This window comes from Callorhinchus milii, unplaced genomic scaffold, assembly GCF_018977255.1.
Source record: "Callorhinchus milii isolate IMCB2004 unplaced genomic scaffold, IMCB_Cmil_1.0 Scaffold6, whole genome shotgun sequence".
Classification (NCBI taxonomy): domain Eukaryota; kingdom Metazoa; phylum Chordata; class Chondrichthyes; order Chimaeriformes; family Callorhinchidae; genus Callorhinchus; species Callorhinchus milii.
In genome coordinates this window covers 29,032,316-29,154,317 of record NW_024704747.1, presented here as the reverse complement: position 1 = coordinate 29,154,317, position 122,002 = coordinate 29,032,316, and the positions used below count along the sequence as shown (strand labels likewise).

General features: G+C 39.7%; 5 protein-coding genes across 19 annotated transcripts in view; 1 reads left to right on the top strand and 4 right to left on the bottom strand.

The window, feature by feature from the left end:
* Positions 1 to 8,897: 8,897 nt before the first annotated feature.
* LOC103176399 (death-associated protein-like 1-A) lies at positions 8,898 to 17,206 on the bottom strand. Of its 2 annotated transcripts, none has more exons than XM_007889897.2 (4): positions 17,150 to 17,206; positions 11,112 to 11,208; positions 9,606 to 9,660; positions 8,898 to 9,085 (listed from the first exon to the last, which is right to left on the bottom strand). In XM_007889897.2, the coding sequence occupies exons 1-4, from the start codon at positions 17,154 to 17,156 to the stop codon at positions 8,975 to 8,977; spliced, it is 270 nt and encodes an 89-aa protein (XP_007888088.1). In that variant the 5' UTR covers positions 17,157 to 17,206; the 3' UTR covers positions 8,898 to 8,974. The 2 variants fall into 2 exon arrangements, with proteins under 2 accessions (XP_007888088.1, XP_007888087.1); XM_007889896.2 differs by lacking the exon at positions 17,150 to 17,206 and adding an exon at positions 13,935 to 14,167.
* Positions 17,207 to 18,828: 1,622 nt separating this feature from the next.
* On the bottom strand, positions 18,829 to 72,316 carry pkp4 (plakophilin 4). 7 transcript variants are annotated; one of them, XM_042336064.1, is made up of 22 exons: positions 71,988 to 72,311; positions 55,268 to 55,398; positions 46,757 to 46,881; positions 41,910 to 41,944; positions 38,874 to 39,005; positions 38,511 to 38,704; positions 37,384 to 37,954; positions 35,544 to 35,735; positions 34,014 to 34,230; positions 30,606 to 30,738; positions 27,201 to 27,414; positions 26,475 to 26,658; positions 25,935 to 26,052; positions 25,591 to 25,782; positions 24,941 to 25,114; positions 23,544 to 23,694; positions 23,103 to 23,298; positions 22,779 to 22,863; positions 22,571 to 22,694; positions 21,671 to 21,802; positions 20,924 to 20,997; positions 18,829 to 19,808 (listed from the first exon to the last, which is right to left on the bottom strand). In XM_042336064.1, exons 2-22 carry the CDS (start codon positions 55,391 to 55,393, stop codon positions 19,560 to 19,562), a joined length of 3,618 nt encoding a protein of 1,205 aa, XP_042191998.1. In that variant the 5' UTR covers positions 55,394 to 55,398; positions 71,988 to 72,311; the 3' UTR covers positions 18,829 to 19,559. The 7 variants fall into 7 exon arrangements, with proteins under 7 accessions (XP_042191998.1, XP_042191999.1, XP_042192000.1 ...); XM_042336065.1 differs by having other exon boundaries at positions 38,880 to 39,005; XM_042336066.1 differs by having other exon boundaries at positions 46,769 to 46,881.
* Positions 72,317 to 72,474: 158 nt separating this feature from the next.
* On the top strand, positions 72,475 to 102,066 carry LOC103176402 (coiled-coil domain-containing protein 148). Of its 5 annotated transcripts, none has more exons than XM_042336390.1 (16): positions 72,475 to 72,528; positions 77,176 to 77,235; positions 78,476 to 78,597; positions 79,478 to 79,581; positions 80,702 to 80,784; positions 83,147 to 83,310; positions 83,873 to 83,968; positions 84,106 to 84,269; positions 86,675 to 86,813; positions 89,320 to 89,526; positions 92,403 to 92,543; positions 94,437 to 94,555; positions 97,744 to 97,861; positions 99,221 to 99,361; positions 99,581 to 99,737; positions 101,794 to 102,066. In XM_042336390.1, the coding sequence occupies exons 2-15, from the start codon at positions 77,181 to 77,183 to the stop codon at positions 99,725 to 99,727; spliced, it is 1,800 nt and encodes a 599-aa protein (XP_042192324.1). In that variant the 5' UTR covers positions 72,475 to 72,528; positions 77,176 to 77,180; the 3' UTR covers positions 99,728 to 99,737; positions 101,794 to 102,066. The 5 variants fall into 5 exon arrangements, with proteins under 5 accessions (XP_042192324.1, XP_007888093.1, XP_007888092.1 ...); XM_007889902.2 differs by lacking the exon at positions 72,475 to 72,528 and adding an exon at positions 73,165 to 73,182; XM_007889901.2 differs by lacking the exon at positions 72,475 to 72,528 and adding an exon at positions 73,476 to 73,501.
* upp2 (uridine phosphorylase 2) lies at positions 101,233 to 108,586 on the bottom strand. Of its 2 annotated transcripts, XM_007889899.2 has the most exons (8): positions 108,455 to 108,586; positions 108,222 to 108,301; positions 107,918 to 108,035; positions 107,438 to 107,596; positions 105,163 to 105,277; positions 104,188 to 104,397; positions 103,567 to 103,713; positions 101,233 to 101,924 (listed from the first exon to the last, which is right to left on the bottom strand). In XM_007889899.2, the coding sequence occupies exons 2-8, from the start codon at positions 108,281 to 108,283 to the stop codon at positions 101,782 to 101,784; spliced, it is 954 nt and encodes a 317-aa protein (XP_007888090.1). In that variant the 5' UTR covers positions 108,284 to 108,301; positions 108,455 to 108,586; the 3' UTR covers positions 101,233 to 101,781. The 2 variants fall into 2 exon arrangements, with proteins under 2 accessions (XP_007888090.1, XP_007888091.1); XM_007889900.2 differs by lacking the exons at positions 108,222 to 108,301; positions 108,455 to 108,586 and adding an exon at positions 108,135 to 108,183.
* A 5,770-nt stretch (positions 108,587 to 114,356) lies between these two features.
* cunh7orf57 (chromosome unknown C7orf57 homolog) overlaps positions 114,357 to 122,002 on the bottom strand; it is an 18,450-nt gene continuing 10,804 nt past the window's right edge. For all 3 annotated transcript variants that reach the window (XM_007889911.2, XM_007889914.2, XM_007889912.2), the window contains 3 exons: positions 119,969 to 120,090; positions 116,841 to 116,994; positions 114,357 to 114,841 (listed from right to left, as the gene is read on the bottom strand). In XM_007889911.2, the coding sequence (XP_007888102.1) occupies positions 114,781 to 114,841; positions 116,841 to 116,994; positions 119,969 to 120,090 (337 nt within the window). In that variant the 3' untranslated portion in view covers positions 114,357 to 114,780. The remainder of the gene's footprint in view (positions 114,842 to 116,840; positions 116,995 to 119,968; positions 120,091 to 122,002) is intronic.

Below are 122,002 nucleotides of genomic sequence, written 5' to 3'. Positions count from 1 at the left end.
AGCACTTTTTCGTTTTTAATGTGAGACACGGACTAAATCCCAAGTTTATTTTTCTGCTGTCCCAATGTGGAATATTGGTACTGAGAAACAGAAGGCTATTCCACTCCCAGAAATATGTACATCCAGCATCAAAGTAATGTACAAACAGATGAATTACAGCACAGCCAGAACAAAATTTCCCTGCCCTACTTCACTAAATATCAGGTAAATATCATTCCCTGTCAACCGCCCCCACCTCCGACACCAAAATGAAGCTCTCTATTTCATATACCAGTCAGTATTCCCAAAGTGAGAAGTCAATACAACGTCAATTTATGCCAAAACTATGTTGTGGACACATGCCCAGGAGCGGAGTTGAGACTCACTGAACTCACTTTCACACAGACTGGGTCATCCAGCAAACTCCCAGTGTATGGGCTGGATTTCGTCCAATATTTCTGAGGGGAAAGTGCAGTGTGGTTATGCACGTCACCACCCAGTTGTCACCCTCCAATTATATTCGCTGCCCTTTACGTTACCTCCTCATTACATAGGCTCATTGCAAAAAGATCAGCATCATAGCATTCTTTACTTTTTTTTAAGAAAACTGATTATAATACAATATATTATTATTATAATACATTACATTATAGACGCTGACCTTCACAGAACACTGGATTCTCTTAAACTAGCCATGGGAGAACATTCTTTGCGTATAAAATATAGCAGCACTAAAGTATCTGTAAAGCATAAGAAGATACCCTGTGCACACATAATAGGCAACAGCTACAACCACTGAGAAAAATACCTTCTGAATTACAAAACATGTCTTTCATTCGCATAAGTGCTTCCACGGCCTACTTAAAAACAAGTAATTTTACAGTTGTAACAAACGTACAGCCAAGCTGTGCTTGTTCAATAGTACATATTTTATGGTAAACGCATTGCAGTGCGTGGGTTAATAATTATCACACATGTGGTGAGGTGGAAGGTGGAGCAATGTATTGGGAAAACCCACACACACAGGATGCAAAGGCACTGGTTCATGTCTATAATCTGACACCACAGATATGCAACTGAGGGCAGAGCCCAAGAATGTTAATTCTTTCCATGTTCTTTCTTTCCAAATTAATGCAAAAAAAAGTGTATATTGGCAATGATCATGTGTAGTATACTATTATTATTATCATTAGGATGTCCAATTCATCCAGCACAGCAATTTGATGTAATAACTGTCTATCTAACTTACCCTTTTGAAGCAGTGTGAAAACTCCATTACACCTGGAATGCTGCAGTCAGTGTATTGCTTCAGTGACCCCTGTTGGTGTAGCACAGAAATCACAAGTTAATTTATTGTACATATTCGTGAGAACAATTTCCAAATTGTAAAACGTTGAGGAGAGTAGCAAAATCTAAATATAACTATTGGTTAGAAATGAAAAGTCTTAACTTGGGTGGGGTGGGTGGGTAAAAATAAGCTATTTCAAAAGTACAAGTCAGATAAGGGTGTACTTTTCACACCAATAGTCAAGGATAAATCTAGTGTGCCTAGCATTCATGTACCATAAATATAGATAATCATTAAATGTTTTCTGAGATATTGTCACTTCCACTGTACATTTGTTTCTCTTAGCCATCCAAGCAACATATTTAGAGGCTAGACTTCTGATCAAATGATTTTGCCAATCATTTTTTAAAAATTAGGCCCACTACTGAAATGGACAGGGAGGAGGAAGAAAGGTGTTAACTAAAGGGTAATGTTTAAAACTTTCCAGAAGAAGGTAAGCAGAATGTGTCCCTCCAGGGAGAGTGAGCCCATTCCATTCCAACAATCTATCTCTGGGGATTCCCACGTGTAAGTGGCTTGTATGGAATTCTCAGCTTGGTGATGGGTTTCCGCATGTGTTAGACAACCGGCTGACCTGTAAAATACCATGTCCTGTGAAGCATTTGGTTTTTCAAAGCCGACATCCGTAAACCTGTGGGTTCAAAAAACTTCCCCATTTACACAGTTAGTATCGGACAAGCAAGTAAAGTATGCCTTCCTCTTTCACTCCCTCAGTCACCACAATCATGACGCAAACGATAATCTCATCAAAAGGTGAAAAATTTAATAAAATAATTTGGTCACTCAATCCACGACTGTTTGTGGGACGCTGCTGTGCGCAGTTGGCTGCCGCGTTTCACCCACAAAATTTATAGTGGATTCACTTTACAGTATATTCTGTGAAGCACTTTGAAACATCTCGAAGACGTGATAAGATGTGTCGCTGCTAAGCCAAACACAAGGATTATTATTATTCCTTAGCAAGGTTTCAATTACCTTTGTTAGGAGCAACAACAAAGGCAATTGAAACCCCAATGAGGAACTCCGCTGCGTCCCTCCCCCCCACCTCTGCAACTTTTCGGTCATCTTTTCCCCTCCCCATCCCACTTCCCTCGGCTCCCACCCCTAGCTTGGGTGCCCAGCTGGCGGTGTCGAGTTCTTTAAGAAATCTTTCCTACGTGGAAAAGGCGCTATGTAAATGTTGTTATGTTTCTGGAAGGGAAACACAAAAATATTGCTTATGCTGCTTGTGGCCATTCCCACAAATAGGGCATTCAGCCCGCTACAGCCAAAAGGTTAGCCCCCCGCACTATGCTATTAGGATTGCCCTGTCCTCTTTTTGAAAACTTATTTGTACAGTAAGTAAGCAATTAAATTGTGCATCGTGATAGAATTGGCAATGATTAAACCACTGCCTATTTGACTATATAATCTGCACCTCTGGTTCATGCTATAACAGACTTCAGAAAGACTTGTAGGGATACATACACTCCTAATCAAACAGCTATTCTCTGGGTTAATACCCACCTGTGCAGTCAGAGCTCAGATGCACAACAACAACTTGCATTTATATAGTGCCCTTCACACAGTAGAAATATCACAGAAATGTAAGCGAATGGGCAGGGAAAGACAGCATAACTTAGTGAAGCCAAATGCTCATTTGGTAGCACAGTATAACAACATGCACTTAAAAGTGCCTTTTGCGTGGATAAACATCTCTAAGTACTTAAGAATAACATCGAGCATCACTGAGGAGGAGGAAATGAGGGAACTGGTTTGGAAGACAAACTGATGAGTCTTGGCTGACTTAATAATAATATTCCTTGCATTTGATACAGTGCCTAATCGCATCTTCGAGACGTCTCAAAGCGCTTCACAGAATATACTGTAAAGTGAATTGACTGTAGATTTTGTGGGCGAAACGCGGCAGCCAATTGCGCACAGCAGCGTCTGTCCCACAAACAGAAACAAGTGTTCCATTGTCTGCTCTCACTGGTTAGAGTCTGTCACCCACCAGGAAGCTGTGGACTGTGTGTGTGTGTCTTAAGGTGAACAGCACCGACCGCTTCACACCACTTTTATTCCACCAACCATAAAGTACTAAACCAAACTCTGGATTACCGTAGGAGGGAAGGGGAGAGAGAAGAGGGAGGGCGGGAGATGGAGGGAGGGAAGGGGAGAGAGAAGAGGGAGGGAGGGGAGAGAGAGCCACACAGAACAAGCTGTCATCTCCTATGGTGAGAAATTATGACAAGTACAGATTGCAACCTGGAAACCCCAGTGAGCGTCACCTGACAAACAGACACACACACAGTGACACGCAAACACACACACTGATACACAGAGACAGACAGTGACACGCAAACACACACACTGATACACAGTGACAGACAGTGACACACAAACAGACACACACACAGACACACACACACAGTGACACACAAACACACACACACTGACACACAGAGACAGACAGTGACACACAGAGACAGACAGTGACACACAGAGACAGACAGTGACACACAGACACACACACAGACACACACACAGTGACACGCAAACACACACACACTGACACACAGAGACAGACAGTGACACACAAACAGACACCTACACAGACACAGTGACACACACAGACACAGTGACACACAGACAGTGACACACAGAGACAGACAATGACGCACAGACACACACACAGACACAGTGACACACAGAGACAGACAGTGACACAGAGAGACAGACAGTGACACACAGACACAGACTCAGTGACACACAGACAGAGAGACACACAGAGACAGACAGAGAGACACACAGAGACATAGACACACACACAGACAGTGACACACAGAGACAGACAGTGACACAGACACAGTGACACACAGTGATACACACACACACAGAGACATAGACAGTGGCACACACAGACCCAGGGGAGGCTGAGGTAGGCGCCCCCCACCCCGGGATCACGCTCCGTCACTGTGTTGTGCTGTGGGGGTGTCGCTGCCCCGTGTAAATACGAGTTGTCTCCCCAGTCAGTGCCCGCCCCGCCCTCAACAACAACAACAACAGCTCTTTGTGGAGCCGCGGCCTGTGCTCAGCGCCTCATCCCCTCACACCCCCTCCCACTCTCTCCCCACACCCCCTCCCATACCCCCTCCCACTCTCTCCCCACACCCTCCCACACTCTCTCCCCACATCCCCTCCCACACTCTCTCCCCACCCTCCCACTCTCACCCACTCCCACCCACACTCTCTCTCCACACCCCCTTCTCCCCACACCCCTCCCACCCACACTCTCCCCACCCTCCCACACTTTCCCCACACCCCCTCCCACACTCTACCCACCACTCTCCCCACACCCCCTCCCCACACCCCCTCCCACACCCTCTCCCCACACCCCCTCCCACACCCCCTCCCACACTCTCCCCACACCCCCTCCCACACTCTCTCCCCACTCCCTCTCCCCACACCCCCTCCCACATTCTCCCCACACCCTCTCTCCACACCCCCTCCCACACCCCCTCCCACACTCTCCACACCCCCTCCCACACCCTCTCTCCCCACTCTCCCCACACCCTCTCCCCACTCTCCCCACACCCCCTCCCACACCCTCTCTCCCCACACCCTCTCCCACACTCTCTCCCCACTCTCCCCACACCCTCTCCCCACACCCCCTCCCACCCTCTCCCCACACCCCTCCCACACTCTCCCCACACCCCCTCCCACACTCTCCCCACACCCCCTCCCACACTCTCCCCACACCCCCTCCCACACCCTCTCCCCACACCCCCCCCCTCCCCACACCCCTCCCACACTCTCCCCACCCCCCCTCCCACACTCTCCCCACACCCCCTCCCACACTCTCCCCACACCCCCTCCCACACTCTCCCCACACCCCCTCCCACACTCTCCCCACACCCCCTCCCACACTCTCCCCACACCCCCTCCCACACTCTCCCCACACCCCCTCCCACACTCTCCCCACACCCCCTCCCACACTCTCCCCACACCCCCTCCCACACTCTCCCCACACCCCCTCCCACACCCCCTCCCCACACCCCCTCCCGCACTCTCCTCACTCCTCCCCTCACCCTCTCCCCACCCCTCCCACACCCCGTCCTCACTCACTCACTCACTCGCACACACACACACACACACTCACCGCTGTTCTCGGCCGTGTAATAAACCTCCCCCGTGGAGGGGGCGGTCGCGCTCTCTCTCTCTCTCTCTGTGTGTGTGTCGCTGCTGAGGTCCCGGGGCCTGAGGTTGTCTCCCCCTCCCCCCCTCGGCCACTGTCTGTCTGTCTGTCTCTCTCTCGGGTTCACTCACTCACTCACTCAAAGATGGCCGCTTTTACCCACACTGCACCGCGCGCGTGTGGGCCGCCAAAGACGACGACGATCTCTGCGCATGCGCCCCCCGCCGCCGCCCAGGGAATAGAGGGCTTTCACCCCGCGCTCTGCATTGTGGGCAAACAGCGCCGCCATTACAAGCGTCTGGTCTGCAGCGCACCAGCAGCATTGGCCATTAACACACACACACACACATACAACAACAACAACATCGCATTTATAGAGCGCCTTTCACGTCGGGAGGACGTCCCAAAGCGCTGTACAGTTGGGTGGGGACCCGAGCATTGGGGGAAATGGTCAGGGTGAGGGGAGGGAAGGGAGGGGGCGAGGAGGGGGGAAATGGTCAGGGTGAGGGGAGGGAAGGGAGGGGCGAGGAGGGGGTAGAGAGTCGAGAGCGGAGCTGAAGGTACGGTCAAAGAGAAAGGTCTTGAGACCGACCTTGAAGGAGGAAAGAGAGGAGGCGGCACTGGGGATGTAGTTCCAGAGGCTGAAGACCACCGATGGTCGGGCGGTTGGGGCGGGGGATGTGGAGCAGACCGGAGCCAGAGGGACGGAGGGTACGGGCGGGTAGGGAGGGGGACAGTAGGTCAGAGAGGGAGGAGGGAGCGAGGCCGGGAATGGCCGTGTAGGTGAGGATCTTGAATTGGATCCTCTGGGGGATGGGGAGCAGTGGGGGGGAGCGAGGGCGAGGGTGGGAGTGAGGGTGGGGGTGAGGGCGAGGGCGAGGGTGAGGGCGAGGGGGGGAGTGAGGGCGAGGGCGGGAGTGAGGGTGAGGGTGGGAGTGATGTGGGCGCGGTGTCTGGTGCGGGACAGTACACGAGCTGCAGAGTTCTGAATGACCTGTATATACACATACAGACAGACACACACACGTAGACAGACATCGACACACAGACACATATACGCACAGACACACACCGACGTTATGTTGTCTTTGTTCAAAATAACATACACTGAGAACAACACCGAGAGGTACTCGTCCGAAGGAGTGGGGGTCAGGGCGGGAGAGGGAGCTGGGGAGATGGGGTCAGGGCGGGGGGTGGTGGGGAGATGGGGGTCAGGGCGGGGGGGTGGGGAGATGGGGGTCAGGGCGGGGGGGGTGGGAGATGGGGGTCAGGGCGGGGGGGGTGGGGAGATGGGGGTCAGGGCGGGGGGGGTGGGAGATGGGGGTCAGGGCGGGGGGGGTGGGGAGATGGGGGTCAGGGCGGGGGGGGGTGGGGAGATGGGGGTCAGGGCGGGGGGGTGGGGAGATGGGGGTCAGGGCGGGGGGGTGGGGAGATGGGGGTCAGGGCGGGGGGGGTGGGGAGATGGGGGTCAGGGCGGGGGGGGTGGGGAGATGGGGGTCAGGGCGGGGGGGGGGGGGGGGGTGGGGTGGGGAGATGGGGGTCAGGGCGGGGGGGGGGGGGTGGAGAGATGGGGGTCAGGGTGGGTGGGGGGTGGGAGAGACAGATCACTACAGGTGAGCGTCTTCCCGAGTCCAGCCGAAGCCCTGACTGACGGGCAGTGCGGTGTGGTGAGCGCTGGGGGGTGTGCAGGGGGAGAGCTCTCGCCAGACGGCAATGGTGTTTTTACAATCTGTCGGCTGTTCGAAAAGAGAAGGCGATGTCTCCCCCCCTCTTGGTGTCATGGCCGACAGTCCCCCACCCATCCCCCCAAAATAATAATAAAATCACTCCCTCACTCCACTACTGTTTGCGGGGAGGGGGGCGTCACTGTGCGCAAAGCTGGCCGCCGAGTTTCACCCGCAAAACGCAGTCACTACCCTTTGCAGCGTGTCCTGTGGAGTGCGGCGAGAGCGGTTTCAAACACGAGCGAGTTCGACGTCCGAGGTGAACCCAAGTTCCCTCCCGTTGACGTTGGACGGGAACGGGACCGACCGGGGGGAGGGGGGGCAGCTCCCAGCAGATCGTCAGCCGGGACCTGCTCGTGAACGGCCGGAGTCTGCCGTCAATCTGCTGCGATTCACCTCCTCCCGTCTCCCGCCGTGGCGAGCGAGGGGACACTGCAGTGACCGGCGACGCATTCTATAATAATAATAATAATTCTGTCCAAGTTATAACCCGCTCTGCGCTTTCTTTTAAATATAAACACATAAAAAAAGGTTTTAAGAATATAAATGAATTGGGCTGTTTTGTCCGATTGGCCCGGATACAGGACCTGTTCCCACCCACCGGAGGGAGAGGATTTGTGCAAATGTAAAGTACGAGGGTTTATCTGATGGCATTTTCACTCGCTGGCCACAGAGGAGCAGTAACGCTCCACGCAAACAGCGCATTTCCAATGCACTTCATTTAAATCCCTTTAAAAATAACAATAATAAATTGGGTCATTTCAATCCCACGACTGTTTGTGGTGACGCTGCTGTGCGCAATTGCCTGCCGCGTTTCAGCCAGAAAATATTACAGTCGATTCACTTGACAGTATATTCTGTGAAGCCCTTCGAGATGTTTTCAAACAACACCGTGGGATCTTTAGTGTTTCATTTTAGACCGTAGAATAGATTTCTTATTTCTTTCAATAAAAAAAATTAGTTATAAATTACTCGATGATGGAGAATAGCTCAGATTCGTCTTCACAGTTTCAGGAGAGAGGGTGAGAAACCCCCCCCACAAATGTCATAATAAAATGACACATCTTAAGTGCAAAATTCACTTTATTGCTACGGTTGAAGAAAATAATTCCACAAGCAATTGCTCATTAGCACACTCAAGGCAGCTAAGTGCTCCTTTGGTCCCTTCTAACGCTCTAGCAAATTCAACTAAATGAAGTAAATGTCATGCCTCTAAAGCTTCACATATAAGGTTGTTTTTTTTTAAAAAAAAGGAGGACCCAATTCAAATATAGAGCCATTTTCTGTTCGAGGGAAAAGTGACTTGGGGGTGTAACACATAATTGCCCTTCGCATTGAAAGTAATCCGATTGATTTTTTTAAAAAAAAACACACGTCAATTCAAGCTGAGAATATTTAGCTGCACTTTAAGAGTCAGCCTATTCTAGAACAAAAATCAAGTTACTTTTCCGACTATGCAACATTAAGAACTCCAAACGCTCTGACAGCAACAAGCATTCACAAACGTGAATCCTCGTGACTCAACACCATTTTCACCTGTTGATTTATTTCTCTCCCCACCCACCCGAGAATGATGCATCTAAAAAGCAGAAACTAAACTATGTGCCACACTCACAAACGCCTTATATCAAGGGTTTTCTGCACCCCCCCCCCCCCCCACCCACCCACCCACCCACCATTACACCAATTTCTCTTCTGTGTATGAGATTTATCGCCGTTCATCACTTGTTAGTCAACGCATCTCATTCATTGTTTCCGTGGCTGGTGAATGACATGCAATTGTCTCGGTGGTGGCAGCTTTTCAACAGCAGGTTGGAGCTTTTGATGTGCATCTGAAACTGGGACGTTTCGGTTCAGCTACAAGTATTTAAAGTAAAAAAAAAAGGTAATAAGCAACGGTTAAACGAGAGGTGAATAAAACCGAATCAATATCCTTCAGCAAACCATCCAAAAGGTAATTATTTCAAGATATTTATGCACTTTGCCGCACAGGAAGTCAACTCTTGTTTGTTGTGGGAACGTTGAAATCATTAGATTCCTCGGGAGTTTCGTTTCATTTTTTCTTCAGAATAATTTTAAATGGTGTCGGAATTCCACAATTCACCAGATTGCATATGCGTAGAGAAAAATATACGGTCAATTCACTTAACACTATATTCTGTGAAGCGCTTTGAGACGTCTCGAAGACGTGATAAGGCGCTGTATCAAATGCAAGGATTATTATTATTATTATTAGTTCTTGATTTAATTCAATCCAATCCAAAAGGCTGAAAAGTTGAAAATTTCATAGAAGGCATATATAGACTGACAGGTTTTGGCGAAAAAAAGGACATTCAGAGACGAGCAGTGAAGCTCGTTATCAGATCCACGTACTCACCTTATCAATAGTTCTGGCTAAGATGAAGCTCATTTTTGAGGAGTTGACAGCCGAACTGAAAATGAGATGCAACAAATTGAATAATTCAGAGTTTCATCCCAGTCACCGCTCCGCATTGTAGCTTTCTACCCAGAAAAAGCAATTGTTTTTAAAAAAACCACACAAAGGCACTAACTTCAAACTAAAACCATTTCACTTCTATAACAGACTGCCATCTAGTGCATGTTTTTTTAAAAAAACACATTTAGTGCAGTTTTTAATTCAATACTTCAACCTTAATTATATAAAATCTAATGTACTACAAGTAAAATTGAATTTAAATTCTGATTTTTAATTCAGTTTTTGTCATGTCAGACACCAATAGCTGAACGTATATGAAGTAAACTGACACGAACCACAACTACATAGATTTTTCTTTTCCTCTTACTCTTCTTTTAGTGAAGGATACAACTCATTTACAGTGGTCACAAGGAGGACGTTCCGGAGGTTAGAAGCGCAACATCAGAAACACCAATGTGTGGCCCACCAGCAAATGAGAGTCGGCCAAGTTGAGGGTGAGCAGAGGAGTTGAGGGGATAGGAGAGCAGAGAGCGAGCGACATGATAGAGTGTGAAGGGATTTGTGCTTCATAATCATTCAGCCAGTTACAATGATTAATAGGCCCTTGAAAAATTAAGCTGCTGAGAAAACATAGGAACATAGGAATTAGGAGCAGGAGTAGGCCATTCAGCCCCTCGAGCCTGTCCCGCCATTCAATAAGATCATGGCTGATCTTCTAATCTAACTCCATCTGCCCGCCTTATCTCCATATCCCTTAATCCCTCTATCCTTTAGAAATCTATCAATCTCAGTCTTGGAAATCCAAGAGCCAGCGGAGCTTGGACGAGCACTGGATGTGATGGACAGGTGGATTCTGGAGCCAGGAAGGATGCGTTTTGGTTACGTTGAAGGACGGTGGAGCTGGGGAGACCAGCGGACAGTACGTCAGAAGAGTCCAACGGGGGACAAAGATACGGATAAGGGTTGCAGCGATATCCGGGGCGAGTGAGGCAAAGCTGGGGGCAAGCTGTGCGGTAGAGGTAAAGAAACACAGTCTTGGTCAGAGCAACAGACGTGAAGGAGAAGGGAGCCTTGAGGAATTAAATGGCAAGGTTGCACACTGGTTGCTCAGGTGAGGAGAGAATTGGAAAACTGATACTTATTTAAAAAAAGATTAAACATAATACCGTGTTTGTGTTAAAAGATTAACAATGTCGTGGCACAAGTGACCCATTTTCAAAAGGACGGTGTACCCAACGTTTTTTTTTTAAAAAAAATACGAAACAACTTTCCATTACACTTACCGCCCGAAAGCAATGAGAGGATGTATTTTGGTGTCCATTACCACACGACAATTGGATAAGAAAATAAAAGGGAAAAACAATGCGAAAATTTATGAAATACATTCCAGAAAACAAGAACGTTTACGGAATACCGCACCAGCCAGGTTCAAAGATATTTACTAACCTTGAGCTTTCAACAGGACGCTTCTTGATTTCTTTGTCGCCGCTCGCATTTTCCTCATTCCCCTGTTTCTTGGTGATCCTCATACCACCAGCTTTCACTGTAGAACATGAGCAGGATTTCATGGTACATCTGCAGTTAACACCCACTCAAATTTGGTCACTCATTCCCACGACTGTTTGTGGGGACGCTGCTGTGAGCAACTGGCTGCCGCGTGTCACCCACAAAACGTACAGTCAGTTCACTTTGTTGTATAGTCCATTAAGCGCTTTGAGACGTCTCAATGACACGCTAAGGCGCCATATCAAATGCAAAGTTTATTAGTTATCATCTTCTTATCATAGCCCAAACAGCTCACAAGATGTCAAAATATTTCTCGTAAACACTGCAGTACAGTGCCAATTATACTGACTCATTGCAATAATCATTCAAATATTTTGCACAAGATCCCCGAGAGCACAAATGCGTGCAACAAATGGTTTCAATTACAAATGTTGATACATATCCAGCCTGCACCAAAAACACAGATGGACAGAAATAAACAAGTAGGATTTCACCAAGGCAACGTCCTAAAATTATTTGTAATAAGGATAGGAGAATAGCTTTGATGTTCAATTATTTTCTTCTGAGAGTACCGTAGCAATAAAAAATAAATAATAATTATAATAATCCTTGCATTTCATGTCAGGAGGATAACTCAAAACGCTTCTCATGATGTGCTAGAAAGTGCAGCATTTGTAGATGAACAAAGTATTGTATTCGCACACAGCAACGTCCTCAGACACAACAGCCGCGTAATGTCGCGAGTGAGTCATTTTATTGGGGGGAGATGGTCACCAGGAGAGAGAGACTCCCTCCTCTTTTTGGAATAGCGTCACAGAATCTTTTAACATCAACAACTGAACAGACGGATAGAAACTCAGCTGAACATCTCATCCGAAGGACAGCATCTCGAGACTCCGCAGTGCGCAGAGGTATATCAGTATATCATCGAACCATACAGCACAGAGAGAGGCCATTTATTATTATTATTATTATTATTATTATTATTATTATTATTATTTGGCCCATCGTATCTGCGTCAGCTCCAAAAAGAGCTTCCAACTGAATCCCACTGGCCCTGCTCTCTCTCCATAGCCCTGCAATCCTATCCTCTCCTCCCCAAATACCCATCTACTTCTCTCTTAAATACACTTCTACATTAAGTAAATATAAATATCTTAAATATAAATATCTTAAATATACGGTCAATTCACTTTGCCGTCTATTCTGTGAAGCGCTTTGAGGCGTGTGGAAGATGTGAAAAGCGCTACATCAAATGCAAGGATTATTATTATCGTTATTATTATTATTATTATTATTATTACAAGAGATTGTATAGACCGAGAGTTCAAAGTCGCTCCGTGGTGGGGAGGGGGAGGGGTTGAACCCACGACCATCCAATTTAGAGACGAGAGCGTTACCGGTTGACACCTGTTTGTGGTCGGGGCTGTTTTACGGGAAGAAATGGGATGGGGGAAAGAAGGTTGTGAATGAAAAAGGGAAAGGGGGGGGTGAGGGGGGGAGAGAAACATTGTGGCATCCAACTAAAAAGTAACCATTTTGTAACTTTTTTTTTTGCCCCCAAAAAGAAATCAGCTTTTAAAAGTGTTTTATAAACACGTTACACACACTCAAAACAACTGGTTGTGAAACATTGTCTCACCCCCCACCCACCCACCAGACCACCCCTCCTCAGCCCTGGGGGTGGGGGTGGGGGGGGGAGGGGTGAAGTGCACAAACTCTCTGTACAAAAAAAAAGCCAACAAAGTCCTGCAAGTCAGGGGTTGGTGTTGGGGGGGGGGGTTAGGTGTGGGGGGGGGGGGGGTTGGTGTGGGGGTTGGTGTGGGGGGGGTTGGTGTGGGGGGGTTAGGTGTGGGGGGGGTTAGGTGTGGGGGGGGTTAGGTGTGGGGGGGGGTTAGGTGTGGGGGGGGGGTTAGGTGTGGGGGGGTTGGTGTGGGGGTTGGTGTGGGGGTTGGTGTGGGGGGTTGGTGTGGGGGGGGTTGGTGTGGGGGGGTGTTGGTGTTGGGGGGGTGTTGGGTGGGGGGGGGGTGTTGGGTGGGGGGGGTGTTGGTGTGGGGGGGTGTTGGGTGTTGGGGGGGGTGTTGGGGGGGGGGTTGGGGGGGGGTGTTGGTGTTGGGGGGGGTTGGTGTTGGGGGGGTGTTGGTGTTGGGGGGGGGTTGGTGTTGGGGGGGGGGGTGTTGGGTGGGGGGGTGTTGGGGGGGGGGTGTTGGGGGGGGGGGGGTGTTGGGGGGGGGTGTTGGGGGGGGGGTGTTGGGGGGTGAGGCAGAATGGCTGAATGATAGACTACAAAAAGCAGATTAGTGCAGTCTGTGTGACAGTGCAGTGCAGGATATCCTGCAACAACACGACTGAGTTTGCAGAACATTTTAAAAACAACACACACACACAACAGCAAAGTTAATTCTCCCCTTTAATGAAAAAAAATGCCCCCCCCCCCTCCACCCCACCCCACCCTCCACCCCACCCACACACACAGACACACACACACATTTTTTTGATTATAAAAAGTATTAAATCAATTCTTTGTAACTTCCTTTTTCTTCCCCCCCCCTCCCCTCTTGCAGACATTAGGTAGTGAGTGGGGGGGGGGGAGAGCTGGACACCCCTCCCTTTGCTAACAGTCCAGGAGGCAGAGAGAGACAGAGAGAGAGAGAGAGAGAAAAAGAGGTAATAAAAGAGAAAGCAGAGAAATGGAAACTTTGCACCAGAGGAACTCCCCCCCTCCTCAATACCAAAAAAAAAGCAAAATCACCATCTCCCTACCTGCAGGAGGATGTCCAGCCTTGAGAGAAGAATTGCAAAGATTGGCTTCCACTGTTTGAACCATTTTTTTTTCTCTCTCTCTCTCTCTGCTTCACCAAACCATCAATTCCCACCCTTTACTCTGTGTGTCTCACACTCACTCACTCACTCTCTCTCTCTCTCTTGGACTGTTTACAGGACCAGCTCACAGCACACGTGACAGTACAGCCTCTTTGTTGGGGAGAAAGGGTTGGGTCTGAGATGTTGATCAGATTCCCCCTCTCCCCCCTCCCCCCCCCCCCAAAACCATGTGCAAAACAACATTCTTCCATCGGAGTGGACTTAATGCTAATGGAACGTGACAGTCGTATTGAAAGCCAAGTCCCGTGGCTTAGCGTCCTGTGGCGAGAGGACCCGGGCGGGTCGGGGGCGAAACCGTAGCCAACCTCCCTCCCTCCCTCACTCCGTAATTTCCCCCCGAGCAGTAAAGAGGAAACCCGGTTGTTAGTCGATCGGCGGATCGCTTTTCAGGGGGTGGTCGGGGGGGCGTGGGTGGGTGGTCGGGGGGCGTGGGTGGGTGGGGGTAACGATGCCTTCCAAACCCAAATTATTATTTTTTTTGTTCGTGGGACGCTGCTGTGCGCAAATTGACCGCCACATTTCGCCCGCAAATACACAGTCGGTTCACTTCACAGTGTATTCCGCGAAGCGCTTTGAGACGTCTCGAAGACCGTGATGGGGCGCTCTATCAAATGGAAGGATCATTAGTATAAATTCCGGAAACCATGTGCCGTGAGCCGCTGTCCAATAGGAATTTGGGAAACTTGTCTGGAGATGCAGAACTCTTGTGTCCCCGAAACAGGCCCAACCCAGTCGGAGCTGACTAACTAACAAACACCTGTAGTTACTCAGGTTTCAGTGCATTTCAATTAGGAAATCACCTGCCCCCGGGCAAAGCTCACGAGTTTTCAAATAAACAAGAATAAACAATCGCAAGAGTGGCTTCTATCCTGTTTCGGCGTCCTCCACACACGTAATAATAATAATAGTTCTCGGGAGAGTATTGTGGCCAAGCACTCTGAGACGCTGTCTTGCTATATAAACCCAAGTTGTTGTTGTGACGGTGCGCAGAACGGCGCAGAATGTCAGGCCTCGTACTTCTTGCCGGACAAGACATTCCCTGTAAGAACGATGACACAGAGACCCCAAAGAAGAAGATTAATAAGATTTTTTAAAATTCTAAATTTAAGATTGTTTTTAAAAGAGACTTTCTTTTGAAAAAAACGATGCAAGGTGGGATTGGGAAGTCTTTCTTTCTCGTGAGGGATGGATGTTTTGAATAAAAATACAAATTATTAGAAGTTACAGTGTCACGGGTTAAAGATAAATATTTACTTCAAACAATTTCCCTTTTTTGCAATTTGTTATTTTTTGTTGTTTATTTTGTTATTGACCACGAAATCCTCGCACTGTGTAGGAGTCGAAAACGCCCGTCTGATAGAGATGGCACAAAAGTTAGTAGTGTTTGGGTGGAGAGGAGTTTTGAAGCTTCCCAAAAGGATTAATCAAAAAATACAGGGGAATGGTGTAGTTATTAAACTTGCAGATTAAATCGTTCTCCATTTTCTCTTTATTCTACTGTTGGCCTGACTTCCCTACACTAACTCTGCAGCCCGTGTCCTTTTCTGCACCAGACTTCCTCAGCTCCACCGATTCCCCCGGATTAAGTTCAAGATCCTCATTCTCACTTTTAAATCCCTCCCTACCTTTGCAACCTCTTTAAATCCTACCCACTCAACCGCTCCCTTTGCTCAGCGACCACTGGGCTTCATGTCTTCTGCCTGTTTTCCCTATCGTCAGAGAACAGGCTTTCAGCCTTTCCTACCCTCATTCTCTGGAATTCCATTCTGACGTCTTCCCCCACTCCCTGTTCAAGACCTGCCATCGCCCCCTCCCCATCCCCCGCATCTCCCACTCCCAGCTCGGGTGCCTGGACAATATCCTTAAGCATTTGGGGACATCCTCCCCACGTGAAAGGTGCTATTTAAATGTAAATTTGTTTTGTATTTTAAAATGTTAGTTGGAAGATAAGCTAATGCTAATATCAAACAGTGCCTTTATTTTAGTACATGAGAAAACAGTCCAGCACTGTAAAGAAACTGTATTTTCTAACATAAATGGTTCCTACAGTGATATTTGACTCTGATATTTATTTACTTTTCTCCACAGAATTCATGTCTTTGGCTTTACAGAGAACAGACAAGGCATAGAGGGGCTCTTTGAGTGCACTTGAGTGCAAAACACTAGGCTCTGGGCTGTCAGTTAATGTAATCATTTTACATGTCTCAAAGATAAATATTTAAAATTAACATTTTTTTTAATAAACAGAACCCATTGAGATAATTTGTCGTTCTGCATTATTTTCACGTGTTAACGAACAGTTCCACGAAAATGACAAAACTCAACACATGAAGGCATTTTCTTTAGGAAGACAGTTATTCCAACAGTAACAATAAACAGTTTTTATGCTGAATATAAATACATATGTAACTTTGAAACTGAAACTAATGATCAAATATGCAAATCCATTAGTAATATGGTGGAGTGGGGAGTTGCTCTTGGGAGTACATTTCAAGGAACCCGAACAAGATTTTGAATAACGTTATAAAATAAATGGTTGATTGCTATAATTCTGGTTGATTCTGCTTTTTATATCACAAGCAATTCAAATTCAGTATGTGTGCGTGAAGATTGAAATGTTCAATTTCAGCTCTTATTTGGTATTCAAGGTCACAAGGGTCAGAAACCCTTCTCGCAGCTGTGCATCAAGCGTTCCACGGTATAACAGATCGAAGAGAGTAAAATTCACTTTACTGTGTTCTAGCAATGTTCCTTCATCCCAAACTCAAAACGCAATTAGTTCCATTATTGGACCGATGTGTATGTTTTTCACCATTTCCATTTTTTAAAAAAACAAGTGAAATTGGGAGTTCTTAGCTCGTCAAAACAAACAAGTTCCTAAAGAGGTTTTCTGATCAATAACAGCACTTAGCCTCGATGGTCGTTAGACCCACTGTTTGAGGTGAGACGCTGCTGTGCACAATTGGCTGCCACGTTTCGCCCACAAAATAGTCAATAGTAGATTCTGTGAAGCGCTTTGCGACGCCTCGTAAAACGTGATAAGGCGCTGTATCAAATGCAAGGATTATTATTACTATTTAAGACGTCACACAAACCTTCCATGTACACCGTGAAGGTCAGCTCGCATTCCTCCTCCCCGCAATGCCGAGCCTTGCACCATCTTCATGCTACCACAAGAGGAGGTGGGAGGTAATCATTTTGAAATGTAAACGACTGAAACGAACATCGCTGTATTTCGGTTGTTGAGTCACCGGATAGGTGTGTGTGTGTGTGTGTGTGTGTGTGTGAGAGTTTGCTCTGTTACGGTTGCTTCAGTTACCTTTCTGCTCAGAAACTTCCAATTGCAATCCTCTTTTTAAGCCTGCGCAGGTTTTCGCTGATATTTTGCTGATTCACTCCTCCCGATGTGAAAGGTGCGATACAAATGTAATTTGTTGTTGTGGTAATTGATTTGGATGACCAATTCACATGGCAAGTTTTAAACCAGTTGCAGAGGTGAGACGTCCTTGAACTCCATTGTTCACAAAAAAAAATTGGCGTTTGCAAATATGAGCAGAAAGAAATGTTTTTAAGCCAATGTATTTTAATATTGTGCAATACATGTTTTGTGCAATACCTTTTAATGGTTTCAAATTGGCCGCTCTCCTTGTTAGCAGAGGACTTCACCCAGTCATATATATTTGAAAACATTATCTCCAGATACAACTCCGATTTGAAAGGAGAAAATCTATCATTTTACTGCCATGTTTTTTTTAAATTTAAGTGAGCAGGCACAGTACAGAAGTTTTACAAAAATACATCCAAACCTGTACTTTTTTTTAATCAACCTTGAAAAGAATGAAGTGTAGGGTTGAGTGCTTGACCCTCGAACCTCTTATACCAGTAATTTAAAACAGATTTGCAAAAGGCCCAACATTGTCACATACAATAGGAACAGTTACAATTTGCATTACATTAAGACTTTTTGAAAACAAGCCACAAATACTATGCTGACACCAATTGCTTCCAGGCCAAGACAGTTTCTGGTGATCAAAATCAGCGTCCATGGACAAATTTAGCACCGAGATGAAAAATTGCTGAAAAATGGGTTAAATGTTTCTCATTCAACTCAATTGCTAAACATGAACTGAAAGAAACACTTAAATGATGGGAATATTTCATAACAAATCTCCAAAGTAAAAAGAAGTACCTTCAAAGTAGCACTGAATCAATGAGAGAGACCTGCACGTTCCTACTTTTGGTGGACCAGCACCGTATTACCAGAAATAGAAAAAAAAAATCAACGTGTGAAGAAGTTGTGTTGTGAAGGTCGATGGCCACAGAGAACATACAATACCAATGAGTGGTAACGCAGACATGGTGGGGAGATGGGGGCAAAAAAAAGTGATATCTAGTGTGTATGTTCTATATATTTTTGTTTGTTCAGCCGGGTGTCTGACACATGCGGAAACCCATCACCGTGCCTTATCCGAACCAAACTACCTACACATGGAAATCCCAGAGAGATTGTTGGAATGGAATGCGCTCTCTCTCTGGAGGGACACAACCTGATTACCTAATTCCAGAAAGTATGAGGCGCAGATGGCAAAGAGCCAAGGCCTGGGGGAGCCCAGAGTGTGCGTTGGGGTAACTGCTGTCTATATAGTATATATGATTAAAAGAAGGCATTTTTCAGGATAGTACATATGAATTTTCTAAATCTAATTCTGACTTTTGCGTGCGTTATAGCCAATACGAGTAATGATGGTAAATACAAAAATAAGCACAGAAAAGGTTTTGGTGAATGAAACAATCACATTTATTTATAAATGAATATAGGAAATGGCAGTGATACCAGCCACACAATGGGAATGGAAAAATAAGGGTCCAGTTGACTAGAAAACGTAATTTTATGCTTCGTGATTACAAAATTCTGCAAAACAAAATATGACGTTTCATTTAGAATGATTCATTCATCTGTTTTACAACACCTGCATCTTAAAAATGTACCTCAACACGGGTCACTGCTTTACATGACAGTAATTCTTGTTCATGTGGCATTTCCATATTTACATCAAATAAAGAACATTTACAAGGGCGATGGAATACACAGTTCGACGATTCATTATTTTGGTAAAACAAAAGGGGTATATCTTTTTAATGTGTCTGTACAAACCCACAGAATAAGACTTTATTCACATAAAAGTTTCACATTTCATACGGCCGACATTCTCCAATCTTTGTCCTCGTCTCAAACCTTTCTACACGTGGCCCACACCTTCACCAAACTATAAGAGCTACAGTTAAGAAACCTAACATCTAGAGTTAAAAGACTCTCCTCCCCATCAGTCATCCTTTGCAGTTTCTTTCAGAATTTCCTTGCGAAAAGGAAGCACTTCCTCATTTCTTTCCTTAAGGTCACATTCACATTTTCTCCACTAAGAACCCTTCACATTGATTTTCACATACATTCAGTGCCCTTGGAAAAAGTGGAAAGATAATTTTCTTCTGTTTTACCTCCTAACATTACACCCAGGAATCTGGAGACCCTGGGTATTGGTCTGCTCTGTAAGATGGACGCCTAGTCGAGTAAAAATCCACATAGTTGGTTGATGATTTTAGTCCATGTTGTGATGTGTAATCAGTGGCTGTTGGATATTGAAGATGATCATCAAAATATGGGTCTTCGTAGCCTTGTGGAGATGGCATATACATTCTATAGGTATCGTAATTCCTTCTGCTTGTATCTTCTTGTCCATAGTACATCTGTGGATGCTATAACGAAAAGGTAAAAAAATATTTATAATAGGATACATCATTTATCTTCTTATAAAATATCTTCCTTTTAAAAAATATCTCCACCCTTGTTCAAATTTATCTCACATAATGGTATTTTTTTCTCAATTCTTTTGAGCATCATTTTGGTTTTGCTTCTACCTATGCATGACTTCAAGCACAAACATTTTGCCCCCACCCTCTGGAACCCCACCCCATGATCCCTCTGCCTTGCCCCTACCTCTGTGACCTCCTAGCCCCCTATCAACTTGCCCGCTCCCTCCTCTCAGTGGGCTCCGGCGTGCTTCACGTCCCCCGTCTCGCTCGCCCCACCAATGGCAGGCAGGCCTTCTGCCATCTGCCCCCACCCTCTGGAACTCCACACCTCAGTCCCTCCACCTCACTCCCTCACTTGCCTCCTTCAGGACCCGTCTCAAGACCCTCCTCTTCGGTCACCCTCCTTCCTCCCCCCTGCCCTCCACGATCCTGACCCCTAGCTCGGGTCCAAACACGGATTGTCTAGGGCCTTGGGACGTCCTTCCGACGTAAAAGGCGCTATACACATGTAATTTTATTGTATTTCAGTACTAGGAGTAAAATATTCTTAGGACAATTAAAAAAACTTTGGAATTTAAAGCTAAAATTTTTAAGCACCGAAAAAAGTTTGCCCCATAGGACCAGAAACAATACAGTCCAGTTGATAGTGAGTTAGCTTTAAAATTATTATTTATATACATTAGCCAAATAAAAACTTGCAATACAAATTGTGCGAGGCAAAGAGCAGACTTGAGGTGCAAACCATGTGCCGATGATGTTACGTTAAGAGGATATGTATGGATGAAGATTGGTATGGATGAGCTGAGGTGGGAGGATTGTATAGACCAGCAAATAAATGGTTGATATTGTTAATTATTTTATGAGCTACATTACTAAAAAGAACACAAACTTACAATTATGGTTGAATATATGGAACTAAGGGATGGTTTTGAATGACAAGATGGAATGTTGCCTTATCCAGTTCCCACTTTTTTTTAAGATTAATGGAAGACTCAAAAGCATAAAATTCTTTGATATTAATCTTTTAATATTTAGAGAATATTGTGTTCAACACTCACATGAAGTCGTCTAGATTCCTCCCTTGCTGGTGAAGAATAGGAACCTATGTAAATTGGTGAAGGCTTACTGGAACCTATAAAACATTACATTGAAATTAATTAACATGGGAAAAGGATGCATTGACCTGGATTTAAAGTTACTGACAAAAAATATTGGAGGGCTGAGAAACACTATGGAGAAAACAAGGGAAGGAAGGCTACACAAAAATTGATTTAGATTCACATTCCAAATATGTGGCAAAATGTATAAACAAGTTGCTAACAATAAAAAAGAGTAGTGACTAAATATCATGAACACAGAAAAGATGGTGACCAAACTGAAATTAATCCGAATATCAAGTAGTATTTATGAAGCCAAAAAAAACCTAGGTAAAACGTACAATTGGATCTGGAAAAGCTGCAAATCTTTCCTACCCTATCTTTTTTTTAAAAAAATAAAAAAAATTATCCTCAAATCCACTTTTCCTCAAATAACTCTTACAAACAGTTGAATAGCTTTTATCATAGAAATCCCAAATAGGGTAACTTCAAATAGTTATCAAAAAGATTGATAAGTTACTAGTCAGTCAATAAAACAAACAAGTGATAAACCGATCAGAACAAATTGCAAGTCAAATGCACTGTGATTGGCTTCTTACATCAGTTACAGGCAAATGTTTATAAAATTAAGCCTAAAAATGTAAATCATATGTAATCAAACACAATGCGATTTACAGTCTACATTTTTGTAATCACTCAACACCTTACCTAATGTTAAATCCTTCTGTGTACTGTTATCCCCTTGATTGCTGTAATATTGCATAGAAATCTGTGTCTTCTCATAGTTAGACCGTGGTTCTTTAACACCTAAGAGTGCTGGTGAAGATGTAGTGCTACCCACTGTGAACGAGAGAATTTAAAATTCTTTCAATATAAATAATTAATGTTTGCATTTCACGAACCTTATTGTTTCATCGAAACATTTCAAAGTGCTTCAGGACTTTTACTGGAAAGTGTAGCAAGTAGTTTTTTTAGGCAGGTAAACACACCAGCCAATTTGCACACAGCCAAGTCCCACAAATGGCAAAGCAATGAATAACCAATTTAATCTGGGCTGAGGCACAAGCATAAAGGCTCTTTTTTTTTTTGAATAGCGCCATGGGATCCACCTCACCAGGCAGATGGAATCTCAATTTAACGTCTCATCCGAAGAATGGCACCTCTGACAACGCAGCACTTCCTCCAGCACTCTGAGCTCAAAGCCCTGAATTAGGGAAGCAAGTATTTTGGGCAGGTACTGCATTTAAAGGGATAGCCACAGGCATTAAACCTGATAAGTTTGAAGACTATTCTGTGGATCATTTAAAATAGACAGATTTTAAATCTTTAATGCAGTCCAAAGATTTGCTAAGAGTATGACTATGAGATAAAATAAGTATTGAATTTAACACCTGTCCATCTGACTTTCTCTTTTTCAATCTGTCTCACATTTTCTCCTTACGATTGTCCGTTCTCTCTCTCTCTTGCCCTCTTCCTCTCCTCTAACTATTTTTTGGTTTCCATCCTTACAAACAACTTTAAAGTAATTTTGCCTATTAATTTTACAATAACAGGGCATTACCACCTGGTGTTAAGGCACTGTTTATTCTGTTACCGTATTCTACTCACCTGATTGAAGAACAGGTGACATATTCAGATTGGTGGTTAAGGATGGGTGGGATGTAGAAAATTTATGCCTGTCACGCTCCAGAGTAGAAAATGGGGTAATGAAATGGTTCTGATTCCAACCATCCTGTAAAAGTAACAAGAATGTGTTACACAATAAAATACGATAATTTCAATCAAAAAAGTAACTCTGTACATTCAGAAGAATCACCTTTTTGTAAATCGTGCGAAGATCACGATATTGCCACAAAGTGTTTAATACTTGAGCTGCTGCCTTCACCACCTTCAGTGAATATCTGAATAAAGTGAAAACAGAAAGAGTATTAACATCACTAACTTAAAAACGATGAGAGGGATTCAGTATTGGTAATACAACTGACTTAATTCTCCAAATCTCTCTGCTGCGTTATACTGAATCAGTGCATGTGTAATCGGAACATAGGAAAACAGGACCAGGAGGGGGTCATTCAATCCATCAAACTTGTACCACCTAAAGTACGGAAGACAGCAGTTGGTTTTCCAGTTTTATACTTGCCTTTCTCCTTTCCCTCTTGTAATATTTACAAGTTTCTCCACCCCACCAACATCAGCTAATGCTTTGGCATTCTCCATGTTCTTGATTGTAACCTCGTGTAAAGCACAGCAAACAGAAGCCACAGTGTCATCAGATAGCATGATCAACGTTGGACCCCCTGGAAGACGGTGAACGAGATCCCTCATGGCATATTTGCCTAGAAGAAAATAATCATGAAGACTGTGACATTTATATTATCACTTTACAGTATATTCTGTGAAGCACTTTGAGACGCCTCGAAGACATGATAAGGCACTATATCAAATGCTCGGATTATTATTGTATATTTTAATTACTTATGGTGAACTTGTTACATATAGCTAATATATATTTATAATTACAATATAAAGCTATATACAGCTTGACTTAAAAAAAACCCTGCTTAAATTTATTTTCACGTACCGATGAGCTCTTTGTTCCGCACATCAAGTGCCATGTTCCTTAAGGCCGTAGCAACAGAACAAACTACCCGATCATTGTCCATTCTGAGTAGTTCCACAAGGATTGGAAGACCTTTCTCTTTTCTGACAGCAGCACGTATATAAGCTGCCCACTTGTACCAGGAAGGAAAAATAATAATAAGCGTGAGCCAGGACCTGAATCGTTTGAGACTAAAGTCATTAATTTCTCTACAACACATTAACAAGTTTAGATGCATTTCCAGAACTGAAAATAATTTTTCACTTAATAGGGTAGTTTTTTTTGCCACAATGAGACATTGAAATAACTCTGCTACTTTTCACTCAAACAAATACGTTTCTACAATATCACCATCAGCTGCAGGAAACCGAGTACTAGGTACTCACTAATGTTGTGCTTATCTGTAGTTGGAGTCAGTGACAAACAGAGTAGCCCACAGGTAGAGCATCAGGAATTGGAGTATTTGTACAGGAAGTATTGACTTCCCTTCTCTACTGAGGGAGAGTTTTAAAAGGGAGTTTTAAAGTAGCAGAGTTTGAAGAGGGGTGTGAGATATGGGGCACAATCAAATGAGGATTAAGTGATCCTCTACCTAAATAGTTTATACAAATGCAGAACACACCCGCCCGCCCCCGAATACATTTTGTGTTATAAACAGATATCGTGCAAAATGGTGAAAGTTTTAAAAGATTCCAATGCCCCTGTGTAGCTGTAATTTAAAAGGTTTGTTCACTCATAATCATATTTTTCAGCTTGGATTCACATTTGCCATCTTAAATTCAGTTGTGTAGTTGCATGAAAAAACACAAACTGGGAGTTAGGGGCAGTGGGCGGGAGGGGGGGAAAGAAACATACTAAAACATGAAACAGGAATGAGAGTCCCCATCGACAGCCAGCACTTGTAATCTTCCTAGTGCTGTTTTAGAACAACATTGGCAGAGAAATGGGGACAGGTGGCACTGTAACAGATGGCATGCATACCTTCTCCATCTTCGCCATTTTATGTTGCATTACCCACTGGGTGGCACTGTTCAGAAATAAAGTAGACTGTTGTTCTGATGTTCAGCAAAGCTTGCAATGCAACACAGCACAGTAGTACATAGCAGTACTGTATCCATTTTAAAATGGATATTCACATCATTCTCATACAGTGGCAAAACTCAAACAATGGTCATGTCCTAAGATTGCCAATGCGTGGAATTTATTTTATAAATGTGTAATTGGGGACGTACATGATGAGTTTATAATTTACAAATACCTGACCTCTAATGCTTGTACTATGTCCACAATGCAAGCCACATTTAACAGCAATACTCTTTAACCAGAAAATGAATATAATTTATAGATTCGGAAATAAATGTAGATATTTTCTGACAAACCTTCCAGTTGCCCGCAGATAAATTCTGTAGAGATCCAGCAGAACCTTCCAAAGTAGCCGGGTTTGAACTTTCAGCAAGAAGTGTAAGGTATGGTTTCACTACAGCTGGATGCCACAACATCTCCACACCTTTGGGAGATTTAGAAAATCCAGGGATTGGGCCGACTCCATCCCACTGGAAAGATTAAAATTTTTTAAGATTGCCACTATTTGTTGAACTCTGTAGCACCTTCTAAAATAGGTACAATATCCTCACTTTATTTTTTTAATAAATAGTGTTCTTTATTCTTTGGAATAAATTCAATAGTCACATCTAATGGGACTCTCCAATTATTAATCAGAAAATTACAGCTCCACAAGGGAAATTCATTTACTTGAGGATGAGTGAAGCCCATTTGGCCCAATAAGCTCTTTCTTTCACTATTCAATCCAATATATCATTTAGCTTTTCCCCCTATGCTGATTCCCTTTTCTATCTTCCAAAGGCATCTGACATATTTTCCTCCTGATAATGTCCATTATTCACATGTAAGCCTTGACAATAGGCATCAAAGCATATATGTACCAAGATGGAGTCTAACACTGCTGGTGATTTGTCTCTGGCCTGAGATACATAAATATTAGACAAAGTACTGTTTGGAAATGACAAACCTGTTCTTCCTGTGATTCTTTTTTCTTCTTTTTCTTCTTCTTACCCCAGCAACCAGTGTCACCATCTTTGCTTGGAGACTCATTGCCAAGCAACCCATCAAGTTCGTTCATCCCCATCAGGCGAGCTTGTGGAACTTCCAATTCTAAGCGATAGGAGAGGTTCCTCAGGATGCAAACACAGTTTTCTACAGTCTGAAACAATAAATATCATCAAATCTTCAATACATTTTTTCAACAAAAAAAATTGATTTAGCAGACTAGAAGAGTGAGCCATCTTGAACAATCAACTGAAAGGATCAGGAAAAAAACATCAGCAGTCTGCACATAAAATAAAAATCACAAACCTTGCTATCATAATCTGCAGTATTCACGCACATCTGGATTACGTAGAGTAAGGAATCCACCAACCCTTCACACGATCGCATATGCTTTCGGGCATCTTCACCTGCAGAACTAAGATTCCTGAAAGATAATAAACTTGTTAAATGTTGACAAACCATATATATATATATACATACACACACATAAATCAAAATCCAAGGATTATTATATATATATTTCACATCATTAAAAAAGAGTAATGTAGCAAAACCCCCCAAACTGGACATTTATTTATAATGCTTTGTTAAACGCTTCAAGCCATGTATGTTAATCCCTTTAGTCAGCCTTTTTACCATATTCCTTCATACCCCTGCATCTTAAAAAATATCTGCCTCCCTTTTAAACATGTCACCTCAAATATTCCTCATCTATGCCCTTTTGGGGCAGTGCATCCACATTCCCACAATCTTTTATGCAAATTATTTTCTGGATTCATTTCTGCAAAGCTACAAACAGTTGCAGTATTAGTAAAATGCAATTTCCCTATAGCACCCATTACATGCCTTAGACATCCAGTAGTATTTCGCAGCACTAGTGAAGTGTGGAATTTCACTTTTCTGTCTTCATCAAAAGAAGAACTGCTCCATCCCGAATGAGGTATTATCACAACGTTCGTTAGGGTTGTTAGAGCATCCCGAATAATTGGCATCTTGACTGCATCACATGAAGACAAGTTCCACAAGACTCCTAAATAACACAGAAAGCATTTCATCATTTAAAGTTTCTTTGATTGCAATCCACTTGATTATTTAACAAGTGATATAAATTATTGAAGACTATAAGTGAATATTATTCAGTCAGTTACCAATTACTCTGAGGCATGATTAAGTACACAGAGCAACAAAAAAAAATCCAATCCAAGTCAGCAAACAAATATAATTAACGTATTCCTTTTCTCAGACAAATTTTCTCGAGTCCAGGCTATGGACATCTCCAGAACAGGTATCTATAAATCAGACAGAACAGCAATTTAAATTCTCCCAAAGCTTAAAAATTACTAAGCAGCCCTTTCAAATTGCTTTCATTAATAAATCTCAAGAGCTCCCCCTGATGGCTCAACTGTTAAATAAATGCACTGCATAATGTGACTTGCTTATCAGCAAAGTAACGTATTCAACCTGTAGTCTGGGATAAATTAGCCACTCAATGGCAAATCACAATGAAAACATGATACGCTATTACTGATTTAGTTTGCTGATGTGATGAAACTTGATGAAAAAGAAATGTACCTGTAATGAGTTCTCTCAATTCGGCATCCACAGTTTTTCGTAACAAACGTAATAAAGCTGGGATACCACCAGCATTCTTCATCGCTATCTTGTTCTCATCGGTGGCTTTGCCGTAAACCAGATTCCGCAGGGCACCACAGCCATTCTTCTGTACTTCTAGGATTTTATGATCCAAAAGTTCCACCAAGTATTTAATTCCTCCCAATCGGCACACCTTTTCACAACAGAAGTAAGAACATAATAAGAACATTTGCTTGGCAAAAGAAGACCAAGGCCCACCCAGTTCACCTTCCATCATTGTGGCAGTCGTGTCCACATGTCATGTCCCAAACTATAAGTTGTATCCCCAGATATTATTTCCCAACGGAAATCTATCTAGTTTGTACTTGAAAGAATCAACACTTTCTGCCCATAAGATGATCTTCACAAAATACAAATATATTCTGTAAAAGCAAACAAATTCATAGAATACCCACCTCAATCACTAAATAACTGTGAAGGAACATTATTTTATTTAAGGCCTTGTGCAAAATGAATTAATGCAATAAGAAAAATAGTTTTAGCCAAACTGCAAAACAAAAAATATATATCAGTTTGAATTGCTTCTTGTCCATTCAACCCACTGGCTATAAACTAACAATTATAAAATCCATATATAATTAAAACATGGCAGTATGATAGTCCAAGAGCAAGTTAGGGTTCTTTAAATGATCACATACAGCAGAAGGCAACTGAAGTCACAGCTGTCACAATATAACTCATCTATAACACAATAATTTATGGAAACTTTAGCAATTCACCAGTACTATACAAGTGTTACAATATGAACATTAAACCCTGCACTCTAAGCCCGATGAAAGGCTTTCAATATCATAATTTGTAGGACTAACATACTAATGGAGTCTAAAATTATATAAGATTCTAAAATATTTTCAATGGAGCTGTTCATCCATTTGTAAACGCTGGTTGAATGGTTGTCTTTATACTATACAAGTTGATAGGTTCATGCTCAACAAGCTGACATTTAAAATGGTTTTGTGATAGTTTTTTTTAAAAAGAATGGTTCACTCATGGTACACTTGCAAGTAAACAACTTAATTTTGTGTTGTTCGTGACTCTGCGCTCCCATAATCCTGCCATAATCTGTCCCCAATGACACAACAACTTAATGATCCAATTCAACTAGAAATGAAAGGAAGGCAATTCAGTATTTTATCTTTCCTGGATCATCCTGGATACAACGCTACTTCAAATAAAAATAATCATTTGCTGCCGTAATGCCTAAGACAATTCACCATAATTTGCTATGTTAAGCAAAAAAAACCTTACAGAACAGGAATTGGGAGGTGTCAAAAGATTTTCACAAAGAAAGGTTGAGGTTAAATTCTAAATCAGTCATTTAACTCTGAAATTTATAAGAAAAGGTGGAACTTGTGCTAAGAAGCTCCTATAAATACATTTTTACAAGGCAACTGGGAATGAATAGAGACATGCCAGGATCCTTAAGGAAACTCAGGGAAATAGGCAAGGCCCCGATCGTTTTGAAATTCAGGATGAAATATGCCTCACAGATTGAATAGAATTATTGGACAAGGTAACTAAATATTAGGTCAAGGGCTATCCAGTGAAAGGGTCATTTACTTGAATTTTTGGGACAAATTTAATAATATTTCACAAAAGGCTTAAAAATGGTGAAGTCTCGTGGAATTAATGATAAATTAGTGATCGGGATTTAAAATGGTCTCAGCAAAAAGGAAGAAGTTAATGGAAAATGGAAAGGACTGTGCGTCTTGCCTGTAAGTAATTGGGTTCTGCAGAGGTCTGTTCTGAGTGCCCTGCTGTTCACACCATTCATAAGCAAGTTGGTGACAATTTCCTGTATTACAGTAGAAACTCAATCATCCTCTTTGCTGCTCACCTCCGACTTCAAACACATAAACTGAGCTCTTTGATGACTCTGCCAAGCATGTGCTTCCAGAAAGCTGAGATAGTGGCTACTTTAATTGTAATTGGCCCAGACATTTGCCACTAATTGAAGGTTAGAGTTTTTGCTTTGCAATTTATTTTTTCACTTCCCATAAGAATTTTTTTTATTAACTTTAAAATGAGAACGTTTGAGTTTAATAGGAAGAAAATCAACTTGATGCTCAATGCTTCAAATTATAATGCTTAATGTCGATGGTAATTTGGATTGTAATTTAATGCTAGTTTGGAGAAACTATCTGAAATATTCAATTCATTGCTGCAGAAATTACATACTTTATATATTTGATAAGTAAAATTTGTTCAGGTTGTTATTGATACTTAATAAAATGAAACAGATGTCTAAAGGGAATTCAAAGAAATGCAAATTTATTTCACAAATTCTCATTAAATCTTCGGACTACAAGGTAAAATCTGTAGGTAATGTAATCACTGATATACACTTTTATTCTTTCAGTGTTTTGACAAACAATTTATAATCAAACATTACAGTAGGCCACCTTGTGATTAAACCAGCAGCTACTACTCCAGTTGAGGACTAGGGTGTTGAGAACACTTGATTTGGCCCCATTCTGGTGGTGAAACTCATCTTAAACTGTGGAAATGGCAGGAAGAACCCTTCAATCTTAGCTCTCTCTGACTTGAAACTAAATTTAATGTTAACGTTTTGACATACTCGTACGTCTAAATGGTACTTGTAACCAGATGTAACTGCATCAAATTTAAATCATGGAAATACAAGCACTGTAGAGTGAACTGTAATTGATATAGAGGGAATCAAATACCTCTGGGAGCTACACTTACAGCCGTTGCCCAATAATGATGTGACAGTGTAGATTTACTGTACAAAAATTCAACTTTGTGCCTGCTACCTAGTCTTTAGTGTACAATTTATACTATATACAGATGAACAGCTTCAATTTCTACCTCAGCAGAACAAAACAGTTATATTATCCAAATGTATGTGCACATTTAAATTCTGATTATTGCAGTGACTCAAACCATTTTATGCTCAGGAACAGTATGTAGTATCAGCCAAAGCTGGAACAGAAATCAACTCCTGCTTATGCATGGGTATTTTTTCTTATATCAGAGCACAGTATGTACCAATTAACGCTTTGTAAAGGTGCGAAAGGACATAGACTTGTGTATTCTAGAAGGAACTTTAATTTGAAGTGGATGTTTAACTGAAAGTTTAGGCATTGATTATAATGAAATATTGTATTTATGATTTGAAAGTCAATTGCTATTACGTAATGGGATGAGTGTACAAGTAAGCAACAGACAGTTTGTTATTGAGTAACGCTATTTTTCTGAAACCGGGACACCTGCAGCTGAATCCTTAGTGCATTCTGAGAGGCATTATTCATCCAAATTCTTAGAAATAAGAAAAAAATAAAACTGTGTATACAATCACCATACCTCAGCTTTCAACTTGTTATCTCCAAAGCAGAGGTGTTGCAAGTAAGCTGCTGCATTTGCCTGAACTGATGGGAACTGGTGCTGCAGCATATGAATGACTTCTGGCAGTTCTGGATCACGCCATGCAAACTCCCTGATTAAAAAAAAGTGAAAAATATGCCAGTGTTAAGTTTATTATATTGGTATTATTTTAATCCTTGCATTTGATACTAAAATCTTCTGTCAATTGCAGAGTGCAAGAAATGAGAATCTAACTCAAAATGCTGAGATTCAATATGTGGTGTTTAAACATCGGAATATTTCCTTTATAATTTACTGCAGAAATGTTCCAAGATCTGAAACCATTTCTAAATAAGTCTGAATTTAATTTTGTTTTCACACTCCACACGCCTAATAATAATCCCTCAAGAAAAAAAAACAATAATTGGTCACTTCAATCCACGACTGTTTGTGGGACGCTGCTGTGCGCAATTTGGCTGCCACATTTCGCCCACAAATATACAGTCAATTCACTTTAGAGTATATTCTGTGAAGCCCTTTGAGATGTCTAGAAGACATGAAAAGCGCTATATCAAATGCAAGGATTATTATTATTATTTGCAAGCATCTCACCTCTGAACTAAATAGGAAGCACCACTTAAAAATTCACGTTGCGTCTTCCCTCCTACAAAATTCATTCAACCATTCTTCCATTATTTACTCTTTTTTTAAGAGTTGCAATTAAAATAATAATCGGACACATCGCCTTTTATAATGACACACTGGTTCTGGGCAAATGGGCTTCTCATCTGCAATAACTCTGGATTTAGATTCCATGTGGTACAATTTGCTGGGTCACTTGCTATAGGAATTCACTGGGGTCTGACTTCCATCTGCCACAGGAACATAATAATGCACATCAGCTGCCTTGACTCTAGTCTATCGAGCAATAGGTATCTGGGATTCAAGATAGTGAAGCTGGTTTTAATTTCAATTTACCCGAAGGCCTTGGAAGTACTACTGTGCAACTTTTGACTTCAAGGTGACCAGAAAATTAAAGTTTGCCAGTGCAATTTTTTTTATTTAAAAAGTGTCTTAATTTGATCCCCATTAAGTTGCTGTTTATAAGCTTTTTATCTCCCAAGTTATCAACATTCAACTAAAAAGAAACAGTCATCATTAATCAAAAAAAACTTTCATTTTGTTTTTTTAAAAAAGTAAATGTTAATTCAATACTATATTTGAATTGATAGATTTTTTTTCTTTGAGCTTTAGAGAAGCATAGAAAATTATACCTGTCACCCAATCAATCAAATGCTTTAATGTGCGTGAAGCTACCCTCACGAATAATCCCGTCTGCATCATTTCTCAGTGTTATAATTGAACAGCGAGCTCCCGAATGTCCTGATTGTAGCACAGCTACCTGACTTGCATTCAAACTGTACCAGCAGTGCCCAAAAAAATTATTCATAGATGAGGTGTAGATCCGAAACCATAATTTTAAAGAATATATTGTAATAGAGTGAATTATAACCCCTGATAATTGACCTTTTTATTGTTTATATTTTGGGATGCCCAGGTTTCTTTTGTGTGTTTGGCAAGTGAAGTGTTCAGACTGAGATGTTCCTTCACTTGTCTGGAAGTCTGATGAAGGATCAAGATGCAATTCTGCCCATGTACATTTATACAATTTCAATAGGAATAATGCAAAAACTAATGGAACAACACATTTGTGTAATTTACAGCACAAATGCTTGTGACTTTCACTAAACTAAAGTAGACTGAGGTTGTTTTGTGTTTGCTTAATTGAAATTTAAAAAAAAATCTTTCAGATTATATTCAACAGATTATCAAAGATTTGACAGTTACATTATAGGTAGATGGAATAATGACTGAATAATGACAAACAAGGCGCTGAACTAGTATTATAGTACGTGCAAGGATGCAAATAAGTCCAAATCCACCGGGTGGTGACGTACACGTATAATTAATCCTTTGATAATACACTATATATATATATATATATATATATATATCCACACACAGTATATACATCTGCAAAGATACTTTTCATTTCTTCCCAGTACACTTTATTTAATCAATACTCAGTTTGCTCAAGATTAAGGCGATTGCACAAATAAGAAAAACAAATGAATATTACTGCTTGGCTGCCAAATATCCAATATTACAGCTGCTTAATCACATTTAATTTACAAGAGCATTTGAAAAAATTCAGAGAAGTAAAGCCCTCTACATATGCTGCATGTCAATCAATGGATTCACAGGTTTCAACCAGAAACTAATCAACAGGTTTGGTGAATGTCACTCATTTAGTACCGAAGTTCACTTAAATTGTATTTGATCTACAATAGAAAGATATTTTAGGTATACAGGAGTTTTAAGTATTCTCCACTTTGTTTATAAAAAGTCCAGTTTATGCCGTTCTGGCTTAGAATTGCATGGCAAAATTCACAAAACCACATTGTTGATTTGTGTCTTTACCACTATAATTCAAATTTTTAATCTTTGTTGCTATAAATTATAGGTTAGAAGCTTACTTTGAAGTAATTAAAAGTCATGAGGCAAATATTCTCCTTCTGCAATCATTCTCTTGAAGCCAACAATGTACAATATATAAGAAATGTTTGGCTGAATAAAGGGCACAGATGTCCCCATTGGCAGAATGCCCACAAATTAGCATGGACTGCAGAAACCTTCATTATTTCCAAGACACTATGGCCCCCACCCCCCCACTAGAACCAAGTCATCACATGAGAAGTTCTATAATAGAACGTCTTGAAGTGAACTTGAAATAGAAACCTGAGCACTAAAAGCTATAAATTCTAACAAATCTTTGTTTGTTAAAACCTTTCTAGGACATGAGTGAGTAACTATTACGTTTACAAGCTGTTTATTATTAAAATGAGTAAAAGCCCATTGAACATATTTTTAGTTGAACATATATAGTTTATATGTATAAATATATACAGTAAAGTGCAGATCTATAGCAAGGAAACCTTTAGTTTCCTTGAGCCCTTGAAATGCTTCCGCACCTCAGGGCTGCTCCGGTGATTCACATTATAGTGAGGTACCATATGCCCCCGGTACGGCTCATTTTTCCATAATGGGACACAATATCATAAGCAGGATGACAAGGGTCTTAAAAATACAACAAATGTGAACATTCCATATTACTTGCAAGACATCATGTTCAGAAATGTACTCTTTGCTGATATAGGTAAAGGGGATAAAAATATTTGTGCAGAAGTACTAATAGTCTATTATCCCACGGAGAGAATGCGGGCTCCTAATTAACAAGCCATATTTTGGTAACATTTGCTTACACATATAGATTTGTAAGTATCTGAAATTAGAGTAGAATGAAGCAAAATAATTTTACAAGTTAAAGTTAGCTTCAACAATACATGCCTTGGATCTTTCTGGATGCTGTCAATTGACGGTGACCTGGTTGCAGTTTCATCTGCTGGAGTAGCATAATGAAGTCTGGGATAATTTACTTCAGATGGTCGATACTGCACTGGCCTGTACAGGTCACCATAGTTACCCATGGCATTCAGAGCGTAGTTACTTCTTTGGTAAGTCATAGTGTTCCGATGACTGGCTGTTCTTTGCAGGTTACCGACAGCTAGAAATAAAATAGTAAAGTTGTACACATTGAAAACTGNTTTTTTTCAGATTATATAATGTTTGTTTATAAGCACTTGTCAGCATTCAAATCGCAAACAGCAATATTATTCATTTACTCCAAAGAGAACATGCAATTAATACATAAGGTAGAATTAAATTGTTACATTTTGTGTCTAAAGACCATCATTATAACCAAATAGACTTATTAAACAATTTGCCAAAGTTCTCCTGTCCTTCTCTGCTGAAGGGGCTGACCCTTGCTATCCCACAAGTGTCAGTCATTCTTAAATGGCTATTCTCCATGCATGAAGCTTAACAGTGAGCATCAGCTTGTTACTGGTTATTTAACCTTGAGGCCCATCAAAACTAAGCCCAATCCTATCCTCACCCCACATCCACAGAAATGCACTTTCAGCTAGGATCACTTTAATAATATTAATAATCCTTGCATTTGATATTGCGCTTTTCACGTCGGGAGGACGTCCCAAAGCGCTTCACAGAACACACTGTAAAGTGAATTGACTGTATATTTGTGGGAGAACGCGGCAGCCAATTGCGCACAGCAATGTCCCACAAACAGTCGTAGATTGAAAATGACCAATTTATTATTGTTTTTGGTTTTGGAGGGATTATTATTAGGCTCTGTGTGGAGCAAGGAAACTTGCCCAAGGTTTCACCCTCTGCCTGGAATTGAACTCAGGTCTCTCACTTGCAAAGCGAGTGCTCTTACCACTGAGCTACAGGACTTTACATTAATCAGGTGTTGAGGCCAATAGCAATGTACAAACTGGGTGTCTGAGACCAGCTAACAACACAAACCCGATCAAAACTGTGACCTTCTGGTTTGTAACTCCATGTTATGGTGTTATTCCATTCCAAATGTTTACTGTTGAATAACAATGTGTACTTAACCACGGTACACTGTATGATCAAGGAGTACAAATCCATTTAAGTTGGGGGTTGGGGGCATGCTCTAACAAAGTAGCAGAGCCTACTATAAGATGAAGTATTATTCTTATTCACAATCCTTACAATTGAGATCTGTAAACTGGAATAAGAACACAAACACTTCAGCAACAAAACAGGTTGTTACATGAAGTATTAAGGGTACTTCAAAATCCACAAAATGATTCCCTTTATAGGAGCCACCAATAATCTAATACATTTAATTCAGTTTTGTCCTCAGTTCCCATATATTCCAATAAATAGAATCCCAAATAATTCAGTTTTAAATGTTTTTTTTGTTTCAAGAGTACAACAACCTCTCGATTAATGATTCTAAAGGGGGAAAAAAAGTCAACAAATCATTACCTGATCCTGTACGAAACACTGCAGTTTGAGTTCCTTGATGGAGCTCCACTGCTGCATGACTGGGACTGCGATAAACTGGGCTTTGGAGTGTGCGTCCCTCATAGATTGGTGTAATGTGCAAATCAGGGGACATGGCAGAACGCAGTTCATGTCCCAGTTGGCTGTGTTGACTGGCATATGAACTACGTAATCCTGAAAAACAGAAACATGGTTGACTGATTTCTATTGGGTGTCACAGATTGTATTGGTCCTCCTGCTCAATGGTAATTTTGAATGTCAAATACCCAAAGCATCAAAACACAGGAAATCAAATGCATCTCAATACTTTGTTAGATGTAACCTCCCCATTTTGTATTACCCTAAAATGTTCTTATTTTGTATGAATATATTACCTATTAGTGAAAGTCGGCCAAGTAATAGATGCTTTTCAACATATCCGTAAAACCTGTAACTGTGTATCTAACATGAATGTGATTAAAAGAACGACAATAAGTTACATTTGTATTGCGTTTTTCAGGTCGGGAGGACGTTACAAGGCGTTGACAGATAAACAAATAAATTCAACTGAAGGTTTCAGTTAAAATTTACTTTCTAATTAACAATTATTTGCATTTAAAAAGAATGCTATTTAGAAATTCATGACGACGGTATACGATTGCAGATCTATGATCCATTGAGGTAATTCATCTACAAAACTGCTGAGTCACAAATGCATTGGATTCTATATTGTGAATAGAAAAACCTATTGAGGAACAGAGAGTTAATTTGGAAATTGAAAGAGAACAATTGTGCTTTATATTGCTGCTCTCTACATTACAGGCAATGCTGGTGCCTCACTTTCTTTTCTTCACAAATGCTACTTTTGGAAGGAAAGAATATTGTCAATTTTATTCTCATCTCTTTTCCTACAGTTCAAGCATTAGGTGATGGCGTGGGCGAGATACATCCCTTCCTACTATAAACAACATACTCTTATAAGTAACCCAAGAATGCCTGGTGAAGTACACGTGTGTGACATCAAGATCACTACACTTGTCTTTCATTTTAAATTTCCATTGCTGTCTGTAACCTACACTAAACATTTATAGTTATGACTAAATATTGGTCTATGACTGATAGGGGTTAGAAAAAGGGAGTCAGAAAACACCTTCAGCAAAAGAGGAAAGAAAACTGGCAAGGAAAACGATTAGGATTGTGGAGTTGCTGCACTTCAGAAATGGATGAAGAAAATCACGAATGAGAGAGAGTCAAAGGTTTCAAACTCAGCTTTAAAAGGGTTAGAAAGATAAATCAAATCAGGTAGAAAAGGATAAAACCCAAAAGATAAAAAAGCACATACAGTATAGAGATTGGGAAAGATGCGGAGAAGAAGTTATGACAGAATTTGTGCTTTTTAAATAATTGTTTTCGTGCAAACAAAAATAGTTTTTTTTAAAAAAAATTAAGCATTTATTTTGTAGTTAATATTACAGCAATAAGGCTGTTTCCAAAATCTGAGTAGCTTTATTACTGAAATATGAGTTTCCTGATCAGTGAAATGAAAACTTGCGAAAGTAGCCAGTATAGAGGGTTCATAATCGTACTGATGTTTCTGGTAACAGGATTGTACGTAGAACAATGTAAGTTGTCACAACATTTAAATAATAATGGAATCCAACAGCCTTGTTTTGAAGAAGTTCTTCAAACAAAAATCCCATCATCCCATGAAATTGAGATCCCAGTCCTCTTATTAGTTTTCATGGGCACAGAATATAGGAAGAAAAAAAGTTGTACTAAGAATTACTTAATTCAACCACATAAAGATGTACTTTAGATCTATGTCTAATGCCACAAAACAGACCTGCAAGGCTGTCTGGTCGTGGAGGCACCATCCTCTCATATATTTCTGGGGAGTGGAGACAATAAAAATCATCATCAATGGCGAAAGATCTTTGTAGAGGTGCCGTCATATGTTGAGGGACTGCAGTCATGGTCGACCGTGCAGGAGACGAAGATCCAGTGTGAAGTTGGGGTGGAGAGTTCACTCTTGATTGTGCATTAGATAAAGTGAGTGGTGAACCCACTCTCACTGAAGAGCCCAAATTCTGATATGGTGAAGTGGCTCGGCTAGAATTGGTGAGTTGCCTTGTAACTGAAGTAACTCGTTTAATTGTGGCCGGTGATGTAGTTCTTGGTGCGGTGCGAGGAGACCCTGCTCTTGGAGCTGGCAACGTTGAGGACATAAAGACTGTAGAAGCTGTGGATCGAGGTTCAGTTGTTGCTGGGGAACCATAAGGACTTCCTAGGGAGGTTCTTAATGACCCTCTTGATGGTGATATTCCAGTAACATAGGTTGGAGACTGAGTTCTAGATGGAACTGAACTAACTCGTCTCATTGCCCTAGAGGCTGTAAGAGCAACATTCATTGGACCCTGTGTAAAAAAAACACACACGAAAACTATGAAAACTACTGCTGTGAGCAATTGGCTGCTGAATACAGTCAATTCACTTTATAATATAGACTGTGAAGAGCTTTGAGACGTCTCGAAGACATAAGGCACTACATCAAATACAAATATTATTATTATTATTATGAGATTACATTATTTATTAATTTTCCATTAACACTGGACAAAGACAAATGTAATAAATATTAGACAGTGTAAAATTATATTCAACCTAGTGAAAAAAAAAACATTTTATCCTGGTCAGAAAACAACTTATTTATTTTAGTTGAATTTGCTGATCTTAGCTTATGGCACTCTTTTCCATTTCTTTCTTTGCTGCCATTTTTTTAAAGAAACTAATTTTGCATCATCTTATATTCAGCTCAACAGTCATCTTCTCCTTTCTCCAAACAGTTAAAGTAATGGAGAAGTAAAGTTTAATTTTTTTTTCCCTCAAATTGGCTGTCTTCAAACGTTTCGATGTAATTATGGATACTTGGTTTAACATGACAATGATTAATTTCCTCCAAATATACAGTACCTGCACCAGTGTCTGTCCCTCTGGACGTGAGTTTCGAATTAGATGACCACTGTTGACACTGCTGTAAATGGCCTGCAGATTTCTGGGGTCTGCCTTGATCAAGTTTTGGCTGCTATAGTAACCTCCTGGTTCCTGGTAACCACTATCAGAATAGGAATTCATTTGTGTGGAGCTTCGCGAGTTTCCTAAAGATCCTGTATATTGAAGCAGACTGTTAGTAATGAATAAAACTGAAGTTTAAACATAGGTTATTATGGGAAATACATTATTTCATGCAAACATTTTTGAATAATACATCAGACCTTCTTAAGTGTCAATACATAGTGTATAATTTCTACTTAAAAATTCATATAAATAACAGACCCTCACTTTCATGAAGAGACGTTTGTTCAGGTGTGTGAGCTGGCAATCTGTCACAATCTGCTTCAATATTTGAGAGTTGGGGATGTAGGTTGTCAGAAACTCGGTGTCTATTCACTCCTGCTATTGGATCATCTGACAGAAAAGGTACACAACTCAGAACGCTTTAAGATAAAATGATAAAGGTTCAGAAATGACAAAGCGATATGGCATGGAAACAGGGCATTAGCCGCATCTTGCTTGCACAACATGCTTCTGCAAATTGCAAAATTCATGCAATTCCATGCTGCCTTCCTGATTTGCCATTATTTGGTTACAATATATGCAGAGAACATTAAAGGTTAGATTGCTTTTAGTATTTTTCTTTACTCTTTAATACAGTTCTATTCTACGCAGTATTTAATAAATTATCTTCTTGCAGAATAGTCTAGTCTCCTGATCTGATCGCTCCAGGATACCAACCCTATTGTCCTCCATCACAGCCTCAAGCTGCTTTTTAAATGAGTCCTGCATCCTGCCTTCAACCACCCTTCCTGCCAACTTGTTCCAGTTGATAAGACTCGGGGTGTCTGCTATCAGACCTAATTGGCTGACGACATTCAAATGAATTGCAAAACTAAAATCTTGTTAAGAATGGAATATCCCATCCAAAAAACCCTAATTTATTTAAAATAGCTGCAACAAGAATCAAACTACCAAACCTGTAAGGAATAGACAATTGGCAAATCTGAAGGACTTTGTTCTTGTGGGAAACATCAATTAGGACAGCTGCCAGCAATGAGATTCCAAACCTATTTAATATGTCTGCTGGAATACTTTATTTATCATCTCTTTAGAATGATGATATTAAACTGATTTTACTCTCTCTTGGTTCTATTAATACAGACAATGATCATATTTTATTCTTGTGCTTCCCATCTCGAGATCCCATTTCCTGTCACAACTTGGGTTTTCTCGAACACTGTTCAGTGTTATGTTCAGTTCTATCATAACTTGGTGCTGTTTAGTGTTGTGTGGGTTGTTGTATTTGGCAGGTTTATTGTGCCACAGAATTTGTTTATTTTAAAAAAAGGCTTGCCAATACATTACATTTTCCTTTAGAATAAAAAGATTATTGTAGTGGTTTATAAAAAAGCAAACTTTAAACTTTGCTACTTATTTAAGGTACCAATTTGCCAATGATGAACTTATTTTGAGCTATATCCAGATAAATGTAAGATAATAATAATCCTTGCATTTGATACAGTGCCTTATCGTGTCTCAAAGCGCTTCAGAGAATATACTGTAAAGTGAATGGACTGTACATTTTGTGGCCAAAATATGCTCTACACTCAGAAGGTGCACCTATCGTCATCCAAAGACTGGCAATAAACCTTAGAAATCTTTCTCTTTTGTTTTCTTGCAAGAACGTAATCCACACCCTTCACATACAGGATTAATGCTCTCAGAATTGCAAGGTAAGAACCGGGAATTCACAATATTCAGTTATTATTAGGATTGCAATGACAGCCCAAAACAGATGCTGTAGTGAGAACTGCGGAACCAGTGTGTGGTAAGATAGCACCAGAACTGGAGGAAGCACAATAATAGCCATCTGTACAAAGCCTTTATATGTTACAGCCTCACTGTAGCACAGATATAGTCCTTCAAATAAACTCATAAGAAATCCTTCATAAAATCTTAAAACAAATCCCATTTGTTGACTATTCACTCTCTTTGTGAGAATTTTGTTGATGGGGCCATTCATTGTCACTTCTCCAACCCCCCATTCCCTCTCCAGTATTAATCAGTAAGAGAAGTTCTTGGTCAGTACAATGCTGATGACTATGCCAAAGCGGTAATAAATTCATTCATGCACTGACAGTGTTGACATTTCAGCCATTCTGTCAGGATTTGTGTCAGCTGGTACCAGAGCAGCTGCAGTGAGGTTGAACGGGTTTCTGACTAATGCCAAAGGAGGTTGAGACCTCCCTGGAGCACCTCACTCTTCTTCTCAGCCATAATCTGCCGTCTAAATCCTATCCCATTCTTCCATCAACCCCATCCTTGACAAGCTCCATACACTACCTTGTCCCAGAGAGAATCAGTTTCAAAATCTCCACCTGAGCCTTGAATCCCTCCACCCATTTGTGTAATCATTTCCACTCTTATGTATTAGCACTCATTCAACGTTTTAGCCTCGTTTACTTGTCCTGTCCACTGTTAGAGAACATCCGAAATACTTTGGTGGGACAGTTTTCTACCCAGTAAACATTTCCATTGACAGATTTAACTTTATTTATTGCATACAAAAAGATCTAAACTTATCAATACTGAAATAACTGTTTTTAGTTTCTCACTCTTATGCATAAAATAAAATATAGAAAAGCAATAATTTGATGCCATGCCTATCATATTGAAACATCTCAATGTACTAGAGTGCAGTTACTGTGTACGTGCAGACAAACACAGAAGCCAATATAAGAAATAGATCCCCACTATGTATCCTCTCAAACCCTTTTATCATACAAATCTTTGTATATATATCTGATGTTGAAACACTCACATGTCTTTGCAGTAATTAAGTGTAGTGACTGTAGGCGAATATAATGGTTAAGAAGATATATTATCCTTCAACATTCTCTGCTCCAATAAAAAGCGTCCTAACCTCTCTTGCCTCTTACACAGAACACAAGGCAGGAGAAAATTACTTTCAGGGACTAAAATGGGGTTGCTCAGGTTNAAAAAAATAAACCAAGAAAGAGTCAGAGCAACTTAAATGGAATAGGCAGAATTCTGTGGTTAGGGAACGAAAATGTAATACAGCAGGAGAATTAGTGAAGAATTTGTGTTCAGGAGTGAAAAAAGTAGAGCCCCATTATAAGGCAGTATTTGGGGTCCATAAAATCCAAACCAGCACTTGAACAAAAATCAGTCTAAATCTTTTTAGAAAAAAAAGGAACACCTACCATGAATGGCCAACACATATATCTGGAAAATTGAGAATCTGCATCAAAAGATAAGTATAGATATAATTCAATGGACAGATCAAATTATTACCTGCTGGTCTCCAGTGAAAGGATTTCTCAGTGGAACTGGAGAAAGAAAGACAAAAAATAGTGATTTCACTCAATGTGCATTTGCTGTTTTTGATGATGTGGTATTCTTATGCAGTGTGTACACACACAGTTTACTCTTCATTACTTTCAAAACCATTATCGACATAAGATTTTTCATTCAAATTCAGATTGACTATGTGGAAGTTGTAATGACTGTTTGCACTTTAAGGATCATTAGGACAAGTATCTATATTATTTATTTCTGGGTATTTAGATTAGAAATATTTGGGAAACTTTCAAGATAAGGAAGGATGTCTGAGTTTTAAACACAATTATGAGAAAGTAGTCTTTACAAATAAGCGAGGCTTTCTGCATGTGGATCAATTTACAATTACAATTCCTCCCCACAGGTTATTCTTCCTTCCTTTCCCATGGTCTTTTTTTACTTTGCGGGTGATAGCAAACCTAAACATGCAAATATTAAAATATATTGTATTACTATTAGGTACAGTCCTTGCATTACTCAGATTAATAGAAAAGGGTTTCATCTACATTTTTGTGGTTGGTGCTGGGTTACAAGTATCTGGGTGTTGCACATTGATGGCATTTCAGAAAGACAGTAAACCAATTGAACCTGGCTGGAGTTTTTGCATTCCAGCAATGCATCCTGTTTTTTTTAAATGCTGATCAAACTGTTCTTCCTGTATGAAGTGAACTCAAGAATGCCTGGAGAATGCCTGGAGAAAGAAAATATGTATACCTAGACTGACCAACGAGATGGGAACATTTAGCCCTCCAGCCTGTTCTGCTATTCTATTAGATCATGGCTGATCTGTACCTCAACTCCAACTCCAGATAAAAAGCAAGGACTGCAGTGATGCCTGTCGTTGTCTCTATTATTGTACAGCTATCAGTAGAATCGTCAGCTTTTACAAATAAGTAGGAGAAAGGCTGAACACCGAGAATGGAATTCCTACTCTGTGTGCAGGTGCTTCATTATTCTAACTGTTTGGGTCAGAAAGCACTGACACAAATAAGTACATTAAACATTTTATCATTATTATTTCAGCTTAGTATTCTCCATTCCACTGTTTTGTCACATTGTTATATGTGTGCATAAACATCTTATTTTCTGAACAAAATAAGTAACTAGATACCGAAAATTTAACTTGCATTTTTCTAGTGTACTATTAAATTGAATTTGACTGTATTTCAAATGCAACAAAATCAACCTAAGGAGTACTTCATCATCTTGTGGTTTAAATTTTAATGCATATTGTGACTGTACTGAATTATACACTTCAGAATTCATTTCCAGAGATGTAAGCAGAACAACTAACACAGTCAGCTAACAGTATAGGCATAGCTTTACATGTGGAGCACAGCACTGCAGGCAATTCCCTGGAGTATATAACACTGTAGTACAAAAGATAGGAACGGATCTGAGGATCTGCGTCTGAGATAATAATAATAATCCTTGCATTTGATATAGCGCTTTTCACGTCAGGAGGACGTCCCAAAGCGCTTAACAGAACACACTGTAAAGTGAATTGACTGTATATTTGTGGGCAAACGCGGTAGCCAATTGCGCACAGCAATGTCCCACAAACAGTCGTAGATTGAAAATGACCAATTTATTATTGTTTTTGGTTTTGGAGGGATTACTATTAGGCTCTGTGTGGAGTAAGGAAACTTGCCCAAGGTTTCGCCGCCTGGAATTGAACTCAGGTCTCTCGTTTGCAAAGCGAGTGCTCTAACCACTGAGCTACACGACTCCACGACAAGATGACAAGAAAGGCTTGGATGAAGAAGGCCCTTTGGCTCACATGATCTAATTTTCCAGAATACCAATTCTACTGCCTTTCCACTGAACAGGATTCCTAATATCAGGAGATTAAAACTAGTCTAACCCAGCTCACGTTTCCTATCTCTGAACATATGTGTGAGAACCAGCTGTCCTGAGGGAAACCTCAGAGGGCACCAGCTGCTGGAATCAACTGTTCGATTGGGAAGGACGCTACATAAATGCAAGTTGTTGTTGTTGGTCTTTCAAATCCGTTAACCCATTCCAGATATTTTTAACCTCTGCATAAAGAAATACCTCCTGGCAATCTTAATGGCTTCAGAATCCTTCCTCAACTAACAATTCATAACATAACATGTAGGAGCCGGTGTAGGCCATTCGGCCTTCGAGCCTGCCCCGCCATTCAATCATGGCTGATCTTCTAATCTAACTCCAGCTAATAATAATAATAATAATATAATAATAATCCTTGCATTTGATATAGCGCTTTTCACGTCGGGAGGACGTCCCAAAGCGCTTCACAGAATAGACTGTAAAGTGAATTGACTGTATATTTGTGGGCGAACGCGGCAGCCAATTGCGTTCAATAACCTGACCATGCCTTATCCCCATATCCCTTAATCCCTTTTGCAATAAGAAATCTATCTATCTCAGTCTTGAATATGTTCCAGGAAAATTTGCAATTCTCTTGTGAATGGATGCTTGTGCTGGTGGGCCAGTTCCAAGGTGTTCACTGCGTATGAATCCAGCTCAACAACAACTTGGATTTATATGCCCTCCCCGGACGGCGTCTCAGAGCGCTTTACAGTTTCGGATCCCGAGACTGAGCCGGGGGGGTGGGGGGGAAGGTGACCAAAGGCTCGGTCGAAAAGAAAGGTCTTCAGCAGAGACCTGAAAATGGGAAGGGAGGGAGCGAGACGAAGGGAGTGAGGAAGGCAGTTCCAGAGCAGATGTACTGCTGGCGGTTTGTGAGGTAGGAGTCGAACCAGGTGAGTGCGGTCCAACTGAGGTGGATGGCGGAGCAAAGGCGTTGGAGGAGTATGGCGTGATAGACTGTGTCGAACGCGACGGAGAGGTCCAGGAGGACAAGCAGGCAGAAGGAGCCCTGGTCACAGATGGAGAGGATGTCGTTTGCGACTTTCACAAGCGCAGTCTCTGTACTGTGGGCAGGGCGGAAAAAAGGACTGGAGGGTTTCGAAGAGGGAGTGGGAGGAGAGGTGTCCACGGAGTTCGTTGGCCACAACCCGTTCTAGAGCTTTTGAGAGGAAGGGCAGGTTAGAAATAGAGCGGTTAGAAATAGGGCAGACCTGTGAGTAGCAGAATGTTTATCTGCTGAGCTTCAATATTCAGCAAACTATTGGAATCAATCTGGATTAGTAAAGTATGTATTCCAGGACTAGGGCACCTACTTTAGATAGTACTAATGGAACATATAATGCATTCAAAATCAGAATATCAATTCATATCTAGCCATTTGACTGCTCAATCTATAGATTAAGATTTGTACCTATTGTACTATTGGTTATGCAAGATCCAGAAATCTCTCATCTTTCCCCTTGGGCATTCAAATGACAGGATGTGGGTCAACCAATCCATCTTCATGGAAATGGTCTTACACCTGCTCTGTGTCCACACTCCGTTCCTTATGTGACCTGTGAGTGGCAGAATGTTTATCTGCTGAGCTTTAATATTCAACAAAACCAGTTGGCCGTGTCTGGCCTATTGCTGAGTCTGCAGCTAACTTCATTTTGAAGCATCAGGCAATGGAAGACAAGCTTTACAGATGTTATGGGAATTAGTCACCAGGAAGGATCAGTTACACTTCATTTAAATTTCAAAGTAGGACCTGACATCAGCCAGTGTCTGTACTGGGAGGTGATCAGCATCAGATACATTAGATCTCTAAATAAGACAGCAGTGATCAAAAATGAGGGACATTTTTCAGAATGAAAAATTATATTACCATCATCATCATCCCCAGAAGAAAGTAACTGCAGTAAATATCTCTACACTGGTTTTCCTCATCCCTACGATATTGTCCACCTCTGCCCCCATCTCTAACCAAATGCCACTGAAAACCCTTATTTACCTTCATTACTTCCCGCCTAGACATTTCTAATGCATTCCTCGCTGTCTCCCTAGCTCCACAATCAATCTCCTGCCAATCCAAAATTCTTCTGCCCATATCCTCACCTGCACCAAACTCCATATGCCTAGTCAACACTCTAGACAATACCCTCGTCACTGCCAGGTTCCACTCCACTGATCGTAACAGATTGGTTACAAGACAGCACTTCCAACACTACTGTATACCAGAATGCATTATGTTAGCCTATACAATGTACAGTAACGCTTAAGTTATCAGGTTGACATGGCTACAAGCAACGGCTGCTGCTGCCACCTCATCTCACACAGTTCATTTTGTCAATAGGGTTATGTGTTGAAAACCCTATCAACTCCAACACAGCCCATTTGGTTTCTATTGCTCAATTATACAATGCATTTTATGTTCTCAACCTTTTTTTAAAAAAAAACATGCAGGTAAACAGATTAGGTGTTTAAATATAAAATTGATTATCAATTGCTACCAAGGATGCTATGTTTCGTACCTCCTATGATACGGTTGTTTAGATCCTATTCTTAAAGAACAATGCTGACATACTATCAATAATGAATCACTGAAATGTATTTTATGATCTTTAGTGCACTAGCTAGCCAACCAGCTCAGTATGGTCCGAAAGAGTATAAATCAAAGCTGATCAAAGCTACTCAAATAACTAAGCAAGACAGATTTTGAAACCTCATAGAACAATCAATTAGTGTAGCACAACACGATTAACAGGGATCTTTTTCTAATAACATGTCCAATACTTCACNAAAAAAGCAATGTTCAACCAATTATATTTCATATAAACTGAAACGATAATGCAGATGAAGAATCGATAGCAATAGTCAGGAGGATGTATCTTGACATTAGAATTGTAAGAAATAAAGTGACACTGTAGAAGGTATCATCAGGAGACAGAAAAGCACCAAAGACTCGCCTGATGCTGTACCTGATGCTAGTGATGCTAGGAGATTCCGTTCCCAGCTTGCATCTTTCTAGCTGATTTGCAACAATCTGCCGTTCCAACTCAAGCTCTCTCGTCAGCCTTTCAAACTGGAGCTCCTACAGCAAAAGAGAAGGGACAGTAAAAGCACGAGTGTAAAAAAAATCACATTAAATATGAACAGATTCAAGTCCACACATGTTAAATGTAAATAAAGTTGCTTCGCTATACGCTAAATGACAAGTGACACATCAGCTCGATTGTTAAATGAAGAAAACAGTACCTTCTCATCTTGTCCCTCCCACTCATTACCATCAAGCAGAGATTCATAATCTGTAACAAAATAAAGCTACCCCACCAGGAGATCATTCAGCATGAAATCTCCACCCCTCTTCAATCCACATCTTAGTATATTAGTTTCTTGCTTTCATCCTCTCTGGGACCCTTTGCAGTGGGTCCACTAATTATCTTGCATGCACACATCACAGCAATGATTCTCAGCCTTCCAACAATTACTGGTACTGCAGCATATGACACGGTGGTTTGAGTACACACCTCCTCCAGCTCTGCTTCTGACTGAGGAACATCAGATGATCCATCACCCCACCATTCCCCAACATGTTTTTCTCTGCAATATTCCTATCCATGCTATTTCCATGCATTTTCAGGTCACAAATAATAAATCATTTAAATCGCACAGCTAACATACCTGTACTTATGCCATTGTGCTTAAATCACTGCTTGTATGCTTTTTATTTCAGGCAGGAGAGAGAATTCCGTCTCGGCTCTATTGGCCAGATTCAGCAGCATAGCTTTACATCATAATAGCAGCCCTCCCCCTCCAGCAAAGCTGATCACATGTAAACCGTACTGAAGAGATATGAAGACACTGAAAACTATATGCGTTACCCTCTGAAGATGCTGTTAATCAAGGATACTACAATCAATAGGCATCACAGAAAACAATTTGTTCCGTTTCTGGCTTTTTTGGGGGGGAATCCACCACATAAATTGCATTTATTTAAACCAGCCTCTGTTGCCTAGCAATATAGTACCTTGACTCTCTAGCACTTCGGAACAATGTAGTAGTGAGATCTCATATTTTTTGGCTAAAAGATACAAGATGTGTATGATTTAGTATGCAAATCATATATTGTATACTCATTCAAAACTGTGAAATTTTACATTTCACATTTCTGATGGAATACATCTGCTATACATCATGTAAATTAGATCCAGACGCTATATTCAAGTTTTATACAATTAAACAGTTTTATACAATTGAGTAGTTTTATATTCAATCTTGTTAACTCAGTATTGTTTGCATTATTAGGTATACTGTGTTGTAAACTGATGTCTTCCAGAATGAACTTGTAAATCTTCACAAGATCTACCACAATCTCTAGAAACTGATCTTGCAGAAACTCAGGTTTGGATATGTGCAGGAGTCACAACGGACATCCTCTCCTAAAAACAAATTAGTCTAGACTGACACTCCAGTGCAGGAGAAATGAAATGCTGCAGTGTCAGAGGTGTAGTCTTGGGATAAGGTCCTATTTGCATATTTGGTGGGGGATTTAAAGGTTCCATATTGCTATTTGAACAGAAAAGGGAGTCGTTCCCTTTCTGCTCATTAATTGGACATTCACCTACCTGTCCATCGGTGGTCAGGCCTTCAAGCTTTTTGCTCCTACCCTATGGAATTCCATCCTAGAGTCCCTTCACCCCTTCCTTGCCTCTTTCAAGGCTCATCTCAAGACCTTCCTCTTTGGCCGTGCCCTCAGTCATCCTCTCACCCCCACCTCCCTTGCCCTCCATCCCTTTTGAATCCGAACCCTAACTAGGGAGCAAAGTCTTGCTGCCCGGTGCCTTGCGACGTCCTCCCAATGTGAAAGGTGTTAGATAAATGCAATTTGCTGTTCTTTGATTCAGACACAGAAGCCATCGAAATCCTAGAGAAAGGCAAGTTGCCAATGAATTGTTATTCACCCTCTTGCTTAAGTAAACAGCAGGAATCAGCTGATAGAGCCACATAGAGTTTGAAAAGAAAGCACAGAAGAGGGTGTGCCTGCATGGAACAAAACCAGCATTCATTGTTTTAAAGGGAAAAACTACATCTACATTAGTTCTAAACAAAACCACAGTGTTTCAGAATGTACTTATTTAAACATAACCCCCCAGTGTTGTATGCAAAATAAACCACTTGTAGTTATTAGCCTTAAGAATCTTTCAGATTTTCTTTTTGCCAAATACATTAGGGAGCCATACAAGAGAAAACAAAAAGATTGCAATGAGGTAAGAACAGATGTAGGAATTGGACTGAATTTTGTCACATGCTGATGGGACTCAATTCTTTCACTGAAAGAGATTATGTTCTTCCTGCATACTCAACACTGTAGATCGACAGAGTAATACTCACATAATAGGGGAATAAACTAAGGAATTAGTGTTGAATAGATTTATAATGATTCCTCATGGGGAAAATGTCAGGGCTTGGGATCTGCATAGAGAACTTTACCAAAGCATTTCTAAGAGTTTTAACTGCTGCATACTTTTCAATTAAATAATTCAATCATAATTAATAATACATGCTCAAAGCCAGCTTTTACAAAGATAGAAATTCTAGCCTTTGGTTCATTAAGCAGTAGACTTCAATTTTTGTCCACAAAACACTCAGTAACTGCACTTCACGGTACATCCTGTGCAGCGCTTGAGATGCCTTGATGACGCGATAAGACGCTAAATCAAATGCAAAAATTATTTACTGGATTTTGTGATCTATTCTTTCAACCGGTCAGTCTAAGATTCTGTGATTAAGTTATAAAATGATGTAGAACGTCTGAGGAATGTGGTTACTAATAAGTACAACACTAGATAAGAGTAGAACACTTGAGTAGATTATATGCCCAGTTTGTACTGTCAATTATAAACACGCTTTTTGTATTTCCCGTACAGTCAACAATGATGGCAGCAAGAAGCTTCCAGGAAATGAAATGTCGATTCCTCCAGAATTCCACTAGGTGGTGTCCTTCAAAACTGAGGAGAATCCAGTTACAATGCAGCTACAGACAAGCTACTCCACCCTGGTTTGCACCCATCTGCTTTTACTGTGTCTCAGTCAGATTTCATGTTGTTCTAGCTTGTCATGACAGCCAGACTCACAAATTTATTTTAAAAGCTTTAGGCTCAACTTGGATTGCCACCACAAATCAGCAAAATGCAATGTAATGACATTAATTATGAAATTCCAGTGGCCTGCATGTACAATTCATGCGAGTTTGCAGTTCATTACAAGTAAAACTGCTTCAAATTAGATGAAGTGCTTTGAGTGAACAGACACAGAACATCTCATGCTAAATTCAATATAAAATGAGAATGAACAATGTTCATAGTCATTAAGGGTGAGCTTCTGAGTCTAAACACACATTTATATAGTATCCTTCATGTAGGATAACATCTCAGTCTACTTCACAATGACAGGGTTGGATGCCAAGCAACAACAACAACAAAATTACATTTGTATAGTGCCTTTCATGTGTTGGGAGGATGTCCCAAGGTGCTGGACAGTCAAGCGTTTCTGACCTGAGTCTTCGGGATTGGGAAGGGGGGAGGGCAGGGGGGAAGGAGGGTGATCGAAAGCACGGTCAAAGAGGAGGGTCTTGAGATGGGTTCTGAAGGAGACAAGGGAGGGGGCGAGGCAGATGGACTGCGGGGTGGAGTATGGAGTTCCAGAGGGTGGGGGCAGAGTGGGGGTGGGCGTCAATGATTGTAGATGCAGTCAAAGAGGAAGTTTTTTTTTAAAAAGACAGGATTGGAAGACAGAGGGGGACGAGATGGAGGGAGTTCCAGTTAGGCATACTAGCTGAAGACTCACCCACCGATGGTGAGGCAAGGTGAAAGATATGTCGCAGGCCCGAGTTAGTCAGGACCATGAAATCAATTCATTGGGAGACAGGGAGCCAATGGTGCCAGTTACAGCATGGGATCTGAAGTGCATAAAATTCTATCCTGCCTCATAATATAGGGCACCATCAAAAGTGACTCCCTCTTTCACACACACACGACATACACAGAAAGCTTGCTAGTTCCATCGATGCACATCACACTTCAAAACACGTCGTCGCACTTCAAAGCACATTATTTTGCTTCGCATTCTGTTATTGTGCTGACATGTTTTGAGGCACGACAATAGAAATTCAAGCAGAATTTGAAGTGCAGTGATGGATTTAGGTGGCATAATGTCAGATTTTGAGATTTAAAAAAATGCCGGGGTCTGTGACCCGATCGCCGTATTAATGCACATAACTACATAACTGGATTCCAGTGAATTTTACAAGGAAAGGGGGGGAAGAAAAAAAACATTTGGGGGATTCAAAGAAACATTCTTTAAAAATTCATGTCAAGATACACACCAGATGAAAACTGGTATGAAATTATCAGATGAAATTGTGAAAATGTACATGGTGTGGTCAGATGGGGTTAGGGGAAAGAGAAACAATAAACTGCAAATCAAAACAGAGATGTCAAGAAACTCGTCATTTTATGGAGCCACCAGAAGGGAGGGCCTGCTTATCACAGTGCTCTCCTCTGGCCATAATTGGACTTATGCTGTCAGTACTAAAGTACAGAAGCATATATGATAATAGTCTTCCTTATATTAGCATAACAGAATAGCAGCAACTCACAAAACACTGTGGCAGCATAGTATGAAAGTACTATCTAATCCCTGGGTTTGTTCATTTGTTCAGAAGACAACAATAACCTTACATTTATATAGGACTGTTCACGTAGGTAGTGACTTGAAGCATATAGTATCCAACTGAAGACAATTATTTTAATGTTTGTGAGGCTCACAAAACTAGTCCTGAAAGAGTCTACATATAGGTCAGCGGAATTAAAAAATAATGTTTGGCCTCAAACCCAGTCCATCTAGGTTTGAATTCCAGATACTCAGAGTCCAGTAAACCAAGGTTTACAGTATNAAAAAATACTTTTCAGTTACCATTTAGCCAGCTTTTTTTTTGGTAAGTCATAAACGTTTCAAAAATGCAATAGTAATTTTTTGGGGTCAGCTGGGTAGCTAACATATATGGATGCTTAAGAGTATCCAAACGAGACAGAGTTCCATATGCCACAAATGCAAGGAAATGTCCATCCTTGAAATGGAATACATTTTTGACATGGTCCATAAGTTAATATTTGATGTACTTTTTCCCTGTCCAAACAGGAAAACGCTACACTGGTCACAGGCCTTGGCAAGACTGCCCTAGGGCGAGTAAGTTCTATGGAATGCACAGATTTAATGAAAACTTATAATTTTCCAATTTTTATTGTTCCAGTGTTGAAATATATTCAGGTGAATGTCTACAACATCCCCTTATCAGTACATTTAGAGGGAGCTATTTCATATGCCAGTAAGCTTGGTGCACTTTGATGTGTTTATAATAAGAAATCCCATTCAATGCATATATTGTCAAAGTCTGCTAAACTTGCCGGCAGGCACAGGGTGCATCACTATTTAAGTGTCTCTGAGAAGCAGTTTAGGAGACACCAGAGAGCTTGACATTTTGCGTGGAATTTGAATTCCCTCTGCATTCCTTAAACCACTATGCCACTTTCTCCCCAAGCATTCTTTATTTTGTCTTTTCATACAAACTTCTAGGGAATAAAGCAAGTGCTATGGAAGGGGAGTAAAGAATAAAAGAGTCACTGAGGTGATCCCTGAATGTTGCAGTATACAGTTTTAGGTGGCACTATTTCCTCCCTACTGGGGACAAGGAGAGTTCAAGATACAAGCTGGGCAGAAAATCTACATTTAACCCCCCCAAAAATGCATGAATTGAAGGGATCCATATCACAACTAAACACATGTCAGAGATTAAAACAAAAGACAGTGCTGACAATCAAATTATAGCAGCATCATTTTAGAGCTAATGTTATAAGACTGAATGGTACAGAACAGAAAAGCCGACATTCAGCTGTGCTTAAAAAAATACGAGCTTTGTATCTGGTGATCTATTGTGAGTTGTGTCCCTCTTAGAATATTTGTAATGAGTCGATACTCAATTGTAAATTCATGAAACATTATATCGTTAAATGGTTTAATATATAAAGTATAAAATTTGTTAAGGTAAACTAGGAATTGAATTAACTCAAAGCATTCCCACCCTCACTCCAGGTACAATGTGATTCGCCTCCAGTAACCAATATCTAAGCAGAGAAACTAATAAGGAGAAAAACAAAATGTCAGCTTTCAATGAGGGTATAAATAAGCTGGAAAAGTAAGTAATTAAAGCTACATGTATTATATATTTCAGTCTTTGACAGACTGGGAAGGAGGAAAGAAGATCGTCACAGAGAGTTCTCCCCAGTTGGACTTTTTAAAAAATCTTTACCATGGCATATTATTATTGTTTATTTATTGGGAGCAATAACAGCTCCTGTTAACCCTGCAAGCCCTAACAGGTAGAGTGGTCCTTTCTGGACAAGCAGTGTGAATGCTTGCCAGACATTGCTCTTATTGCCAAGCTTTGCAGTTGTAGCTCAACTTCAGCAATACCCAACACACAGTCTGTGCCTAATATTCTGTGGAAGATAAGTAAGCACGATACAACTCCAGGGAGTGTGCATTCCATTTCAACACACAGGAATTTCCAATGTGTAGGTGGGATGTATGGAACTCTTTCGTTTGGATGTTCGTAAGCATCGTGACGAGTTTTTACACGTGTCAGACACCTGACAGATCAAAAAAAATTATGGCACTTTAGACTTTCAAGGGCAATGGTATTTTTTAAAAAAGCATGAATCAGCAACTCTAAAAGTATGGATTTTTGCAGAATTCTGAAAATTACTTAGGTGCACGATAGGGTTATCAGCAAGGGTCACTAAACAATTAGAAGTTGCAACATGGGCTAAATTTCCCCTCCCTAGCCTGAGGAAACTATTGCCAAATGAAGCACCCAACACTGCTTTCCTGGGTAAAATCAGCCAACGTAACACAACACAGGACTTTCATAGTCTGTTCAACATTAGGCAGTGACATTAACACCCACACACACACACACACACAAAAGGGGAGGTTCCATCTGCTTTCTTTGACCCTATACAACCACTCTAGCTGGCAGCAATTTAAATAAAATACATATAAAAATGGTCTAAATTGCATCCTTTGTTCAATAAAAAAAGTGGCCAAAATATTTACACAACTTGAACTATAGCAAGCTCTTTCATGGCTTACAGGTTACGATTTCTATAACTATTCGTACAAGAGAAGATTTTCAAATGATTTTTCTACTTACCCCGAATGTCTAAGTGTTAATGATTACCAACAGAAACGTCTTTCTCCAAATATTAAGCACATTCTATCTTAACAATATAAAAACCCTTGAATAGACTGTGGTAGCACATTCCCACACGCTTCTTATTCTACAGGAAGCAGTACAAGGTAGAAAAAGATTATTTCTGCCACACCTCCAAGTTTATGAAGGTAGAGGTGGAGAAAAGCAGCTTAGTCATTCTGAGAATGACCAGGCAAACATTTCCATTGTGTTAATCTATGTACTTTCATTTTAAACCTTAATAAAAGGAAAATAGCTCAAGTGTATTGTGCTGTAGCTCTGTTTCCATGGAGTGGTTCCGTATAGAATATACAGTCAAATCTGTTTCCATAGGCCATTCTGGTAATTGACCCAAAGTGGCCTTTATGTAGTGACATTTTACCCACAAAATATAGTCAATTCACTTTACAGTATATTCCGTGAAGTGCTTTGAGACGTCTCAAAGACATGATAAGCCACTATAACAAATGCAAGGTTTATTACTATTATTATGTAAGGATGGCATCTGGTAAGTGTTTGTTGGTTCATTAACTGGGCCTGAAAATAAAAACAAAAAAAGTCTGTGGACTCGCACATGGGTTTCTGCTGGACTCCTAGCACACTTACCAATGCCGCCTCACCGGTGAGACGGGAAGCTGTAAGCACCAGGTGGGCAGCTCAATGCTGCATTGGTAAATGCAATAGGACTTTAGCTGAAGTCAACAAGTGTGCCCGTGGACACTGGTAATGCATTAATGTAATTACACTTAAATTCACTTAGAACTGGCCACTGAAAAGGGTGTCTATACACTGACAGGGCTAAAATAGAGTGGCCATTGGTTGCGATAGACATTTAGTTGCTGAATAGAGGTAGTTGCTGTAACAGGTTTGACTGTATTCTTTATTTTTGAATTTATCTAGAGCAAAATCAATAAGTTGATTAAAGTTTCCAAATAAAAGGGGTACAGTACATAATTATTCAGAATACAATCATAGTAGGAAGTCCCCCACCACACCCCACTTCCAACAAAGCAGAGTAGTACAAGGCAGGAGACATTCATCCTTCAACAGTGACTTTTAAAAATGTTCTGAACACATTGCACATTAAATATAATAAACTCCTGATAACTCAACCCAGTCTTAAATTGTCACAATCATTTAAGTCATCATGCCATCAATATTGCTGTACCTGCTCTTTAACTGAAGCCAAAATGGTGTTAGCTGTTGTTTCGGATTCCATGGCTAGGTCAGTGCAGGCTTCCTTGGTGGGCAGCAACCCCTCATCCACCAATCGAGACTGTTCAGGAGCTGGCATTCCACCTGCATTACACAAAGGTGAGGCTTATCAAAATGGTTTGTATGCCTGTACAACTTGCATATTTTAACAGCAATTCATTAACTTTCTCCTCTTACTCATCCTTCTCGTATTTTTTTTAAAACAAACTTCAAAACATAACATTAGTTCCAAACTACATGGCACAAAAACAAAATGTTAAGAAAATTATATTTCTTCCTGCAACAATACTGAATCGATACTTTTGATTTGTGTTCATTCATAAAATGCAGGCTTGATGTAAAACTTAAACAGGTTATGAAAATGCAAAATAATTTAAATATTCTTGAAATATTATTGCATCACCCAAACTAGCCAACCTAAATTCATATACCAACCAGAACTACTGCAGAAGTCGATCATAAGGCTCTAGGTACCTCAACCCACTTTAAATGAGGTCAATCACCAGCCAGTGCTTTCTCAGTGACACCACTGATCAAATAATCGGCAATGTCACTGTGCAGTGCACAGAAAACTGACTCTATTATAAGCATATCACGCTTAAAAATGCATCATTGTTCAGTCGCAGGAGATGGAAGAGGTAGGATAAGAAAAGATCATGGAAGCAATGAAGGCAAAGATGACGGTCTTCAAAGTTAATCTCTGGGGGATAGGGAGCTGGGTGAACAGTGCCTGGCGCGAGAGAGGAAGTGGATTGCAGATTATAGATAGTCTGGAGCTTCTGAAGGCTGTTGGAAGTAAAAAAAACAACAACTTGGATATATATAGCGCCCTCCATACCGGACGGCGTCTCAGAGCGCTTTACAGTAACAGATCCCGGCGCTAAGTCATGGGGATGGGGAGGAAGGTGACCAAAGGCATGGTTGAAGAGAAAGGTCTTCAGCGGACACCTGAAAATAGGAAGAGAGAGAGCGAGGTGAAGGGAGTGAGGAAGGGAATTCCAGAGCCTCGGGGCATAGTAGCTGAAGGCACGGCGGCCGAGGGTGGAGTGGAGGACTCGGAGGAGGCCAGACCCGGAGGAACGAAGGCAACGGATACTGTTTTGAGGAGAGAGGAGGTCAGAGAGGTAGGGCGGTGCAGAGGAGTGGGGATTTGAATACAAGGGTGAGGATCTTGAAGTCGATCCTCTCTGGGACTAGGGTTTTGGCTGGGGGAGGGGGGTAAAAGAGAAAAATCGAATGCTGTTTCCCAGAAATAATGTTTTTTGAATAGATGAAGGTCCAGAGGAAATCAAATCTCTGGACCTTCAGCTATTCAAAAACATTGGATGCTGCAAGAACAGAGGCTGAAGGTCACCAGTATCTGCCCTCTTGAGATACTGATGATTTAAGTTTTGTTCACTTCACACACTTCGCAGAACACTTGCAAGATTCTGACAAAAAAAACAATTAGGAAAATACTTCCAAGAACAGGATCTTATTGCAATTCACTTTTGTCCATATGGTTTCTCAACTGGATAAAACTAAATGTCTTGGAAAGGCTGTATAGGATTAGATATATTGGAGACCATTACATCATGAAATCCTCCAGAGAATTTTCAGAGTTCCCCATTTTACAGTCCTCTGCCAAAATAATCTGGGTTTTAAACTATTCAGAGTAGACCTGCCCTGCCAACACACAGTAAGGTCAATGACATCTTTGACAATCATGTGATTTCCTTCAACAAAATGATTTCTTCCACTGCCAAAAGTGAGATTGCCTTTTTTTTAAAAAAAATGGCTGTTCTAAAGCTGAACTCCATATTCTGAATGAATGCAAATGTGGATGGTCCAGGAGCTGCCGTTGTAAGATATATAAACTTAAAATGAACTGAACTTAAAAAATACCATCCAGAATAAAATTGGCAAGTTTTCAGTTATTATGGACATTAAGCACACATCCGACTATCTCAGAAATGAGGAGAGAAGACAGAAAACTGTTCAATCATGCCTTTTAGGGTGCATTTCAAGTTCAGTCACTCAAACAGAATGGATGAAGCTTGATATTTATCCACTACATTAAACAACACCCTCCACGCAGGGCAGCATCTCAGAGCGCTTAACAATAGCGGAGCCCGACTTCAACCCGGGTGGCGGGGAGGTGACCGTCGAAAAGGAAGGTTTTACGGCAGGACTTGAAAAATGAGAGGGGGCAAGGCAGAGGGATTGAGGGAGAGTGCTCCAGAGTTTTGGGGCATAGTGGCTGAAAGCGCGACCTGCAATGGTAGAATGGAGGGTGTGAGGGACAAGCAGGAGACTGGTGCCAGTCGAGCAGAGGCCCCTGGTGGTGGATGGGGAGTGAGGAGGTCGGAGCGGTAGGGAGGTTCCAGGGAGTGAAGCAATTTGAACACGAATGTGAGGATCTTGTAGGGGACGGAGTTCGGTCCGGGTAAGTATGCGGGCAGCAGAGTACTGAATGAGCTGGATTTTTTGAATAGTGGAGCTGGGGAGACTGGCAAGGAGCGCGTTTGAATAGGGGAGGTGACAAATGCATGCACGAGGGTTTCGGCTGCAGTTGGGGTAAGGTATGGTTGGAGACGGGCAATTTGGCAGAGGTGGAGGAAGGCGGTCCTGGTCAGGGACCGGATGTGGGAGAGGAAGGACAGCTGGGGGTTGAACCGGAAGCTTAGATTGCGCACTGGTTCGGTGAGTCTGAGGGAGATCCCAGGGAGGTTGAGGAGTTTAGATCAATAGGAGTGAAGACACTGACGGGAGCCAAAGAGTATTGCTTCCGTCTTGTCCACATTCAGTGGTGTAGAATGTGGTGTACACTACACTAAGCAACATAACTTAATCATACCAAGTATCACATTGCAAAGGATGACATATATGTAGTCCAAGGTCCAGTGAAATGTTTATTGTTAAACTTTAAAATGCTGATAACTATCACATGGTCAAAGTCATAAAGTCATCATTAACACCATTTATACAATCTAAAACTGTCAATTAGGGGCAAGAAGATATTATTTTTATTTCAAAAGTTGGAATCATAAACGTTCTGAGAAAACTAGGCCTTGTGAGGGACACTATATAAATGCAAATTGTTGTAGAAATATACATGTGAGTTAAGGACTTCCAATAATGCAACAATATGATTTTTTTTCCATTGCATATTGCTCCCTATTACTAACAATTCTTTTTATGTTAATTACTAACACACACAAAAAACTGCAGTTGAGCCATGATAAATTGAGAATTCACAAGTGCATGCTTTCCTTAGACCAGTATATTGCAAGTGGATTTTAGTAATACTGGAATGGAACACTTGGATTATGAATGTGTTTAAATCAAATTGCTCCACATTAGTCACCAAAATCACATCCTGCAATTAAACAGAGTCATGATCCTGTTAACACCCACCACCTGTGTGGGTGCAGTAAAGCAGGGAAGGGCTGCTTGAAAATTCATAGACATTAGTCAAGGCAGTTTGAGTGTCTCAACTTGCAAAGAACATACCTTTGAACATATCCTGTGTACTTACACCAATTCAGAGCATGTACTTTAATGTCAGTACCTTATTTTATAGTTATCCATCATTAAATTGTCAGTCATTGAAGTGGACGAAGCATTTCAAGGTTTTCCGATACAATAAATCTTTGAAACGGAGAGAGGGAAATGGTATGCAATACATGACATCTAAAATTTGTTCCAATAAGCTAAGAGCTGTTTCTTGTGCACTTATATAATTCCAAGGCTCAAAACTCTAGTCTATTGAAAATTTCTGTGTTGAGAAAACATGCTCACTGAAAGGTCTTTCATCTTCACTCAACAATTGGATTAGTTACATTGACTGCCATGTTGTGCACCCGTCTTCACTCTCCCATTACAAGCATTCAATGTTGCTAATAATGCTACCAACTGAACCATTCTTTCTTTACCTGCCCAGGACTTCAAAACTCTGCTTAATCCTATTAAAGTTACCTTAATGGACACGCTTCTATGCATCATCCATTTATTGCTCTTTACTAAAGGTGACACATATCACAGGAAGCAATAAAGTAATATTTGTTCAGGTTCACCATTTTGTTTCCTAACTGGAATTAGCATGATTTACCTGAAATGACTTACCTGAAATTCCAGTCCCTTTAAAGAATGAAACTTAAATTATATATTTGTTCTTTTACAACATGAATAATCAGTTTGTCAAACCATAAAAAGCATAATGATGTTTCATTAAAAAGAAAATAAGGCAGTTTATGGCATCACAGGAATTTGAATGAACCATATCTTAGTCTCTCTTAAATTGATCAAATGTTGCTGGACTGTGTTAACCTCTCTGATCCACAATTATTCCATAATGCCATTCCTTGAACTCAGTCATTCTGATACTACAAACATCTGGACCAAGGAAAACACAAGCGAAATAAATAAAACATTTAAATCATACTCTTAAACATTGTCTAGGTTGATACCCGAGTGCAGTGCTGACTGCGTTGCCAGAGGTTGAGACAAACCGTGGTCCCATCTATCTATTCAGGTGGATGTTAAAAGATCCCTGAATATATAATATATATATATATATAGTATAAAAGAAACTGTGTAGGTGAAGATCATGCTCCAAGAGGGTACCAACAATAACTCTACTGTTTTGAAATTGCTTCAAAGGGCTGGATAACATGCCAGTGCACCCTGCAAATCACTTTCCATGTTTTTGGTTGGCAAGGATGTGACTGCAAGGTACTAAGAAGCCACCAGGCACCCGATTTGTGTGTGGTGTAGCTTACAAAGCAATTATTTGCTGTCAATAATTAAGACAATATTAGGACTCTTTGAGACATCAAGTCCTGGATGAGAGCCAACTTTCTACAGCTGAATGTCAGCAAGACTGAGGCCCTGCTGATTGGCTCGTGCCAGCACCTCCACACCTCAGGCACTGGCAGCATCAGCATCCACAGATGCACCTCACCAAGCCAATCAGGAACCTGGACGTCTGTTCAACCCTTAACTGTCCTTTCTCCTCCATATCTGTGCCATGACCCACTCTGCCTTCCCCACCTCCACAACATTGCCTGAATCCGTCACCGCCTCACCCCTCAAGCCGCCGAAACACTCATACATGCATTCGTCGCCTCAAGGCTCGACTACGGAAACAACCTCCTTATCGGCCTTCCCAACTCTCCCCTCCACAAACTGCAGATCATCCAGAACTCTGCAGCTTGTGTCCTCTCCCGCACCAGGCTCCATGACCCCATCACCCCCAACCGCCTCCACTCGCTCCCCATCCTTCATAGAATTCAAAATCCTCATACTCACTTTCAAGGCCTTCTACCGCCTTGTCTCCTCCTACCTCTCTGATCTGCTAACCCCGTATCAACCTGTCTGCTCCCTCCATTCAGCAGGCTCCGGCCTGCTCCATGTCTCCAGCCCGACTCGGCAGCCGGGCTTTCAGCCTCTCTGCCCCCAACCTTTGGATCCATCCCACAATCCCTTCGCCTTGCTCCCTCTCTTGCCGCCTTCAAAGCATGACTCAAAACCTTCCTTTTCGACCGTGCCTTCAGCCACTCTCCTACCTCTCTGCCCTCCCTCATCCCAACCCTGCCTCCTCACGTTCGGGTCCTGATCCACGACTGTTCAGCGCCTTGGGACATCCTCTCGACCTGAAAGGCGCTTTACAAATGTAATTTTGTTGATGTTGCCCAGATGAGTCACCCAAGCACCAAATCTTTTGTCTATATTCCCAACCCAATCCAAAGTTATTGGCTGCTCATCCATTATTTATGGGACTAGCAATTAGCCTGTACAACATTTACTTTCATTTCTAATCAGTTATATTTTGCAAAGAGCTTCAAGGCATTTATTTTTACGTGAAAAGCATTTTATCTTCTAAACCGTGACACTTGTTCATTTATGTTGGTTAAACTACAGGTTATTTTTAAACATAATGAAAACAAACCAGATCAGTTGTAAGTATCAACTTAGCACTTTTAAGCCTTTGTCATATTGAACACGCCCAAAAGCAACTTAGTTTTCAGCAGCTAACTTGATCAAAAACCACAGCAACCACTTCAAAATGGAGAAATGTCCTTTAAGTAGCTCAATCGAGAACACTGCAAACCAGGTCATTAAGTAGGGGTCAACCTTCTGTAAAGGTAAGCAGATTTAAAATATTGCTGTAGGTGCAGAGGCAAATAAAATAAAAATCTGAAAATCCGTATGAACAAACACAAACAACAACAACAACAACAACAAGATTCCATTTATAGAGCGCCTTTCACGTCAGGAGGACGTCCCAAGGCGCTGCACAGTTGGGTCATGACCCGAGCAGGGGGGAAATGGTCAGGGTGAGGGGAGGGAAGGGAGGGAGAGAGGAGGGGGGAAATGGTCAGGTGAGGGGGGAAGGGAGGGCGAGGAGGAGGAAGAGAGTCGAGAGGGGAGCTGAAGGCTCGGTCAAAGAGAAAGGTTTTGAGACCGGCCTTGAAGGAGGAAAGGGAGGAAGCAAGGCGAAGGCACTGGGGGATGGAGTTCCAGAGCCTCGGGGCTGAGAGGCTGAAGGCCTCTCAAATACATTTGATCACAAAACCAATTACTGTATATACAGCACTCACTTTATATAAAAAGCTTCGAACACAAGCATTTTCTCTACTGGATGTTTGTCCACTTTGATATAGTGCAAATCAGTCTAATACTATTTTCTATAAAAATGTTACAGTGCATAGAGTATTAGTGTTTTTTAGCCAAACATGAAATATAGCAAAAGTCAATTTGTACTATGAGGAAGTGGCTAAGGATTCCAGTGAAAATAGAAATCGCTGTAGCAGCACTTTGGGTATTTGCCATGTAAACAATAAAAGTGCCAATACCAAATATGGGTTAAAAGTCTATCTTTATCACAAGTGAAATTAAAAAACATACATTCTTATGTACAACTAAAGCAATAATCCTTACATTTGATATAGCGCTGTTCACATCTTTTAGACATCTCAAAGTGCCTTACAGAAGATACTGTAAAGTGAATTGACTGTATACTTGTGGGAAAAACGCAGCAGCCAATTGCGGATAGCAGTGTCCCATAAACAATCATGGATTGAAGTGACCAATTTATTATTTTATGTTTTGAGGGATTATTATCAGACCTGTGGAATAAGGAAACTTGCCCACCATTTCGCCCTGCCCTGTCGGGAATCAAACCCAGGTCTCTCGCTTGTGTGCGATTGCTCCTACTGAGTCCTACTAGTCCTACTGCGTTAGAGTAGGACTCCACTATAGTTTAGTAACTATAGTATACTGTGTAACTAACTATAATATTTGTTAGGAAGTCCATCCAGTTCTGAAACAAGTCCACAGCACCTATTTGTTAATGAAACACTTAAAAGAAATGTAGCTGGTGACAACATTTAGAGGAATCTTTGACAGCACTGAAAGTATGTGAATGTGGACATGGGCACCGGCGTGCGAGATGAATTCAAAGTAGTCCAACAAAAATAAAATTCCAATTTAATTTTCCTTGACATTACTATTGTAATTGTCTTAACATCAGTGCTACAGAGGGAATGGGTAGTATGCCAAGAAAATAGTATCAGCATTTAATTTTTTTGTCTGAAAAAATGTGTAAATTACAATTTATATACTCAATTTATGGGAGTACTCAAAACTGCATAGAACCACTATACAGAATAATAGTTTTGTGATGACACTAAAAGGTGCCAAATATACAAAGCAGCCACATGATCGCAATGCAGCTTAGAACAAAAATATTTCTCAAGCTTTCTTGAGAAATGTGATAAAAACAGCAAATCTTTATGCAGTACTATATAGAAATTGTTTATGGGTTCGCACTGATGAGCAGCATTGATAGGCCAATCAGAGCCAGAAAGCCATCAATAATAGCAAGAAAATCAAGAGTGGAATTAACATAATTTGCAAAAACTCAACACAGAAGAACAAAAAGCGTCAACTTTCACTTCTTCGCAAAAGACCACTTTTTTAAAAAAAAATTATAATCGGCAGCACGTTAAAGGCATCTTTTGGTCTTTCATTTCAAGAACATTGCACCATAATTGCAGTTTGTACTCCACTACAATTTGAGTCAGTTTCTTCCTCCATCTTAGGCATTTTATTATTAATTGCTCACCATTTCAGTGAAGCCTGAAGCAATTCATTCAAAATTGTTTTCTCAGTCTGTGGAAGTATTCCAGTATTAGATCTAATCATTTCAACTGTCTTCTGGGTTAAGTAAAAATTGGATTCAAAAGTGCAAATAATTCAATATTAAATGTTGATATTGATTTTGTCAGGCCAGTTACCAAGCATCATACAAGCGTTCATTCTGTGCAGTGTAATCCTACATGCAAAGGATACGTATAAAACAATTATTATTCAGATCTGATAACATGCAAGATTGAGAAAACAATGGCAGTTAAATCAAGTCATTTTGAATTCACTAACCCAACATAATTTGTCCAGGATTTTGTAACGAAATTGGGAGCCCGATTAGCAGTTTAAAAAAAGCCTAATCGATCATCTTTGGTTTTAATTTCAACCTGTTCATTAGTTTTGCTGGGATACAATTCCATGAGTGTGCGACTTTACAGTTGTGTCAATAAACTATTCATCTTCATAGAAGGCCTTCAAATTATGTCTTGGTCACATCAATGCACCTTCCAAAAGTTTTGCTTGATATTGAGTGGTAGCAGGAATCTGGATTCAATTTTATTTTTCTAACAAGTTGTTGTTGAAGTCAACTATAATCCTGCACTACTGCTCTGGATGAGATTAACTAACACATTAGAGCATTAGCCACCGAGGGAATCATTGAGTAAACTTCTAGCACAATGCAAAAACCAAGTAACGAGTTTCTCCAGGCACAACACAAAATCTTTAATAGCATTCAACTTTTTTTTGAGAGCAACCAAAATAGTTTAAAAGCAAAATTCTAATCAGAACAGATTATAAAATGAAGCAGAAATTACAGGAACAGTTTTGTTTTGAGTCAAGTACCAGCAGCCTTTGCAACTCAAAATTTCTTTTCAAAGCGTTTTTTTATATATATAATTGAACTTCCCAAATGGAATTTGACTACACATTCCTACAAGCTTGAAAAACACTTGTACTTAACTGAGCAGGTTAATTATCAATGGAATATTACAACAGCTTGCATTTATACCGTGCTCTTCATGTGGGTAGATCAAAGCACTTAACAGTGGTGTTTTTGAATACGAGCTGGAAAGAGAGGGGAGGTGACCGAAGGTATGGTCGAAGAGGAAAACCTTCAATTGTGATTTGGAAATGGGCAACGAGAGGGCAAGACAGAGGTGTTCCTGAGATTTGGAAAGTAGTAGCTGAAAGAACGGCTGCCAAATGGTGGAGCGGAGGGGACAAGGGGCGTGCAGAAGAACCAAGTCAGCCGAGCAGGGTCTGACCAGACAAGTACATTGAAGTGATTAGAAAGAGTGAGGGTCTTGAAAAATTGATCCGTTCAACATTACAGTAACAGTCGGTGTATAATTGGGCAATGGGCCAGTTACTAGTATCACTACATTGTGCTCTCATACACCAAAAACATTTTGAACGTATTATTAGTTTTGTAGTCATTCTTCACGTAGAAAGTCAAACAGGAACCAGTCACATTATTCCACCATGGAGAGCATCCCTGAAAGGTTTCATCTGGTCTCACCCAATGCCCACACACTTGCATAATCCAACATAGGTCATAGATAATCATTCAAGATCCCTAAGATTTCCCCTCCCTAGCCTGGAGTACTAAGGCTAATTGCACTATGCAACTGTTATCCTGACAGATTAGGTAGCACAGTATACAATCATAATCAAACCTGCAGAACTGCAAACTTATTCAGATGGCTGCAGCATTGAACCCGTGTCTTAAACTACAGTAGAACACCCATAGAGACTTCTAGTTTCACTCTTAGGTTTGGGACTAATGAGGCAATATCCTTTCAAAAGTTGGTATCACACAAATGTTTCAATCCTCACCCTGCAATGTTAACATCAGTATTCTGGTTACCTTCTGTACTGGTCTTTGAATGGCATCCTCAATTGCTATTGCTACAGTAGAACATCTTCAATGCATTTGTTTCATTACGTTCTCTGAATGCCTCCCTATACCCATATCTTCCTGAAACTCAAGCCCTAAAGACAAACACTACTAATATCAGTTTCAATTTTGGCATCAATCCAAACAAGCTACAATCGATAGGTAATCAGTAGACATGCAAAACAAAGCAACACACCACACAGGAGCTACTGTGGGTTTTACAGTTAGAAGGAACAGCAGCATCATAATTTTCAGGTAACCGGCCAGAGATCTGAGTAGTTCATGATTAAGATCATCTGAGCGTTTTTTAGCGTAACATTTAAATTTGCAATCCTTAGTGCATTGTGCTAGTTTAAGTGGTTGAAAACCCAAATCTTAACCATCAAGTTCTTCAAAGAATCAATGATTCTTCAAATCATACCTGCTTTATTACTGTAATAATGATAATAATCCTTGCATTTGATATAGCACTTTTCACATGTTCTAGACGTCTTTTTGCGCTTCAGAGAATATACTGTAAAGTAAATTGACTGTATATTTGTGGGCGAAACGTGGCAGCCAATTTCGCACAGCAGTGTCCCACAAACAGTCCCATAAAATTGAAGTTACCAATTTTTTTTGGGGGGGGGGGATTATTATCAGGCGTGTGGAGTAAGGAAACTTGCCCATGGTTTCGCCATGCCGGGAATCGAACCCAGGTCTCTCACTTGTGAGGCGAGCGCTCCAGCCATTAAGCTACAGGACTCCACCAATGTAAAGGTCAATAGGTGGATGAAATGCTAATGGAAAAACGTGTAAACAAAATAACCCATCTTTTGGTGCACAAAGAAAAAAATAAAAACATGGTCCAGACATCTCTATCCAGTTAGTTATCAATGGCACCAATGCCAATTGTCCTTTCTAACCTTTGTGTCTTACAGGAAGTGATTAATCGCCTATTATGCAAAATCAGTTTAATATGAATGTTATAAATGCCTGGTCGGCTTGCTTTCTGCTGAAGGAAGGTGACTCATTCTAGATACAATTCCAAAGATGGTCCTCTGTTAGCTTTCCTAACTGACCATATTTCTATGACGGTGGACAGCAGGCTAATGGCGATAGAAGCTCCAGCATGCTTGTTGATCTACATTTATAGTTCTATCACAAGATGCTGATCAGACTATTTCTTCTGCTTCTCATTTTGGCCATCATAAGGAACTGGATTAAGAAGCATAGAGCACAGTTTTTTTTGGTCATGTGGATGTTTGACATACAGAAACTCATCACCATACTTTAAGAGTATCCAAAAATGACAAGGGTTCCATGCCTGGAAGCATAATCCTTGTGTCAAAGACCAGAATGAACAGTATGCTAGCGACTTAATCACATTATTTGAAAAGTTTAGTCAGCATTTTTGATAACGGATTCGTAAACATGGGAGATTTCTCGGGTATAATAACAAAACCCTGAAATGTTGTGCCATGCAACACACATTTGTACCGAATCATTATAGAAGCAAACATTTAATTGCACATGACTAAAACAGCCAAACCAAATTACACCACAAAAGTATCAAAAGTTGAAGTGAGCCATGATTAAATTATAATAATAATACTTTCATTTAATATAGCAAACGTGTGAAATCAGACAAGCCAAATACACTAGTGCAGCAAGTGTAGAAGTGGAGAAGCCACAGAATCTGGCAGTCTTCAGAATATGCATGAAGTTAATAGGATTAATATCAACTGAGAACAACACAGAAGGTTTGCTCTTGCCAGTTTGTTTACACCACTAGAAGAGTTAATCAGACCAGCCACACCATGCGTAACAAACTTTTTTTAAAAAATGACAAATGTGGCAGTGGTAGATTAGACTACATCTCAGATGGCACTCGAAAGAAATGCCACTGCATTCAGATTTTGTTGTTCACATTCTCCAGGTTTAACTCTGGTCTTGAACATAGTTTTTGAAAATAAGTGGCAAGTAGGAACTTGAGTTTTAGTATGCTTTCGACATGCCAGTGCCTGCAGGTAAATTCCAAGAAACAAAGGTGATGAGCAAAGACATACTACATTTGTACACTATTCAGAGGTGGATTAGGACTTGTAAAGTGCACCAATTTTCAACCAGAGTGCCTGCATGCATCATAAAACACTCAAATCAATAGGTAGGATAAAAAGGCCAAAGGAGAGAATACAGGCAAACAGACAAACGTACATAAACTAGAAATAAAAATGGTAAATGACAATTTATTTCAATACATTTTTCTTTTTTAAATAAAGAAACTAACCTAGGGTTAATGTGTACGATGGACATTTTATTAACATCAGATTAAGAGTTGCTTATTTGTTGATTTTAAAGGGTAGGATCCTACTTTATATACCACACACCTGCAAAATAATCCCAAACACAACACTCCATCCCAAAACCTGGCATTTCCCATTTCTAGTAGAATGCAATGGAACAAAATAGGTACATGCACCTTCTGTTAGTTTACAGAATAGCAGAAAGAATTCCTTGAAAGCAATTACAAATGCTGCCTACAAAAATACAGTCGCACTTTATAAAAAACAATGAGCATTTTAAATGTTTTTTACCTGCCCAGGCGCTATACATCAAATACAAGGATAATTAACTACAGTACAAGCCAATTAGTTGCATTGTGCCGTCTGCTTTCTACTATATGAAGCTTACACCATCAACAAAGTGTAGAACATAAAAAACATCCAAACTTCAATTTCATACAGATGAAAAAATATTTTTTACAAGTGAAAACAATGCACAGATGTAATGTCAAAGGCAATATTCTGTTAAATGGATTCTAGAACAGTCTGAATCAGGTTCTTATGGAAAATACTGAAAGGCAGAAAAACACATCAATAATGAATTCCCTCAAACATCACCGTCTTCAATTTTCAGTTTCATTAAAATCTCTCTGCAGGAAGCAAAAGGCAAAGAGCACCTATACGGAAATTTAAGAATTAACTATAAATGACAGGTAACACAGCTTGGTCATGCATGACTAACTTCAGACTTTTTGAGACGACATCCCAAGCTGACATGGGAAACTATACGACGCAGTGTAGCTAAACTTACAAAATGCCTTTAATAGATGCAGGACTTAAGAAACTACTTTACAATCTGTCAGTCTGGCAATGGGCATGAGTTAGTAACTGACTAAAGGGAATAATAACTTGCATTTTCATAATGCTTTCATGTAAAACAATGTCTCAAAACACTTGATAAATGTACTCGTCAATACCAAACCCCACGGAAACATGGTTTTAATATTCTTATCAAAAGCATAAATAATCAAAGGTAGTTTTCTTTAAAAGGCAGTTTCTGAAGCCAGTGAGAGTGGTAATGAAGGGTTAGAAAAGATTACAAAGGCAGGATGGGTGGGCCAAAATTATGGAAGAATTTGAAGATCAGGAATCTTAAAATTGATCCGCTGGGATTTTAGGAGCCAATAGCGCTTAGGCAAAGATGGGGTAATGTCATACAATGTTGTATGTCAGAGAGAACTTGAGCTGTGGAGATCTAAATCAGTTGAGACATCCTTGGTATGGAGTTAGAGAGGTGGTCAACGAGAGCAATGGAAAAAGCAGCAAATTGACAGAAATAGATCAAAATAGGGAGAAATATTGAGTGGGTTATCTCAGATATCATGCTACGATCCCTGTTGTTCCTAGTATACATAAAAGGATTTTCAGCTCAATGCAAGATAGTTAAATTTGCAGGTGACATTCACTTCACAGTTGTTTGTGGGACAAATTGGCTGCTGAATTCACCAACAAATTACACAATCACTATATACTGCATTACAATAAAATTCTGTGAAACGTATTGAGACATCCCCCTAAAAAAGGGAGCTATATCAAATGATTTGTTTTATTATTAATTTAAATGTAAGGATTATTTTTTTTAATAATGCATCTGCTGATGTAAACTACATAAAATCTAACTTTTTCTATATAGCATTGAAATATTTCCTGCGATTCATATTCTAAACTACTATACCTCCTTATCCCTCTGGTTCCCATTCCTCCTTTCTCTAACTCCAACCCCCCCCCCTTTAATCCCCTTTCCTTCCACATAAAACAAACTTAGCATCATTCCTTTCCATCATTTTACAGTATTAAGGTGCTGTAATGTACAATGTTTTCTCTACCTTGAGTATCTTTCCAGCCTCAGGACAAAATTGTAAATTAGAAATATTTCCATCTCTGCTGCCACTAACTTTCTCAACAGTTCATTAATCTGGAAGTGTTGATAAATCTGCTTTAGCAGCACATTAAATTTAGTACATAACAGACTCCTCCTCAAGCTAACAATGGTTCCCTACCCAAAATGTTCTCTGGGTTAACCTCTTGTGAAGCACTGTATGCTGTGCATCTCTCAGCACCTATTTCATGCCTTATTTTGTGCCATAATTTAATTCTGGTGCACAAGCTCCCGAACCAAGTTTGCCAGACCTGTTTCTTTCTATATATAACAGCCCAGCATCCAAATAACACGCAAGTCATGGATTGTCAAATTGGGAAAGGGAAGGACAAAATTCATGTAATCAGATGCTGTGCCTAAGAATTTACAAATAATGCAACATGTACAAGCCATTTTTCTATGAAATAATCTAAACGTACTTTTAAGACAAAGAAACAAGATTAATGGCCCACTGTGCAAGTAGGATCATCATGATCAGCAAAAAGAATAGGATACATTTGATTCACCGTGAACTTGCTTAATGTGGTTTTCTAGAAATAAGACTTCCATTTAAATTATTCTTTTTGAAGCATACTACAAATGTTCTTTGATGGCTTAAGATAATGGTCAGTGTCAGCTGTTTATCTAAACAAACCCATTCCTGTTTCTTGTAGGCTTCTGGCACAAATGGTCTTCAGTTCTCTCATGACTTGTAACAGAAAGACTCGTAGAAAAACACAAGATGTTTTTTCTACAGATGCTCCAGGATCAGCTAGATACTAAAGCATAAACGTACTGAAACCACAACAATCCCATTTCCCCACCTAAAAGTTAAAAAAAAAACGTTGTGGCACCCGCTGTGATTTGTGGTATTTCAGATGTGGTTTCATTCCACGCCCCAACCGCACAGAGAGGACGCTCTGCTGGTTTCCCTTCTATCAGCATTTACAATCATTACTATGGTATCCTCCACAATGCAGCACATTATCAGTGCGAGGCAGACAGATACCCAACTCCCACCACCAAGTAAAAGAAAACATCAAAACCATATCAAAAGCTTAACCTCTTCCAATTGTTCTGTAAACGCTGTTGACACGGGATAATTACCGGGCCAGTTTATATACACAATAAAACAATAAACACCAACGGAGGAGCATGAAACACGAATCGGGACAAGATACTAGTTTAGCTTGAATCCAGCTTCAGTACAGAGAGCACATACACACACACACACACACACGCTCAAAGCAGCCGAACGCTTGCAACATTGCGTAAACTCCCGACTGCAGGAGCATTCGTTATTTTACTGCAGTCACACAGATTAATCAGGAGAAGGCGGCGAGGAGAGGGGGGTGGGACACGAAATGCTTTGGCAGGGCGAGACGTCGCGGTTAAAAGAAATTTCAACAACTAATTGCAACGCGGGCACAAGCCGTTCTCCCTGCGAGATCATCTTAAAGCGTACGCTTTCGTGACACAAAGAAACGAGGTTAAAACGGGGGGGGGGGGGGTATCAGTGCACGATCAGCAAAAAGAACAAGATACATTATTTACCCCCCACCCCCCTATAAACACACACACACACACAAAAGTTTGCTTAAATTCTCGCACTGGGGGTGGTGTGTGTGTGTGTGTGTGGGGGGGGGGACACACGCACATCCAACAACGGTACGTTTGTTATTGGTTTAAAACAAAGGGGAGAGAAAGCACTGCGGATGGAGCCACACACACGTTAAGACAAGGTGGTCCTGGTACAGGTTAAGTGCAATTTCAGGCCTCTCTTGGACCACCGACAACCCCCCCCCCCCTCCCCAGCTCTGCCCAACCGGGGGCTCTCGGTCCGCCCGCGAGCCTGAACGCAGCCACGGACGGTATCCGTGGTCTCGGCGAATAAACTACCGGTTTTTTTTTAAAAAAAAACAAAACACACGACGACGACGACCCCGTCGCCACCGAGATTCTGAAGGTGGGCGTTTTTTTTAAAAAAAAACCCCCGCAGACCGGGGGGGGGGTTTTTTTTCGAGAAAAAAAAAGTAAACTTTAAAATAAAAGCTGGTGGGGAGAGAAGAGGGGAGGAGGGATGGTTGCTGGATTGATGAAGGGCTGGAGATAATAATACGAATAATAATAGTAATAATAATCCTTGCACTTGGATACGACAGCGCCCGATCACGTCCCCGGAGGACGACGCCTCAAAAGCGCTCGGACGAGGATACCCGCGCTGCGAAGTGTAGTGACTGCGCGCTGTGTGGGGCGAGAGCGCGGCGATCGTCCACGGACAGGGGGGGGGGGGGGGGGGGAGGAAACGGAATCGGTGGCATTTACGACGCCGAGAACATTCCTCACACAGCTCCAGCCCCTCGGGACAGGGACACACACACACACCTGTCCTCCCTCCCTGCCTCCCCTCACGCACACTTCCCTCTACAACCCCCCCCTCCCCGGCCACCTCTCGCTCTCTCACCGTCGTCGTCGCAACCGCCGCCGTCGATCTTCCTCCACCGCCGCCACCGAGACTCGCTGCCAGGAGACGCGCCACCACCGGTGAAAGCCGAGAGAAGAAACGTGTGAGGAAAGCCCGCCGTGATTATTCATGCTGCGGCGACTAGACGACGACGACGCCGCGGCGATGGCGGCCGCCACCGCCGCCTCGCGCTCGCCGTCGGCGCATATTTCCCGCCCCCTTCAGCTTCCAACCGCCGCCGCACGAGAGGGGGGAAACAGGACAGAAGACCGAAGCCTCCGCTCGCGCTGCCCCTCTCAGCTCTGCTCGCGCCACGGCCTCCAGTCGCGCCGCTCCGCCCACCGACGCACGCACGCACGCACGCACGCACCCACCCGGCCTCCGCCCACCCGATTGGCCGGGCCCGCAGCTCGTTCGTCATACGCCGGCCGCCCCGACCAAACGCCGGCCAATCAGCAGCCGCGTACTTGGTTGCCATCGCGAGCGACGGTCGCTGTCAACAAGAGGCGGGAACCTTCCCGGGGGCCGCTTCTCCCTCCAGGTGCCGACTAAACCGTACCTCATCGCGCCCACATCACTCCCACCCTCGCCCTCGCTCCCCCCCACTGGCGCCCCATCCCCCAGAGGATCCAATTCAAGATCCTCACCTACACGGCCATTCCCGGCCTCGCTCCCTCCTCCCTCTCTGACCTACTCTCCCCCTACCTACCTGCCCGTACCCTCCGTCCCTCTGGCTCCGGTCTGCTCCACATCCCCCGCCCCAACCGCCCCACCATCGGTGGTCGGGCCTTCAGCCTCTCAGCCCCGAGGCTCTGGAACTCCATCCCCAGTGCCTTCGCCGCCTCCTCCCTTTCCTCCTTCAAGGCCGGTCTCAAAACCTTTCTCTTTGACCGTACCTTCAGCCTTCAGCTCCGCTCTCGACTCTCTTCCCCCTCCTCGCCCCCTCCCTTCCCTCCCCTCACCCTGACCATCTCCCCCCTCCTCGCTCCCTCCCTTCCCTCCCCTCACCCTGACCATTTCCCCCCTCCTCGCTCCCTCCCTTCCCTCCCCTCACCCTGACCATTTCCCCCCAATGCTCGGGTCCCGACCCAACTGTACAGCGCTTTGGGACGTCCTCCCGACGTGAAAGGCGCTCTATAAATGCAAGCTTGTTGTTGTTGTTGCACCTCACTCTCTCTCTCGCTCTGTGTGGCAGGTCAGTCAGTCAGTCAAGTCAGTCAGTTTCCACCCTGAATAACTTTTTGTTAGCCATTTTGCTAACCAGCATCAAAATGTGTGTTGGTGTGTGGGTGTGTGGTGGGGTGGATAAGTAAAGATGGATCTCAAGCACTGAGATGTGATTGAAGTTGCGCTTTTACTTGTTGGATCCCTTTGTCAACAACAATAATAATAATAACATTCTTTGCATTTGACATGGGGCCCTGATCACGTCTTCGAGACGTCTCCAAGCGCTTCGCCAGGATGTACCGTAACGTGAATTGACTTGTGTTTTGTCGGGGGTGAAACGCGACAAGGTGCGTCTCCCGACACCGAGCTCAGGCCCCTGCTCCACACACGAGGGTGCTCAAGTGGAGGCATTGACTGTTCTTGAGGGTGGCTTTCTTCTTTGTGTCTGTGTGTGTATAGCTGCCGGTTTTCTTCTAAAATAATCAGCGGGCGAGCCTTCAGTCTCTCTGCCTCCACCCTCTGGAACTCCATCCCACAGTCACTTCACCTCGCTGCCTCCCTCGCCTCCTTCAAGGCACATCTCAAGACCCTCCTATTTGATCGAGCTTTCGGTCACCCTCCTACCCCTACCCACCCCCCACACCCCTCCTGATCCAACTGCCTGCTCGGGTTGAAACCCCTGACTGTCCAGCTCCTTGGGGTGTCCTCCCGACGTGAAAAGTGCTGTGTAAATCTAATCTGTTGGTGTTGCTGTTGGGGTTGCTTGCAGAAGGTTGACTCAATTCTGACATTCTGTTACCAATCCAGCACCTTGGAGGCATCTCAGCTTCAAGGAGCACCTCCCCCCCCCGGCCCCGCAGGATAGCCAATTTAGTAAGTTTTGCCCACAGCATAATGGAGTAGAATTTTTAGCATCGTCGAAGGACTATAGTGATAATCCTATTGCACGATAGCACAAACATGTGACGAACTAGTAGTAGTCTGAATTTCTGAGCATAAATTGCACTGAATTGCTATAAGTAATAGGTAGTGCCTTTGAAGCAAAATAATCGTTCTTAAGGTGAATCAGCAATAAGTTTTCTCCAAGGCTCAGGCCATAACCATTATGGGATCTTTCAGTCCATGTCATTTCTGTTGGTGACTCGGTTGGTGAATGTCCTGCCCTGTCTGGAACTGAGCCATACAAGGTTCTATTGTATTTTACCCATCCCTAGACCAGGTACATATATCTCCCTAGTTCCCCATCAGAGCCAGAATTAATTGTGGAACATTCTTGGGCTGTATGGCTCATTATATAGGAGCGCATATGGCCATTTAGCCCACCAGAGCTTAAGAGCAATTGAGTCCAACTGGCCTTTCTGTTTTCCTGAATCTTTACATAGAGCAATCACTGGCTAGATTGACAGATGAGAAAGTGAAGATTACGGACAAATAATTAATTGTTCTTTAACATTGGTAGTATGAAAACAAATTAATCAATAGTAGATTTCTTAGTGTCGTGGAACACTGCATAAGTGGATTAGGCATTTCCATATCATGTTTCTTATCAATCAACATGGTGTGGGGGTGGAAGATTTATTTATATTCCATTGACTGGTACCTTTATATTGCTGAAGTCATAGCAATTCTACTTCTTTTTGTTCCCCACTTCCCAATAGGCTTGTAGATAGGCTTGCAAATAAACTGTCTGCTGAATGTAAGGTGCTATGTTTGCCAGAAAAAACGCTTACACATCCTGCTAATGTAATTACATTACATTCAGGAAAATAATCTCTTGCACAATATCACAGTTATATTCATCTGTATTTGAATAAATTCTTTGCTTCCTGTTTTCAAATTATTTTGCTTGCATTCTTATTTCCTTCTGAATGTGTCATTATCTCAACCAACTATGATCAACCTTCATGTCAATCTGTAAGTAGCTGCTCTAATAATCACTTTCTCCATTTAAGGAAGTGTCCCATTTTACTCAGTGCTATGCCTAATATCACAGCTGAAATCATACACTTGGCATATGAGGAATGATGTATAGGAGCTCAGGTTCTACCAGTTTACAGTACAATGCAGTGCCAGACAAGCTCTTGAAATGATATTTATTGAAGTGGCAACATTGCATTATCTCAATTATTTCTCAAGTGAAAAATGTATGCATGCCGTGAACTCCAATGAGTTGAATATATTGTGAATACCTTCACAATGAGTCAGAGAAATTCTGCTGTGCATTGACATTGATAAAATGTTTTACTAATGTTTTGTTGATGCCATTTTTGAAGGTTTTTTGAGGAATTTGTTATAGTACCAGTGATTCACTAATTTCTATCATTTATATCAGCCTCACAGGAAGATTATTATACTTGCCCGATTGCCTTCATTTTCATGAAACACAACTTTCCAATTTTGTGGATGAACTAGTTAAGAATCTGAGCCTCAGAAATCTGCTTATTTTGAAGCAATTGTAATGCTTCTTTTAATGGCAAAGTACCGATTGAAGTCTTTCCTGACATCTGTGGATACAGTTCTGAGAGTTGAAGTCCTAATGACTATTTATGAATCTATATGTGTTATCCTATTCCATCAAAACATCAGAAAATCAGGTCCATAGCAATAGTGAATTGCAGTGATCACTGCTCACTATCTTGGTTTTTCTTCTTTTATGCAAAATGTTTTTAATAATATTGGTGTCTAGAGGGAATTGATTTGTATTATATCTTTTCAGGATTTTGATGTCTTTTGAGTGACAAAGTTTCTGTTTAAAAAGAAAGCTATTTCACTGGCTGATGTGGATTGATCTGTAAAGCTGGTTGGTTTTCTCTACATGTCTGTCTTTCTTTTGTTGGTTTCCCCTTCCCTACAAGAGAAAAAAAGTGTAACAAACAATGTAACGCCACATTGTGTACAGACAGGTTTTACATTCTACACACTACTATTCAATTGATTTCACTGGAATGAGTCAAATAATAGGTTGGGTAATAGAACCTGCATAACCACGTGGAGTACACAGGAGCATTGAATCTTCATGTAGCTTTGCATTTAAAATATCTATTGAAGACATAATGGATTCAAAGGCAGACAACATAACCAAACCAGTGTTTACGTTAATGCTCCACTTCGCCTCAAAACAAAATAAACAGCACAGTCACACTTTGCATATAATCATTATGACTGAAAATATTATTGCTTAATAAATAAGTATATTAGAATAATAACTGTTTTTAATTCAAATCCACCAGAATGTCAATAATCACAGTATGACAAAAAATACTTGAATCTTTTTTGTAAACCTGCGGAGAGAAATTCTATCTGAGTTGAGACTTCTTCTATAATGTAGGATTTTAGGTATCCAGAATTTGGTATATTATTAAATGCAGCTTTAATTTTGAAGCTTTTTTGTGTGTAAGTTTTACTTAAGAACTACAGAAAAACAACTTCAAAGTTAGGACTAAATTCAACAATTTGCTGAATTTTGGACGCTCTGAAATACAACATGGAGTAAATCTAGACCAAAGTGGAATTTCTCCCAATGGGTATTTTGGTGACATGTTTGAACAAAAAGCCATCGACATCCACCAGCTGGTGTTTTACTGGGCTTGATCTGTTGGTGTTTTGCTATTTTTTTCTTTCTTGACAATGTTAATTATGCTTACTGTTTATGCATGGATTGTGCAGTATTACTGTAGTGCACTGGATTCAAAATTGAAATGATAATAATCAATTTAAATAAGTAGGTTTTGCCCACAAAATACAGTCTGAGTTGCGTTGCGACATCTCAACGATGAGATATCAAATGCATGCATTAATATTATTGTTATTAAGGAGGTTGTAAGTATTACCTTCAAATGCGTTTGTTGCTATTCATGATGTGAATGGAAACTGCAATTTCATGAGTGTCTGTTATAGGCAATGTCTGAGACAGATACAATATTGATTTTTTGGGGAGGCACTGCAGTACTCTAATTATCAGAATACAATTTAAAGCACCTTGTGTTTCTTTTTGGTAAAATATGCATTTACTACCTTTTAGGAGCAATGAGTGGAAGAGATCTTAGAATGTTTGTCACAAACTACAGAACAGAAGACACAGGTATTTAACGATAAGACTTTCTGTTGTAGCATTATTTTACTGTTCTGTTTGTTATGTGAGAGTAGTCGGATTGAAGTGAGTTTGTTTTATTGCATAATTAACATTCATGTCCTTTTAAACTTCTGATATGCTTAGTTTCTAAAAAATTAAAAAGGTTTTGGTACTTTTATTCATACAGCTAAATTGCTTAATTCCCTAAGTTAGTGGTACTTGTAATGCAATCCAGGAAGAAGTTGCAGTCTATCTCCCCTTCACTTGATGTCCTCAAAGACCTGCTATTTAAAGGGTAATTTGTGGTTTGTCTAGTTATGAAAGGTTGGCACATCTGGGAGTCAATGGTACTCCTTCATCTTCTCTGCTTTCAGTGAAAGCGTATCAAAACTATTACCTATAGCATTTATCGAGCATGTGAATGAGCTTCTGTAAACAGTAAGATCTATAGCATTAATGGAATGTTTCCTGCCCTCACTCCATTTCTGTAGATTTGTTCCTATTTTTTGCTGGAGTGATTGGATGTGTAGCTCTGTATGGTGAATCATTACTGCAGACCTGCATCTCATCACGCTGTGGGACAGCGTATTGAAGCCTAACTAAAAGTCAGCCTCGAGCAAGACAGTGCTTGCAAACTCTTTAACACTGCTATAAGTCTGCAATGTATCATTTTAAACCAGCCCATGAAAAACTACTTGTTGATTGCTTGATGATGTTGATATTTCAAAACAATTATGCATGGACAGAGAAATTGAATAAAATTAGTCATTGGAGTATTCTGTTCCAACTACATTTGTAAGAACTAATGTTAAACATTAAACACTTTTATTAACTGACAACTTAGTCTTTTCATGTTTCTGAAATCTAAATGAAACCACTGTAAAATAGATTTCATGAAAGGCTAATGTCAGTGTCTGTTACCATATCCTTTAAGTCAACATACTTTTCAAAGCCCAAGGGAAACTAAGTTAATGATGTATTTATTCTTTCAACTAGAAGAATTTGGATTCTGATTGCACCAGTGGGTCAGATTATGCAGTGAATCTTACCAAAAACCCAGTAAAACATCTAAAGCTCAGATAGGTTTCATGATGGTACAAATTAAATTTGAAAATATAGTGTAATAGAAATTATTTCATCAATTACTGTACTGAATTACATTTCATCTGGAGATACACTATATTCTTTTTATTATGTTATTGAACTTTGAGTGTGCATTTTGATATCTTTCTATTTGTGTAATTTGCAGAAAAGCTCATAATTCGGATGAAATATGGTCTCAAACACCCGAAATTCAAACCAGTTGACTATCAGCAGCTACAGGCCCTCGCTGAAGCCAAAAAGCTGGCATCTCATGATATCGAGCTCAAGGTAAAACTAGTCTGTGCAAAGGCGGTAGCAAAGTAGAATCATAGAATCCATTAGATAGTGTATTCTGTAACTAATTATATATAGTGTTTTAATAAAAAGTAGTTCTGATTCTCTCCACATAGCAAGTTCCCAGGGGAAAACAAACAAAGAATGGGCAGTGTTCATGCTTCAATTCTACAAACCATTCTGGCTGATGTCACCCATACCACCAGCAAAACAAAACTAAACCACCATTGCAGCACGAGTCATACAAATAGTATATTACATTGTTGTTTACCTTAGAGATGAGATCACTTGAAGCTGGAATCAAATAAAAGTGCAAAAGCTTATTTTCATTTCCATTGCCAGATGAGGCACATGTCAGATCTGTTCTGCGTCCAATTTACTAATGTCCACCAAGTATTGGAGGCTACATTCCTAAATGTAGCCCCATTTTATAACTTGCGAGTGGTTCTTTCAATGATGAAATGTTTAAATTAGAAACTGACTTTCAGAATTAAATGCAGTTGAATCTGCTTAATGTCATAATCCATCGGAGTTATAACATTATACATACTATAAAAATAGGGGAACTTCCCTTATAAACACTTGCAAACACTTCCAGACTGTTCTGAAGGCATTTACAATTTCAAGAATAAGAAAAAGATGTTAAAAAATCCAGCATCGCCGAGGCACTTGAAATCCGGCAGCACTGGATATAACATTATTCAGTCTTTTGTTAATCACAATACGCAAACTCAAATGTGTAGAAAACATACCAAGCAGAACAGGACTGTCCGCCAGTGTAACAGTATGTGTTTATAACAATATATGACTTAACATTTTGCAAACTTGACTGTTTTGCTATTTTACTGTTTTCAATTCATGGTTATAAACACAGATTAAAAAAACCTTTCAAGCTGCAAAAAGGAACAAAGATAATTCACTGATTAAGCAGCATCGCCATGTATGGTGGCCTGAACTACAGAAATTGGTGGAAAGCAGGTACGAATTAACATCTGTGCATGCTCTTTATATGACCATCAATTCATTCTTTAATGAATTGTTCATTGATTCACACAAGTCCTTTTGTCAAAGATCTATGTCTCCATCCGTAGTAACCACAATGCTGTGAAATTGGGTTTCAGTTTAGTGTTTCATTGCATTGTCCGTCATCACTCTGAGTCCTGAAAGCTGAAATGGAACCATAAGTTATCCAGAAATTGTTTTGCTGTTTAAAAATTAATAAGCTGCACTAGTCACAAAGTTTTTTCTCACCAAGTTGAAATCTTTGAAGTAGGATTCAGACTCGTATGCCTTGTGCAATTACCCAATGACTTACCCAATGTGGTTAGTTAGTTTGATAAATGATGTAGATCTGCATTATCTTTTTGACGTTGCAACATGTGTTATAGCTCTAAACTAAGAGTAACTATTATTAATGTCTTTCATAAAGTACCATATTTCAATGTTGGCATGGGACTTCAGCTTATCAAAGGAAACAATCAGGTTGTGAGTTTGAGATCCAGGCTATCTCTGCCTTAAATCTGTCTTCCGTAGTTCTGAGATCATTGTCTTTCAGACTCCTTTTCTTAGTTCCTTGAAATAGCAGGATAAGAAGAAACATGAACTTGTTCATCCTCCACCAAATATACCTATGATCATTCAGATCATCTAGCCTCATGGAGGGTCATTGTAAAGAAACTATCTGCTACCGTCTTGATTGGAAGATATTAGTCGGGAAGACGAAAGATGAGGCAAGTTCGGAAAGAACAGAAACATTTTTCAAAGTATTATTTAATATCCAACGGTGATCTCAACCCTGGTACCAGTTGAATTGATTCAATGGTTCTCAGCAGACCTGGATTAGGAAAGGAAAGAATTAGTTAGGGATTGATGTAGATGTTCAATGAGTTTAGGATCAGCTGTGATGTCCTTTATGATGGAATATCCTATCTCACTGTCTGTGCTCACAAATGAAGAATGGCCACTTGAATGAGATATCTGAGGGCAGCCAACACCAACGCACAGAAAATTGAAGGGTGGAATTTAAAAAAAATCTGCTATAAAATAAATACTCTGTATTCTTAACTATTCATATTAGTAAATATACTTTTTCTAATAGACAAAAAGTAGAATCAGAGGTACACAAATTACTTGAATCTGCGAGCATCGACGATTCATTCATTACTGAAATGAAAGATTATGGTATGTATGATTTGTAACTTGTTTAAAATGCTGGCTTCATGTTTTTTGATTCATAAAATTGTTAAAATAGTTCAACATATTTTTTTCTTAAAGTAAGTTGCATCTTTACCATGGTTTGTACTCTTTAGATATTTCCTACTTGCCTCATATAAATGTTTATGCACAATTGGTAAACAAACCAAATTCACAAAACTAATGAATGTGTAATTAGATTGTATTACAGCTCAGGATCTTTTCCACTCAGTCTGAAGCAACAGAGGAATACATTTTGATGCATGAGTCTGCTAGATATGCCTGCAAGCTTCCTGAGAGAGCCAGAGAAATAATGTTTGATGTTATCATATCTCCAAGTATTTACTTCATGTTGCTTTGATGTATTAAAACCAGCTGTTTTCCTGAAATGCTGTCTTTTGCCTGCTTTGTTTAAAATGGAACACTGTCGGCCAGTTTTACTGGATACAATCCATTTTAAATACATCACTGAAAAGAGAGAATACCCAGTTGCAGAATGCAAATACTTTCACTGAGTAAAAGAACAAGCAATTGTAATACATAACAATAATCATCATTGCATTTGATATAGTGCTTTATCGTGTCAACAAAATGTTACTTTTAAGGATTTTCTGTAAAGTGTAGTGACTATGTATTTGTAAAATTGTAATTGTAATTTTTTTAAACAATACTTGTAGACGAATGTGACAGCCAATTTGCACAAAGAAACGTCTCACAAATAGCCAGGAAATGAATGACCAATTGTACCTCCAGGACATAGGAAAACTCCCTTCGCTTTTTGAATAGGATTTATAACATAATCCCTCCAAAAAAAAACAATAATAAATTGGTAATTTTCAATCCATGACTGTTTGTGGGACATTGCTGTGCGCAGTTGGCTGCTGCGTTCGCCCACAAATATAGTCAATTCACGTTACAGTATGTTCTGTGAAGCGCTTTGGGACGTCTAGAAGACGTGAAAAGCACTATATCAAATGCAAGGATTATTATTATAACATCCACCTGAACAAGCAGACGACCTCAGTTTAACACCTCATCTGAAGGATGGCACCTCCAACACTACCTTGGAGTATGATTTCAAAGTGCGTTCATGTACAAAAACTGCTTTCAACAGCACTCTACATTCTTATTGACCTAAGAATTGGGTTCTTTCAGAGCCCTGGGATATCCTTCCGACGTGAATGGCGCGAAACAGTATAAATATAATTTTGTTGTTGTTGATCTGCTCTTGGGTGCACAGGATTGTGTATCTGGATTGTGTATCTAGGTAACACAGGCACAATTTCAGTGAAACTACTCAATGATGCTTAGTGACAGATTATAGTCATTTTCTAATTTAAATAGATTTCCACCAAGCTTTGCTTGAGGATAGGTGAACTGCAGGACTGCCGAGAGGATATGGATTTTTATGATGGAGCACAATATCATAGTGATTTCCTCCCAAGGCTAAATTTGAAGAATCTGAAGTGTTTTGAAAGAGTTTGAAGTGTTTTGAGTAAAAAGAAAATGCAAAAAAACACATTGAATATCATTCACATTATTTAGCTATATCATCAATAGTCCACAGCAGAGTGAGATATTTTATAGTACTACAGTTATACAATCTGTAATAAATACTGTAGATCAACAGCCCCTGGAGAGCACATTAATCAATGTCGACCACAAAATGCCTGCCGAACGCTGCAGTATGGAGTGCTAAAGTGTATTTTTGGCAAAATGCAAAATCAAATATAATTTTGCCTCCTAATTCACTGTGCCTTCAGCTCCCCCTCGACTCTCTTCCCCCTTCTCGCTCCCTCCCATCCCTCCCCTCACCCTGACCATTTTCCCCCTCCTCGCTCCCTCCCCTCACCCTGACCATTTCCCCCCTGCTCGGGTCATGACCCAACTGTGCAGCACCTTGGGACGTCCTCCTGACGTGAAAGGCGCTTTATAAATGGAATCTTGTTGTTGTTGTTGTTGTTGTCCTCGCTCCCTCCCTTCCCTCCCCCTGACCATTTCCCCCCTGCTCGGTCGCGACCCAACTGTCCAGCCCCTTGGGACGTCCTCTCGACGTGAAAGGCGCTCTATAAATGCAATCTTGTTGTTGTTGTCCTGAATTTTATTCTTCATGTTCATACCAACAAAAATCCTTGCATTTTATAAAGTTGAGAAGACGTTTCAAAGTACTTCGCAGGGTTTACTGTAAAGTGTAATGACTCGGTGAATGTTGCAGCCAATTTATGTCTCCAAATAGTCATGATAGTGGATGCAGAATGGCTACTTGTTCTATTTTATGACTTTTGCTGAAGTGCATACTGTATAATATTTAGCGGTTTCAAGGATTTTGTTTCTATCTGTCTAATCTAAGGTATGTTGTTGTTTGGAGACCAAGAAGTCTTCAAAACAGCTACAGTGGATCCCATCTGGCAGCTAATGGAAGACCTGAAGAAAAGGCTATTTGAACATCAGAATTGTGGCATGGGACAACCTCACCAAATACAGAAAATAAATTCAAACCAGATCCTGCAAGAGGTATGGAACTTCCTGTTTTATAACAATAATAATAATCCTCATTATATTATGCCATGTAATCTATTTGTGACAATTATTATCCAATCTTTCCTTACACTAAAGTTATTGTTAGATGTTCACCAATGGATACTTCATGTTTTTTTTCAATTCCCATTGTTTCCACAAAAAACATTTTACAACTTCTAATACAATAATGTCCTAGGGAAATAACTGGGGTGCTTACATAAGTATTTAATTTTCATGGATTTACTGTAAAGTGTAGTGACTGTATTTTGCAGCCGAATATTTGTTGATTCTTGCTGGAAAGTAAATGAGTGAATACTGAACAGAAGAACAAGGAAAAAGTTGAGAGAGGAAATGGCCATAAAAATATTATCAGTTAAAAAGAATAAAAAGGTTATTTGAGCCAATGTTTTTCAAACCATGCTTCCTGAAAATGATTGTAAATCGTCATATCTTGATTCAGCAGAAACTGGTGGATAATCATTTATCTCTGACTTTTCACAGCCATGAATGTTTTGTTATTTCTTCATGACTTTTCATACTTTTTGCGTTCAACAAGGTGGAAAGTGTAAAAAGTCAACAAAAACTTATAATGGACAAGCTTGGACAAGAGATTCTCATTTTGGAAGAACAAATTAAGGATTTTAAAATTGAGGTAAAGAGAAGGAAAAACAATCAGAGTGATCAACATCATTGTTACTGTTGGTAATTATTCTCATTTATATCACTATTTTAAACTGGAATTCTCCCAGTGCTAATTTTTCATTTTATTTTGCTTTTCCATATGTGCAGGAAGATTTTCCTCCTCAACTGAATGAAATTCCAGAAGAAATTGAGCATTTTCGATGTCCATATCCGGACCTGAAGGCTACAATCTTGAATGAGTTCCAGAACCTCAATGAAAAGTACAGATCCCAACTAGAGGACATCGGTGAGTGGCTCAAGGTGACAGACAGGTAAAGGTTATTCGTATAATTGAAGTCTGTATATTTTTTTCTGCTGCATAAATATCAGCATTCATGTGACTGTGATGGAACAATACATATACTGTTTTAATTTGTTTTAAATAATAATTTTAGAAAGAAAAGTAAATAAAAAACTTTGTTTCAAACTGTCAATAGATAAGGGGAAAAGGCATGTTTTCCTATTTTGGCATAATTTATTACCTGTCATATTCAATTTTAGTGGAAAGGCTTACTTACGCAGCTGTTTATAGTGTGGTCTTGTCACAAAAGATCACCTGAAGTTGATTTCACAGAGATGTTCAGCCTGTTTTTCTAAAGAAAGCAACATTCCATTTTTGTATTATGCCTTCAACTAATAGGAATTGGAATAGATATATCTCTAATCATGTTTTCTAAAAAAATGCAAAGCAAACTCTTACCCCTATCGAGTTTTACAGCTATATTTATTAGCTGATATTGCTAATTCAGATGCCGTGGTTTTCCAACATCTATTTCCACATCGACAATTAAGATTCTTCACTATAGTAGTAATGAAATACATTTGCATCACTGTACTTCTGATGTTTGTATATAGAGCCAATTTTATTGGCAAACAGCTAAACTTCAAACTGAAAAAGGTTGAGTATTTTTGAAAAAACTAAAATAAAAGAAATGAGCAGTGTTTCTTATTTCTCTAATTTTGCAATTATTGTGATTTATAATTATAATGACAATAATCACAAGGATAGATTGTAGTATCTTAATTGCTATTAATCAAATTTAGCACATGATCATAGCAATTTCCTCTGTAAATTGTAAAGGTATCTTAGCTAGTTATGCCATTAAATAGATATTAAAATATTGATCATCTGATACTGGTTTCCCATCTTGCTTTTATAACAGTCTAAATGATTCCAAATGAAAGTACTGAAGATTTGTTCCCTTAGAGTCTTGAACACATAGATAATATTCCACAAAGTAATGCTGTATTGTGTGGAACCACACTCTTGCCTAGTGTGAAACCTGATAATAAATTGAAGAGCTTTGATGGTTCTTGAGTACTCCATTTGGTCCAATTCTACCCCCAATTATCCTACAACAAAGATGTACAAGATGTGTCTTTCTGTTGTGACAATACACAATTTTGGTAAGAGGCAAAGCTAGTACAGTAACAAGTAACATTTATTAGACCTGGTAACAAGAGTAGCATGTGGGGGTAGTTAAATAATTTTGCAGATATTCAATGAGAAGGAAACCTTCAAATAAAAGTATTCCAAATAAAATGCCTTCCACCATAATGTTTTAGATTTATTTGTTAAATAAAATAAATGAATCAGCTTTATATTTAATATGTTAGTTCAACATATTACTCTGAAGCAATATTGATTTCAGATTTCATTTACTTTTTTATACTTCAGCAGCTATAATCTTTCAGAGGCTGTTACAGTATCAATGGCAAATGATTATTGTAATTGGATTTTTTGATTACCTAGCCTTGATTGGATCGCATTCTGATTATAGCATGGAGAGTCTGTAAAGTCTATTTGTTCATAGTATGGAGACTCTGTAAAGTTTGTTGATCCATCTACATTCATACAATGTGGCAGTCCGGAGACATTACTTGCCCCTCAAAACAAGTCTGGTGTCATCTTGTCATCCAGAAAATCCTAACTGATAATATTGAACTATTATTACCCCCCAGAAAGTGATGCATCTTTCGCTTTGACTAACAACCAGGTTCTTACTTACTGCCAGGTAAACAGATGCATGTGGAGGAAAGAAACTTGCCTACGGTTTCGCCCTGCCAGAGGACAACACAATCGACTAAAAAAAAATCCAGAAATGTTTAAATTCATTTGTTTGTCTCTGCAAATATGAAGCAAATTAAGACCTCTATTTTTCCTTTATACTGCAATAAGAAAAAAGAAACAGCTTATTTCATAGAGGGAAGTAGCAGCAATGAAATGTGAAGGGTATTCAATTCAATCTAAGATGAAGTGCAACTATGCAGTTGCATGTGAGTCACTTTTTGAATCCCAATTATTTTTTCTCTCAATGAAATTGGCTGTAGGGAAGGGATGAAACCTGCACATTTTGAGTCAGGTAATTAAATTAATTAATTTTAATTACCCTGTGGAAACAATGCTTGAGAAAATGGATTTGATGTTTCTTGGAAAAACCTAAGAACAAAAGAATTTGTTAGGCAAAAGAAGACCAAGTTCCATTCAGTTCACCTTTCACCATCCTGGTTGTCGCTTGACCTGTCGTGTCCCAAACTATATATTATATCCCGAAATATTATTTCCTAACAGAAATCTATCTAATTTGTTCTTAAATGAAAGATTGTTTGTAAGCAAAAGCAAAACAAAATCATCAAAGATTAGCTTTGCAGTAACTGACATTTTACTTTTTTTCAGGAATTGTGAATGGAGTGAAAATGATCACTGGATTTTCCGAGTCATTGTAGAGGTGTACTCCCCTGAGGTTCAGAATCGCAACCAGCTTTATATGGATATGCTGCAGAGGCTGTTGCCAGACAAATCCAAGCACGCTCTGGTCAGTCCAGTGTTTGTAATGCAGAGGCATGCTCAAGCTTTCAAAGTGTTAATGGAAAAATAGCATTTGTTAAGCTAAGCAAAATATGTTCAGCTTAACAAAATGATTGCTGTTTTTCCATTTAAAAATAACTATCAGATAACATATCATCAGTTGTATTATCATTGGATCTGCTACTCACATGATAAATTTTGTTTACAAATCACTATTTGACCAGTAACGGTTACAAATTGCAAAAATAACAAAATTGTGCCTTCTTCAGCAGTTTGTGGAAAAAATTGGCATTTATCTGAATGTCTACTGGTATATACCAAACTATTTATTTTGTTTCTGAGACATATTTGTGAATATTGGTGTCTCATTTAAAATAACTGAAGCCTAAATTGAAGGATTGTAAAGGTAGATATTATTCTATATTTTTAGCAAAACTTCTTATATATTGGCATAGATTATAACAATGTACCCACACTGGATTGTAGCTTGAAAATTATTGTTGTACATTATCACTTATCAACAATTATTTGTCACTACAGTAATATATATAGTTTTGGAAATTATATTAACATGGATTATGAAACATTTTTTTTGAGTCACCCAAAAAATCTGAATTCAGATTGTAATTTATTCGCCATTAATAGCTGGTAAAATTGCAAACTGTTTTTATAACTTTTAGTGATACATCATATTGCAAAAAGTATTTGAATGTCATATTTTGCGAATAGAACTTGTGATCCTGCACTATCTGCCCCACCATTAATCGGTGGGCTTTCAGTCATTCTGTCTTTGCTCTTTGTAACTCCATCCTGAAGTCCCTTCAACTCGCTCTCTCCCTTCTGTCGTTCAAGGCCCGTCTCAATACATCCCTCTTTGATCGCTCTTTCCGTCATCTTTCCCCTCCCCACTCCCTTCGGCACCCACCCTCAGCTCAGGTCCCCAGCTGTTGTCTCAAAGTCAAACACTTTGAGAAAACCTTGCGATGTGAAAGTTGCTAAATATAAATTATTGCATAGAGAACTCGTAAGCAGATTTAGTTTTGATATTTTTCCTTGAGTTTAGCTAAAGTCATGAAAATTCCTCTCAAGAAGCTGTAGATAGATTTTTTTTAATAACAACAACAAGATTACATTTGTCTAGCGCCTTTCATGTTGGGAAGGTGTCCCAAGGTGCTGGACAAAAATTTAAATATATTTTTCTATACAGATATTAAAATGTGTTTTCTTCCACGTGAGGGATTTCCATGTTAGGGAAGAGAACATTTCTACTTTTGCAACAAAGTCATCCATCACTCCAAGGGCAGATACAATCGGAATAGATGCAATGTGAACTTCTCTCTCTTTCTTCTAAAAATCTGTCTATTTCTCAATCTCAGCCCTGCTTCCTCCCTTTCCTCCTTCAAGGCCGGTCTCAAAACCTTTCTCTTTGACCGTGCCTTCAGCTCCCCTCTCGACTCTCTTCCTCCTCCTCGCTCCCTCCCTTCCCTCCCCTCACCCTGACCATTTCCCCCCTCCTCTCTCCCTCCCTTCCCTCCCCTCACCCTGACCATTTCCCCCCTGCTCGGTCATGACCCAACTGTGCAGCGCCTTGGGACGTCCTCCTGACGTGAAAGGCGCTCTATAAATGGAATCTTGTTGTTGTTGTTGTTGCTATGAGCCCCCTATTCCATTAGTGTGAATTTACCACTCCTTATACTTATCTTTCAGGGGACCATATGCATATTTATATTATTCCATGCCATGATTTTCTGCTGATGTTTATTAAATGCTTATTGCATGGATAAATACACAAAAAAGGATTTTGTTTTACTGCTGTCCATAATTGCATTCTGCTTGACCTAAGCACCTATCAACTTAACACAGACCATTCCCAACTACATGAAGATGACATTTATTTTGAATATAAATGCAAATTAGAACCTTTTTCTTTGATTCACTGTTTAGCAGTGGATATCAAATAGTGGTCTAAAGTAATGTTTTACCAACCTGCCAGAATCTCACCAAAATCTGAATACATTTTGCAATAAAACTTTAAACAAAAGATTCTACACTACTAAAAATCTGGAACACTGGTTTGAATTCACTTCAGATTTGTTGGATAAAAGTTGTTTTTCTCTCTCTTTCTTGAATAATGATGATGGTAATAATAATAATCCTTGCATTTGATATAATGCTTTTCATGTCTTCTAGACGTCTCAAAGCGCTTCACAGAATATACTGTATGATGGTAGAAAAATAGGTAATGTGGTGATTATTACTGGTGATATTATAATATTGCTGAAAATTATAATCCAAACCTGTCTTTAACTGTCAATTGATTTGGATGTGACCCCCCCCCCCCCTTTATTCCCTGTGGGTTTCCATACCTGTCAGGCTGTCAGAATTTGAGTTTCACTACAAAAGGTCAAATGGAATAATTGTTTGGAAAGGTGGAAACATTTTTTTTAATTCCCATCTTGATGAGCACACAAGTAAAACAGCTCTTTTAAATGACAAACAAGTTATTATTTCAGGTTGATCACGGGAGGTTATGGGACCAATATCGGTTTAACCAGGAGCATCAGAGGGTTTTGATTCGGGGCTGGACTCGAGACAGGAAGGACCTGCTGATGAACGCAACCATGACACTTACGGAAGCATGTTTTAGACATGAGGCTGAGGTGATCCTGGTAAATAACCGCAGGAAGCAGCAGGAAATCTGTGCTGAATTAAAACACAAGGTGAGCAAAAAACCATGATTCATTGAGACATCACAAAACGCAAAAAGAATAATGTATATTTTATGGATGAATTTTAAAGTAGTTTGATTCTCTCTTCTGTGCCTATCTGCTTCGCCTCTCTCTGCTTTTCCATTCATCATCTCTACCCCAGTGACTGGAACGGCGATGATTTGTGTTATTTGAATGCTCACAGAATTGCATCTTCAGCGCCAAGCCTGCATAATGACAGTGATTAAATAGAGGTGAAGGCTGAGTTATATTTTATGTTTTGGGTTTGCAATTGCGTTATTTCGATGAATTGCTTGTAAAAAAAATTTTGGATCATATTTGGTTTAAATATTAGGTATAAGCATAAGAAATATATCTAATATTTAAAACAAATATGATCCATGTTTGTGTTTATTACTTAGAATGTGGGATCACACTAACTATATTTTAAGGTGAAATTTTCTGCAGTCAGTTTAGTGCCTGAAGGATTTTGTTGACATTTCAGATAGAGTGGAAAGCCAAATTCGTGTCTTCAGGTCCTGAATAAGAGATTAAGACATTGGATAATCTATTTATACAGAATGTGTCTGACTTTCCATCGCCGCGTTTCACCCCCACAAAAAACAGTCAATATATCTGTGAAGCGCTTTCAGACACCAGAGCTGCTGTAATTGGCTGCAATGTGAAGGGGAAATCAGCCATGTGTAAGTCTTTAAAGGCAGAAAACACATCTGTATGTCCAAATCTGTTGATGAACCATTTAACTACAAACAGGCCTCCTTGCCTAACTGTGGAGTCCCCTACATAATCTCAAGGACACAACGTATTTCTTTTCCCCCTCACCCCAAGAGGAGATTTTTGGGTCCTCATATTCTCGACTGTGATTGCTGAGTGATGTGGATCAAACATTTTTGGAAGAAATGTATAAAAGCAGAAATGGCACATTTTAACATGCACTTATTTTGAGAGCATCTAACATGATGAAGGGCTGGCAGACCAACCACTCTTGGGTCTCTGTCTTTGTTCTTGTTGTTCTCGAGTCAACTACTGGGATGTACATAGTAGCTGCAAATGAATGAGCTACATTGACTTCCAACAATAGGTTAAATGTACTCTGATCACTAAAGATCTTTATAGCTAAGTCTTTGTAATGGGATTTCCCGCTGTAAAGATTTTTCATTAGCCTACGTTACACTCTTAATGTTTTCATCAAAGTGGCACATGTTAAATCATCCAAATTATGCACTTATACAAGTTAATGGAATGAAAACTTTGTGCAGTGTATAAAACAACTTAAATTGTGGCAAAATATCATGCAGATGATATTGTGGAACATGAATTCTAAAAGTGTTTAAAAACTCCATTACTTCTTGCAGTACTGAGCGAGTTACTTCCGATCCACCGGGAAGTATTGCTTCCTCTTGACAACACTTAGTTCAGCATTGAAGAATAATGCTGAATTGAAGTACATTTTAATAAAGCATTGAATAAAGCAATAGCTGCTAATAGTTGTATGTGTATTTTGACTAACAAAATGACTGTCTGAATGTTACCTTCCAATATAGTTGTAGGGAGATTTAGATGTTGCATTGGTGCTCTTGAGCAGAAATGTGCAATGTCTAGCTTCAGCAAAAATAACTTTTGAATCAAATGACAAGAAATTATGAAACTTGCAGAGCTCTTGGTTCTGCAAAAAGTTCGGCCCTCATTAATGTTGACCTCTCATAGATTCAAACAGTGTGTTTGCCAATTCTTCACCTGTGGTATTGGTAACATGAGTAAATTTGATCCTTTTCCATCACTTCAACAGTTTCGGATGTGTTCATCTGAGAAAATATAAAGCAGAATAGAAATAACAGAAATTTACTTGTGTGAAATGTCAGACATGCATCCCATCACATGCTAATAATATAAAGCTCCGTTGAACGCTTTGATAATGTTTCTGTTGAAGCAATGTCCAATCAGTGAAATGAATTAATTTTGAATTTCATGGCTCAGATAGTGCTTTCCTAAACATATTCTGCTAGAACTACATTATAGCAAACAAATTCAGAACATCTGAAAGAACTTTAGGAATGACTCGTGGATTTGTACTTTTTTTCATTTCCCAAGACCATCACTAATGGCCAATATATTTTTGAAGTACACTTGGCAGATATTTGACATCTCTATTCAGTTATCTTTGTATGGAAGAGTTCCCTGATGACTGATGAGAAAGTAAGATAGATACAGAGCTTTTTATTCTGCAGAGGATGTTTGCCATTGTCAAACCACAACATGTTGTTGTTCCCCAACCACAAAATGTTTGCTGATTAAGCCATCCAGATGTTGCAGTCATAACAACCTTTTTTAAATGTTTAGAGTTTATCCCTCACCCACAAAATATAGTCAATTCACTTTAAAGTATATTCTGTGAAGCGCTTTGAGATGTCTCGAAGAGGTGATAAGGAGCTATATCAAATGCAAGGATTATTATATTGTAGAGTGTTTATTCCATTTACTGTAACAAGTCCTGGGAGCTAACTGAATTGGGCTAACTCAGCATAGATCAAGCATCAAATCTGGAACCTAAATGGTCTGTATGGCATATTGACTCTCTAGACTGTGCACTTAACACTGAGCCATCAGCAAAATGATGACGAGTATGTTTGTGCTGGAAAATTCAACCCTTGTATTCTCATGACATATATATAGAAAATTTAAATTTAAATTGCATGCGAGTCCCTACAGTAATATTCGTTATGTGAGCGTGTCAAGTGAACTGGGTTTCGGATTCGCTAAGAGTATTTAAAAAAAATTATTTGGATCTCTAAAGTTGATCAGCTCAGGGTGCTTTGTATAAAATGTAAATGATTTCCATCTATTAAGCCAAACTTTTGTTTCCTTAGGTTCAGCAAATGCGGACCCATCAAGAGGAAATAGCTCGGCTGGAAGCTGCTATTGTTGCCCGGAAGAGAGAGCAGGAGGAAGAAAAGCAGAGAAAAGAAATTGAAAAAGAAAGAAATCGCAGAGCTGTGGATAGAGAAACAGTAAGGAAATCAGTGTATTGGTTGCCTTGTCTGTTTTACCTTTCCTCACTCATGCTATAGTTAATTGTACTTTAGTTGCATTTAAAAATGCTAATACAGTGTGTACCAGACACCCAGACTAACCAGAACCCAAAGTTGTGGGAGTTGACTGTCGGTGTTAACAACTTGTTAACATTGCATAACGTGCATAACAACTTGCACAATGGCACCACATAATGTGCTGCCTCTGTGCTGTTGTACTGAAACAGGCAGATCCATTGATTCAAAGAAAGGACATGAGTGATGTTTGTTGAAAGTTGTTTTTCTTACAAGCGCAGCAATTGCAACAGTAAGATTGACTCTAAATTCGTATAATCCAATTTTGATATCTGGGTCTGAAGGAGTGGAATCCATCAAACAACACATTTATTCCGATTGCTGTTTTGTTAGTGATGAGAGAAATATTTTATACACATCATTTATTATTAAAAGGGCACCACATTCACAAAGAAGTATTCTAAAATCCTTTCCTTGTTTTGGTAGAATGATGTGTCAGAAGAGTCGCGCGTCATTTATACCATGACAGAATCATGTGCCAAGTCATACAGCAAACACTCAACGTGGGTTGATTTACATCCAGACTTTACCCTTTTTTTTTACAAAAAATTAGCCCTTCAGAAAAACATCACTGACTGTATTTCGAGGAAAATTGTTGAAAGATGCAGGGAGTTCTGTTCTATGACCTTTGACCGCAGGAAGGATATAAGCTGTGTCTGGCACCCTGTGATTTCTGAAATCCCATTAATTACTGTTATTATTTTAGCGCATCTCAGCATATTTCTTCTCCTCGTTCTTTTCCACGTTGGGTGGCCTATAGTACACTGCCAATAGTGTGGCTAGTCATTTTTGTATCCTTTATCTTTAGCCAGATGGATTCCATCTCTATTTATCTCCCCTCATTATTTATCTCTCTCCTTTGCACTGAGATTATAGAGTCTCTGAGCAGTATTGCTATCCCTCCTTCCCTTTTCCCCTCTCTGGTCCTTTCAAAATGTATTGTATCCTGCAATATACTTGACAATCATATCCAGGTTGTAACCACGTTTCTGTTAATGCAATTACTGTACATCCAAATATCACCTCCAGTTCTCCTATGTTCCTTGTGCTCCGTGCATTGCACCACAGGTAGTATAACACACTCCTACCTTTCCCTTGTCTTCTTGTTATTTTTCATTAATACCTCCTTTTTTCCATTTTTACTCACATTTTTTCCCTGCGGATTTAAATTCTGCTCACCTCTTCCCTCCTCTACTCTGCCAATTACACTAAGGTTATTTCATTTCTGCATGTCCCTATCCCTATCCTCCAATCCCCCTGTCTGATGATTTCTGGCTATCTTGCACTCTTGATTTAGATATTCCACTATTTTTGGTCTATGATGATTTCAACTTTTCTTGTCACTTCCAGCAGGTCTTAGTTCTCTTTTATTTCCCACTGTGTTCCTCCCTCCCTCCCCCTCCAATTCTAGTTTAAATGAAACACAACTGCTGCTTTTCTGTTTTGTGTTGGCTTTTTAGCACCCCATTTAGGTAGATGTACACCATCCTTCCTGAAGTTACTTCCTATTTTGTTCAATACTTGCGACAGTCAATTGATTCTTGTGTTTGCTAGATTATTAATCTCCTGTGTCTCTACACACTCAGCAATCATTCAGTTGATTGCAAATTGAGTGGACTAAATTAATCTGTGAGTAATGCTAAATCCTATAAATTTCTGCTTCATGCAAGAAATGATTTATGCTGTGGTTCTAAAAATGTAACATTTAGAAGCGCGACATAAAATCCTCATTTTTTTCATGAAATTAAAGTTGCATAACTTCACCAGAACTAAATGATTTATCTATTTTTTCTTTAGATTAAGCAATTCTACACAGAGAAAGAACGTAAGAGAGAGGAGGCTGAACAAAGAGACAAAAAGCGACTGGAAGAACTGAAAAGTATTATGGCAAATCAGGCTGACGTGGACAGGGAGAGGTAAGGATGGAATAAGGAATTGCCAACTGTATGTGGTAATTAAGCAATTTTTCAGATTCTACCATTTAATATCTTGCTTTTGAAAACTGCCAATATTTCTTCGTTGTAAAACATAATGGATAAAATTCAGATACATTTGTTGCACTGCACAATTGCAATCACAGCACATTTCATGTCACTTATTTTTTTCTTCCCTCCCATCAGTAGCAAGCAGTGTGCTGATAAGGATGGGTTGAAAGTAATCTTTGTGAGGCACAAAGATAGCTGACATTGGAAATATATATCACGCTTGTACAGTAGAGAGTGTATGTGTGAGGTCAGAATTAAGGCATTTTGCTGGCAAGAGTAGAATGAGCTATTCCCTGCATTCTACTTCTCAGTTCTTGGTTGAAGGTTTAAATTATCTCCCAAGGATTCATATATAGAATCAGAGTATGAGTGGAGTTCCAGAGGATCAGCCATGACACCTTGAAGATTTTTTAATTACGATTCTTTTTGTGAATCCTACAATTTGGACCCCATTGACAACTAGTGCTTTGAAAATATAATGGAAAAGAGAGATGGTGGGAGGTGGTATAATAATGATAAGAATCCTTGCCATTGATGTACCGCCTTATTGCATTGTTAAAACATCTCAAATGCTTCACAGAAAATACTGTGAAGTGAATTGACTGTGTATTTTGTGGAGTGCAAGGGATATGAGAAAAAAAGGAGGAAAGGAGGGGTGGGAAGTGAAGATACAGTGTGAATTGAATGAGCATAATTGTAAAAGAAAATTAGACATGGTAGAGAGTGTGAAGGATGGAAAATAATGAGTAAGGGGAAGTGTGAAGGAAATGTGGATCTATTTTTATTACATTTTCATTTAAATGCTTTTACTGTGAAGTCTTTGCAGTAATTGATTCTGATATACTTTTCTGATACCAAGCTTTCACTGATGACAGCGCAGTATATGGTCACAACCGGATTCTAATACAGATGATACTGTATCGCTTGAAATTGGAGAGTGAACCATTATTCTGTTTCTATTTTCTCTAACCCCCAAGGCCATACTTTTATAATTGTGTTTGTCACAGTAGTAGGATTTGTAATAGTCCTTACTCAAGGTATTTATTTTCTATGAGCTTTCAATCAAACTGTACTTCATTGTCCATTACTTGCAGTACAACCAGCTTAGCATTATGGTCAAGAATATGCAAGTTTGCATTAATAGTCCTCATTTCACTTTTAAATAGAAGCTCAAAAAGAAGACAGAGATAAGGCCGTGATAATTTAGTGTAGTCAACACATTTGGATGCACTATCTTCTACAGAATTCACTGCATATGTATTTCAGAGCACTGGACATAGTGTTGTGTTTAAGATTGATAGAAAGATTTCCCTTTAAAAATGATTCAACAACTTGCATTTATATAGTGCCCCTCACCCAGAGCACATCAAACAAGAGCAACACCAGAAACTGATAGTAAGTTCAGTGTGTTAAATTCATCAACTATATGATAGTGTTCCATGTGAGTTTTTGTCTAAAACATGATGTAATAGAATTAAATATATATTTGTAGCAATAACAATCCCATATGGCCCTCCAGTTGGAAATTATTAAGGCACAATTCTATGCCAAACAAGATTTCAACCAAATTTTAGTAGTTGAAATTAGAATGATTTGGAGGGAAAAAGTATAAATGAGACCATACATACAAAATTATGTGGAAATGAGTATCAGTAGATAACATGCTGGAGGTATGAGGTACAGATGTTTTGAATAAGAAAAATACATGTTCTTGGAAATGAAGGGTAAAGGCAGAGATAGAGTTGGGTGTTATCCATGGACCTCAAGCCTACATGTGATGGCACCGGGAGAACATGTGAATTGTCAACACAAGAGGATTGAGGATGTAGGTTCAAGACTTTGAATTTCTATACTTCATTAAGGGATTGGTTCACCTTCAAAATTTAGAATGATTCAATTTTGAATTGGATGGGTCATATATGGGATTGCTTTTGTTACAAATACTACATATATTTACTCCATGGATATTAGACAACTTACCATCAGTGTACACTGCCTGTTAGATCTGACATTTGCTTTCTAGGTTAGGTGCTCAGCACAATAATGAGGCTATTAACACCTGCTATAAATTCCGCACACAAATCACTAAGTGGTGAGGGAAGATGATTAAAGCAATTACAAACTGCTGAGGTAAATGCCATAGAGGAAGCTGTTGCGTTTATGCGGAACGCGAGGATAGTGGGAAGGCGCCTGAGTGTTGCATGAGGGGTGACCATGATCCTGAATTGGCAAGAAGCGAGCAAGGCTATCGTGTATGATCCTATGCTAATCGCGGGCAAATATTCATCAGGGTCATTAGCAGAACGGTACCTGAAGCAGCTGCAAGTAACTCATTAGATTCCAGCAAAATTGGCAGCGGGGTATTGGTAGAGAAAGCACAGTTTAGGCAACACTGTAGACTTACACTTTGTCAGTCACCAATGTGCATTTAGAATCTCTTATAAGCTGTTACTTTACACACATTGTATTAATACTTGCATTTGATTTAGAACCTATGATGTTGAAATGTCTCAACGGGTAATAACTGTCAAATATAGTGACTGTATCTGCAGGCAAATGCAATAGCCAATTTGCATACAGCAAGGTCCCATAAAATCTAAGAAGTACATAATGAATTTAACTGGAGAATTGCTGGCCAGAACATGGGAGAAATTCTCTTCTCTTCACTTGTAGAATAAATCAAGTAACCTCTGTCAAAACTACTCAATACATAGATTGTATTCAGTTATCCAAATGCATCTTGTGAGAAGCGAATTGGAAGTCCCAAGGGGTAATTGTGCATGCTGTCAGAATGATTGCATTCATATTTTTAATTGTTTGGAGTGGAAAGTTTGCTTCATTACTCAATGACGTTTACCTCAAACTGCAATCATCTCCAGATCAACCCACTTTAAACCAATTTCTCCTGTCAAACCTTTCATATCAGAAGGCAGGAAAATAAAATAGCTTATGGCACACAGGGCAACCTCAATCAAACTAAGAAGCTTCTTTGAGTAGTATATTAATCCATGTTGCCAGCTGTTTAAGTTTTAGTGATTGATATGACAATGGAGTCAGCTTCAAGGAGTAATTCTGAATCAACTCTGACTGCAGTTTGCTTTTTGTGTTGTCAATCCTAGGGTGTGGTATAGACAGGAGATGTTGGAGAAACGCATTGAAGAAAAGAAAGCAATGGCTTTGCAGAAAATGAAAGAGGAAGAGGAGCGGCAAAAACGTCTGGATGTTTTCTGGCAAAAAGTATTCTTTTATATTCTCCGATTGAAATTCATGAACTTTGCATAACAGCCACAGTAAAACTCCTTTATTGATACATTTTGAAATTTTAATACAAGAACTGCAATTTAGTGTGTTGGTATTTCATAGTGTCTTTCCTCTTAGTTTGTACTTTGGCCAGTAACATTCTCCATATGCTTTCCTCACTTGCTGGTCTGTCCAAAGGTTAGACCAAGTGCCAATTAAAATTGTGATGGTGACCAGATGACTTGCCTTCAGGCCTAAAGTGGGATCAACAAACCCACACCACTGGGGGGATTAAATCTACGATTTACATCTGTATGCTTCAATCTCTCACTGGCTTTATTAACTGATCCATCGAAGGAACACTGCACATTTGGGGAACATAATGCCTGCTTGTAGTTATTATTTCATCAGTTATTTACACTTGTGCACTTTGTGGAGTCCTGTAGCTCAGTGGTTAGAGCGCTTGCTTTGCAAGCGAGACACCTGGGTTCAATTCCAGGCAGGGTGAAACCTTGGGCAAGTTTCCTTACTCCACACGCCTAATAATAATCCCTCCAAAACAAAATTGGTCATTTTCAATCCACGACTGTTTGTGGGACGCTGCTGTGCACAATTGGCTGCCGTGTTTCGCCCACCAATATACAGTCAATTCACTTTACAGCATATTCTATGAAGCGCTTTGAGACGTCTAGAAGATGTGAAAAGCGTTATATCAAATGCATTATTATTATTATTATATTATTATAACCCTGGTAGTTCCAGGTGGAGAATGCACACGTGTAGACAACAACAACAAAATTACATTTGTATAGCGCTTTTCATGTCGGGAGGACGTCCCAAGGCCCTGGACATCAAGTAAAGACACAATTGAACTTGGCTATAATAATGCACATGGTTGATTCACCTACTGAATCTCACTCTTGTATTACACATAAAATAGTCACTTGGATGTTAAACTGGAGAATGACTCCAACACAAGACACCATATATCAAAATGAGTAATTGTTTTAGGAACAAGGAAGAAAATTAAAAGGGAAAAACGATTCAGAACAATTTGGAAGCTTATTGTTTGGAATAGATTTGTTCTGCAATATGTCATTCTGCTGTTCTAGTAAACGGTGAAAAATTGTGTTTGTTAAATCAGTTCTGAGGGCAGGTTTGGATGTGTGATTTTTTCAAAAAAAGGAGATAAATGTTTAAATTTATAACTGAGATAATGTTTGTTTGTTATTGGTATAAATTGTTCTTGAATGGCTTTAGGAATGCATTAATAACTATTATCTTTTTGAGACTATCAAATAATGTTGTTTTAACAGTCATCAAATTGAAATCCATCTGTTTGTTATTTTTACATAGATGGGTGTGGTAGCAGAGTGTGATCCTGTCAGAATGATGAGTGATACAGAAGCATCAAAAGCCAGACTTAGATATGGGGCAGAGGAAGAATTTTTTCTCCAAAAGCCGCTGTTTAGTTTGGCCACGTACACTGACAAACAGGTATAGTACAATTGAATTAATGCCATGTAAAGTATCTTCAAAAGTATGTGAGAGTGGCGTAAAGGATGCTATATAAGTGCAAGTTGTTGTTATTTATATATTAAAAAATCAGGGGAAAACTCAATGTTCCATTTTAAACAAGTCAACATAACATGCTTAGATCGTTTGATCAATATGATGAATAATAATAATCCTTGCACTTGATATTATTTTGGACAGTTTATAGCAGACCCTCGTATCCGAATTGAATTGGCACTACGAGAGGCAGGACTCCACAATACGTTTTATGCAAGAGAGGTTTTATCCAAGATCCCTCCACCAAGACCTCCAAGAAGAGACTTGGAATCTACACTCTTTAAGGACTGATTTTCCAGAGGTTTGTCCTATGATTAACATTAGCATTTCATCTCCACCAAAGTCATGTCTATCTTAAAATGGCAATAGTGATTTGTCACAGTGGATGTTATTTTCTGCAGAATGTATTGGCCATCTTAGTTGAAGACTGTTTATAGTTAAACTATATATATTTACCATTTCAATATCAAATTAGGGTGAGCAAATGATTTTAGAATGAGGGTGTACGATCATAATTTTCTAGGGTATGATAAATGTTGATGATCTAGTTGGCTAAAGGCAGCAACTGGTGTAATACTAAGCTATAGAGATCAGAAGATCACTGGTTCAGATTACTTAAGAATAAATGAGAATTAATTTTACCAAACAAGTACAAAAGGAATAAGAGTCTTAATAATCCAAATTAATTTATTAAAGTGAAAGTTAGACTTCTAAACATTTGAGTAACACTGAAACATCCGTGCTTAGTGGTGAGGTTAATGTACCAATTGTGCCACAGCACCCTACTTTGTGAGCTGCTGGTCTTATCTCAGTCACCAGGTGGAAGGAGAAATTTTCACATGGAGTGAAAATTGGCTGGTAAATCAGCCTGGGCTTTTCTAACATTCCTGTCACCTGGTTTGTTCCTGAAAGGTTTTGACAGACAGCAAGATACAAGTTGTCTGGCCCAGGAAATTATGCCGTGTGAATAGAAAGGCAAGCAAATAATCTTTAAAGTATATTTTAAATGGAAACTTGATCAAATGTCTAACACTAATCTTGCACACCTATTTTTAAATTGACCCTGGATAATCCTGTTTTTTGCCATGTTTTTCAGTCAGATGGATGGGAGGGTAAGTAAAATAGAAGATAACTGAAGTATTACCCAGTTGGGTTTTGCCTTCAGCGTTTATCAATTTAACTGTTGCAAATAATGATTTTCTGCCCTGTCTATACAACACTGGATCTCCTTTGTACATGGATTTATGTGAATAAAGAGTGAATACATTTCGGCCAAAAATAAACAGTCAATTCACTTTACAGTATATTCTGTGAAGTGCTTTGAGATGTCTAGAAGACGTGATAAGGCGCTATATCAAATGCAAGGATTACATTATAATATTATTACTATGAGAAAGAACTAAATATTGGTATAAAATTTGGAATGCCTTTAGTATAATCATTGTGTTCTTTATCCTTTATGAGATTTTTCCTGCCCGCACCATCTGGAACTCCATCCCACAGTCCCTTCGCCTTGCCCCCTCCCTTGCCTCCTTCAAGGCACGTCTCACAAGCCTCCTCTTTGACCATTGCCTTTGGCCACCCTCCTAGCCCTACCATCCCTGCCCACCACCCCTCCTGATCCCAACCCCCTTCTCGGGTCCAAATCCATGACTATCCAGCACCTTCTCCCGACATGAAAGGCGCTATACCAATGTAATTTGTTGTTGAATGACCTCAAAGTTTTCAAGCACAAGTAGCATTCTGACGAGCCTGGGTATTTTACATGCAATCTAAACTTTTTGAAGCAAAACCTCTTAAAATTAGAAATATTTTATTTTAAATGATTATGACACCATACAAGTAAATGCAGTTGCATGGTGCTAAAAAATAACAATGCCACATCATTAGTAACAATTCCAATAATGTGCCATGCTCATTAAAAACACATTAAGGTATCAGTGGAGCCAGTTACATTTGAAATTAGTTTAAGCCTTTGATGCCTTCAAAAATAAATTGAGATAAATAATTTGCATATCATTGATAATCTTTTCACAAATAAGACTCATCCTCATTCAGAATTTACCATACTGTACGTACAAAGTAATACATTTACATTACATTTTTATTTCAAATACTACAACAATGAATTGTTTTGCTTGCAAGCATGTTGTGTATTGAAATATGTTTTGCTTGTTTTGAAGAACATTACAAAGTCTGAGATGCCAACTTAAAAATGTGTAAATTAATTCTGCATAACTGGTTTATTTCATGCATCTGACAAGCGTTCTGCAGGCCATGAAATCCATTCTTATATACAATTTACAGTATGAAACTCTTCTGCTAAAACTGACACAATCTTAATTCTATTTTAACAGCTCAAGCTGTTGTTTCATGAACCTTGACACCAGTTTCTGTGGACGCATTTGGTATTCAACCAGAACTTCGTGTGGTGTTGTAATCTGGTCACCGTCCAGTCGATTCAGTAAAGTTACACAAACAACAGCGGCTGAAAGACAAAATATATCACATCAATTTTAGATTTTCCTCACTCAAGATCAATGCTGCTTTTCTACAACCTCCCCTAGAAATAGGAATGGAAATACTGTATTGTAATATTATTGCTTGATTAAACATTTAATTCATGGCAATGGTTTGAAAATTGTAATTATTGAACTACTTGAATTCATAGCTCACTTGGATTTAAACTATTTTTTTTAATATGTGCCTTAAACACTGTTTAACCAGACCCATAATCTATCTACATTTTTAAAATCAGACTGAGGTTATTATTATTATAGCTTCAAGTAAACCAACCTATAAATCAAGATTTACCTGGGACAATTTCTGCCCACTGGCTCTAACCAATGTATAACAGAAGGAAACCTACATTCGCACAACTGGCATCCGAATGTGATCACAGCATCTGATCCTTGTTTGTGGAAAAAAAAGATGACAGCCTTTGAGCTGCCTGCTGTGAGCTGTGTATCAGCAATGCAGTTCCACTTAATCCACCCACACTAACTCACTTACTGAGCTTAGACCAGAACTCAGTTTCAATATGGTACTAGAAATTAGAGTGTAAATGAAAAAAAATAGGAGCATAATCAAATATGGTTCCCAATAATATTTGTAAATATAGCAGTTAATTATCCACTTTTGTTTGTCTTTCTTCATTATGCTGTAAAACGATTGGATTCGAAAATGACTTTGGCCTTTACAAGAGTGTTTTGGATTTAAAAAGGCTCTTGTCCCCATTTAAGACAGGGGGTAAAATCAAAACTTGGGAAAAAATGAAAATTCTACGTATAAAAAATAGTTTTTTTTTCAACCCCCCCCTTAAAATAAATGTTTACAAGATCGTTTTAAAGTGTTTATTTGCTGATCTTCAAATTCATAATTCACCTTGTAGAAAATGTAAGTCCTCCATAAACTTATGCTCCCAATAATTTATACCTGTATATTGTGTATGTGATGTGATATTGTGTATTATATACGAGAATGCCTTCAAATGCATATTTATATTACAAATCCATTCTAGGTTCTGTAATACAGGCTCAGGTTACGAGAAATGTTCCTTTATTTTTTGGGACAAAATTACCAAACGCCAGAACAAGGCAAGCCTGAGCATTGTCAGTAGCTTTTAAATTACAAGTTGTAAAACTTTATTTGCATGCCATACTTTTATCAATGTCAGGGTATATCTACATGGCAGCTGCCAGAAGATTTAACTGTTTCTGATGCAAGTCCAAAGCTGCTATCAGAAGTACCCATGGAAACCACGTCATTGGTGCTGCTAATGACCTCAGGAGATAGCAGTGACATCTCTCTAACATTACAGAATGTTTAGAGGGAAAAAATAGTCCTGTTTTGTCTTAAAGTATTGATTTTAAGATATCTATTGGACGATATAAACAAAATACTTATTCAGTAGATTAAATAGATGAGACGCAAAGAAACGCCAAGATATCCAAACAAATAGAACCTCTTTGAAACATACTGTTTATTGAAAATCTAGTGATCATCGTTTCAAATCACCTCAAACCTGCCTTTAATGTTTTAATTCCCTTATTTTTATAACCCAACGTATAGAAAATTTGTCATCTAATTTTGCATGTACTGTCTTCTAGTCCATCAGAGTTTACAATTACCTTTTAGATCACATCTGTGGCACATAGCAGCAAACACAGCAGATTCCATTTCGATATTTCGGACACCAGCTTCATATGCGTTTTTCAAGTACTCCTGCTTCTCTTTATTCGAAAATGAGCATAAAGCCCCATCTAAACGCCCTTGTCCTGCGGCAAAGCAAATAATCAATATTGTGTGTTAGCAACTTGTGACTTATTTGGGAAAAGTAATTCATCTGAGAAATTTCAATTAAAACAAAGTAATTTATTGTTCTGCTCTCAGAGGTCTGGAAGTGTGCTATCTTTACAATACAACACAAATTCGCATTTGTATAGCGATTTTCATGTTGAAAGGTCGTCCCAAGGTGATGGACAGTCTAAGGATTGCACCCGAGTTGGGGGTGGGGGCCGAATGAGGTTAGTGGGGGGTACAAGGGGGGAAAGATGGCTGAAAATGTGGTCAAAGAGGAAGATCTTGAAGCGGATGCTGAAGGAGGCGAGGGGAGAGGTGACTAGAAGGGACTTCGGGATGGAATTCCGGAGGGTAAAAAACCTTTGATTTGAAAAATATTTTATGTAAACGATTCTCTGCTTAGTACGGATTCCCAAACATATATACGACAAGTATTGTGATTTGTATACCTTCGTAGAAATCGTGGGTGCACATGGTGTTTCCAATGATAGTCTGAAAGTCAGGAATCTCCTGGCCACAGTTTAACAATAACAGTGCGAGATCCTTATCCAGTTCTGTGCTATGTGTAATAACTTTTCCGAGAATGATTTGTTCAAATTGAGGTTGGAAGAACGAATCTACCGCTGTACCAGTAATAACCACAGTCCCAGGCTCCAGCCCTACAGCAGAAGAAAAACACAATTTATATAGTGAAAAGCCAAATGAGTCTTTCTGTGTTTTCTCAGTCTCGCTCTCAGTGTTTGTTGACTCTCTATTGCATGTTCAGTTGCTTTTTATGGTTTCCGTAGTGACGTCCAAAGTATAAATCATTGCTTTCAGATCCCGAACAGGGCTTTTGGACATTTTATGTCACATTAATCTTGTAGTGTTGGAGCAGATGGAAAATCTACTTTTAATGATAGCCTGCTAGAAGGAAAATAAGGTAAGGCAGTGCCACCTCAATAGATGTTTTCCCCGCATCAGTAGAGATAACAATAAAAGGCAAGCCCCATGGTTCTGATATCTCTGGTGCTTGATTCTGTGAAGCACTTTGAGACGTCTCAACGACGTGATAAAGCGCTATATCAAATGCAAGGATTATTATTATTATTATTATAAGACATTCCCATGATTGTGATTTCTTTTTCACTGTTATTCCCCTCACTTTACTGCTAGGCTACCAGTTGTCATTTGCCTTTGGAAGGTTAAGTCACTGATTCTGCACCTCGCAGCAGTAGATTTCCAAAATCAAAATTTTAAAATTTGTTGCTTCTCTCGCAGTTGTATTGATGTCCTGGCAGGAGGTACTCAAGATTCAGTGGGTTAGAATATTCAATGCTAATTTACTCTAGGAAACTGCTTCACACTTGATTTGAAACTGAACATCTTCCCCATTTATTAGGGATGCTGTCAGACTGTTGACTGACAACGGTGTCTCGACCTACCTATACCACCTGATGTACCCATTCGTATGATAATTACATCACGACACTTGGCATGATGAAGTAACTTGATCAGTTCATGAAGCATGATGGATATGGAGGGCACACCCATACCGTGCTGCAAATAGAAAGGAAATGTGGATTAATCAAATATACAGTCAATTCAATTTACAGTATATTATGTAATAAATAATAATAATCCTTGCATTTGATAAAGCGCCTTTTCATGTCTCAAAGCGCTTCACAGAATATACTTTAAAGTGAAGCACTTTGAGACGTCACGAAAACGTGATATGGCCCTATATCAAATGCAAGGATTATTATTATTATACAGAGAACATTTAATGCACAGAGGAAGGTGTTCATTCAGTCTCACTGCTCTGTCCTATCCCCATACCACATTTAGGCCTTTATTTGTTTAAAACTTATATTCTTCACTTACGACACATTTGGCTTATTTCATTTGATATTGGCTTACATTCCTTAATGTAGCCAATGCTACAAGAGTAATACTGAACCTTCCATCTCTAGCATCTGTAATGTAGAAGCAAAGCACTCAATTATATTTTCTGTCTATATTTCTATATTTTCTGAGTGATTGTGTGTTTGTAGGTAAAAGGGCAGCCATTGTACACAGCAGGTTGAACAGATAGCTATGAAGTGAATTTCTAATGACCAACTATTGTGCTGATGAGTCCCTATATCCTGTATTTTCTTCATGTGTCTAAAATAATTAGATGGAGTGGGAGAAAAGAGAAGGAATTCGACTATAAATATCAGTTTCACTGTAAAATAAATATGCTTTTGTCATACAAAGTTAGAAAGTCTACATTTGCCCTTGTTTCAAGGATATTCATGAAAAAGCATTTTTTTTGTTACATAAGATAAGAGTTCAAGGTTTAGTTACAGAACCTTTTCGGAGCAAAGTCTTTTGTGACAGTATTTTTTAACCTGTTCGGCACTGAAAGGTTTTCAGCTTAAGATTTATACTTTTAGAACCATAGAAATATGACAAAATAGGGGAAGAATCGCCCATTTTTTTGTGTGTGTTTGTCACACAATGAAAGCAAGAAAATAAAGCAAATGGGAGAAATAAATAAGTTTTTTTTAAATAAATAAATACTGTCCGGTTTCCAAAAGCAAGCTTCACATCAATTAATTACTACTTGCACAGTTGAGTAGCTCTATAAATTGGTTAGAGACTCCTTTTCTTAACTCACAATTCAGCCTCAAATATTTATGATGTGATCAACTAAATATAATGATTTTATTTTTCATTACACATAGGGATATGGGGCAAAAGGCAGGTAAATGGAATTGAGGTATTGATCAGCTATGATCTAATAAAATGGCGGAACAGGCTCAAAGGGCTAAATGGCTTATTTCTGCTCTTATCTTCCTATAGAATGGCACCCAAAATGGTCAATATTTTTAATACTCTAATTCTCTGAATTTTCCTGAAATTCTGGCTTACTCCCAGCTCAGGTGGCCATCCCTGACTGTCCAGGCTTTGGGACTTCCTCTCGACATGAAAGGCGCTGTACAAATGTAATTTGTTGTGGTTGTGCACACAATTTGTCTGGAATACCATTCCATATCACTGGTGCTTTTCTTTTAGCCACCAGTATATTTCAGCCGTCAAATAAAGACAAGTTTCTGGTGAGTACAGTTTAATTCCATTTCGCTACCCCTTTTATTTACTTTACACAGCTTCAAACCCAAGGAAATGTCATGGTCATAGACATAGTCAGGTTCTATGTAATTTGTCAGAAGATACAGTACAAGTACAACATTGCTGGACTTTGGAGTAATTGGAGACTTTTACTTATGTCATATTGATATTGTAGGACACTTCAAAGCCGATCCAAATCAAATAGGTTCTCAAGAAGCCCGAGACTACTACTGCTGCCAGGATATTGCCCCGTTGGCATATTCAGAGAAAATTACAAAGCATTCAAACAACGGTGAATGTGCTAACTCATTTCCAAGTCACGGATTGTGATTTTTTTTGTCTTGAGCACACACCCTCCACATAAGAAAAACATGGCAGCAGCAGTTTTTTTTATGCTATTGCCTCCGTAACTAGGATTTAGTCCCTGCTTGGAATTTCACCCACAAAATATACAATCAATTCACTTTACAGTATATTCTGTGAAGCGCTTTGAAAGTCTCAACGAAGCGATAAGGTGCTTTATCAAATGCACGGTTAATTATTATTATTATAACATATTTGTACTCTTAGAAATGTCAACCATTCTGTAACGTCCTGTGTACTTACACTTATAGAGAGCACTGGGCCAATTTTGTACATACAGTATCGGTCAGTCCCTTCACAGATATCCCTGATGTCACTGCTGTCTCCATTTAGTCCAAGCTCTCCATGTATGAATTGTCCAAAGGCCTTCATCCTGTTAGCACTGCCGCCCACACAAACAAACTGAAAAAACATTGGGTTAAACATCAATGTTCACAATCAAGTAATAAGTGCAGTTTTATGCATAAATTCAGAGGTTAAAAATATTTGCTCCGGCTATAACAACTTGCATTTATAGCACTCCTCACCCAGGGTAGCGTCCCAGAGCATCCTATAGCCCTTTAGGAGAACAATTACAGAATGATGCAAGGATTATTATTATTAAGGATTATTATTATTATTATAGGAAGTAGTTCGTAGCATTCTCGCTTTTATTTATTAATAAGAAGAATCTTTGAGGTGCTTTATTCTGTCCTCCCCACCCTTCAAATAAAAGTTTTGTACCTTCACGTCCCCAAACATCGCTTGAAGGTCGTGAGTTTTTGTTCCAAGAGCAAAATGATACAGAAAATCTTCAGGCATAGAAGCCAAGTGAGGGTTCATCACTCTGACTAAGCCATTCCTGGAGACAAAAAGGCGGCAAGTATCTTTAGTTTAGCTTGCAACACTTTTATATATAAAAAACATATTGCAATGTTACTATTTCACTGGAAGGAAATACCTTTAGATTTTTTTTCCCCTCTTCCGAGATGGAATTAAAGTATGATGCATGTATGCCAATGTTTGTTAAGTACAGTGTGTTACTCACTCTTTATCATCAATCTTTTCGGTTTCAAAGGCTTCGGGTTTATTGGTTAAAGTCGGTCTCATGGTGGAGTTTTCAATACGCTACAAAAATTCAAGTAATACATGCATGAACAGCAGTAAACAATAAACCCATAGAAATAGAATATTTAAGAATAAATGAGTTAGAAATAAAACAAGAGTTTACATACAATAACTGATTAACATCAAGAAATATGGAAAGGAATACCAACTTACAGGTTCAGCTTGAAGCTGTTAACATACGGATGAGCAGGAAAAATTGCCTCAACTTGGATTAGGTCTTGGAATCCCGGCTTTCCTGCTGTTTCTTGCCTCTGGACGAGACTGATTCTCCACATCCAGCTGCTCCCGGGTTTTATCAGTTTTGGTCCTGGTTTGGTATTGGATAGTTGTGGAAATGTTTTGCTATTAAGGATTTTCCCTATTGGTTACTTATGTTGTTTCTTGTGACTCTGATCAGGAAGACCATCACAGGTCAATTTCAGGGATTTCAAAAGAGTACAAGGTAACTCTGACACTGACAATTAGTTCTATCATTGGACAGTGAATCAACTTATTCGAGGGAACTATGAAAACATTGCTAACTGACAGGTCACCGATCTGACAATCAGCATTTTCACGTACGCATGTACTGTACAATATTTCCAAATCTTTAAGGTCCATAGTTCAGTGCCTTGGGACGTCCGACCGATGCGAAAGACGCTATAGAAATGTAATTTGCTGTTCTTGATGAATGTAATTGTAACTACAGACAAATGTATTGGGTTTCTCTGTCAAAATGTGGGTAGATTTGTGAAAATTAGATTTATTAGTGTTTATTATTTGACAATTTACTTATTTCGGTTTAAAAAGCAGGATTTGTTACTTCGGGTAACTATTTTAAACTATAGATTGTTTTGTGCTTTTATATTATTATTTGAGAAGTTGCAAAAACCAATATAGTTTAAACAACAACAACAAGATTACATTGTATAGCGCCTTTCACGTTGGGAGGACGTCCCAAGGCGCTGGACAGTGTACAGCATTTCAGACCCGAGCTGGGGTCAGGGGGGAAGAAGGGAGGGGAGGGAAGGGGGGGGGTGACCGATGGCGTGGTCGAAGAGGCAGGACTTGAAGGAGACTAAGGAGGGGGTGAGGCGGAGTGATCGGACGATGGAATTCCAGAGGTTGGGGGCAGAGTGGCTGAAGGCTCTCCCACCAGTGGTGGGCCGGGTGGGTTGGGGGTTGTGGACCAGGTCGGAGCCGGCTGAGCGGAAGGAATGGGCGGGTTGGTGGAAACATCACAGAATCAGCCACAAATGAAAGTCCAGCCGGTGAGTTGAAAACTAAGACTAACCAAAGAATTTATATGGACTCCCTCACCTTGAGAAAGGGTGAAATATCATTCCTGCTGTTCCTCCAGAGTTGATATAACAGATAAACCAAATTCTGTGTTAGAAGCTTAAGTCTAACTGCAGTACAAATTGGCTGCTTGACAATTTTTTCGAAAATTAACTAAACCCAACCGTGTAAATAAGTGCCTGAACTGAGTAACGGATTAGGCTGCTTTCCAACTTGTGAATCACAAATAGTAAATCTCTTTCAGCAAAATGTTGGCTTTTTTGGCCAGAGATAATAATAATCCTTACATTTTATACAGCGCCTTATCATGTCTTCGAGACGTCTCAAAGCGCTTCACACAATGTAAAATAAAGTGACTTGACTGTATATTTTGGGGCGAAACTGATTTGATCTGATTTTAGGACTGCAGTAAAAGTGACTTTATGTTTTTAGCTTTGAATTTGGAACCTTCTAGTTTGGAGAGAAATGTTCAATCACAGGGCATGTGTTTCAAGGTGCTTACTTTTTCTGAGGACTTTACCCACTGGCAATAATATTTGTAACTAAACAGTCGTTCGCTATGGGTGGGAGTTTCTATACTAAAGCAGAGCTTTAAAAACTCAGTTTCAGGTTTTTCTGCAGAGAGAAAAATAAGGTGGAAATTAATAAAGTAATACAATGGTAATAAGCCAGTCACAATTTGGTATTGAAAAACAGATTATTGTACCTAAAGAACATAATTGAAATAATAAAGTGTTTCGCCCATAAAACACACAGACAATTCACTTTGCAATATATTCTATGAAGCTCTTTGAGAAGCCTCAATGACGTGATAAGGTGTTATATCAAAAGCAAGGATTATTATTAATTATAGATAATGGTTAGTTCAATTATTGTTGGCTGAGCTTTAGACCAGTTCAACTGTGCTACACAATATGACTTGAAAAATAAATACTGGACTCGCTGCTGGAGAAACCTAATCTATCTTCTGTTACCTGCTCTGCATGCTCAACACCAAATGCTCTGTTGTTGCAGCTCTCTATTTTTTTTCCTTGGTGCTTTTCAACATCATGAAATTGCTTTATAGTTCTCTGCCTGGCTCTGCGTTTGATTGATAAAGTGTTCAGCCAGCTGACTTGACTCCTGAGCACGTGAATAGAGAGGTATCTACTCTACCATTCGGACTACCACTGCCCTTTTGGACAGGACTTCTCATGTGATGGACATCTACTTCCCTGTCTACAAAACATACCTTACTTTTCATAGCAACCAGCACATCTGGAATCCGAGATAAATTGTATTCCGAGGGACTGTAAGGTTAATATTCTGCTCGATAGGGTGACCACGATTGAATATGAAGGAGGTGCTTTGATTGAATGGAAGAGATATTGCTGTGGTGCTAACTAGAATCTGCGTTTCAAACATTGTACAGCTTTGTTTGAAAACACTTTAGGATACTATCAATGACAACTAGTCTTCATAAACTTGTTCCCATGGTTTTCCTGAACGCAAATTTTATTTTTGAATGAATAATTGATTCAAACTGAACATATCAATACACCGTCCGCAATTACTGGTGATCTGTGTATGGTTGAAAAGGAATGTGACCACAATCTCTTTAGCTCTTATAGTTAAACAACTCCTCATTACCTGTCTGCCTCATGTTGTCAAAAGTCTCCATTGACAGCTGAGTAGCTTGTTTAAATGCATTTAATGCAAGTAAAGAGTGAGAAATCTAATTAACCTTGAAATACTTAATAACACTGAATGCAGCACTTGTGTCTCCTGATGAATGACAATGAAGCCAACTGTTTAAAAAAAAATCACTCAGCCTATTTATATACTCCGGGATGTGTATGTCTTCTTCGGCTGATGTAGTGGAAGAATTAATCTATTTTAATTAATGCTGGAAAGAAGGGTGAATTATTCACTGTCTCAGGAGATTTTGCAAAGTTTCAATAGACAGCAGCTCACATTTTCATAGACGTGATCCCTGGTGACATTTATGAAAGTTTTTTTTGTAATTTAATTTTTTTTTCCCTTTTCAATTTCCATGTCTCCTGAAAGTATTAATTCACATTGGGTTACAGCTGCCCTCCTCCACTTCAAGCAAGTGGCCATTCTTCATTGACTGGATGATGTAGTACGTGTTGTCAGCTATGCTTCATGTGTGTGCTCAGATAGTTACACCAGCAGATTATCCTCAATGTAGATAGATCACTGTCAAGGCTAATATTATCTTCAGACATCCCCTTCGCCTCCCACCCCACCGCTCAGATCCCCACCCAACAACAACTTGCACTTATATAGTGAAATACGTTATATTAATGTCAGATCTATTGTAATACCCTTAAAAAAAATGGGTCACTCAATCCGGGTTTCGCCCACAAAATATACAATTAAATTTACAATATATTCTGTGAAGCGCTTTGAGACGTCTCAACGATGTGATAAGAGGCTAGAGCAAATGCAAGGATTATTATTATTATTATTAATCAACCTTCAAAACAAAATTTAGACAAGTATTTCAAAACTAGTGCACAAATGATCATTAAATACAAATATAATAGCTGAGAATGTCATCAGGATTATACAGTTGACTTTACTCGTTGTGAGAAATGGATAGCTTGTGAAATGGCAGCCATCCTCCAAACAGCACCATGGAAATGCACGATAGAGCCAGGCGACGTGGCGCTGATTTTCTCTCCTCCTTGTAAAGAAATACTTGGCACCTACTCTCCTACCGTCCTACTGGGACATTCCCAGCCCTTTTGCTCATCACACGCTGTGGCCAAGCCTTGTGTACTGTTCAAAAGGGAACAATCAAGTTTTACTTTCACTCCCATCAACAAGTCACCTTAATATTACTGTATTAGTGCTGTACCGGTTATCTTAGCTGAGATCATAGATGTGTCAAATAAAATAAATTGTGATGCCATGTCAGTCAGTGGCAACTGAATTAACTGCACCTCTTTCTTTCTGAAACATTTAGAAAGAGCACTTGTTGCACTGGCTTTTGTGCTTTTATAATTAGGACCAGGATAAAACGCTGATTTTTCAGTTAAAGTAAATTGTATCCCAAACCAAATAGCTGATTTTTTCTCTTTGTCTGCGCCAGAATGCAGAGCTTAAGCCACAGTGCCATGGGAAGGTTGGAAATGAATCAAGTATTGTATTTTTCTATACATAAAGAGAGGAACACCTATTTTGTAGGTGTTGATAAAATCGATGCTTCATTTATTTTTCAAGACATTGCATCAAATTTGAAAGCAAAGCACAAATAAATGAATAGAAAATGTCTCGCAGGAACTTGCTCTCCAGAAAGTAACATGATATTTAATGGTGAAAAGGCTAGAATACCAGAAATCCAATACACAATGTCATTAATGCCAACTGTAAAGTTTCCTGTGACTGCTGGCAAATACAGTCATTATTAGTGTTCTTTTTCTAATCAATTAGCTTCAAGCCTACAAGCACTGATGCATTAAGAGATGCAAAATATTGTCCTCGCTCGTAAATTGAGAGAAATAATGAATAGAATAAAAGGAGCTGCATTATGCCATCCTATCTCATGAACTGTGAAATCTCACACAGGATAGAATTGGTTCTTCTGCTCATTGATTGCAGATAGAAATGTTTCTGATAACCTAAGTCAGCTACAACAATACCAACTTGCATTTATAAATAAGACTTATCTTTTTCTTCCTGTAATTTTAACCTCACTGTTCCCTCTATTTATTTTCCCTCCATTGGAATAGTTTGTCAGAGTGAAGCGGTGTGTGGACTGATTTGGGTCCTGCACAACTGCTCAACCCTAGACAGCACAATCCCAGGATTAGTCGACAAAAGGCACCCTAAAGCGAGAGAACAAAGATCACTTTTCCTATTCCCCAGAGAGAAGCTGCCACGACAAAAGACACTCAATCTAGCAGCGCTATGCATTAATAAAACTAGCACTTAACTGAAGCCAGCCCTGATCGAAAAACACCTCAAACACATACGTTTCAAACAAATGTATGAGAGATGGGAACAATATCACTTGCGCTGTCTGATTGGGTCTCACGACAACAAAAAATGACATTTACACAATGCCTTTCACGTCAGAAGGATGTCCCAAACCGCTTGACAGTCAGAGATTTGGACCCAAGCTGGGGGATGGGACCAGGAGGGATGAAGGCCAGGGAGGGTAGGGGTAGGAGGATGACCAAAGGCACGGTCGAAGAGGAGGATCTTGAGACAGGCCCTGAAGCAGTCAAGGGAGGGAGGGAGCGAGGCGAGGGATAGAAAATTCTAAATATTTAATTGAATCCAATTCTTTTTAGAAAAAAATGTCGTGAAGCATGTTACAATCTTTGCAGAACTGGAAGTAAAGCAGACTAGATACCAAGATATGCCTCCGTCTCTGTCAAAACTATGTGATTTTGAGAGAATACCAAGTATCCTTTTTTCAATAAAATCTAAAGGAAAATGCTAAATTATGCATTGTTCTCTTACCAGATTTGATTCACAAATCTAGGAGAGAAATTGCTTAAAACCAAATTAAACTTTAGGAAGTGGAATGTAAATTATATTTTTATTTTAAAAAACACAACATTATGAATTTAACTGGAATTTCAAAATTGATAACATAATATATACAATTAGATATTTTAAACCATTTTAGATACTTGGGGCGAAAACATTAGCTCTGCTAAATATCATTTACAACATTTTCTTACGTTAAAGTTCAGTATATCTATACTTTGCAGATCAATACCAGGATTTGTAAAGATGAATTATAAAGCAGTCAAGGTCCAGATTTTACAATCTTTACACAGCATTTATTTTGCTTGTATGATTGGAATCCCCCAAAAAGTACAAATCATATCGGATTCAACAATTATACATTAAAAACAGAACTATCCGATAAGTTTAATCTTCATGTTCTAGTAAGTTAATTGTTAACACTTTAAATACTGAATTTGTTTAAAATCAATCTTTTGTTAAATGCTTCTCATTTGATTTGTAACTTATAGTTCAACAACGCAGGTCACAGTAAAGTGGAAGTTTTAAGGTGAAGTAAGGAATATTATTTTATTAGTTAATGTGTGTAAATATCCTGCTGAGTGATTCAAGAAACATTTGGTTGATAAATATTACTAAACTCCGAAATAGAAAAGTTGTCTCAACTTTGCAATTACAAGCTTCAGCGATAAGTCATTTGATATCCTCCAACACTGTGTTCAGGCAAAAGCAATTTCAGACTGCATCTGGTTCTCCACTGCAGCGGGAATGCTATTCAACCTAGAAGGCGAGAATAAAACTATGTTAATAATAAGAATAAAAATAATAATCCTCACATTTGATATAGTGCCTTCTCATGTCTTCTAGACGTTGCAAAGCACTTCACAGAATGTACTGTAAAGTGTAGTGACTATGTTTTGTGGGTGAAACGCAGCAGCCAATTGCGCACAACAGTGTCCCACAAACAGTCGTGGATTAAGTGACCAAATTATTATTATTATTTTGAAGGGATTATTACCCCCAAGGTAAACAGAGGTGTGTGGAGTAAGGCAACTTGCCCAACGTTTCGCCCTGCCAGGAATTGAACCCAGGTCCTCTCGCTTGCGAGGCGAGTGCTATAACCATTAAACTACAGGACTCCGATAATAATATACTACAGGTTTAAGCCTTCCTCTTTGATCGAGCCTACAGTCACCTCCCCACTGCCCCCCTCCTGGCTTGACATCGTGCTCCGCCACTGTCAATGCTCTGGGACGCTACTCTGCTAAATAAATGCAAGGTGTTGTCGTTTTCTATCTATGAGGAGATATTTCTGTTTTGCATTTTCCACCCCTTGTTGGAGCCAAAATAAAGTATTTCAGGTTCATCGGACAGTGACCTCGTGTTCGTTCAACCTGTTTGTCTGTGAACATCTCCAGTAGCCTAATAGGGGGATGCAATTGTTTTTGTCCTGGATACCTATCTGAAGTAGTCAATTATTTTCTAATTCCCTGCTGTGGGCCAACGTGGCATTCCGAGTCTCCTAGTTGAAGACCTGGCTAATAGTCTGTGCTTTATTACTGAGGTTTTCTGCCTGATTGGGTGGAAGGTCATCTCTGGCATGTTTTCCTTCATGATACATCACAGTCCCATTGCATTTCTGGGGACTATGTTTCTCAGACTACAGGACTTTTGGGGTTTGAAATTGAACTGTTAGCAGAGGAGTTAGTGCGAGATACCCAAAGGAAAACAAAATAAGTTAAAATGCTAACTTAATTTTACTTTCGTCCATGACTACTGTGAAATGCTACAAAATAATTAACCAGATCAAATAATGTGTAACTGAAGTCATTTGTGGCTTAATTCCAACCCATCACGTCTGTCTGTATGATATTTGTGCCCTGAGCATTCCATAAAACTGTGCCTTGAAATGCCCAAGGAGTTTATTCCGGTTAAATATTAGATAATTTCTGCAGTTATCATGTAATAATATTAATAGTTACTATAATTAAATAATGTAAACTTAGAGACTACAAAAGATAAATTAATGATTTCCCCAGGAGTGATATTACCTTGCTCTGGGGTGTCATTATAAGCGATAGGCAAATTTCCGTGTACATTCTTCTAATATTGGGTTAGTTTGAGATAAAATTAAATTAGCCCCAGATTTGAGAAATGTCATAATTTGTTTAATCCATCTTGTGGGTTTTTCATGCTGTTTCCTTCATGAGATCTCCTCCTACTGTAAAATCCAATAACCCCTGCTGGTTAGAGAACGAGGGCACATTTGCTAAACTAAGAAAAAATACATTTGCCTGTAAACTCATAAAGAAAAGGGCTACGGCTTCAGCCAACACAGAACGAATGGTAGGAAACAGACTTCCGTGCACTTATAGTAAGTTCCTTTTGTTTAGTAGATTTAATCAGGGAGCAAACACAAGGTGGATAAAGTGGCAGGTGGGTTTGCCCACCCAAGGACTGATCAGGGCACAAGTAGCAGGAAGCTGGTCGAGCAATCCTTAACCACTGAATGATGTGGAGAGATCTATAGTACAGAAAGGGAGGAAATATTTAAAAGATCTTGAGGTTAATTTCCCTGCTAGTTGTTTTCTTCTTCCCACCATCCCCTCCCACTTAGCTAAAGATAGGAACATAGGAACAGGAGTAGGCCATTCAGCCCCTTGAGCCTGTTCCGCCTTTCTATTGGATTATGGCTGATCTGTACCTCAACTTTAACTAAAATGTCAGGAACTGTTTGGAGAGAAGAGGAAAGATTCCTTGTTATAAACGTGTATCTTGCCTGTGCTCGCCAAAGATTTTGAAGAAAGAATCATTTTCTGTGGTGGCTTTATTCCTCCCATTGCCTCTCATACCAGTTGTCCTTCTTCCTCTGTTTTGGGGCTGATTTTCCTCAGGGGTAACTTCAGCTTTGGCCACGGCAACTGAATAGTTTTCTAAAGAAACCAAACTCTGAAATTAGGAAGAAAATAGTTTTCTGCTTACACGGTGCATTTAAGTCACCTAGGCTTACAGAGTTATGCCTATTTATTAAATATACTTGAGTTTTTACATTAACAGGTATTGAGGTATTTAAACAAAATGGAAATGACTGTTTTGGTAACAGACAGACAGACAGTACAGTCTATCATATGCTGACCCTTACATCACCAGGCTCCTCCTTGTCCCTCCGCCACCACCATCAGTGGCTGGGCTTTCAGCCACTACGCCCTGAACTCTGGAACACTCTTCCTCTATCCCTCCACCTTGTCCCTACCTTCCCCATCTTCAGGTCTCGCCTGAAGACCGTCCTCTTTGGCCATGCCTATGGTCACTCAGAGTCAAGCTCCTACCACAATATCCTACCAAATGTCAGGAGGGAGAATTTATTCCCACCCAAACATTTTTTTAAAAAAAGGCTGAGGTAGTAGAGAGCCTGCCTTGATTGTTTATTTTGTAGAATATCACTTTAAAAGGCAATTAAGAAAGAGACAATGAGTTAAAGACAGGGAGTACAAAAGGAGATCGGGAGTGGGACAGATTGATATATAGTTTATGGTTAATGGATTGGAGCGCTCTGTTCCGCGTTGAGAATAAATACATTTATAAATCTTGGATCGAGAGTTACACATTTTGGAATAAAATCTATTCTCATGGGAAGGTGTAAAGTGTACAGCTTTACAAGAGCGCTTAAATTATGTTTTATTTCTGGGCAGCTCTGAGATATTTATTTACAATCTTGAATCTGGGATATTTTCAATGATGAGATTTGTGTCTGTCGTGCAATATTAACTGTAATGAAATCACTCCCAGTGGACAAAATGGAGAGGATTTATTCTACCCAAAGGTAAGAGTTTGGTACGCTTCGTAATCTATATTGCTTTCAAAGGAATGCATCATTTTGCTTCGCTGAAAATTATTTGAGAAGAGCTTTGTGTTGGAAGCTTTCATGCATAGTGTGAGATGTCAAAACCCTTAAGCGCCCACGTGTGTGACTCGTGAGCATGTGAAATGAGGGCTGTGAATAAGGAAGGTCTTGAAATAAGATTAAAATGTGGGCAGCCTTCACAACACAAGAACAACAACTTGCATTTATATAGCGCCCTTCACGTGGGGTAGCATCCCGGAGCACTTGACAGTGGTAGAGTCTGACCCCGAGCCGGAGGTGGGGGGGAGAGGGAGAGAAGGGGGGATAAGCACATGCAATATATTCAGAACAAATATTATTTAATAATTGTTTGGGGTAGAACACAAATCGAAAGTCGTTACCTTTATTGCCAGGGATATAGTTCTGTGAAATAATTAATCCAGATGAACACAGCCAACTTTATTCAGTAAAAATAATATAACCAGGACAGTTGCCGAGCACAGTTGCGAGGAGTCATTACATTTGTGGCATTTTCACGTAGACATAGCCATCCAGAAATATTTTCCGGGTTTATTTAAGTGAACGACCCAAACTGGCGGAGGTTTGAAAGAACCATTTCTTCAAAAGTGTTGGGAATGCCATTTGGATATAAATGCCTGCAGTGGTCAAGGCTGTGTTAATGACAGCAATGTGAAGGGAGAGGGAGCAGAGCATAGACATTGATGAGGGAATTAGATTACACAGCATTATATGTGCCATGTACCTGTCACTGCCTGGATCTGGTATGAGTGACGGTGCCCATTCCCCCACCTCTGAGGTGTCACTTTTTTTGGATGCTTACAGGAGATTTATAATCTTTTCTCTGCCTTAACCTTTTCCTGTCAAATGTGAAGAAGAATTGGGTGTTTCCTCAGGAACTCTCTTTCAAAAACTCGTTTGGGGGTTCTGGGTGGTTTCCAAAAGCCATTCAACTTTTGTCATATTGCTAAATTTCAGAACCCTTTGCAAGAAGTCGTAGCAGCGTTGAAGATGAAAGCAAAAGCCATTTAACATGTACAAACGACAGAGCCCCAACTGACTAAACTGTTATTGTACAAATTTATTCTCTGCCTTTACTTACTCTCATGTCCTTTTTGAAGTGAATCCTGCAAGATCCTTCATATGACATCTCTGCCTCTTTCATATTGCTTATACTCACTCACAAAGTGGGAGTCTGTGGCAGAAACACTGAGAGAGGAGTTGTATGTATGTGGGATTGCCAATTGTAAATGTTTCATCTTTCTAACGATATTCAAATGTAGTCTAACAAATAGATAACCACCAAAATTATTGGTTGGGAGTAATTGTGTCAAGTGTGCACAAAGCAAATTCTTTAGGCACACACATGCACACACACAGCAAGTGTACTGCATAAGCGTAGGTTCCAGGTTTGCAGAGAATAAGGAATCACCATGTGGGATCCAATGCTAGTCAGATCTGGAAGATACTATCAAAAAAAATAAATTGCAAAGCAGATTAAATCTTTTTTGAGTGGAACATCAGAATGCCTATTGCATTAGAGTCAGTGTTGCCTAGAGACTGTACATTTAATTTGCTAGGCTGTATTATTTTCACATTTATATTAGACTGAACTCTCTTGGCTGTCCGGTTTCCTACTGAGAAGATAGTGCAGAAGTGCCAGCTAGAATCCTTCTCAGCGTGTGGTCCCTAGAGCTAAATTACGCTCCATAAGAACAGAAGAATTGCTGGACGAAAGAAGGCCAAGCAAGGTCCATCCAATTCACCTTCCACCATCCTGGCAGCCGAATGCACAAGTCATGTGCCAAACTATATGCTGTATTGAGATATTATGTCCTAACAGAAATCTATCTAGTGTTTTGAGACATCTCGAATAAGACTATCTATATCAAATGTAAGGATTATTCTGCTTCCACCGTCTTCCTAGGGATCCCCGCTCACTCCAGTTGTTTGTTGTAGGTACCTCTATAAATTGAGCTTTTAATTTGGTCCAGTTAGTGAATACAGCCAATCACAATTACAGTATGTGTTGTTTGATACAGTACCTGTATTCAGATCTTTAGGCTTCTGCACATCTTTGCGCTCCAAAAACCAATCATCCGCGTAGCCAAAGCTAAGCAACTTTTGCATGCTGACTGGGGCTTCCTTTCTTCGCACTGACCTGGCACTGAGCAAAATATGGTGTTTTATTAGATGGAGTATTTAAGCAACGATAATAGATTTTGGGTTTGTCAATAAATCTCAAGGTTTGATAAATGCACAGTTTAATGTCTCCAATATTCAGATGTCATTGTGACCCATTGTGCACAGATGTCAATTTGGCAAAAGTTGCTCACAGCTCTTCACTCTCCTAAAATAAAGCAAATGGGGTCCAACAATGGTTCATGAAGACAATACCCCTTTAATGAAAATGTAATGCCTGCTTAGGGCATGAACTAATAATGCAAATATATGTAGTTATGCAATCAGTCAGGAAACGCTGGGATATTACCCTCCTCGTATCAGTATATTATGCTTTCTGGAGAGAATTTTTTGTTGTTGTTTAAAACAAGGGAACAGAATCTTAGAGCTAAATATGTTTTTTTACTTTTTCAGAAAATGGTTGAATAGAGAATAGATTCATGACCAAATCCATTTTGAAGATTAATTTAAAAAAAATATTCAGTTCTAGATTCTGCTTGCTTGTTTTAACTGAGGTTATTGATTTATAAAACAACACAACAAACCTAGACAACGTGATCTGAAAAAGGCAGTGGTTAGTTCCAAAGAATTTAAGAAAAGTGCTTTAGTCTTGCGACTTGGTGTTCCACTGAGTGATTACTCAGTAATTATAATTAATATAATTAATAGTAGCTCAGTGGTTAGAACACTCGCCTTGCAAGTGAGATACCTGAGTTCAATTCCAGGCGGCGAAACCTTGGGTAAGTTTTCTTACTCACACGCCTAATAATAACCCCTCCAAAACAAAACAATAATAAATTGGTCATTTTCAATCCATGACTGTTTGTGGGACACCGCTGTGCGTAATTGGCTACACACAAATATTCGGTCAATTCACTTTACAGTCTATTCTGTGAAGCGTTTGGGGCGTTGAGAAGACATGAAAAGCGCTATATCAACTGCAAGGATTGTTATTATTATTATTATTAACAAGGACATTGGACTGAATGAAAATTACAGTCTCACTTTCCCAACAGCAGAATTTATGCAATCGATTTGCCTTTTCTTATTATCCAAATAGAACCTATTTGTGAGCATCACAAAAAGAACTGTAACTAATCACAGGAATTGAGTTATCGTATTGGATTAAATCTTTTTAGAAATGAATACAGCATTAAGCAAATTCTGCAAGTAATTTATTGTGTAAGTTGTACATGTCAATATATTCACTCCATATTCTTTTTGTAGATCTCTCATGTGATGTATCAATTACCTCCAGCCCATGGAATGAGGAGCCAGTGTGCTCCAGGCAACTGACCATGTCACTCCAGAACTCGCTGTAAGATGTGCCTGTGAGGCATTTGGGAGCCCTTTAAAAAGCTCCGATTTGCCTTTAGGTTTGGCTTCAGATATAGGGAGGACAAGTTTACAGGGCTATGAGGAGATAGCGGGGGAGTGGGGTTGATCAGGGCTATAGGGAGATAGCGGGGGAGTGGGGTTGATCAGGGCTATGGGGAGAGAGCGGGGGAGTGGGTTTGATCAGGGCTATGGGGAGAGAGCGGGGGAGTGGGGTTGATCAGGGCTATGGGGAGAGAGCGGGGGAGTGGGGTTTGATCAGGGCTATGGGGAGAGAGCGGGGGAGTGGGTTTGATCAGGGCTATGGGGAGAGAGCGGGGGAGTGGGGTTGATCAGGGCTATAGGGAGATAGCGGGGGAGTGGGGTTGATCAGGGCTATGGGGAGAGAGCGGGGGAGTGGGGTTGATCAGGGCTATGGGGAGAGAGCGGGGGAGTGGAGTTGATCAGGGCTATGGGGAGAGAGCGGGGGAGTGGGGTTGATCAGGGCTATGGGGGGAGAGCGGGGGAATGGGGTTGATTTGGAAGCTCTTTTCAAAGAGCAGCACAGACACGATGGGCCGAAT

Coding starts and splice junctions, on each gene's coding strand:
- LOC103176399 (XM_007889896.2), bottom strand. CDS start 13,998: ATGGTTCAAACAGTGGAAGCCAATCTTTGCAATTCTTCTCTCAAGGCT. Junction 11,209..13,934: donor GGCTGGACATCCTCCTGCAG/GTAGGGAGATGG, acceptor CATGTTCTACAG/TGAAAGCTGGTGGTATGAGG. Junction 9,086..9,605: donor TAGCCAGAACTATTGATAAG/GTGAGTACGTGG, acceptor AAATACTTGTAG/CTGAACCGAAACGTCCCAGT.
- pkp4 (XM_042336064.1), bottom strand. CDS start 55,393: ATGCCAGCTCCTGAACAGTCTCGATTGGTGGATGAGGGGTTGCTGCCC. Junction 38,705..38,873: donor GTCTCTTCATGAAAGTGAGG/GTCTGTTATTTA, acceptor TTCAATATACAG/GATCTTTAGGAAACTCGCGA. Junction 23,695..24,940: donor TATCTGCGGGCAACTGGAAG/GTTTGTCAGAAA, acceptor TCCTGGTACAAG/TGGGCAGCTTATATACGTGC.
- LOC103176402 (XM_042336390.1), top strand. CDS start 77,181: ATGAGTGGAAGAGATCTTAGAATGTTTGTCACAAACTACAGAACAGAA. Junction 78,598..79,477: donor CTCATGATATCGAGCTCAAG/GTAAAACTAGTC, acceptor TTATAAACACAG/ATTAAAAAAACCTTTCAAGC. Junction 97,862..99,220: donor TGGATGTTTTCTGGCAAAAA/GTATTCTTTTAT, acceptor ATTTTTACATAG/ATGGGTGTGGTAGCAGAGTG.
- upp2 (XM_007889899.2), bottom strand. CDS start 108,283: ATGAGACCGACTTTAACCAATAAACCCGAAGCCTTTGAAACCGAAAAG. Junction 107,597..107,917: donor CGATGTTTGGGGACGTGAAG/GTACAAAACTTT, acceptor ATGTTTTTTCAG/TTTGTTTGTGTGGGCGGCAG. Junction 101,925..103,566: donor CCACAGATGTGATCTAAAAG/GTAATTGTAAAC, acceptor TTTGTCTTTCAG/CCGCTGTTGTTTGTGTAACT.